Source organism: Hyposmocoma kahamanoa, unplaced genomic scaffold, assembly GCF_003589595.1.
Source record: "Hyposmocoma kahamanoa isolate Upper Pololo Valley unplaced genomic scaffold, ASM358959v1 95, whole genome shotgun sequence".
Taxonomy (NCBI): Eukaryota; Metazoa; Arthropoda; class Insecta; order Lepidoptera; family Cosmopterigidae; genus Hyposmocoma; species Hyposmocoma kahamanoa.
The window spans coordinates 11512282-11656460 of record NW_020654972.1 but is presented as its reverse complement, the minus strand read 5'-3'; the positions used below and the strand labels follow the sequence as shown (position 1 = coordinate 11656460).

At 37.8% G+C, this 144179-nt stretch overlaps 13 protein-coding genes across 15 annotated transcripts in view; 7 read left to right on the top strand and 6 right to left on the bottom strand.

Moving 5' to 3' along the window:
- The window catches only part of LOC113238129 (ADP-dependent glucokinase), a 3377-nt gene extending 2240 nt beyond the window's left edge, over positions 1-1137 (top strand). Inside the window, exon 3 of the mRNA XM_026474865.1 lies at positions 282-1137. Within this exon, the coding sequence (XP_026330650.1) occupies positions 282-985 (704 nt within the window). The 3' untranslated portion in view covers positions 986-1137. The remainder of the gene's footprint in view (positions 1-281) is intronic.
- Positions 1138-1372: 235 nt separating this feature from the next.
- LOC113238130 (nuclear nucleic acid-binding protein C1D-like) lies at positions 1373-2427 on the bottom strand. The gene has a single exon (XM_026474867.1). It carries the CDS (start codon positions 2038-2040, stop codon positions 1606-1608), a length of 435 nt encoding a protein of 144 aa, XP_026330652.1. The 5' UTR covers positions 2041-2427; the 3' UTR covers positions 1373-1605.
- Positions 2428-3059: 632 nt separating this feature from the next.
- On the bottom strand, positions 3060-6604 carry LOC113238199 (26S proteasome non-ATPase regulatory subunit 1). The gene is made up of 2 exons (XM_026474978.1): positions 5988-6604; positions 3060-5706 (listed from the first exon to the last, which is right to left on the bottom strand). The coding sequence occupies exons 1-2, from the start codon at positions 6505-6507 to the stop codon at positions 3215-3217; spliced, it is 3012 nt and encodes a 1003-aa protein (XP_026330763.1). The 5' UTR covers positions 6508-6604; the 3' UTR covers positions 3060-3214.
- Positions 6605-17733: 11129 nt separating this feature from the next.
- Positions 17734-22373, top strand: LOC113238140 (signal recognition particle receptor subunit alpha). The gene is made up of 11 exons (XM_026474881.1): positions 17734-17925; positions 18336-18588; positions 18821-18937; positions 19362-19494; positions 19784-19937; positions 20093-20219; positions 20423-20565; positions 20639-20794; positions 20868-21054; positions 21129-21265; positions 21329-22373. The coding sequence occupies exons 1-11, from the start codon at positions 17809-17811 to the stop codon at positions 21620-21622; spliced, it is 1818 nt and encodes a 605-aa protein (XP_026330666.1). The 5' UTR covers positions 17734-17808; the 3' UTR covers positions 21623-22373.
- A 62-nt stretch (positions 22374-22435) lies between these two features.
- Positions 22436-25835, top strand: LOC113238267. Its single transcript, XM_026475079.1, has 4 exons — positions 22436-22958; positions 23920-24075; positions 24621-24750; positions 24978-25835. Exons 1-4 carry the CDS (start codon positions 22836-22838, stop codon positions 25526-25528), a joined length of 960 nt encoding a protein of 319 aa, XP_026330864.1. The 5' UTR covers positions 22436-22835; the 3' UTR covers positions 25529-25835.
- Positions 25836-32991: 7156 nt separating this feature from the next.
- On the bottom strand, positions 32992-44683 carry LOC113238164 (protein maelstrom homolog). The gene is made up of 10 exons (XM_026474921.1): positions 44355-44683; positions 42835-43036; positions 42401-42544; positions 42129-42229; positions 41907-42036; positions 40848-41011; positions 40627-40770; positions 37461-37514; positions 36062-36145; positions 32992-33028 (listed from the first exon to the last, which is right to left on the bottom strand). The coding sequence occupies exons 1-8, from the start codon at positions 44481-44483 to the stop codon at positions 37479-37481; spliced, it is 1050 nt and encodes a 349-aa protein (XP_026330706.1). The 5' UTR covers positions 44484-44683; the 3' UTR covers positions 32992-33028; positions 36062-36145; positions 37461-37478.
- Positions 44684-48159: 3476 nt separating this feature from the next.
- On the top strand, positions 48160-93340 carry LOC113238149 (alpha-(1,6)-fucosyltransferase). 2 transcript variants are annotated; one of them, XM_026474894.1, is made up of 14 exons: positions 48160-48311; positions 56702-56875; positions 58079-58198; positions 59461-59493; positions 65895-66101; positions 80735-80900; positions 83895-84081; positions 86928-87027; positions 87297-87434; positions 88796-88949; positions 89022-89195; positions 90575-90736; positions 90802-90876; positions 92838-93340. In XM_026474894.1, the coding sequence occupies exons 2-14, from the start codon at positions 56745-56747 to the stop codon at positions 92940-92942; spliced, it is 1752 nt and encodes a 583-aa protein (XP_026330679.1). In that variant the 5' UTR covers positions 48160-48311; positions 56702-56744; the 3' UTR covers positions 92943-93340. The 2 variants fall into 2 exon arrangements, with proteins under 2 accessions (XP_026330679.1, XP_026330680.1); XM_026474895.1 differs by lacking the exon at positions 59461-59493 and having other exon boundaries at positions 48161-48311; positions 92838-93339.
- Positions 93341-101210: 7870 nt separating this feature from the next.
- Positions 101211-105276, top strand: LOC113238177 (delta-like protein 1). Of its 2 annotated transcripts, none has more exons than XM_026474941.1 (6): positions 101211-101364; positions 103001-103139; positions 103579-103737; positions 103880-104071; positions 104166-104357; positions 104468-105275. In XM_026474941.1, exons 1-6 carry the CDS (start codon positions 101215-101217, stop codon positions 104695-104697), a joined length of 1062 nt encoding a protein of 353 aa, XP_026330726.1. In that variant the 5' UTR covers positions 101211-101214; the 3' UTR covers positions 104698-105275. The 2 variants fall into 2 exon arrangements, with proteins under 2 accessions (XP_026330726.1, XP_026330724.1); XM_026474939.1 differs by having other exon boundaries at positions 101234-101364; positions 102989-103139; positions 104468-105276.
- A 4904-nt stretch (positions 105277-110180) lies between these two features.
- LOC113238184 (tetra-peptide repeat homeobox protein 1-like) lies at positions 110181-115348 on the top strand. The gene is made up of 2 exons (XM_026474949.1): positions 110181-110290; positions 114453-115348. Exons 1-2 carry the CDS (start codon positions 110267-110269, stop codon positions 115221-115223), a joined length of 795 nt encoding a protein of 264 aa, XP_026330734.1. The 5' UTR covers positions 110181-110266; the 3' UTR covers positions 115224-115348.
- Positions 115349-116600: 1252 nt separating this feature from the next.
- Positions 116601-117271, bottom strand: LOC113238362 (neprilysin-21-like). The gene is made up of 3 exons (XM_026475203.1): positions 117212-117271; positions 116906-117070; positions 116601-116774 (listed from the first exon to the last, which is right to left on the bottom strand). The coding sequence occupies exons 1-3, from the start codon at positions 117269-117271 to the stop codon at positions 116601-116603; spliced, it is 399 nt and encodes a 132-aa protein (XP_026330988.1).
- Positions 117219-124041, bottom strand: LOC113238361 (endothelin-converting enzyme 2-like). Its single transcript, XM_026475202.1, has 10 exons — positions 123949-124041; positions 123629-123750; positions 123062-123245; positions 122387-122648; positions 121250-121547; positions 118706-119002; positions 118238-118438; positions 117780-118116; positions 117491-117558; positions 117219-117342 (listed from the first exon to the last, which is right to left on the bottom strand). Exons 1-9 carry the CDS (start codon positions 124016-124018, stop codon positions 117536-117538), a joined length of 1794 nt encoding a protein of 597 aa, XP_026330987.1. The 5' UTR covers positions 124019-124041; the 3' UTR covers positions 117219-117342; positions 117491-117535.
- Positions 124042-132140: 8099 nt separating this feature from the next.
- On the bottom strand, positions 132141-133360 carry LOC113238259 (D-erythronate dehydrogenase-like). The gene has a single exon (XM_026475068.1). The coding sequence runs from the start codon at positions 133278-133280 to the stop codon at positions 132321-132323; it is 960 nt and encodes a 319-aa protein (XP_026330853.1). The 5' UTR covers positions 133281-133360; the 3' UTR covers positions 132141-132320.
- A 5957-nt stretch (positions 133361-139317) lies between these two features.
- Positions 139318-142971, top strand: LOC113238250 (larval/pupal cuticle protein H1C-like). The gene is made up of 3 exons (XM_026475058.1): positions 139318-139370; positions 141084-141281; positions 142680-142971. Exons 1-3 carry the CDS (start codon positions 139359-139361, stop codon positions 142836-142838), a joined length of 369 nt encoding a protein of 122 aa, XP_026330843.1. The 5' UTR covers positions 139318-139358; the 3' UTR covers positions 142839-142971.
- The last annotated feature ends 1208 nt before the right edge of the window (positions 142972-144179 follow it).

The window sequence follows — 144179 nt, the reverse complement described above, 5'->3', positions numbered from 1 at the left end:
CGATGCAATGACCAATCGGTGTAACGATTTCAATACCAAAAAGACCATAGATGTAGCAACTACTTTTTAAAAATTTTAAAGTTTCAAGAATCAGACCCCTCCTTGCAATATCATTGGATTACAAGAAAATTTCAAGTGATATTAAACATACTGTAGAAGTAAATATCCGTAAAAGTAAAACATTTTCTTATCTTCCTGTTTACACAACTTTCATTATCATTTAAAAACAAGTAAACATTAGTTTATGACTGCTTCACACCTTTGCAATCAATTTGTTTCAGACCTGCGAGAACAGAGGCTAGAACTTGTCAAGGAGCAAATAACTACACAACCCCCAGAAGTTTTGATTCACTTCGAGATGGCCAGCTATGTAGACCTTACACTGCTGAACCACTTGACCAGGTTGGTCCTGCCTTTTGTTGACTCTATTGGTATGAATGAACAGGAACTGTCAAACCTGTTAAATATCCTGGAACATGGACAAGTGTCAGTGGTGGCAGACTCAAATCCCAGAATAGCCACAGCATTAGATCAGATGAGGAAAATTTTTGTTCTCATAAGGGGCCAAAATGAAAAAGAAGGAAGCACAAGGAAATTGTCAAGAATTCATGTGCACACATTAGCATATCAGGCTATCTTGACCACCAGAAGGTCTAAATGGAAGAGGACAGAAGCTGCAGCTGCCAAAGCTGCTTTGACTGCGCATAGATATGTGTGCAACAATGATAATATAGCCTTGGACAAATGTAAACTTTTGTTAGATGATAGTTTTGCTACAACTACTGAAGAGAGTAGTGATAATAATAAAAGAGTATTTTTTGAACCCAATAAGCCCGTGTCCTGCTGGGAGGAGAACTTAGGTGGGGAGAGTGTGGACATTTGTGTGGCACCTGTGCTCATCTGTACGGAGGCACAGTTGACTGCTGGAGCAGGGGACAATATCTCAGCAGCAGGTCTGGTTCTGCAGGTCGAGAGATCAATCTAAGTCATTATTGTATTATCTTGGTATTTAAAGTAATCATCTTATGACTTTCTATACACTCATTCCATTTAATAATTTATAAATTTATGATTAAGTTTTACATACTACTGTAATGTTTATATTGTGCCATTCCATCGACATTAGTCTATAAATTTGATGGGAAGTTTGTATAATGCTTACTGTACTTTTTATGTATTCATTGGCACATACATGTGATTATTGTTTTGACAAATGACTCTTATGTGATGCAAATCAGTCATAATAATTTTGTACATTGTAACCATTTAATTAATGGAACAATTTTGTTGTATTTCTAAAAAATGTGACGTGGATTTGGTGTTAAAGGAATTAAATCATTCATTTATTTACACAAAGTAATTTATTTAATCTAACCCTTATTTTTGTTATATGTACAGAATTAAAATTAATGCATTACAAACATACCAAAGTGATTACAAAACAAAGAATGTGAGATGATCAAGGTAACACCCCTGAAATCAGTATAAATAACTCTAGCCTAACTTAAGAGACCTACAAACAATACCATGCTGTAACAAACAATTCTCAACAACTCTTCAGTCTTTACAGTGACTTACAACTTAAGCATACAAGAATTTTAGTAACTAATCGTCATTATCTTCAAATCGTATCTTTTTATTCTGTGGCTTGGCTGTAGCTTTGTAAGGATCATAAAGGCCACTTCTAACAAACCGTTTCGCCGCTTCTATATCCACTGTGGGCCTCTTCTCACGGTCCTTGACTTCCTGCCACTTGACCATCGTAGCTTTTATTCGTTGGAGCTCATCTTTTATGGGATGTTTCATTGGATCGATGCCTTGTATCCTCAAATTAATCCAATGCAGCGAGTTTAAGGCAAATGCGAGGAACAAATCGAGCTCGATCTGCGCGGGCAGTGCCAGTTTGTCATAATGTTCCTTGAGCGGGAGCAGCTGATCCAAAACTTTTTGCACTTCGATTAAATTCTGTTTCAAATTCTCACAATTGTTTACGAAATCCGCGTCCTTAGATAGCTCCCCATATTTGAGATCCCAATCCATTCTGATCCAATACTGTTCTACGAGGAATAATTTTTCTGTTCAAGTTATTATATTGCAAAATTTGATGCCTTGATTATTACAAAATAACTAAACAGAAAATTAAGCACCACGCGATCGAATAACCTTGAAAATTTTTGACAATGATGAGCCAGCCAACTGTCAGATTGTTTTTTTGTAATTTATTGAGGCTTTGGCTAAACCAGAAGCCTAATAATTAATTATTCAGAGTATGTGTATTGTAACATACGTACAGTCAAGAGCATATCAAGCTTGACTCTTTGCACTTTGGACCATTCTTATCGTAAGCGGCATGCGGCATAGAGTTGGATTTAAGTCTTAAGTGTCAAGCTTGACGTGCTCTTAACCCTGTACGTACCCAAGGAGTAAAAACTTTTTTTTCCATCCTCTAAGCTAAAAACATAGGTATGTACAGGATCAAAAGCACTTCAAGCTTGACTCTTATGACTGAAATCAAACTTTATGCAGCTTGCGTTATGAACGGTCCAAAGTATGCATACAGAGTGTCAAGCTTGACTGTACTCCAAAAGGTTGATTTAATTTTATTAATAGTTGTTTTTAATAAATACATATAAACATGTTACTTCATTTTCATTTATTATCTATTACATACAACCTAATATTATTATATAATTTTCAATATCTTCGGGTTCAATAACTTCAGATTTGAAGAGGTATAACCCCATTGCTTAAGCCTAAAAGCTTGAGCTGTTTCATTCATTCATTCAGTGTTTGCATGACTAAGGGGAGTCTTTTCAAAAACAACTCCAGTCGTAGTCTGTTAGTGTTAAACTCGAACCTCCAGTCTCTGAAGTAGTCTTTTCTAAAAGGCCTCAAAAGCAATCTCTTTCATTGTCACTATTAAGAACCCTAATTGTTACAAAAAAAATTTCAACGATAAATGCATGGACAAATTTGTAAGTCAATGATGGACAACAAAAAACTACCCATTTTTCATTCAAGGTCATATTTTTTACGTAAAATACGCAGGTAAACACGAATTTTAATTGAGAAATACATTTTATTGACGTAACACAATAATTCTGTTATTATTACTTGTAGTGTTAACATTTTACGCTAGAGAAATTATAACTTGTTCAATACATTTCAGTGATTCATGGTCCTAGAGCTAAACGTTAATTTTATGATAAATGAATTAATCATCCAAGTATTCAAATGGCTCTGGAGGCTCAGGTTCCTTTTCTTCTTCTGCTTTTGGTCCATAAGCAGCAACAGGCTCTACAAGAACTTGCTCTCCATCTCCAGAATGATTTAACATGACAATGCCTCCAATAGTGACATCTTTCAGTGGTGTAAATCCTGATCCCTCAACTACTGAGATGGTTTTGAGTTGTTGGCGCATCACTCTTGCTGGATTACTTAGAATTTCAAATGTTGGCTCTGGTTCTTTTTTCTCTTTAGTTTCTTTTTCTTCACCTTCCTTTTCGTCTTTCTTGGTTTCCTTAGAAGTGCCAGGAGTATCTTTGTCAGATTTGCCATGAACAGTAATGTTAGCATTGGGTGATTTTGATGGCTTCTTTTCATCTTCATCAACTTCCATTTTTGAATTGGATGATGATGACACGCTTCCAGCGGATCCTTCTGCGCCGTGAGCTCGCCTACGAGCTCTAGCTGCAGCAATACTCAGCACTGCAGTAGTGACCCTCTCTCTCTCTTCGCGTTTTTTCTCTTCTAACGGCGCAGGATACGCATAAAGGGACGGTTTCGCGTTAGATTTAAACTCCATTTGCGGCATTTTCAAGTCAGAGTTAAGAGCAATCAAACAAGTAGGTGTAAATGCCAGAGATAAACAGTGGGCAAGTGGGAACCAGTACCAGTACTGGGTAAAGACCAACATGCCGACTACTGCCAGCATGTTCATGTGGCCAGTTCTGTTTTGGAGAGAAACAGTTACGTTACGTCCACCGGCGTCTATGATGCCTTGCGCCATAATAGCTCCAAATTTGGCCATTACGTCCTCATGCTTGTTGGAAATTACTTGAGCATATAATTGTCGGAAATATGTAACTTTAGGGCACAGTACTTCAGTCTGTTGAATTAGGATCATAGCTGATGCAATCAAAGCTCCTTGTCTCACAAAGTTGACAGGATCAAACTTGACCATGGGTTCTAAAAGGCCAATGGCTTCGCGGTTTCCCGTGCCAGCACAGGCGATGCCCAGAGCCATGGCAGCACCATAGCGTACGTGAGGATTGTACGATTCCGCAAGAAGAGACACAACTGAAGGACATTGTTCAGGTGTTCTGAAGAGCAAGAAGCCAAGAGCTGTGACAGCAGCACGGCGCACATCGTCGTTGACATCAGAAACGGCAACATGAAGTAAAGTACGAATAGAATCATTGTTTCCTGTACCACAGTAAGCAGTAGCAATAGTATAGCATCCAGCACGTCGCAAAAGTGGATCTTTGTCTCGCAATAATTGTTGCACAAGTGCATCTGCTTCTTCAAGTCTACCATACATTGTAAAAGCGATACCGACAGCTAGGCCTCGCAAAATCTTCTCATGTTGTGTTTCTTGCGCATAGGCCACCATATCTTCAATAGCGGCAGCATGCCTTGATCCCAACATAACCATTCCCATGGCTATGCCAGCAGCTTCACCGGTGACAGCATCATCCTGGTAAAGGTTGAACTTGAGCTGTTCATACACATCTTGCCTGTGTGTACCCATAGCAGCTAAGCCCAAACCAAGGCAACCACCATGGCGGACCATTTCATTCTGTGCATCTTTTAGTTGGGTTAAAAGATAATCAATGATATTAGCGCCATGGTTGGCATGAATCAAACCTAAGGCATAAAGTCCACCTCCTTCAGAATAACCAGATGATGGTCCAGTTTCTTTGGGCAAGTAAGATTGCATGAGAGCCAAAGAATCACCTTCATGACCTCTGTGGATTACACCAAGAGATGCTGTGACTGTTAATTTAGCCCAATTGGTGGCTCTTGCCAACCACTCTAGATTATCCCTTAAAAACTGGTCACTTGTTGTTCCAGCATGCATGAATGCATTGGCTATAACTGTTGCAGTGTGACAAATTGAAACCCTGATTGCATCTTTAGTATTTTTTAAAATAAGCAAATCAGCATGATTTGATCTAATCAAGAATTGCAACTGTAAGCCTATTGAAACATCACCACCCAAAATAGAAATTAGTTTTTCGACTCTCTTTTGATGTTCTTTTTCTTCATCATTTAGACTGTCCATGTCTCTTTCAGGTTTCTTTGCAGCTTCTTCAGCAGGAGCAGGTGCCTGATCAACTTCCATTGCTGATTCAGGAAATGGTCCACCCTGTGGTTGAGGTTTGCCACCAAGGGCACTGGGGACAGGTGCAGTGCTTCTCAGAGCTTGTAAAACTCTGCCGAGGAATTGCTGTGTTGCAGAGTCATACAAGTCAAATGCTATTTGATAAGCCATTAGAACTGATTCTTGTGGACCATGTGTCAGTTTGTCAAGGATTTCAGCAACTGAGAGAGGATCTTCAAGGAAGATGAGACATTGGCACATGTTCACATAGTCTGGGATGTTGAGACCCCTGTAGAGACCCACCAGAGACCTGAGCACTGTGCTGCGAAAGCCTCTGTTCTGAAGAAGACTCATTGCTACTGTAAAAGCGTACTGAAGCATTCCTGGAAAACATCACAATAACAAATATTTAATAATTGTATTATAACTTAATATCATTGTAATCCTCAATTAACTTTATTTATAGTGAAAAGCTATTGATAAAAAATTACTTCATAAACAACAAGGGTTTTCCGATTCCGTCAAGTTTTCATTAGGAATGGAATTGTACACTTTTCTACTTAGAATACTTACTTAACGAAATTACAATGAGGAATACAAAAACTAATAAATGCAAATCATTCAACATCATGATATATATAAATAGAAATTTGAAGACACTGACCTGATATATCATCAGATTTCATGATAGACTCTTCGAAAATATCCATACGGCGGGTCTCGAGTGCTAAGCCAAGCGCCTGCCGATACTGGCCGTCGTCTACACAGCGCTGGAACATGCGATTCACGATGGCCTCTAGCCGAGGGTCGATAGTTTCAGCACTGTTGTCCACAAACAACGCCTTCCTTTTCTGCGTGTAGAAGTCGATAGCCTTTGCGATAGTCGTGTCCACATACTCATTCCGGGCGTTCACGTCGAACAAGTCACCAGCCCCAAGTGCGTATGTCAACGAATCCTCAAAGGCTCCCAAATGATAATACACCTTACTGGCCACCAGGGCGGCGAGCTGATGCTGCGAAAATACTTTGTCTTCGTGTAATATCTCAATTTTCTCGATGGACTCTGAGATCTCCGGCCAAAACTCGTCGACGATATTGTCCAACCTCTTTAGAGCGAATTCCTTCACCTCTGACATTGGCTCGTCGAGCAGGGATATAATCCCCGCAGCTGATGTGATATTCATTTTGTAGAGTATTCACTTTTCGTATGATTTATAAATTTTTATCTTTTCTATCAATAAAATCGTTTACTCTTTGTGAAATGGGCACAAAATACGCGATGAATTGACAATTTTCTGAAACATAAACAATTTTGTGGATTTTATATTCAATTTTCACGGCTCGGCGTCTTTGCTTTGAGCCTTTTTTGTTTTTGCTTAAGTTGCTTAAAAGACTATCCACACACATCAGGGCCGTGCCCGGGACGTGGACAGGGCGTGCTACTTTGTATGAACTGCGGGCCCGTCCCGGGATCGGCCCGGACACGGACATGTGTGAACGAGTTCATACAAAATACACGCAACGATACATTTTTAAGCCCCTGACGAAGCACGGCCGGTCCACGTCCCTTATATGTGTGGAAAAGACCTTAGTGTAAGCACTAGAGATGGGCAAAACTGCTTATTTATTAATACACCCTTTAGGGTCGTATTCTAGAACTCTACTCAACGCTCAAGTCAGGATTTGAGTATGGTTTAAAGCACTCGAAATCATACTCAAGTCCCTGCCATTAGGGTCGTATTTCCAGTGCTTGTGTTGCCAGTGCAATCCTGACTTGAGCATTGAATAGAGTTCTAGAATACGACCCTCAGGATCGTAATCCAGAACTCTACAACTATTTCAAGCACCGGAAATACAACCCTAATGGCAGGGACTTGAGTATGATTTCTAGTGCTTGAAATCATACTCAGATCCTGACTTGAGCATTTAGCTTTTTAGTTTGATGCTTAAAAAGTCGTTTAGAAAAACGTTTAAGCGCATATATTTTATGTTTAAAAAAGCTTGCAACGTTATGTTGAATTATTTTGTTTAGAAAACATAGATGGCGCTACTTGAAACTTAAGCACGTTGAAGACACGGTAAAAAATGAAATTGTTGAGTCCCTATAGAACTGACCAGTGACCAACGCTTACGCTTAAAATGAAAAGCGTGCTTTTGCGCTTATTTTAAAAAGCAGACTTTTTAAGTGCTTTACGTTTAAACGCCCACCTCTAGTAAGCACATTGTAAGTCGCATAGAGCTACAAATCTACAGACAACTACGATTACAATATTATACAGGGTGATAAAGAAATCACTGTCCATTTTTTTCCTGTGCAAAAGATTCAGTAATACAACACATTAGTAAAATAAAATTTAAAAAATCCTATTTATTTGCTACTTTTATTTCCTAATAATTTCTAACATGTGGTTGCCTTAAAATAGTAAATAAAACTCGAGCTCCTGGTGTCGCCATGACTGGCGCCACCGTGTCGCGACGACGCGGGCGCAGGTATGGCTAGTATTCGTGTGTCATTGTTCCCAGTGAAGTGACGTATTTTATTGCGTAACAATGTATTCTCCGCGGGAGTATTACGAGTGATCCGTGTTTTATGGGACGTAGTCGGAGTCTTCACGAAGCTCGAAGACCATGTAATAGAGAGCGTCTCCCGTCTACGAGCTCAGGGCTTGGTAGATTAAATACGCCACTTTCAGATGTATACTGTCATATTAACTGCCTCCGTGGCCAAATGGTTACCACGCTAGTTTGCCACGCCGACGTCCCGGTTCAATTCCCGGGCTGGAAGAAATATTTGTATGGCCCAAATTTAATTCTCTCGTAAGTTTGGGTATCATTTGCACTGTTTTACCCAGTGCCATACTATATAGGGTGCTCAAAAAACTCTACTTTTCATGTTTCATTTCAATTTCATGTACACATAAGAAGGTGGTAAGAGCCTTTACGAAACTCACAGACCTTATGAGATGGACAACATTCCCCGCCTACAAATTCAGAACTTAGTGTAACCCATGGTTGCTCACCTATACACAATTTTTGTAGCGAATCAACAATTTCTTAACCATAGTGAGATTAACAAGTCACGCGTACGGAGATGGCCATCTTCGAAAGCCTACCGAAATAGAAGAAAAAAATTCCGATTTTTCCGAGATAGAACTACAACAAGAGATGTAGTTCGCTGATTTCGCATTAGTCAACGACGAAACTTTCTAGACTAGACTTTCGCTTTAGTCAAATACGATTTGAAACCAATAGCTCTAGCAATTTGAACGACGTTGTCGCATATACCCACCGAGCTTTTTGCGAGTGGTTACTAGCCAATCGAATCGTAAACAATTTGTAGACGAACAAGGCACTATTCACACTCGTGGAACTTTATAATTACCACAACGAAGATTGGTGGTCATTTTGAAACTCAGACGTGATACGAGTAAACTTCCATATAAAACGAGCCCTGTATCCCACCTAGGGTGGTGTCGGGCTTGGTCTATGGCGAGTGATCGGGTTCAGTTTACAGGGTGTGCTCATGCTCTTCGGTGGCACTGCACTACTATGAGCGCTTGATGGGGAGGTCGATTCCCGATTTGGGCCAATTTAAGAAACGAACATTTCTAAGCTGATTTTTGTCTGAGTATTCTGGGTTATTGTTCTTTTGGTATTCATGCCATTTTCAGTTGAATTAGAAGAAATTTTTATCTATCGCCAAAAAAGTTTGTACGGCAGCCATAGCGAAAAATAAATTTTCACCGCTATTTATTATTAAACACTCATAAAGACCCCGACATTTCCATTTTCAATCGAATTAGAGCAAATTTTTATCTGCCGCTAAAAGACTTTGTATGGCAGCCATATTGAAAAAGGCGAAAAATAAATTTTGACCGCAAATTATTATCAAAAACCTATAGAGATTTTCATACTGATACCGACATACCGATTTTCAGGTGCATTAGAGCTAATTTTTATAAACGCCTGATTGGCCATTTTCAAAAATGGCGAGAATCCAATTTTGGTCACAAATTATTATCAAGAACTCCTAGTGACGCCCATGTGCCATTTTTTTCTGACGCCAACGAACGCTTCTATGACGGCCATATTTGAAAATGGCGAAAAACAAATTTTGATCAAAAATTATTTCTGGAGGCCTTCACATGCCAATTATCAGCCGGATTGAAGTAAGTTTTTCTTCGTCCGCCATTTTGAAATCGCCATCTCGATTTTTTTTAACCCAGACAATTGACCAGTGTTACCCTCTAAGACATTTCTTCAAGCACCTCCTACCTATCTCTAATAGTCTCCGTGATAGGAGTCTTTGAAATTTGTATGGCGGCTGTCTTGTTTATTTGAATTTCGAACATTTTTTACTTCCCGCGGAAACTGACTAGGGTGTACCACATAACAATGCACAAATATTCCCTCCATATATTATAGTTTTTGCAGGCCGTTCATCACAATTTCATATTTTCCATATTCAGGTCCTCTCATGTTTGATTATTTGCTTTGGAGCCTATCCGCGGACAACGGTATAAATATTTTTTTCCACCATATCGGGAAGTATGTGTTCTATTTCTATCAGTGAATAAGAACTTGTAGCTTTATATATATAACTAGATGGCGCGCGTTGCGCCGGGCCGCTAAAGCCGCCCGCGAGGGCGTTCTTTGACATTTGTGTGACAGGTTGGGAGTTAGACTTCATATTTCAGTGGAGAATCCTCTTTGGTTGGATGGAAGGGAGCAATATTCAAAATAATCAATTTCGTATGGCGGCCATCTTGAATTCGTCATATCGGAACACTTTCGGTTCTGGTAGAACCTGACCAAGATCCTTAACAACTTTTATTTGAAAGCCATGTGCCCATCCCGATACTTGGGCGAGCAGCCTCTGTCCCGCCTGATGCCGAGCACTATTCGAACATTTCCGGATTTTCTCGTACTCACTGAACCTTTGCGACCACTAATCCCGTAAATAATTTTAAATTAACTCTATTCCTTCTGGGAGAACAATTACCTAAATGATAATGGTAATCGAGCTACCTACGTATAGTATGTTGCGCGTTGCGCTGTGCCGATAAAGCGGCCTGCGATGTCTTTGTGTTGGTTTATGATTGTTTGCTAGTTGTAGTTTTTGTTTCAGGATATTTTTGTTAGGTTTCATTACGTGGTATACCAAGGTACGATCGCATCAAGTCGTATTTTTAAATACCCCGTAAGACACCACTCGTATGTACATCATCAATAGTTTTCTGCAGATTCAACAAACTCAATTTTGTATGGCGGCCATCTTAGTTTCTCTATATTTGAAAATTTTTGATCCCGGTAGAACCTGCCCAGTGTCCTTGACAAATTTCGTTTGAAAGCCATATACCCATCTCTGATGCTTTCACCGGATCGTTTAGTACGGAGACCTAGCTCGAAATTTATATGGCGGCCATTTTGTTTTTCGAATTTAGAATATTTTTCACTTCCAGTAGAAACTACCTAGGGTGTGGATAAATATTTGTTTGGAGACTTTGAGACTTTAAGACTTTTTTTTTTTTACTTTGGAAGGGCAGCTTGGGTCCTACCTGATACGGAGCACTTTTCGAAGGTTTTGGTACTTTTTTTACGTACATCACTCTTATACACCCGCTCTTTTTCTGGGAGAAAAATGTGGTCAAAAAACCGAAAATTCACTTGTCTGACGGTCATCTTGGAAAATGGCGGAATCCAAATTTCGTTCGCAGATACATACTATGAGCCTCCATACACGACCGGATGTCAAATTTCAGTCAGATCGGTGCACTTTTATTTTGGACCGCCATTTTGAGCCCACCATCTTGAATTATTTTTAACCTGCAGTTGGCTCGTACGACATTTGTTTGAGCACCTCTCATCTATCTCCAATACTCCCCGAGACAAAGTCCTCGTAACATAGGGGACCGTGGAAAATGTATGGCGGTCATATTGGAAAATGGCGGAATCAGGAATTTGACCGCAAATACGTATTACTGTCACCCAGATATGGAAAAATGTTAAATTTCAGCCGGATCGGAGCACTTTTTTGTCGGGCCGCCATCTTCGATCGGCCATTTTGAAAAAATAATTTCAATAGCTAGTTAGATCCTGTCGCCCTCTAGAATATTCGTTCGAACACGATCTACCTATCTCCAATAGTTACCGAGATACCGGTCCCCGAAATTTGTATGGAATGGAATTTCGATTTTTTTTCACTCCCGGTTGGAACTGCCTAGGGTGTGGATAAACATTTGTTTGGAGACTTTGAGCCAAGACGTATACTTTGGCCGGGTTGCTGGGGTCCCACCTGATTCTGAGTACTTTCGAAGATTACGGTACCTTTTGAAACTCACCAACTCCATCCGACTACTACTCCTGTACATCATTTTTAAACTCCCGCCCTCAATCTGGGAGAAAAATGACGCCAAATGGCAGAAAATTGACATGTATGGCGGCCATCTTGGAAAACGGCGGAATCAAAATTTCAATCGCATACATTGACTTACAAATAAATGGACGTCGGGTCCGCACTAAAAAGTGTCCGAACTTACAGGGCGTTAAAATCGTATACAGAGCGTCAATCACACTTTAGTTTTCGTTTGTTCGACTACAGCGCGCTTGTCAATGATGCCGTATTGTGTAGTAAAACCTTGTAAAAATTACTCAACTAAATTGAAAAAACAGGATGGTATATCATATTTTCAGTAAGTACTACGTTGTGTTATCATAGTTATCATTTAAAAGTGTTATTTTATGCACTAGTATATATAGTATTTAATTTATATTAAAATTAATCGTAAATATAAATTACAAAAACAATCAAAATAATCAAATAGCTAACTGTCTCTTTCCGACTCATTGAAACACAAGCGTTTGAAATATTTAGAACAAAAATTTCAAAGAGTCGCTTTGATGCTAATGTTATTATTAAAATATTTTTTAATACATGTTAGTAATACTTTCAAATATTGTTGTACTCTTTCTACGGCTCAGGGTTACGAATCAGAACACCGAAAATACATTTGCCCGAAATAACGTTTGCATGAACTTCTATAATCCCGAAAGTATTTTTTTAGGTTTTTCGGGAGAAATATGTGTATGGCCTGCATTTGTTTCTCTCGTGAGTTTGGGTGTAATTTGTGGTTGTCTATATGTGTGTCCATGGCACCCGCGACACACTCGTTATTATAATTATTATTATTAATTAGTACCTAAGTGTTTATTTTGGAAAGCGTTTCTCTTGCGCAATCAATATCGCGCATTTTAATTTTGTAATTATCTCACAACGGCAAATACTTTACTACCGTCATAGCTTTTTCAAGCACAAGAACATTTGCAAGAACTGTAAGCAGTACGACTATGCCTGTTGACGGAATCAACCGTTGTCAGTGATATACCGTAATAATTATATTGAATCCATGTAAGCACTACGGCATATAGAAAAGTGGTGACGTTTTTGAGCGCAGTATAATTTCAGTACTATGCACGAACGGGTTAAGAAAATGGTAAGAAAAGAAAGGAAACCAGAGCTGATGCAAGCTTGATAAAAGACCATAATATTAAAGGTTGTGGTATGTGATTACATCAATGAGTGAACTGTGCATAGAAAGGAGAGAATACAGAAATTTATCCAGGAAACACAGCTTGAACTTAAGGAGAAAGTGACAAGTATTAACAGAGAACATCTTACACCGCCAAAATGCATTAAAAATCAAAAGTTGGATGAATGACAAAAATATACCAACTTAAGAAACAAAGAAGGTAATTGAAGCAGACTGACAGTGCAAATTAAATAGGATTTTTTTAAAAGTTTAAGCAATTTGTAGCGTTCACATGCAAACAATGCATAATATTACAAATACTACAGCCTTGATAGCCTATCGGTTTGCACTGTGGGCACTGGATGAGAAGTTCCCGGGTTCGATATCGGTAGGATCAATTCAACAAATTAACTTTTCTAAATGGTTCTGGTCTTGGTATTCTATTGTAAGACAACCACCTGGTCTGAAACTAGGGAACTCTCTGTACATACTCCCCATGAGTATCAGAGTAACAGAATCCCAGGGCAGAACCAATTTACAAAAGTTCATTTCCCATGTTGGTTCTACTGGGAATCGAACCTGGGACCACTCAGAACACCCAGGCTTAAACAACTTTCGAAAAGTTCACATTTTGTTTTATAGCTGATTGAGCTGATTTTTTGCGGTTTTTAAAAAAATTCTCGATTAACTCGAGAAATCGGGTACGAGAATTCTTGAAACTCAAGAAAAAAAAGTCAGACATCCTAGCTCGTAATAAATGGCATTGTATAAAATTCAACATTTACGTATAAAATTTATTTATAAATAATAAAGGCTACTCCATTACAACTCTGTCCAAATAGTTTTCACTAGAAGCTACATATGGTGCATTTTGGTAAGTTTCCAGTAGAAGCTGAATATAGTGTTTTTTTGCGCCTTTCAATTGTTGCAAGCAAAATTAGGCAGTACTGCAATGACATTACAATTTAAATTCAACGTTTTAGCTTTTCGATATTCCTTTACATGTCACTACGTCTAAATAAGTTGACTTGGGACATTTTTTTCGTGGTTTTTGTATTAGACCCGTCGTCCATTTATTTGTAAGTCAATGATCGTATATTCGTATTGTGGGCCCCCATACACGGCTGCATGCGAAATTTTAGCCGGAAAGAACCACTCTTTTTTTGGGCCCCCATTTTGAGTCGGCCATCTTGAAAAAATTTGTTAGTTGTAGCAGTTTGCCCCCGCCGCCCTCGATGACATTTGGTCGAGCACCCCCCGCCCATCGCCAATACTTGCCGAGCTATAATGCTCTGAAGTTTGTATGGCGGCCATCATGTTTTTCCCAATTTTTTTCACTTTCGGTAGAAACTGCCCAAGATGGCGGTCAATTTTAGTTCCAGACCACTGCACTGTTACCCTCTATGACATTCTTACCAGCACCTTCTACCTATCTCTAATAGTTTCCGTGATAGAAGGCTACGAATTTCGTGGCGGCCATCTTGTTTATTTGAATTTCGAACATTTTTTACTTTCTGCGGAAATTTACCAAGGTGTAAAAGGTGTGTCTCATAAAAGTGCACAAAAATCCCTGCAAAAAATACATTTATAGTTTTTGCAGGCCGTTGATCACTCGTTTACATTTTCCACATTCGGGTCTTCTCATGTTTGATTCTTTGCCTTGGAGCCTATCCGCGTACAACGATATAAATACCTTTTTTCCACCAAATCGGGAAGTATGCGTTCTATTTTTCTGAGTCAGGATTTGTAATATAATAATACCAAATTTTTGTGGAAGTTTCTAGGGGCCAATCGCGCTAATTGTCAAAGGTTTAACCAAAACCTCCAACCTCGCCAATCTGACACGTTGTGTACATTTCGTATCGCGCTAACTGTCAAAACAAAAACCTAAGCCAAAACTTAGACGTGTGACACGTAACGCACATTTGGTATCGCGCTAATTGTCAAACGTAAAACCAAAACCTAAAATGTTGCATATTGGTATCGCGCTAAATATTTTGACGTTTTAACCTCACATGTAACCTTGGGGGAATAGAGTAACCTTGGAAAGGTTAAGGTTTGTGTGGCAGTTAATGGAGAGTAACTTTTCACTACGTTTATCGTATATAAAAGATGTTCCACGGTTACTTAAATGTTTTGGAAAGTGTTTATGAGGTGGATGTGGCCTAAGAACGGGCTTTAAATAAAAGAAAAGCATAGGAAGACGATCACATTTAGCATGTCTGAGGAGAAATTCCGCAAACGATATACCGTTTGTCCACGGAATTCATTTCAGGATTGGTGGAAGAACTATGCCTACATATTCTCGTTAAAGGACGGTCTGTTGCATTGGATGTGGAGACAAAGGTAAGGGTTAAGTGGAATCCGAAAGTTCTCAGTTTTGCATAATAACCAAAATTTCTATACTGTGTAAATCATTATTAATTTTGTTACAGATTTTAATAGCTCGTATAGTTTTTAACAATTGGGGCGTACTAGACCCCCATTGGCAAGTGCTTATCACCCTTTCCCAAGCCAGTGTCAGAGAGGCACAAGCAGTAGCTGCTTCAAATAAACCAGTTATTATGAATAAATATGCAGCTTTCCTAAAAGGCATGCCGAAAGAGATGATATTAAAAGGCGGTGAGAAAATAAGCTTTACAATGTACATCATATTTATTAGTTCTTGTCTTATTTCCTGTTGTTATTATCAAATTAAAATTACAGATATAGGTAAAATATGTATAGTTGTATAAAAATATATTACAAGGTTACAATTTATCTCTTTTAACACTTGACTTTATACAACATATCGTCCCCTTACAGTGAAGCCTCACATATGCATTTTCAGTTTGTTTTTACTGATTTTTGTTGAATAAAAATTAATAATGTAATAATATAGTATCTAAAAGAGGTATAATTTAAGTAATTAAAATGCTAACTACACACATTATTGCATTTACTATACTTCACACCATATTTTTATCTTCATCCTAAAAAATTACATAGAAATATGAGGTATTCATTCTAAGATGACGATGTATACCTATTGTAATTGTTTATTATCTTAATATCTAAATTGATGTATACTTTTAAGAGGTTGAAATAAAAAAAAGAGTGTATTTTTAGTTTATTTATTGCCTCAATCTACCCCAAATGATCCTTCATTTCCAGAGCGAGCTTGCTTTTGATTCTTCAAAGAAGTCTGAAACAAAAATATGTATATAGGAAGATTGGAGACCTAAATTTAAGACTGTGCCATACCTCTCATGAGAGTAGTGACAGATAAAGCAGGATGGGTATTTATATACATACAGTATGAAGCCAACATAAACGCCAGAATGTTTAGGGGCCTTTTCAAAATACATTTAAAAAAATGTTTATATCACTGTGGAAATATAAAGGGGACAAAAGTCTACAGATTAGACCTTCGTTCCTTACGCTCTTTCAGATTTCCACAATTGAACATATCATCAGCAGGAATTAAGAAAACATGTTGAAAACAAACCTGTCATTCTTGTTAAATATTCTATCAAAAAGGTTAACTGCAGGCACCAACTCGGTAATTGCTTTGCAAATAGCAGCTACGGACTGGGCATGCAGATCATCTGTTTTGACAGAAATAATAGCTGCCTCAGCCTGCACCCTGCCAGCATTCACTTGCTGCAAGAATGCTTCGCATGCTCGCAGCTTCTCAATGCATAAGAATTCTACCCGGCTCTGCTCCAACGCTCATCAGCTCGCTGCCAACGAAATAATAGATGTGATGTAATAAAGAGTGGGAAAGAATTTGCTCAAATTGAAAGTTACTTTGTTTTTTAATTAATAATAAAGAGTGAGAAAGTTACTTTGTTATGGAATTGTATGTTTGAAGTTATTTAGTTACTTAGTGCTAGAGTTGGTGTCCTTTAGGAAGGTTGGTAGGTCCTCTGCCGCAGTCGATGTGGCGTAGATTCTCACCCTGCTTTTCATACCATTCCATATCTGAATAACAAATAATAACATTGCATATTATAGTGATATGAGTTCTGGTACAATAAGGGTGAGTGATCCATTCACTGTATCCTATTACCTCTCATTATGACTCACCTTTTGGGATCTATTGCGGGGCCACAAAATAGCCACACACTCGCACCAAAGGCGTGCTGATAACACGCGCGAACAACGCCGAGCGAAGTCATTCTCAAGCTAAATCTCTGTGCGATTCGAACTCCAGCAAAGATGGAGCTGGCTTACAGTGGTCGCTCGCCGTCCGACCGCATCCACATTGGCTGAAATACGAGCATCATTATTAATTCTACATTGCTAACATTTCGAAATTAATAGTAGTTAGCGTACCTATTTGATTGTATAAAAAGATACTATTTTATTAAATAGAATATTAAAACAGGAAAACAATGTGTAGGTACTTACCTCTGTGTGTTTTATCTACAACAACACACTAAATTCAATTAATTTGGTTCAAATGACAACTCATATGTTTGTTTACAATAGAATTTAATGACATTTCTTTTACACACTTTTTTAAATCGCTCTTTTATAGACTTGAATTCGTAGATATTGACATTTCAGTGCGTTTTACGGTAAAATTTAGTCGGTTTTAGGAAGTCAAGGCACGTCTCTTAAAATTTAATACGAGGTTATAGTTTGAGGTTTAACTGAGGTTTAGGTTCATTAAAACTGATAGCGCGATTGCATTTTGTGCGTCGGTAGAACCATTAATTAACCAAAACCATAACCTCAAATGTTGTACGGTTAAACCTTGCGAAAATAGCGCGATTGGCCCCCTGTTCTTTATCTGTTTACGGAATTGGCTTTGGCCAATGTTCATTTCTTAAATAATTAAAAAAAATAGTGTTGTGTGAGTTGTCATTCTTATGTCAAAATTGTCAAATAACTCTCACTACGTTGCCACTAAGCTCGAAAACAGCTGATTTTTTAATTTAAAAAACGTAATTTTTCAGCAAATTGAACAAAATGTTGGACTTATTTAGCATCTTCAGTAAAGGAGGCATTGTACTGTGGTGTTTTCAGAGTACTAGCGATATTTTTTCACCGTCTGTGAACGCATTAATCCGAAGTGTGATTTTACAAGTAAGTTAATTATTATTTCTGCGACGCCTGGCCTTGTTAATCAGATTAGTGGTACGTAATATGCAAACCATAGCACTTACTACGTCGAAAAAATGTGGCACAATCAACTTTTTAACAATGAAATAGAGCTTACGGAGGGGCACTTGGTCTTTGTGCCTTATCAGTTTTACATCTATCTGGAGGCTTTTGCAATGTTTATACCTCTAACTTTTAAGTACAGTAACGTCGTATCATACAAATCGTACAGTAATATCGTCATTTTATAAGACACGATAACATATAAATTCAATTAAAGTTTTTCAAAGTATCTTTGTTTTTCAAAGTCTTTTTACTACAAACACAAGAAATTCCCTAAATTACATGGATCACTATATAACATCATCGTTTTTGTATTATATTTTAAATCACAGGAGCGTTCTGGCAACAATTCCTTCAACCATAACGCTCTAACTCTCCAGTACAAGCTGGACAATGAGTTTGAGTTGGTGTTTGTGGTTGCGTACCAGCGCATTCTGCAACTGTCTTATGTGGATAAGTTCCTCAACGATGTCCACTTGGAGTTCAGAGACAAGTACAAGAATGAGCTGCGAGGAGGACGGCATATTATTGACTTTGATTTCAAGACTGCGTTTGATAAGATCTTAAGGGAATGTGAAAGTTGGGGTGAGTTTTATAAGTATACATTTATCTATTAACTAATATCTCATTTTTAAGATGTTATAATTCAGTGGCAACATGAACATTATAATAGTAATTCGTGGATGATATTTTTTTTAGTGTATATAATTTATAAGTAGTATATAATTTTGTATAAATTAGTAATAAAAGCACTTGTTCTAGCTTAGTAGTGCAGTTTTTGTCCCTAATGAAGTATAATGCGATATACATGTTTCAGCTAAATCACAAGCAAAGATTCCAAAACAAATGAGAACATTTGAGGACTCACTGAAGTCCAAGAAGACTGTCGCATCTATGATTGAGAGGAAAGGAGAGGAGAAGAGTAAGAAGTCTGGTGAGTATCTTTACTAACAAGTTAGTTATAAAAGTATCATTTATGATTTTAAATCTAAGAGTGACTTAAATTGGTCTTTGTTTAGCATATTAAACTTCTTCGTTTATTTGAACGATCATTTATTTGAAAATAAAAGCTTGTAAAATATAATTGAGCATTATGAAGTCTGACCTGAGTCACATGTAGAAAAAAAAGTAGTACATTGGTGGAAAGTCCTTATTTTTTCTTGGCAATAGTTGTGTTATCGTTTATTTGTAATATTGCTGTTTAGTTTCCTCGCAATCAAAGTGAAAACCAGTGTATTATAACTCGTTCATAAAACTCATAAAACTCAACTTATTGTACAATCTACTATTATATACGACAATATTGTTTCACTTTTAGTAGGTCCAAAGAATAATAAAAAGTATGCTTGAAATTGTAGTGAAAATAGTGGAGAACAAAGCGCTGACAAACGGTAAAGTGGAGGAATCGCCTGAGATGGAGGATGACGTGATTGCCGCGAACCGCGCGAAGCTCGCCAACAAGCTCGCCAAGAAAGGACAGAAGGAAGTCAAGTATGTGCTTTTGTTAGATGATATTTCACTAAATATGCTATTTTGATGACAGTTATTTGGTAGCAAAATCACTTTTATATTAGTGCTATCATTTCTTATTATAATTCAGCATCGTTGTTGGTTAGCGTGTTTTATTTACATTAGATTTCACCTATTACTGGGTTTTTGGTTCACAAGCATTTTAAATTACTACTTTAAAAAAAAATTTATTACTGCAAATGGGAGGTTTATGAAGACTGTTGAAAGACTAGTGAAGTTCCCAATCCGCGTTGGGTTTCCCGTGTCCCAGGAAGTCGCCGGGGGCGAAGTCGCCGAAGGCCGAGCGCGTGAAGCAGCCGCGCGTGTGGGCGTTGGGCGGCGACACGCGCGACTTGCGCAGCCTCGACTTCAGCGACGACAAGGACGCCGACCGCGGCGACCTCGACATCAGCCCGGATACACACGTAATTTTGTTGCTGTGTTCTAGGCTCCGCCGCATAAAATTATGTTATTTTGATGACAACTCCTAGCGGCAACACTTGCATTTTGTTCAGACTACGCACTTAGTCGTTTTGTGAAGAGGAACCGTAGTTATAATTTGAAATATCGGCTCCGCTAGCTGGTGGGCCAGATGGCAGGCGCCATCCGCGACTTGGAGGTGGAGTCGGACGAGAGCAGCAGCGAGGATGACGAGCCTAGCGCGCCGCAGCAGAAGAAGTCTCTCGGTGTTTTCAGCATCTTCAAAGGTATTATGTCTTTGCGATATTAATTATGTTCATCTATTAGAATACTAACAGTAGACGCGTAATACCCGAATAATAAGTTTGCAAAAAAAGACAAACATGTGCTAAATTTACTGCACGTCTCAATTTGATACGATTTGGCATCGGGTTACTGGCTTCGTTCTCGGCCCTGAAGCCCGTTCGATTCGCGCCTGGTGGTCTCGCAGGTCTGGTGGGCTCGAAGGCGCTGACGGAGGAGGCGATGCGGCCGGCGCTGGACAAGCTGCGCGACCACCTCATCGCCAAGAACGTCGCCGCCGACATCGCCAACAAGCTCTGCGACTCCGTGGCCGCCAAGCTCGAGGGCAAGGTATCTGCGACGTTTCAAAGCTGAGATTATTAAAATAGTTTGTTGGACTTACAATTCGAGCGACGTCCGTCAGGTGCTGGGCACGTTCGACAGCGTGGCGAAGACGGTGAAGGCGACGCTGACGGAGTCGCTGATGCTGCTGCTGTCGCCGAAGCGCCGCGTCGACATCCTGCGCGACGCGATGCACGCCAAGGAGCAGGGGCGGCCGTACGTCGTCGTCTTCTGCGGGGTGCGTGCCGCGGACCGGTGCGGCGGCCCGGCCGGCGGCCGCGGCGGGAAGTGAGCGAACGCGATCGGTGCAGGTGAACGGCGTGGGCAAGTCGACGAACCTGGCGAAGATCTGCTTCTGGCTGGTGGAGAACGGGCTGAGCGTGCTGGTCGCGGCCTGCGACACGTTCCGCGCCGGCGCCGTGGAGCAGCTGCGCACGCACGTGCGCCGCCTCAACGCGCTGCACCCCGGCGCCGTGCGCCTGTACGAGAAGGGCTACGGTGGGTGCCGCCCCGCCCCGCCCCGCCCCGCCCCGCCCCGCCCCCGCCCGCCGCTGACGCCCGCCCTCTTGCAGGCAAGGACGCGGCGGGCATCGCGGCCGAGGCCGTCCGCGCCGCGGCCGACGCGCGCGCCGACGTGGTGCTGGTGGACACGGCGGGCCGCATGCAGGACAACGAGCCGCTCATGCGCGCGCTCGCCAAGCTGATCAAGGTCCGCCCGCCCCGCCCGCGCCCCTCGCCCCGCCCGGCCCCCGCTCACGCCCTCTGCCCGCAGGTCAACGCGCCCGACCTGGTGCTGTTCGTGGGCGAGGCGCTGGTCGGCAACGAGGCCGTGGACCAGCTGGTCAAGTTCAACCAGGCGCTGGCCGACCACAGCTCCTCGGCCGACCCGCACGTCGTCGACGGGATCGTGCTCACCAAGTTCGACACCATCGACGACAAAGTGGGCGCCGCCGTCTCCATGACCTACATCACCGGCCAGCCGATCGTGTTCGTCGGCACGGGCCAGACCTACACCGACCTGAAGGCGCTCAACGCGAACGCCGTCGTGCACGCCCTGATGAAGTAGTCGAGCCCCGTTCTCGTTTCCTCGATTTCATCTTTACCGAGAACGACTTTTTTCGAGACGCATTATCGACCAGGCTTCCCTACTCCTGTTGCCAGTGTGTTCCCTAAACGACGGTGTCGGTGTGTTTTATATAAATAAGCTTTAATTAAGAATTCCATTCGTCCCCCTTACGTACTTTTATTCTATTTCGCCATTGTCCGTTTCTATTTCTCCTGTGAGTTTTATTCCGTGTCGAAACACCAATCGCGCACTGGCAATTTTTTTATGAGGATCTTATTATTCACGATGTGAGATGCAGCACAGTTAAGACGACAGCCCGCTAGCTATTTTAACTAAAAATAACGGATTAGTCACGTATTTAAGCCGAATTTCATGATCAAGGAACACGAATTGCTTCGAAACTGGTCGAGCAAAAAATTCGACTTCAATACGTGAGTTATCCGTTATTTTGTGCGTTGCAAATTATTTGTTACACATGAAGACTGAAACCATATTTCTAGACTGAGTCTTTAACGTTTGTAATTCAATTAGCTTACTTTGTTATTTTCTACTTCCCTTCTTACCTGATCTAAAAGTAACTTAAGGTTAAACTCGTATTGAAAACCGCAATGTTACATATTGTGCTGACAATTTATACTATTTGTGTACATTCACTTGAAGGAACTAAACTGTGCTACAGCTCGTGCGATGCTAATGAATTTATATCCGTTATAAATTATAATACTTGATTATGGAATTGTTTATAATGAATACAAACATTTTATTATATTACGTGTTTAACTTTTCATTGCATCCTAGTTTTGCTAAGGATCCTTCCTTTTTGGAAAAAGTTACGATTACTGGGTTTATGTTGTATGTAGTGTTATGGAAGAAACTAGTGGACATGACGTCATAAAAGTTTTTAACTTCACACTAACCAAATTTCAGAAATCTGCACTCAACAATGAATTGCAAACGATAACGCGCACAGTGATACGTGAGTTAAGGAAATCTCAATTCTCTCATAGTCCATACAGTTGGAAACAATTAAAATTACTTCATCGTCCCATTTCTACAGTCCGCACATTAACAGCTTCTGTTTAACTCAATTGGACATCCTGATTACGACTAATTAACATACATTTTGGCGCTTTTTTGGCAATTCGAGCCATATGTTATCGCGAGAGGTGTCCTGTATAACAGTTCGGGCTTGCTGATAAGTCGAAACACAGTTATGGAGGCTTTTTTCGAGCAACTTTACTCGAGTATAGTTAACTATAAGGTGAATAAATGCTGCTTCATCGTACCACTCAGGCCTGGCATCTTGATTCTCGGGTATTTCAATATCATTGTCTCGGTAAGTACTCACATGTTCTAAATTCGTTTATATGTATGTTCCTATTAAATATATAAATGTGAAATAATTATTGTCCCGCAACTTTTTTTTATATAAAGAATTTGTGTTACATTGTTGTCCCATTTTAAAATTAATGTTTATTATACACTGCATTTTTAAATAAAACCGTATGGAGAAAACCGAAACCATATACCTACAGGGAAACTGTGTTAGGAACCATTAGGTCTTTTTTTATAAAACAAATTTTATTTTTTGGTCAAGCATGAGTTGTCCATAGAATTGAATCATATTGACCTTTTCTTTTTAATACAAACTCGGTGGCTCGTAGCGACCAACTTCTGCTGTCAGATTTTTTCTTCCGATACAGTGTAATGATAACGATCCTTACAAGCATTAAAAAAATATTGTCAATGTTATTTATTTTTATGGACAACTCACGCTTGACCAAAAAAATGACTGTTTGTGGCAAATTTGTTTTCCAAAAAGGACCGAATATAAATTGCTAAAACACTTTCCCTGTATCTGCTAAGATTTCGAATGTCACCATACTGTCCTACTTAAAAAATCACACCGTATAAAACACATTGTTGTTTCAAGTCATATAAATTATAATAATACATAATCACAAAATTATAGCTAAATTCAGATTGCGTAGTGGTTTTTTTTGTAAATAACGCACACATTCAACATAGCCCCGCACTAGGGAAACCCTGTGTCGCGGGTGCCATGGACACACACATAGACAACCACAAATTACACCCAAACTCATGAGAGAAATAAATGTAAGCCATACAAACATTTCTCCCGGTCCGGGAATCGAACCTGGGACCTCTGCGTGGCAGGCCGGCATGGTAACCGTTCGGCCACGGAGGCAGTTAGATGTTCGTCACAATAGACGAACATACTAATAACAAGGGAAAAAAATCAAACATTTTAACACAAAAGCTATTTATCTTACCAGGTGATCCTGATAGTGGGTGCGGTGAGCGACACATTCGCACCAACCTTTAAGCAGGTGCAGTTCTCGGTGCTGGAAGATGCGTCTAACATCACAGGCGTCTTAAACCCTACCATCGAGCTCGCCTTCAACGTCGTCTTACTATGCGGCATGCACAGGGTAATCATCACCTCTATCATCTAATATAACCATAGTCTAAAAATCTTGACAAAATCAACTTGTATTATAAATTTTTATTGAATTGTTATTTAATTATTTTTTTGTGAAATTACTCCACTAGTTTGTTATAATTATTAATACAAAGATCGCTAAGACTAAAAAGTCGTTGAAAAACCAAATACAAAAACACGACGCAAGCACATAAGAAAAAATTCGTGAGGTCTGCTGGTTCGTTCCGTGGCTTAGTTGGTATAGCGTCTGGCGCGGTATGCTAGAAGACGTCTTTTCGAATCCGGCCGGATCGAAGGAATTTTTTCTGAGTGTTCGATCTTTGTATTAATAATTAAAATCAACTTGGATTGAACAATCTACACACGGCAAAACGTCTTAGTGGTCTCCTTCTATGGTTGTGGAGCTTTTGATTCAGTCAGATTCTTGCAGAATTTGAAAGAGCCGTGCTAAGACGGCCTGTAAGGCTGTACACATTTCATCAACCAAGTAACCTGTGCTTGGCGGTGGAATTATAGTTGATCATTAATTACCAGGCCGACATTACGCTACTGAAGGTGTACACGTACTACGGGCTGGCAGCCATCGCTAAGACCATCATCGAGTACTCCATGGTGATCATCGGCATCAGCGCCGTGTTTACTACGGTCATCGTATTTTCTATACGTAAGTTTATTCTTGTTACGCGTTAAGATACTCGGGAAAGGCCATCATTACATTAGGTCATATAAGTTTGGGATAGGTTTCTGTGTATTATCATCAAAAGGACAGGAGAAAGAAAGCCGTGGCATTTACGGCCTTTCGATTAGCTAGTTATCACCTGAAGACATCTTTGTACAATTCAACCTTAGCGTGTAAGTTTCCTTCTTTGATGTTGTCTACTTCTTTTACAGTATATCAAGCGTACTTAATTTTTCTGGTGAGGAGCGAAATCGTCGACATAAGACTACAGCAATATCTGAATAAAAACGGCTATACTCGGACATCCCCTCCTAACAACCAACTAAATTTAAACGTTACGAACACAGAAACAAATGAACAGAATAACATACGTTCTAACACAGTCGAAAAATCCCCTAAAGAGGCGGTAGATACTAAAGTGGAAATCGTTGATGAGAAAAAACCGGAAGTAAAATTTGATAGAGTCAGCAGAGGTGCCATTGCAAGACTGAGTGACAAATACAAAGTTACTAGTGCTGAGAACAAAGGTTCCAAAACAGACACGACAAAAGCGAGTGATACAAGTTCTGATCAAGACAACGCTGTAAAAACACCCGAAGAAGTGATTCCCAGTACTTCTAAAGATGTGAAACAGGAAGCAAAGAAAAGTGACGATAGCAAAGTGATAAAAACAATATCTGAAGATAAAGAAAATGATGAGGCGAAAAATGCCCCTGTTCCAAAAAAACGTGGATTGTTTAGACGCAGCAAGTCTGATAAATAAAGAGACATTGTCTATAAAGCAGCAGATGATGTAAAATGTACTACACTACCGAGCTTTTCTGAGCGCTGAAATGGCGGCCCTTGTGTTGATTTTCATAATAGTTTGTGTTGCCAATACAAGAAATTATTCACTCATTAAATTCCCAGAATGAGTCAAAATTTAGTTTGTCAATATTGCGACCTAAGTGAATGGTAGTCACTGCTTGAGCTCCAATAATTTTCGACCTATTAAAATAAATGACGACTGCGTCGTACTATATTAACTTAGTTTTTCTATTAAAATAATGAAAGGTATTTATTATTATGATGTGCATGAAGCAATGTAGCAGTGACAGGTAAGTGGAAAAAAGACTACTTCTCTATTGAGAGGTCCACGGTCCCAATCTTTATTGAAATGTGACTTTGAGTACTAGTTTTTTGCTGTCGGTGAAGGAAAACATCGTGCTGATACTTACACGTCGAACAAGGTTCACAACCCCTGGAAAAAAGGTGTGAACTCCCCAACACGCATTCTCACCCTCTCCTTAGAAGAGACCCGTGCCCGGCCCGACTCATAATGAATTGAAGATTAATCATAAACTGTGTACTTTGGGTTTTTAAAATAAACGCATGAAAAACCAGTACAATGTTGTAATAATCAATCTTAAATCAATGGTAACAAAAATAATTCTAAATACACTACGTTAAATACAATGGAATGGAATTTACGAGCTTCTTAGCAATGTAAAGACGTTTGAGTAATACAACCACTACAATTGAAATTACATTCATTTATTCTAAGTCTTATAATTACTAATACATAGACATGTTTGTCTGTCATAGTGCACAAAAATGGTAGAATATACAAAGTTTTGTCATCTAAACTATACCTTACAATTAGTCCCGAAAGTATTTACCGATTCAAACAGAACGGTGCTATAGCTTTTTACTGGGTAATAAAGACATTGGTAATGTTGCGCTACCTATAATCTAAAGTCGCAACAGAAAAATCGTTATACTCAGTTTCAAAGTGCCTTAAAATGTATGTTAGAACACGGAAGTATAAACACGTTTATAAGGAGCGTTACTCACCGAGCGCTGAACGCTTCTTATACACACGGCAAGTCTATTATATACCGACTAATGGTATATAATTATAGCACTCACAATCGGTCTGTATCACAGGAGTTATAATCTAAATAATCAGTCGATTTTACGTATCATGGTCTCGTTTCATCGTCTTGGCACCCGACCACCACCTCAGATCTTGAGAGGTTTCTTTCGTTGTATCAAGGACCAATAATTGAAGTGGACTGTTATTCTCGTAACGGTGAAAAAGGTCAAATTTCTGTCTTAGATGGCGCTGACCAATAAATACCCTGGAAATAGTTTATAATTATGTAAATTGCCGTGGATATCAATTAAGGTGTCCGTCAGGATGGCTGGACCACACGAGATATACAAATAAAACGGTGTTCATTATTTACTACGTATTTTCTACTATTTAGTAATTTTACTGACATATTTTCTACCTTTGCGCTAACGGAATGGCTGGCCACTTTCTTTCTTTAATATTTATTAAAGAAAGAAAGTGGCCAGCCATTCTGTTGTCAGGTTGGCTGGACCACTTTACATTTTTCATGGTCCCAGCAGTATATAATTTACTTTTTTTATGTAACTATTTGCTACCTAATTTCCACCTAAACATACTTTTTTTCTCTATTTTAGGAAGCTTCTATAAAAAGTTATTTGAAAAAATAATAACACGCCTTTGCAAAATATTTTCTAAAAAGACAGTTTGTTTTCTCCGTGTAATTGCTTTATAAATGAGTGATTATAATTCGTTCGCATTCCTTAATACCTGCAAATGGAATTTACATTTGTAATAGTGAATTCAAGTAGTAATTAATATAATAAATGTTATAAAATATTGCATGCAAAGATAATCCAGAAACCATTGTTGGCAGATTCTAAGCGCCTGCAAAAATATTGTTGGCAATTACGCGGAGAAGATAAACTGTCTTTTTAGAAGATACCTTTTGCAAAGGCGTTTTATTATTTTTTTTTAAATAACTTTTTATAGCTTTCTAAAATAGTGAAAAAAAGTTAGAAAGTTAGTTAGAAATAAGGTAGTAAATAGTTATTTAAAAAAAAGTAAATTATATACTGCTAGAACCACGAAATATGTGAAATGGTCCAGCCAACCTGACGTCAGAATGGCTGGCCACTTTTTTTCTTTAATATTTCCGTTAGCAAAGGTAGAAAATATGTCTATAAAGGTACTAAATAGTAGAAAATACGTAGTAAATAATGAGCAGTTTGATTTGTATATCTTGTTTGGTCCAGCCATCCTGACGGACACATTAATTCACCTGTAATATGAAATACAAGTAGTCAGTTTATTTTCCTTGTAATATTCAAATATTGGCCATGAGCTAAAATTACTTTTTTAGCTTTGACAAATAGGAGTATTAATAGGTGGCATTGTGTGTTACAAAGTCATTTATAAATTACCGCTTGCTAATATGTGTAGATGGCGCTAATTCTAAACAAAATAAAAGAATCTAGTCGATTTGTTTTTTATCACTAGAAATCAGACTCGTCAATGTAAAACAAATTAGTTATAAAAATAGCTATTTAGTACTCGTCGCGACATCTAGTGTACCAATAGGTGCTAAATACCCGACTACGCTGCCTTGTATCGCTACTAGCACTCCTCTCGAGTTATTGGTCAATGGCTATATGGAGTTCGGAACTGTACAGTCAATTGTTAACTTTATAGACACGGAATTGTTCCTCGCCTGCGTCAGTGAGGCTCACGAAAGTTGACAACTCGCCGCTCACGATTGGTGGAGGTGAAAAGTGTTGATCGGGCGCTGGATTGACAGATGAGCGATAACCTTACGCTACATTTGTCATCTCACCACGCTTCTGCAAAATAGCTCTTAGTAATTCCAAATTAAAGTGATGAAATTAAACATAATTTTTTGGAAATTGACAAAATAGATTTAAAAAAATAATCTTTTTTTAGCTATTATTAACGGTACCATTTTTAAAATTTATGCCAGTAAGTATCGTAATTTTAAAGATTCTGCAATCTGCTATTCAACTAGTATTGTGGGAGCACAAAGTGAGAAAGTAGGGTCGGTGCCCTCCACTTAGGTATCCACTATTTGTACTAAGTGCTATACAAACAGTGGATACCTGAGTGAGGGCACCGACTGTACAGATTTTCTTATTAAAGCACTCGCCGGCTTAAGTCCAGTAGCGCTTCAACCGATTCGAAAAAACTTTATTCATGCAATAAGAGCGAAAAATGCGCGTTTTTTCGCTCTTATTACATAGACATAAAGCTGTTTCTGACCGCCGGATTATTGCGATTCCGTGACGACACAAGTTTAATAATAAATATATTCTTTTTGTTTAAAAATAAGGTACATCGTCTGGCCGGGTATCTATATAGTTCATGTGATACCAATGTGACAAAATGGTATTTGTTATACTTATGAAAAACGATATATCTCGTTATTTGTTTAAAGGATTATTTTTTTAAATTTTGTCATTTTATTATTGAAGATGTCATGTGATAAATTGATAATAGGCAGCGATATGAATGGCATACAAAACTTCCATTTAATACGTAAGGACATATCGCCGAAGCATGCTGAATGACAAAATTATAGAACATTTTTATAAAAAAGTAACACATTTTACCTAAAAATACTTACTGTAAAAGTGGGAAGACGTAGTCACTTGATATGACATTGAGTGTACAGAAATTGGCGCGTCAAGTCACACGTGGCGCTGCCCAATATTGTATTCAATTTAATATTGTTACCCTAGTGGTAACGTTAAATAAATCTTAAACAAGTACTAAATAAATTACAATTCCTTTCAAAAGCACTCACCCTAGCACCCTGTTCCCGTAAGCCTTTACTATCTACCTACCTTTTAGGCTCTACTATTCGGACACGCGTCATGATCAGTTCTAGAATTGTTTCTTTTACGTAGAGCGTTTAGCCGTCTCGCTTTTTTATCTCTACAATGTCTTGCTTAAGTACAGTTGAAAAGAAAAAATAAATGCAGTCGAAGTAATTTTAATTATATATTACCATACATTGTATTGTGTCATGACTACGAGTAGTCAGGTCTCAGTACAATATTAGTAGCTTTAATACACGTATTCATAGTGAGGATATGAAAGTCAAGTTGTTTATGTCAATGATTTGACTGTAATATTTATTTTTAGACTACTAAAAAGTATGCAATTACATCTCAAAGGTAAATATTTAGACAAGTTGTTAATCTTAATTTAACGAGGTACTCGGAATGAGGTAATTGTAATTGCAGTGAGAAATAAAAATTATTTTACAAATATTATTGAATGTTTTACATTTTTGTTATGGCGGTGCTATACCAGACTTTACGTGAAGCGTGAACACCACTGTTATCACAGGACAATAGACATCTCGAAGAATAGGGAACAATTTCAGTTTTTCAACATTTTACTTTACGACTAAAAATATACTAATTATTACTAATCTGCATAGATCTTGGTATAAAAGTTATTTGTATTTTGAAGTGGGCAACAAGAGGGGTTCCTATTTAACTACAGCCCAATACGCATGAGGTGAACGCTTTACTGCCCGTTGCGTCTGGATTTCTTTTTTAATTATGTAGGTAGAAATTTGTTTACATCACATCCAGGACCACACGATAAATTCAAAATAAAATTCTCGATCGAAGTTGGAATTTTATTCGTTTGAACCAATATTCCTACGTGTGTGGTCAAAATTTAATTCTAAACACGTGTATACAAAATAAATCTTTTTTCTATTTATATTAAAGACCTTGTGGCTCCGTCGAATGATTTTAATACAATAATGTAACACTTTATTTGTTTTCTGCAAAACTAAATCGTATTGTAGATAATAGCCAGCGTTAGTCAATCCTTCTTCTTTCTGAATTGTTGCATACTTCTTAGGTAATAACAAAAGTAGTAAACATAACTTTAAATAAAGGACATAGTTTACGTTAAGGTACATTATTTCTCTCAATAAGTTGTACTTAGGACATATATATGTATTTAGTAGATATCGGAATCGCAAGGGTATATTCATTTAAACTAGAAGTAATTCACGTAGAGTAAATAATACCTCCCTCTGAAATCGTGGAAAGATTAAAAAAAACAAAACAGTTAAATGTTTACTTACAATTACAAAACTTTTGCTCTTAACACACTATCGTAGAAAGGTAATTGCTACTTACACATAAAAAATATAAAATAAAAACAATATAATGATTCCAAGATTTCAGATGGAGGTATCCACTCCTTGATATTTTTGCGTAAATATACTTTGCCCATTCCAATCTTATGTAACCAGTAATCAATTTCCCAGGGAAATAAGAGAGGCAACACTCGCAAATGTATCAATCATATCACATTTAACGACTCCTGTGTACTTAACTGACGACATCAGCACGGTCAACAACAGATAAAGCGCAACAAACACATCTCGTGTCCTAAAAGACTAGGTGGATGAAAGTTATATTACAACGTCGAACATCAAATTCTAAATCGGATTATAATTGTTCCCATCAACATCGTAAGTTCGTGTTTTCGTGATAAAAAGCGACGATCTGGACGCACAGTAAGTTGGTTTGCTTATGGAACAAGTAAGCTATTAGGGCCAGAGCAAACGGCGGACGGCGGGGGAGAGCAACGAAGAGGTCTTTTGCCCGCCAGCGCTCACTGATAACTGATATCCCTTACGATAACGCGAGCGTCTGCCAGCCTACAGCAGAGCCTGCTGACATGCCTCCAGTCGCTCGGATTGGAATCTCTTCTACCAGGGACAATTCCATGGTATACCGGTGCCTCCCGCCGGGGTATCCTCTATCATGATCTTCAATACTGTAGAGAGAAATGCGCTGCGAAACTCCGAGCTTTCATAAATTTTCATAGTATCAAATATATGTACGTTGTTAAATATCATGTCCCCTGCTTTTCCATCCGCCGATTTGCGCTGCACTTTATACTGTAATAATGTTCAATAGAACAAAATCGTGCCCCAAACCTCTTATTGCTTATTGTTAAATTTCAGTAAATTGGCTTATGCACTACTGAATATATGTATTTGCATCTAGTATATGGTAATGGAACTTCAAAAGGTGCATATCAGCTGTTTATATAATAAGATGTAGTATGATAATAGCAAACGTTATTGGATTTAAATAAGGTCAATTTTTAGCGAAAACGTTTTGTCTAATTTCATTTGATAATTGCATCTAATCAAAACACTGTTAGGCTCAACTCACACTGGCGCAGAGTCGAAGCGTCGTGTCGCGTCATGTTTTTCGCCTATAGTATATTCATCTCTATTTTGCCATTATTAACATACAAATTTGTGTTATGCAAATATGGAAACGGGCGTCGACGCTTGGATGCAGTCGAGCGGCTTTGCGCGTCGACGCGCGTCACTTGAACGCAGGAGTGGCCAGTGTGGCATTAGTGCGCCCTAAAGTCGCACTGATGTCGACGCGCGTGAGTTGAGCCTTATCTTTTAAAGTATGTAATGTGAGATCAAGTTTACAAGCGTGTACGTTTGGCGACAACGCTTATCGACTAGTTTGTTATTTACATGGGTTTGGGTTTTTGGAGTATAACGTGGAGCATTGCTTGCAAGTCTACACTACCAGTTTCATTACTCCACCAAAAACAAATCCATTTTATATGCTGCATTAACAACGCAATGAGTTAAAAAAAAAACAGACATCGTAATTTGTTAGATTTAGACTACTTGAACAGAAATTGATCAAATTTCTGTTCGAATAGTCTTTGCAAGGAAATAACTTTTGAAATCGTTATACTTTTGACATCATTTACAGTAGAAATCGCGTACCGGTGTAGCTGTATTAGCAAGTTTTTTTCCGAATCCAAATAAAACTTACGTTTGTTTTAACGTGTAGTTAACGCGTTTACGATTAAGTAGTAAAAGGGCGCAGTAGTTTTCAATAAGCGGAACAAAATTTATCTTAAAAAAGTATGAAATCGATGAATTTTTTGTTCAAACACGACATCTGCTGTTGTGCAGTGCTTTGGGAACTTTTATATCCCAATTTATGATCACACCTTTTACACATAGTAAGATTTATAGACACACGATTCCTTCCAGACACAAACCCTGTGTTATTAAATGAGTGACACCGAGCAGAAGCTGTTACGTTTAATCTTTTATTGACCGCACTTACATATAAAAAGGTTGACAAGTTACCATGACCAACAAGTTACCATTACCATTGGATGGTGGCGCTTCTATCGACTTTCTTTTACCATCAGTCTTGCCGGGGTCTTATTATTTAAACATTATTTAAGGGGTCAAGTTGTCAGATTTTCCAATAACATTTATCGAATTACAATGTGTAATGCTACATGAGTGACGCTTAATACTATATTATATTTGGCATTTTCGTTCTTCGACTTACTGCATATTCATGCGGCTGAAGCTGGCCTGTCCACGACCTGCGCACGCGCAAAAAAGATAAGTATGCACTTTCGTACCACTACCACTTCGTCTATCTACATTTGCATACGGCAGGTCAAAAATATAGGTGGACACTCTGGTATGAGGTTGAAGCGTTCGTATAGTCCATTTCACATAGGATGGGTAAGTGACATTTCAAATGTTTACGTTACATGCATCCTATTTTTAATTACTCTCACAATTGTTACAAAAAGAAACAGTAAATTTGTTACAATAGACCAAAAGCAAACAATATTTGTGTCAATCGTAATATTGAGTAAAATTTAATTTATAAAGTAGATAGAAACTGAAATGATAAAGATAAAAATAAGTTACCGGGTTATATGCATGGGTCATTTTCTTTTGTTTTGAGCTTTGCCTGATGTTTTTGGATTAATTGTTCAACGGACTTGTAACGAATTAGTGTGAAGCTTGGTACTTTATTCCCAGAAAAATTTAACCAGCCTCAATTGTTTTGCTAGATATGAGCTTGAAATAAAGAGCTAAGCTAAATAATTTAAAAAAAAATTGTGACCTGCATTTTTTATTTATTTATTTTTAAAACAAAAGTGTGGTAGATATGTTAAATTAATTCCAGCAACACGGCGATACAAAAAAGTCCAAAAAGAAGCAACACTTTAACGCTAAAATATTGAAAATCATAATTCTGATTGGCTAATTAAATTGCAACAAGAATGACCTTGACATCTGATCTGACAATATTTTTTTATGGCATTGGCCACTTGCCATATTAGCAGAAAATTACATAAAAATCCGTTCCGTTCCATGGGTTTGCGTTCCGTTTTAGTTTACATAGTATTAAAAACGCTAAAGATTTTCTGGAAACTGCAGGTCAAAAATAATTTGTTTTTAATTCAGACTTTCTATATTTTGAGAGCTCTTTACAAAATACCAACTAATAGACTGGTTAAATTTTCCATTTATTTTAGTACCACTAAAGGAACAACTCCTTTTGTTTCGTTGCTGTTGATTTTATGCTTTTTTGTTGACTTTTTGTTCGGGTTTTGTTGATTTTTTCAATTATTGTATAGTTTTTTAGTAACTTAGTAACATAATAACTGTCTATTTTGTTAATTCCTTGTTCTTAAACTATTAGTCTTTAAATCGATTCTCTCTTCGTTATAAACTATCTCGATAAGATATACAAATCACTACATCTCTAGAAACGTAAAATCTCAAACGTCACGGAACCCATGCTATGCGAAATGGACTATAATAACACAAGTGTGTTGGATTCAATACTAACCATCATCATTGTTGCGATGGCGCCTGCCTGCTTCCAGAAATGGTAATGGCATTGTTTGTATAGGAAGAGAGGAAATTTGTACATTAAAGAATGTTTACAAAAACTGAGGTGTAAACCATTTTAGAGCGAAAGTGGTATAAATAATTATAATAACAGTTAAATGCATTAAAATACAATGAATTATTCAATGATTTACAGTTAACAGAATGTCAAGCGAATACACTTTTGTTCCAATATCGCCTCCAGTGCAACGAAATAAGATCCGTCAATATGTAGCGTGATGTGTTGTCCTTTGTATGTACATTGTTCCAATGAACTTTTTTTGTTCGTGTCCTAATTAGATTATTAATTTGGTAACACGGAATCAGAAACTCCTCCCCGTAGCCATTGTTTCAATAATGTTTATGGTACATAAACAGGTAAACAAACGGCCCACCTGACGGAAAGCAAGTATCGCTTTGTGCAGTTGTATAAATGTATGTAAACACTTTATTGTACAACAAAACAAATAACAAATTTAAGAATCAAATATACAGGCTGTATATTTGGAAGTGGGACATACTTATAGAGTGCGTTATATTCCTGATTCTAAACCCAAAGAAATAATAAACTAATGAACTTAAACTTTACAAAAAATATTTTTTAATTTTTTTTATCGACTACTACTTGAGCACAACATTAGTTATCGAAATCTATGCACATCACTATTATTGCTCCGACGCAGCGGCGAAAAGCAAAGCACAGGTCGGGGGTAAGGACGCGGGCGCATACGCGAAATTGCTCAGTCCACGCGCGACCTTGATCTAATGAAGACACGTAAATTATTTGTCCTTCCGCTCGCCCGATCGCCGCAAAATGGGTATTTATTCTAACGTGGAATTGACGGAGATGGTGCGACTTTACGCAATAAGTGATGATGGTGTGAGGCAAGCTATTGAAATGTTCCCAATCGGCGTTTACACAGAGGAGGTGGACAGTGTCGAAGCGTTGCGTGAGAGGATTATCTCAGCATTTTATACTGTGAGACAAAATGTGTTTGTGTTGTACAATTTAAAACAAAATTTACTATGCCGTGCTAGACTATGCATTGTGGAAAACGGTGGACATTTTGAACACTTGCTCCGTACCACGTAAGTGTAAATAAACTGTAAATAACTAAAAAATCACACACAATGATTTCACATTTTTAACTACGCCAAAAACCTCAATTCTTATTAAATGATAACTACTTACTAAATCATAAACTTATATTTTTTAGTACGTAAAACATTTCGATGATAGTTCAAATAAAAAACAATTAACATAAGCTAAAACGTAAATGTCAAATCATTGTTATTGTTGCTGTCTCACTCGGCGCTCGCTTGGTAGCATTCCCATTGCACTCGAAATCAAGCGTAAAGGAATCGGTTTATTCCTATCTACACTTCAAAACACATTTGTTGATTTATTTTTTGTTACATTCCATATCCTAATTTTATTTTAGTCTATGTTAAGTTGTAACATGATTTACTATGACATGTATGAATATGTCTCACTTTCAAATATACAGCCTGTATATGAATAAAACGTTAGTGTACAAAGGCGAGCTTATCCCATAAAGGGTTTTCTTCCGGCTAACTTTACCATTAGCCGCAGCATCAATATCACAAATGTCCTCTGAAATATAATACATACGTAGATGCCACGTGCCCCTAGGGTAGTCAGAGGCTACGGCTCCGTGGGAAACTAGTTGACATAATAATGAATAATAAAAAAGTGCATTCACCTCGTCCACGCGAGGAAGAGAGCGACGGGAACTCCGAGTCGGAGTCGAGCGACAGCTCCGGCGGCGCCGCGAAGTCGCGCGAGTCTGCAGGGGCAGGGGCGAGGTTATTCCATTTGCAAGGCTATCATAACAGCACATTGTGTATTAAGGGCGGTAAGGAATTACTATCGAGGGTCTTGGACTTCAACGACTTCATCTCAGCTCGTTAACGCCCTCCGCTAACGCTCCTCTTTTGCAGCCAGCCAATTGGTCCTGTGCGAATCTCATCCACCATCTTCCGGCCTCCCGGACGATATCGTCAGACGAGCTAGAAGGTGGTTTCCAGCCAGGGTCGTTAGGATTTGGCAGCCGGATCTCTGCCTGAGATTCTTCGCACCCTCTCTTCAACGACTTCAGGTTTGTAATTTTTTACCGCCCGTGCTACATATACCGTTTTTCCACCACATTTGCGAGGAAATAAATATAATGATAATTTATTTCTTGTATGAATAATTATCGTTTCACGACACAATTACAGATGATATTCTTCCATAAAGGGGGCATTCATTATCCTGCATTGCAGTACGGGTTATGAATGTAGTCGCAGCGCGTAAGCCATCCTGCAATGCGTCCTGCGAAACTCCATACGTGGGCCATACGCAGGATAGTGTGTGAGCAGTTTCCTACGCGGTGGACTGCCATACAGGTAGTGAATGGGCCGTTATGGATAATACAACTCGAGCTAAAATATTATAAGAGGCACAGACGCATGCAGCCACATTGTATTAAATATAAAATAAATAATTTCCAAATTCTGAAAATACTGCAGAACTTGAAATCACAAATAGTTAAATTGCAAATATTTAGTTTTTTATGCTTCGAGCTTACGCGAAATATGTATATATTTAGATTTTTCGAGCATAAAAGCTTTTTTCTTGAATACAAATCCATAGGGCGATAATGCAATGAAAAAGGCCGTGTGCATAATTTAGGACATTACAACCGACTTTGTCTGCTTGTTTTGGCATTGTTTACGAGCAAGTGTGATGAAATAATATATTACCTATCTCTACGCTGCATTTCCTAATATCCTTAGCTCATATTGCTTCAGTGCACCAGACCATAGCCTTCATCTTGTCTTTAGACGAAACCTAATCGCTTCCGCTCGGACCAGCGCCGATGCGAAACGCATGTCTTTTTCTCTTTATTGCACGAGCATAAAGCTTTTTTAGGCCGGCTTGATGCGATTATGTCAATAAATGAGGTGGCCACCGCCACCGCCCTTAATCTTTTCAACCATGTGGAGCACGGATATTTTTATATCATAGTGCTTAAAACTCACTTATTTTGAATAATAAAAACTAAAATAGACATATTCTATGACAGGTATATCCTTGAACGAGTGCGACATTTTACTTACAATTAGTGGCGGGCAGTCTCAACGGCGCGTGGGTGCGTTTCTCTTTTTTTGAAGCTGAAACAGACACCGGTGTTTAGGTATATAAAAATTAAATTCTTAAGAACTATGGCAAACAATTTAGAACAGCAACGGTAATAAATACTAGAAAACCTGATAGACTGGTGCTAGGTTGCTGTCTTTAGACTGTATTATTTTAAAGAAATTGTTGGTTGCCCACACCAAAAATATAGTGACGGATCGAAAGTCTAAAGAATTGATTTTTGGAGACACTGAATCAATTTACAATATCGTAGTGCACATAATAGTAGTTTTTGTCACTATTACATAAAGAAAGGCGAATTTTAATGCCCGAGTGTGGGTTTCTTAAAAACATCTCACGCGTGTTTTAATGCTTAATTATGTACAGTTACATACGCTGCTTTATCTACACACATATTATAAGCTCTCTGCGATGTGTTCAGGAACCGCATGTTACCACTGGCGAAATGGCGGCAAATTAAAACTTTTTGAATACAGTTGCTCAAAACGTGGTATTTTTCGTACTATAAATCGTGCCGAAAGTTGGATTTTTTGGCACCAGTGCTTTTTAGTTTTCCATTTCTTCTTCTGTTGTTTCAAGTCTTACACATATAACTAAGAGGTTGTATATTTATGTGCTTTGTGACTAGTCATTCGTCATTAAAACTTATATTTACTTACAAACATCTTATTTGTTTAAATTGCAAAGGTGTTTTATAACACAACGGGTTACTTTTAAAAATACCAAAATATTTTCCATAAAGATGGCTAATTGAGCATTAACAACGACCGGAGGTGAGTATTACGCGAGACCGCTGCGCTGCGAGTCGCGCCTCTAAAATATACTGTTTTAATTTACTTTCAATGTAGTTTTTTCGCAACTGTATTAAAAAACGTCGTTTGATACACGTACGGATTTGTCATTTTCACTTGTCTCGAGTCTTCAGAAGCCTCGAGACTCGTGAATAATAACTAACTTCCGCACTTGTATCAACTTCAACTTTTGTATCTATGGCTCCGTCGTTTTGCGCGATTTCGCCAATGTCAGGGTTGAAAGACATGTCGTGCGGTGGTGAGATAGATTGCCGGTTATTAAAATAGTTAGGCGGAAAAATAACTATTTCTCACGCATGTCACACAACCGTAGTTTTTATTTCTAATTCATAGACAAACTAGAATCGGCCCCAACTATCATATCGTTCGATATCAAGCAACGTGTGAATTTTTTGAAAATTGTTCTCTATTGACATTTCATTTCGAATAAAACTTCATCTCGACTGATATTGGAATTGAGGCCCAATCAAATGGTTTTGCTTTTCAGAGATGTTCGAAATTTGAATATCATAATAAAATCGAATTCAATGCTTATGAGGCAATAAAAACATTTTCACAGACAATAAATTTGTTTTAACAAAACAGTTTACCATTATGATGGTCGTCGAATATATCTTATGAAGAATTGTATTTGTGTTGAATAACCTAGGCAAAATAGTTATTCACAATGACACCTTCCTCCCGTTCTCCGTTTGAAAGAATTACTGTGAAATATGAAATTCTCGACCAAATCTAGAGACAACGTCCAGTATGATGCTCCATTCAAGAGTATTATTCATTTGACAGTAATAGTTCCGGGTGGAGAACGGGATAGGCCCCCAGAAGCCTTCGAATTCACTTAAGGCGCGCAAGAAGGTATACTCGTTTCAATCCATTTTAAACAAAAAGTAAACAAACAAGTCGCTGACGGTTTAGTGATGGCCAATTGTAATGCCAACTGAAATCGATGAATTGATTGAATGAATCGATTTGTTTATTTGAATCACATTAGCGGTTTTTCTTACACGAAAACAGTGAAAATATATAACCTATAAAAATATATATATCAAATTTACGAAATTTTAATTTTAAATGCTCCTTCAAACCCTTACGCTTAGATACTCGGTTGATTGTGATTGGAATTTTCGATTTACTAATCGATTACAAAAACTTTTATTGAATGGACCGAATGTTTTTTTCATACAGCGCTATGCAAAAAAAAATATTGTTGGAAAAAGTGACGAGATATCAAGTCGAAATCTTCGAAATGTACGCGAAAGTGTCACTTATTCGATTTATCGAGCGATCGCTTTAGAATTTGAACCAAACAAGTTTGTTTAGTTTTTGTTTAAAATGGATTGAACAGACGATACGAGACGTACTGTCGGAGAAGAGGCTGCAGCGCGTGAAGTCCAGGTCGCGCGAGGAGTCGCGCGTGGAGTCCAGGGTGGAGTCGGCGCCCCCCGCCGCCCCCGCCCCCGCCGCCGCCCCCGCGCCCACCCGCAGCGCGCGCGCCTCGCGCGAGTGCGTCTCGCGCCACGTCAGGATGCTCTGCGGGCACGGCGCAGACACCGCTAGTAGGGCCCGTGCGTTATCCCGCAGAACCGCGAGGCGGGTTAACGGACGCGTCACAATATTCCACGTACGGTCGTCACAGTGCGAGAGGAGATAGTATGCAACTATGAAGGCAATCAACGGAACAGGAAACTGACAATTATTACCTTCTTGGGTTAAAAACATACATTATTTAGTGAAATGCCAACTGTCGGACGGGAGATACTGACACGTCAAGAAAAGTGTAAGCCAGGACTACCACTACATACAAATGTATTGGCAAGATCTCTGGCCGACGAAAAGCATCTAGCTGGCTTGAGTCGTTTGAAAAAGTCAAGAATACTGGGGAGTTGAATGAAGGGAAAATGAAATTTAATAACTAAGAAAGAAAAGAGTCACAGGACTCTTTATTCCAAACGACATAAAACCTTAACGCAAAAAACTTTTACATTGTAAGAGCTTTTATTTATTAGAAATTTCTTCAAGTCCTTTAAAAAATATTTGTTGTTTGGTTAATTTTTTATACTCTCCGGAAGTCTGTCATATACTTTTATTGACGTGGTGCACGGGCTAGAGAAATGCCTATTTAATCTAGAATATGGTATTACCGATCTGTTTCTATTTCGAAATGCAAATTTCTAGTATATAGATACAAGGGAGAATCGGGATTTAGCGTTTGATAAGTAATCGCGCTATATTTGTGAGAACTGTAATGAATTCGTGTTGTGTGGCGAAGAGACCAGGCGCACCAGTTTTAAGGTGTGTTTTTGGAATGACTCACGTCGACGTCGAAGTCGGCGGGCACGTGCGTGCCGGGCAGCGCCTCGACGCCCAGCAGCGGGCAGCACCAGTCCATGACGGTGTAGGCCCAGCGCTTGACGCGCGACGACGTGCACTGCACGGCCAGCTCGCCCCGCTCGTGCATCTGCACACAAGTGGCCGTGAGCGGGGAACGACCCCCCGCCCCGCCCCGCCCCGCCCCGCCCCCGCGCCTCCGCGCACCTCGCAGCCCAGCTCCGGCGTGTACTTGAAGCTGTCCTTCTTCAGCTGCACCAGCGCCAGCGACTCCTTGGGGAAGCCCTCGTCGGTGCCGCCGGCCGCGGTGTTGGCCACCATGAACAGCAGCGTGTCCAGCTTGTATACTCGGAACTGGTTGTCGTCTTCGCCTGTTGCGACAATCCAACGAGCGCTGCTCAAAATTCGCAATACTTTGTTCCAAATAAATACGATACTACCTTGCGTATTACGGGCGGTAAATAAGGAACTACGAACGAGACTCTCTCAGAAACCCGAAGTCGAAGACCGAGGGCTTTCGGAGTCGAGGTTCGTAATTCCCGTACCGCCCGTCAAACGTACAATATTTTTCATCACGCTTGCACGTAAATATTATGATTGCGTGCAGGCTAACTCGACTACAATGCCCCGAATAAAACCCTCGAGCCTTTTTTCCTCATTGCAGCCACGGTCGTGTAATGAGAAAAAATGGCTCGTGTTGGGCGTAAAGGCGCATTATGCCCAAATTAGCTTGCAATCAATTATACTATTTACGTGCAAGTGTGATGAAGCGTACATGCGTGTAAAGTTTGGTATGAAGCAATAGTAACACTTACCAAAATAATATTCTGACCTGTCGTATTCAAAAAGGACTAACACGCGCATTCCCGCCTTCAGACTGACGTTCGCAACAAATTAATAAATGACAAGAATAAAGTAATAAATTCGCAGATATGCCAATCGCGTGCACAGCAGCCGACGTTTAACTATACTTAGACTATCCATTTTCGAAACTAAGCAAGAGTCCTATAACCGGATACCGAATACTCGGACAGTAATCATAAAAATATATAAGTATACATACAATAATTCAGTACCATCGGCTGGTATTGGTATATGGTAGTCCTTTATATTTGTATCTTTGGTTTAAAACCAAATTACTGCTCCGATCTACATTTAACCACATATTCATCCAAGACTTCAATTGCATGAACTCAAATTATCAGATCAGAGCGCCTTTGCACTATTCCGTCAATAGTGCAAAGGCGCCGAGGCCTCTGGACTGACCAACGCCAGAGCACAGGAACTGCAAGAAGTCCAGCACGGGCTCCACCTTGTCGGGCATAGTGAAGACGGGCGGCGGCGAGGGCATTTTCGCGTCCTGCTGCTTCAGGTAGTCGACCACGTTCGCCAGGACCTGTCACGGTGCCGCAGCGGGGTTAAGTTAATAATCAGTATGTTGTCAATAGGATATAACATAAAACAACCTTTCTGTCTTGTGTACAGTACCTGCATGTAGTTAGTAGGTTTGGAATGATCATCGGGCATTTCTAGTCCGTACTCCTGGCAGCCCAGCTTCACGTCCAGCGCGTACCCCACCGGAGGAATACCTACTCATTCAGAAAGACGCATTTCGTTAAAGATTAACAATCGTCACTAGAATAACCAACTAACTATTTACAAAACTGTATTACAAGAAATACTGGGCAAAGATATTGATTAATACCTGCACCAAAGGGTCTTTCTATTTTAGACATAATTTGTAAATTATGTATACTTACCTGGATTGATAAGCTCATGATATGTATTCTTAATGCCATCCTGCAGGGAGAACCGCAGCAGAGTGAACTCTCCTATGAGGTAGTGGGTGCTCGTCTTACAATAATAGTTCACGTCTATCAAATATATGTCCTCATTTGCGATACCTACATGAAAAATAAAAAAGATCTTGAAACTTTCAAAAAAGAAACAACTAGTGCTGGATACTCTGTGCACGTCTTCACTTTATGTATATCCACTACTCTAACACTTTGTTTTCCAAACTAGCAATACCTGTATTACTATTCTGGATTGAAGGCTAGCATTTTCTTAGACAGAGCAGTGGCAGTAAAGATGCTTTTTCAGTATATTGTTTAAAAATAAGTGGTTATCAATTGCCATCAACAAGCAAAATGTAATATGCAGTATATAGCTGAATATGCAGTTTTATACTAACTTTTATTGACACTTTTCTGCACAACAAAGTTATGAATGTCCTCTCGCTCAGCCTCCATGGCATCTTTGCGCTCTGCGTCTTGCTGCGCTATCTCCGCCAACGACACTCCGGTTGATGTGAACTTCTTCTCCGGGACATTCTGCTTCTGCTTTTGTACCTTCGCTATGGCTTCATACTTTGCTCGAAGTGGGGGTGGGGCGGACTACGCAAGTAATTTATGGAGCTGTTAGTTATTAATAATTTATCTATTTTACACGACTGTATTTTAAAAAAGGGATAAAAAGTTGAAATAATATGTTAAGAAAATGGAACACTAAGGTAATGACAGTGTAGATAAATATGGTTTATTAAAATAATAATTCAATAAAAGTCTTTTTTTATTAACCTATTATGTCTATATTTTTTGGTGAGCGGTTAAATACTACCCTTTTTGAACGAGATATTGAAACTAAAATACACTGTAAGTAATTATTAATACAAAGATCGAACACTCAGAAAAAATTCCTTCGATCCGGTCGGATTCGAACCAACGTCTTCTTGCATACCGTGCCAGACGCAAGCAAGAAGACGTCGGTTCGAATCCGACCGGATCGAAGGAATTTGTTCTGAGTGTTCAATCTTTGTATTAATAATTATAACAAACTAGTGGAGTAATTTCACAAAAAATAATTGAATATCAATACAATAAAAATTTAATTCATACACTGTAAGTTTTAAAATTTAGAAATTATTTTGACATAACATGGTACGCAGCAATACAGTCTTTTGGTTTGACAATTACAAGCGCAGAATACAGTAGTGTTGCGGGATGCCTGAGTTAGTGAAAACTATCAGATCGCGCAAATGTCGCAGGAGCAGAAGCCTACTAACATTTGTCACAGCTCTAATTTTAACAATAAAAAATGACATTCTATCATGTCAAACCAAACCACTGCAAGGTTCAATACAGTGTAATTTCATAACAACAAGTACCTTTTATCTGTGAATGTGGGAAATTAATATATTTGTTTTTCAATAGAAACAACTTACTTTGCAAAGTAAAACTATAATGGCAGTTAGATTTCTTTAATATCTTATGTACAACGTAAATTAAATGTATCTTTTTATGTTATTAATCTCAAAAATTGCAAAACGCCAAAAAATCTTTCACGCAGTTGTGTCTTGGTTTGACTTGGTAGATATAAGGTTTGGTCTCACATAGCTACATTTAATACAAATAAAAAAAAAAAGACATCAAATTATTCATGTTGGCAAAAAGCACAATTTTCGCTCTCTATAGTGCTAGAGATAGAGTTTAAATAATATTAATAATGGGGTAGACATGTATAGACTAAGAAATCACGAAATCAACAAAAAAAAAACTTATCGAGACTATTGTAGGTATAAATATATCATCAATAACAGTTTTCTTAGATGGACGTAATTTATCAGTCGGCTCGTAAACGAAGAAGAAAGCTTGAGGATTAAAAAACTGCTTCTATTAATAAGGGCTGTAGTAATAAAATCCTTTAAAATCTCACCGTCCAAGCAGGGCCGGCAGCATTTGCCACTTCTGCCATATTAGCATATACGGTGCCCTTCTTTCGTTGCTCTTCCTTGAAATCGATCATAAAATAATAAAAAGAATTTCTTGGTTGTTTTTTCGGCATCTTGATAAGCGATTTTTAGTTTTCTCCAAAGAGTCAGTAGCCCAGAACACTATACTGCCAGCACCACAAATTATAATTAATAGAAAGCTATCAGCACCGGCTACAAAATGAATTTGCGCCAACTTCAACTTCAACTTTTGTGTCTATGGCTCCGTCGTTTTGCGCGACGATTTTGCCAATGTCAGGGTTGCAAGACATGTGGAGCGATGGTGAATTTGCGCCAAATAAAATGTTAATCAACTATAGAGAATTACGACTTCGACCTTCGACTTCCATCACAAACTAACTAAACTAATAGAGATACTACGTATGGACTTCTATCGACTTTCATTAGGGATGAGTATAAATAAAATATGGATATATCAAAATAATCGATATATTTCAACGATGTTTTGCAACTCGAAATATGAAACATCGATAATTGTTTCGAGTATCAATTTCAATATGTTTAATCGCTGCCGCAGTAAGAGCTTTACGAATATTTGAAAATAATACCAATCTATCTTAGAGCACACCACACGGGTGGCGCTATCCACAGGCAGTCCCCTCTGTCAAAGTAAACGTAAATAAATACTAATTTTTAATCGATTTTTGTTTTCATTTCCATTATCGAATTCATCGCTGAAAGTGCTCCACGAAATAAGCTATGTTCACACTATGTTCATCGTACAAACCTGTAAAAATAACCCTGCTACATCCAATCTAGACAAGGATGGACTTGCGTTCCATATTATTATAATATTATATATATTTGTATCAAGGATCATATTGATTCAATTTATCGATTGTATTGAAAATATTAATTTCGAGTCATTCTAACATTTTGCAAATATGAAATATCGATATAAAAGGTCATATTGTAATATATATTATACGCTTAAAATTGGACCTTACGATTCACGAGAGTTTTTAGTGAACAAACGTAAAATATTGACATAAAACGGACAAAAATAATTGACGGGAATCCCGACTGGACTATCTACTATGCTGAACAGTTTCGACATCGAGAAAATTGGTTAGTCTACTTCGCATTTAACTCTGCTAGAAACCGCTTAAAAAACAATGTAACGATTTCTAGCCGAGTTGCCATAGTATTTTATTTGTATGAATACGGTATCTAAGTAACCATCAGGGTAGGCAGACACCACCGCCTCCACTAGCTACGATCCTGATAAATATCCATTGTCTCATTATCATGCATCATTGCTTTCATACACGCTCGTTGGTTAGCAGTAAGTGCTTTTACTTATTGTTGTTTAATAGTTTTTTATAACTTCAACACGGTCAAGCCTGTTAATTTAATTTCTCGAATTTACTTTAAAAGTACCTATATCTAATAGGTTACTACTGTCTTTGGGAAAAATATAAATATATCGGAATATCGATATATTTATATCGACAAATATCGGGACTGCTTGTAAATGTTATTACTGTGTGATATAGATATAGATAATTTTTATCAATCGTGCATTTCTAACTTTATTTTTTTTATATTTTGGCTTTGGCGGTCGACTATAAGCTGACGACGAATAGTAACAGTAGAGCTCTTTGCGTAAGGTGCTGGTGAAATTACAGGCACATGGGACTTGTCAACTTACAAAATGCCTCAGGCAGAGAACAAAAAGTAACGAGAATGGACACCCCCTAGCTTTAGATACCGCACCACGCCCCGCACATTGACGGTCACATTGACTGAACGGAAACAAGGTTGTAGGCCAGCCGCTTTCGTGCTAAGACGACTTTGATATTTGAATTGTAGTTATCATTTATTAATTACGAAACTTTTATAATGGTCGTGAGTTGTGCTATACACGGCCTTTTACCATCATATACATATACGGGATAAAGAGGTTTTTTCGTTTTCCGAAAGATGAAATGAAGTAATTAAAAAATTTTGTCTAAAATAAAAATACAATATTATATTAATATAAATACCTAATGTATATGTGTAATTATTAGGATTCATTAATAGAATTATAAATAATAGATTCCCGTTATAATTTTCGCAATGTTGCGGCTCTGACCACATACGAGAAAGTGATGGATGGGTAACCCTGCCAATTCACGCACACATTTGCGCGTGTGCAGACAGCGCCTTGCTGTATGTAGTACTAATATGTAAATAACTTTCGACTAAAATTATATCTCAGGGTGACGGGCGCAGTGACTGCAACTTAAAGATGTTTGCAGATGTTTGCAACTTAAAGCTCTGCGTGGTACTGTAATTGTTACCATCATCAGGCGCACGACGACACGACTCATAGAACTGATGGCTCTTACTGGTAGACTTCTTGAAGAACGTGACACAAATGTAATGGAAATCCAAGCGCTCAAGTCTTTAAATTTAACATTGAAGGGAAAATTTGATGAAATTATATGATTTTGCGAAAAATTAGAAAACGTATGCAAACTGAAGGAATCAGCTATTGAGAGTTTCGGCAAAATCAGACTGGTACATAAAGACGCTCTAGACCGCATCAGATTTCTGGACACACAGCTAAGGGAATCAAATGCTGAAATCGCATTATTTTATAAGCAAAGTCGAAGATACGACCACCTATCGACATTTTCACTTCGTGAGGAACTAGCGAAATTGGACAGGAATTTATGCGACATTAAACTATGTGGCGTCACAGAACTCAAGATTTTCAAAATTGAACAAACAGGTAAGAAAAAACTACACCACTTGAGAAAATAAAGTCGGTGAAGTCAAATCTACACAAGCACAAGATGAAGATGGCCGAACAGGTGAAAAACCTACTTACTACTTATCAACAACTGAAGGGACTGTCAGCTGCAACCGACGACCTTTTGAAGTTGGGAACTGAGTACAAAGAACTTACTCAAGTTCTTTTACAGGATGGATGAACTTAGTGACTCGGACGAACTAGTTGAGTTTAGGCAGACTCCATCCCCACTGCCTATATCGTCAACTCAACCAGTACGAGCTTCGTATGCTAGTGTTGCTACCAGGAAACGAAACTGTTGAAGTTCAGTGCCCTTATCATGCAACCAAGATTAACTGAACTCCCACCAGGTAATTCAGAAGAATGATTGTTTTTTCGGATAAAATAGGTATAGGACTAGGCCACCATCTAAGTAACCATTTACAGCAAAGGGTAGTCAACTATTGTTATCCAGGAAGTACTTTTAGTCAATTTATCATACTATTAAGCGGTCACAACTGCGATAAATTTACAACTGTGATTCTTATGCTAGGTAATAGTAATAACATCAGTAAAAAGGAAATAAATAGTAGCATTTACGTGTTCTTGAGAATACATGAGAAGTTTGGGTGTAAATTCCTGCTAAGTGCATTCCCTTACTGCTCTGATTTAGGCACTACTTATAAATGAGTATATAAAGAATTTGTGATACAGTCAAGAGCACATCAAGCTTGACACTTTGGACTTTGGACCGTTCTTGTTGCAAGCGGCATAGAGTTAAATCTAAACCTTTAGTGTTAAGCTTGACGTGCTCTTGACCCTGTACTAATACCAATAGAAGAAGGAAGAAGATATGACTTGTCGAATCTTTGACGCCTCTAAGTAAATGTCAAACGATTTAAGCCAAAGCCTTAATAAATAAAAAATAATAATCATTCAACTTCATTCAAGTCTAAGCCATTCATTCATTCCATTCAATGTCATGTCATTGCTCCGAAGCTCGACTGACGGCTGACGGCTTGTTCCGTGCGGATTTTTTGTTTGTGCTGTATGAGACTATAGTGTAGATTATAAAATCAAATAGTTTGTGGCTTGTTTGTTTAAAAATTATACTGAGTGAACCGTGTAAAATTAAGGGATATTATTTTGAAAGTGTATTATGGTGAGTGTTTTGAAACTTATGTTCTTATTCGACCTATTCGTGTTTGCCGTTTGTCTTAATACACTTCGTTATTTCCATGTTACCACGGTTTAATAAGTTTTGAATCTACATATTTGGCTGTATGAACCTGAACCTGTGAAGAATGGTCGAGAATGCATGGATTGATTGTTTGATGCGGATGTGTGTGATCGTGATTTGTCAGAATGAAATAGTTGCGGTTAGATATTATTTAAATGGCCAATATCCGTAGACAGGAGACGGTGGTCGGCGGTCGTCCTCGTATGTAAATCGGCCTGCGCCGCCGCCGGGGACTGTTGGCCCAACAGTGTTGGGTCCGCATGGCCACTGCGGCCACTCTGTGACCAGCATCATAACAGCATAATTATAGTCTTGTGTACTTTGTCCAGACCATTTCGTTAGTTTTTTTGCAGTTTATCCACTGATCTCATGTTGGACGGCTTTAATTGAAGGGAACTCTATGTTGTGAATATTTATCAAAGCTATTAATTTTTTGTGAATGTAAGTAGATCATGTTTTTTTAAATTCTCAACCTAAATACTAGTACCAAATGTTAAAAGTATTATTAATCGTTTAATTTAAATGGTATTTTACGATTTAGACAAATATTGGAAAACAAAATTAGCTACAAATGCTGTAGTTGATTTTTTTTTCTTTTATAATATGGCAGACAACCACCAGGGAATATTAGGGAATTCTCTGTACCATTTTTATCAGCATACTAAAAGTTAACTCAAGTGTCCACTATTCAGAAACACCAAATCAGAACCAATTTAAATTTTTTTTCTCTAAATTGGTCCTACTGGGGTTCAACAAGGAGCCTTCCCATTAAACACCCCTAGTGCTAATTGTAAGGCCTCTAAGGTTGTAAAATTTGTTTAGTTATAAATGAAACTATTTTTTTGGATTCAAATCATGAATGTCATGTGTTCTGTAAAGAGCCTGAAACATTGGTTTATTTAAAAACACATACATATGGTAGTAATAAATAGTCATGAATATAAATTAATGTAATAAGTCAATATTTTTATATTTATTTTTATATACATATATTTGGTGAGCTCTGCAGCCTTTAGGCAAACATGGAGTCTGTTTACAAACAATGATATTCAGTAATGTCAAGTATTTGTCATTGTCACCATGTTGTTAGCATTGTTATGAATTTTGACATAATTCGTGGTTTGACATCAAATTTAACATTGCTGCTGCCTAAACATTGGTGTTCTTGATCAATATTAACTGACAACATTGAAACTGGCATTAGCCTAAGTTTAGGGGCCGCCATTAAGGAAAGAATAATAATAACCTCTATATGATGCTGGTGTAATCTAAAAAGGGCACTGCCAATAAGCTCAAAGAAGAAGAAGAAGAAGAAGAAGATTACCAAATACAAGGAATATAATTGTTGGTAACAAAGTCATATCATATTATTATACTATTATTTTAAAATAATAAATTTAAAAAAAATATTACAAACTTTATTTAAACTTTAAAATTTAGTCAAAAACAATTTTTACATTTCTACACATTGGTCTTAATTTTTTAAACACCGGCGCAAACGCCCCTTGAGTTATAATAATAATAATGGTTTATAAGTTTGAAGATTTTGTCTGTATATCACAAAGCGATGTATATGTAACTTCCAAAGGGAATTGATTGATCTCAAAGTTATTTTTTAATTTGAAGTCTGATTTAATAGGAATAGTTCTAAACTATGATTGATATTTTCTCAATTGGTGTTGGAACTGGGTTGGAATCTCAGGCATAAAATGAATGTTTATTTTATTTCCCCATGTCTGATATTTGGAAATTTGGTGTACTTTGAAAATCCAGTTTTAAATAGTTAGTTTAAATTTAAATTTAAAAAAATAGTTCTTATAGTAGTTTACAGTATCAAACATGTACCCTGTAAGGGCGTAGCAATGTCAATTTTTTAAATACACATTTTGATTACCATTAATTAAAATATCATTATAATGGTAATTAAATCTAAACAAATATTTTCTGAAAAGTCAATGAATTAATTGGAAAATGAATGTCAAATTGAAGTCTAAAGTATTTCAAAAAAATTAATCGTCAAATTATTCTAGAATTATATAATAATAGTCATAACATTTGTCATTTTATTAAATTACATAATTATGTCATATTTTTTATAAATATAGTTAACATATCAAAATTCCTTTTTTATGAACTATTACTATTACTATTTAATTAACTATTACTATTACTTACACGGTAACCTTGGTGTGGCTATCGGGATGCTGTAGACTTCCCAACTCCTCTACTGCTTACTGTAGAACTATTGGTTTGGTGTCATGAAACTGGTCACAACAAGTTGTTACCTTATGGATGGTGACTTTTTTGGAAGACATTGTTTGGTGTCAGTATAAAAAACAATATTTTAGTCAATAATATAATTTCCCTAGGCAATATGTAGCACATTTACATAAGCACATCTTTGTGGATATTAAAGTAATGATAATTTGTTAAATAGTAATGAAACAAGTTTTTTACTTAACATTTTAGTTTTATTAATTGATTATTTCGAAGTCATCTGATTGATGTAATAGTTTTGGGAAATGTTTTTTAATTATTGCATATTCACCATTCTCACTCTATTAATTAATATATTAAGGGTTGTAGACAGATATTTGTTTCCAATCTTATTTCTTGCTTGAAGATACACTTATACATTTTGCACATTCATAAAATGATTTTTTCTTATAATTTTGACTAAATCTGCAATTAGTTATTGAACTGTAAACAGATCTTCATCTGTACTATAGTTATAGAAATATAATGCAAGGATATATCTTGTATTTAATAGTATAACACCTCTGTGTCACAATTTCATCTTACATAAAACAGTAACAATTTTATTATGATATGGAAACTGAATCTCCATAATATGGAAGAAATGGTATTAGACCCAGTTTCTGCATTAGTCGGGTTATATCTTTTTATTTAAATAAATGTAAGTAGAACTATGCTGGTATTGTTTAAATACAGATAAAAACATTATGCACCACATTTGAATGTTTATTGTGGTACAATGAAATAATCATATTCCTGTGTCACATATGACATTTTTTAAATTGCATGTTATTGACGATATTCAAGTACATATAATAGGTAATTATTTAAAAAATGGAATTGTATGCGAATGCAGTACATTTACAATTTACATTACATATCCCAAAATTATATCTTATGGTTCTGTTGAAGAAATGGCTACATAGTAATAATAGCTATTATACTTAAGTCACTGTTTTGTGATGTCACTGTAATTTTGTGTGCAATAAAAAATATTTCATTAATCAATTAAAATAAGACGTACACATTGTCACTCCCTTGGTTACGAGGCTGTGTAGACCTCTATTCGTCAGTTTTGCTTGAATGCAGTGATGCGAAAGGGTTGCTGTACCATTAATTATTTGGCGGAGGTGCTGGTCAGAAGTCTGTAATCATTTTCGAAAAAATCCATTGACGAAAAAATATATAAATGACTAGGTAAATTACATACTCCTAAAAATTTTAAAATAATACCTTTGTTTTTCACTGAATAACAACAAACGTTTTATTTCAAATATAAAATTGTGACTTTATGTCGCAGGTAAAAGAAGGTAGGATATTTTATATAGCAACTTTGTGTTTGCACAGAGTGTGCTAAGAAATACAGCGAATAAAAACAGACTTTTGCAGTTGTAGAGCTCTTGGTGAACGAGTTTGTCCACGGTAGTACTGTCATCGTACATATTTCTGCCGCCAAATAGTAATGTGAACATTGCCGCGTCCCGGTTCTGAAGGGTAACAGGGTGCTGGTGTGACAGGCTAATGGGATATACCAACTTTATGTGTAGGGTGTCTGTGTGGCAATGTAACTGTAATCAGTAGTCATGTCACAGATTACTTTCGAGTGCTTATACACGACGACTGTTAGTAGCGATGCAAACGCGCGTTCGTGAAAAGTGCGAAAGGAAAGCGTAAAATCAATGACTTAGGAAAAAGTATATAGTCAAATTGAGGCTATAGGTACATTGATTACTATATGGTATGAAAACTTAAAATGCTTAAAATTTTAACGATAGAAAAAAAACACAAACTTATCTCGAAATTTTACAAGAAAACCGCTGTATACTTTACATATTACCAATGATTTTTTTTATATCAACTGAACTAAATAGAACACGCATAGTATACGATATACCTTTTTACAAATGACATTAATTTAGTTTGTAAAAAAATGAATTCTGATTTCAGAATTATATCATATCATATTTATGGCCAGTGTCCTTGCCGCTCCCACCCAAGCAAAATGAACCATATTAGTACGGGAAAAATTTTAATTCGTGCTGAGGTAGATAATATTTCGTTTTTATAAATATATCTTACGGCACGTATAAAGGTTTGCATTTTCCAGTTTTTTTTACAACACCAAATGACATGCAAAGTAGCCGATTCTAGCAAGGAATATGTTATATTTTTATCCGTTAGAATCTTACAGTTAGATAACATTTTAATGTAAAATAACACAAAATGTCTAACCATGTTTTTTTACTTACAACAGTTTCGTCAATCTGTATATGTCAAAATGTATATGTATGTATGTACACCGGTCTGTTGTACGAAATCACTTTTAATTAAATTATCAAATCGTAACTAAATGATACAAATTAATGATGTGGTACAAAAATTACATCATTAATTTGTGTCATTTAGTTAATTTTAACTAGGTACAGTCACCATCAGAAGCAGCTTAATAGTTTTGTTATTGTACTCTTTCACAAACATTCATGACAATATAAAAAAAACAGTCGTGTATCTCCCACTAAAAACATAAATGAATGTGTATTTTAAGAGGATTTATTACACCGGCAAGTCATTTTAAAGATATTGCTTCGCTTCAATGTTAATAAATTAGGAAACAGCCGTACTGCTCGGCGGCTTTCGATCATAACTGTAGGTAGTAAAGCGTGAATCGTTTATTTAATAGAGACCCGGCAATTGGCATTATTGTCTAGCTCATTTATCTCTGCATTGTTTATAATTTTTACTACTTCGTGTGAAACAGTTTCGTGATTATTTTGATCCATTTACACATAGAACGCCGTATCTCACTTTGTTGTAGCCGGGTATTGCGACCAACGTCAACAATTAGAATAACTGAAAATAATCACAGGAACTATAATAACAAGAAATTACAAAAAAACAACCACAGAGCAATTTGTAATTTATAATAATAATAGCTTATTATAATTTTAGTAATACAGTAATAAAGACAAGGTCGGTGATCCAACGGTTTCCACTGGGGCCACTGGACGATGGGGTCCTGTGTTCGTTTTTCCGGTAGAACCAATTTATAAATGAATTTTTAAAAATTGTTTCTGGTCTAGATGTTAAGGATGTTCTGCCCCGGAGTTAATTCTGTTGTTCTGGTACTCATAGTACAGGGAAGTCCTTAATGTGGGACAATGTAATTGGTGTGGTCTGGCACATTAATCTTCTCCTATTATTATTTTAATAATTCGTCATAAAATTTTCTATGATTATTATTAAATCTTTTACGAATTTCTCTAAATACTGTAGTTATAATGTTTGTTGGTAGGTCAATGTGGTTAAAGATTACACTGTATGAAAAATCAGTACCCGCGAAATAGATAGTATATAGGTATGTATGTAGCAGTAGATCTCGTTGTGAGAGAGTCCGTCCAGGGAAGTACAAGTACTGCCACCTTACCTATTTCTGCCGCCATGCAACATTCCTGTGTTCCGGTTTTGAAGGGTAAGGGTTCTGGTGAAATTACAGGCGCATGAGACTTATCAACCTGTCTCTGGGTGAGACGGGCGCAGTGGCAGTGCCCCTCAGATCTTTGTTTATTAAAGCTCTGTTATGGACAGGCGTGTTGCTTACCATGAGGCGCACAACTTGTTCGTCGCTTGACTTGATATCATTAAAAAAAATGTACATATCTTACTTATTCCTGTCACGTTTAATTTTTGAGGTATCGGCTGATATAATTTTAATTATTTTCGATTTACGTATAATAATTGTAATACGTAATGCAGTAGACGGAATCTGTTCATTTGATACTGGTCTTTATGTGACGAATTACCTGAGAACGGAATTGTATACTTTTGCAAGATGAATACCGAAATAAGCCATCATCGCGAGTGCAAAATTTCACCAAACTAGTTTTGTTATCTGTATGGACAATACGTTATGTTCTATTCCTTGAGATAAGAGTATTTGACTAAGTGCGAAATGCGTATTCCCTATAATTTGGGCGTATTATGTGTCAAGATGAGTCTTGGAACGCTCTTGTCTTGGCAGAATAGACATAGAACATTTATACCATTGGCAGGATCCGAAACTGTGCCGTGAATCGAGTAATTCCTACAACGATTGCAAGACCACTTCGGTGGTCAAACGGTTTGCACTGTTGACGCTGGATGTTAACGCTGGTCTCGGGTTCGATTCCCGATACGACCAATTTGCATTGGTAAAAGGCGCGTATCTTCACGAGATCAAATTTTAAAGGAGAGGGTTTAAACGCTATTTCTTTGTTATTTTAATGGCTACGATTTTCATTTTTGCACAGTAACCATTAATTTACGTTATTTACAGACTGATAACAATAATAGATTCCATTACATTAGGCTAATTAGGTTGCCAGGACGTTTAAATGGCAACTTCATAACGTATGCTAGTCACGCGCAATTTTAGACGATATGGTCGAGGTGATCTAGGTAGTTCCCCGGAGGTGTAGTTGTCAAGCATATTATTTTTAACATCATTATCATGAAGATCACTGTAAGCTGTTGTAAAAGGCTTTTTAGGTAATCAGAAAGTTGGCACTCTCAGTGAATAATTTGTTACACGCATATAGACAGATGCGCAAACATCTGAGGGGCAGTGCCACTGCGCCCAACACTCTGGAGCATAAGGCACCTTGAAAACGACACCGTTCCTAATCGAAACTCTCGCTTTTTCAAATTTAGACTCAATTTCAGAAATTTTAATGACTCTTTTCTCATAAGTTGACTTTTTTGTTAGTGACACTATCGATTTAAACGTGCGATAAGTTGACTTGCCGGCAGAAATTAATAGTAAGGTCGCAGTACTTTCTTGGACGAACTCTTTCACAAGGAGCTCTAATGCTACTAAGTATCTAAATTAAATGTAGGTAAGTTAATTATAGTTTTTTAAGTGGTGTAATACGCGCTACACAGAGCAATACAAAATAACAGTAAGGAAATGCCGTTAATTGATTTGTACCTATTGATTTATGTAGCTTTTGGACAGGTGCGTGACTATAGCATTTATAGCGTTCGTACTGATTTTTCACATTAATAATCTGGTTGTCGGTATAAGGAATGTAGTTCAAAATTACGCAACACCGCGGGGGTCCAATAACTTGCCAGCTATTGTAACATTGTTAATGCGCAGCCGGAGGGCCGGAGTGGCGCGACGAGTCCAATGTCACTTGTTTTGATATGATAACTCGTGCGCTAGGCCCCTCTAGCCTAGACGTTACACACATTTTATATCACATCTTATAGTCGAATCGGAGTGTTCTGGACTTGATAATGTCTATGTGTTAATGTAATGTGTATGTGTACTGCTGCTAAGTTATATTTTTAAAATGTATTTCATCAGTTTCGGCAATTCAGGCAATATTTTATTTTATTGAAAATGTTTTACTACCATAATATTTATATATATTTTTCGTGAAAATATTCAACTATACAAATATCGAGTAAATACGTTAAAAATCCTTCGATCTGATTGAACACGAACTAGGGACTGTGGAACTAACCACATCGGGGCTACCGCTCTTACCAACTGAGCTGCAGACCGAATCAGCAGATCTTATGAATTTGTGTATGTGCTTGTTACGGTTTTTATATTCGATTTAAACGGCTTTTGCTGTTAGTGCCATCTGCGAGGAAATATGAAGCTTTTTCACTCAAAGAAAACTTAAACATCAAATTTTGGCTTATGGATTTTTTTTATTTTTGTGTTAAGTGTGTGCTACACGACGCCAGCACCAACCTTTTGTTTTTTTTTCTGTTTGGTCCTGTGGTTGACTGGTAGATAGTACCGTATTGAATTTTGCAAAAAATATTATGAATAAATAAATATATAAATAAAGTTGTGGCAGAGCTTGCGGTAACAGACGCTGGTTAGAATAAATTCGGATCGAAGGCATTTCATAAGAATAACGTATTTTCGGTTGACCACTTGACATCGTAAGCTGTAGCTGCTGTCAAACTCGTTTTATCACAGTTATTTTCATTTACAAAAAAAAGGAACACGTACTAACGTTCACTTTTGAAAGTTGATGCTCTATACATGATTTTTTTTGTAGACTAAAGGTGCGATGAGCTGGCGGACGCGATGACGGTGTCGTAATGCTGCAGTGGGGTGCGCCGGCCACCGCCAGGAACTTCGCGATGTTTTACCTCGCCAGGTGGAAGCATGTGGCCGTCGTCTTGCTCTTCATCTGGATTCTCGTCACGTACTTGGTCATTTCACCGCTCAGGTACCAGTTCTTCCTTGTTCATTCGCTTTACAACGCGCTCCGAAATTTAAACTAGCGCACTCGGAAATTGAGCGAATGGAGCACTTTATGCCTTAATCCTTAGTTTCCCTAAAGTGGTCCCTACCGCCACCCATTGGGCGCTGAAGAGTCCTAGGGGTAAGCAATCGGAGAACGTTGATGCTAGCCAGAGGGTGCTACCGCATTTGAAGAAAAAAACCTAAAGGTATCTCAACGTTGAAATTTTTTTATCTTGCCTAAGTGGGCGGTGAGCCAAAAAGTGTGGAATCTAAGGCCTTAATGCGTAACCAGAACGTCTCAAGACAGGGGCGTTTGGCTATTCATCGAGGCGTTCTGGTCCCAACCCTAATGTATGGCAGTGGGTGTTGGGTACGGCAGAAAAAACGTGAAAGTAGAGTGAATGCTGTACAAAAGAGAGCTATAAGCAATATGCGATGTAAGTCTTTAAGACAGAATGCCAAACAGTGTAGTAAGAGAGCGTTGTGGTATGAATAACGTGACCATACTTCCCGCTTTGAGCGGGACAGTCCCGCTTTTAAGCCTAGTGTCCCGTTATCCCCAAAATACTTAACAATATCCTGCTTTGCTTAAACAGGACGCACATGACATTAATTTTAAAAAATAGCGCGAAAGCGAAAAATATATGAAACCAGCTCACCAGACTACACAAGATTAGTTATTTTTTGTAATTATTGATCATAAAAAAATTTTAGTTCTTTTTTAAAATTTTTTAATCATTGAACATCTTGTAACTATCATAAATATGTGTTTAATTTTTAAAACAATACTAAATGTGCAGGCGTCCCGCCTCTGGGGGGAAAATAATGGTCACGTTAGGTATGAAGGCATCAATGGTTTGGTCATGTAGCAAGAATGAATGTTGGTGGATTGACGGCACAAATTTATACAGCGAATCGGCGTACATATCTCAATCAGATTGGGATATCCTTGAAGAAGGCCGGGTTAAAGTGCCAAGAATGAACGGGCATGTATGGAGAGATTAATGGGAGTGGAGGAGGCGAAGGAGGTTTGTCAGGAGCGTTGCAGATGGAGGTCATAGCCTCTGCCACCTCGGTAGGAGACAGGCGTGATGCTTCTGCTGAGAATGGTAATATGCCAGAAGAAAATATAAATTCAGAACATAGTCACTTGATACAGCTTAGTAAAGAAGTAAATATATTACAGGTGTAGTGGAAATCCAGATGAGGTGGCGGAGTACCAGGCACGGCTGCGGCATGTATCCACGCAGCTGGATACCCTGCGGCAGCAGCACACGAATCTCATTGCACAGATAAAGTCTTCGGGGTATGTAACATAATATTATACACTTTATGACAGTGTACCCTATAGATTACCATTTGTTGTTGACCTACCTACTACCTACCTAGTACTGAGGATTCTTGTTTAAGAGCCGGGCACAACTTTTTACAAAGTCTTCACACTTACGATCTTTCAAAATTGATATGTTCCAAGTATGTGAAAAGAGATAGCACGAGCGATTACACACGGCGTCTTTTAGTTAGCAGCGATGCAAACGCGATGCAAATACGATGCATTAGCGATGCAGTCGCTAATCGTTTACCTTTACACACGCGCGCGATTTTAAGCAGCCAACGCGATCCAAGCGCGCGACAGGATCGATACGAACGCGCGTTTGCATCGCTACACTTGGGATTTATAGGCGATTGCATAGATGCAGTTGCGCGCTTGTGTCGATGTAATCGCCTATAAATCGCAAGTGTAGCGATGCAATCGCGTTCGGAACGCGTTTGCATCGCAACTAAATGTCACCGTGTGTAACTACTCTTAAGGGACGAATAACCTCGCAAATACATTTTCATCACACTTGCTCGTAAGTAGTTGTATAACGTTGAGCAAAACTAGGCGGTATTTTGATTATAGGGCGGTAAAGGGTTTTTGTTTTATTTCTGCTCCCGCCGCCGCCACCCACTTGGGGCGTGAAGTAGACCTCGCGCCAAATTCGCGCCGTGGTCCAGATTCGCGCCGTGGTCCCGATTCGCCGTAGATTTCTTGATTTAATTTAAAAAAAGTACTATAAATACTTAATTCCTTTTTTTATATATCATTTTTGTAAAACACATACTCGTAAATATCATGAGTATATAAATAAATAAAGAGTACGTTTTATATACGTATTGCCAAAGCAAAATGTTTTAATACTCAAAAATGCCCTTTCTACTTTGCTGTGCCCTTACAGGGTGTCACAAGTACACTTACAAACCACTGTACGTACATTATCAATAAGTGTGACAATGCAATAAATAAATAAATAAATAAATGTTTGTTCCTTATATAAGATTTATTTGTGAGATACTTAAAAGTTTGTAAATATGACATGAATAAACTATAACGTTATTAAGTCTAATTTTCCTTTTCGTCTTCGACTTCTTGGCAAGTGTGATGAAAAACATTGTATGTCACACAGGCAGAACAGCAATTACAAACCTTCGGGCCATTAAAGCCCTCTGTTCGTAATTGGCGACTTACCGCCCTCGTGACACAATGTACTATTACTTGCCTAATAATTCACAAATAAACATTTGCAGCCCAACAAGAAACGAACCAGTACAAACGACTAGGTAAGATTTGCAGTATAAAGCGTAAAAAATGTGTATTGTTCTTGTCTATCAATAGGTGTTTGTAAGTGTAAAACACGATGAAATATTCACATTTATTGTACTCACAGGGTAATGCACAAAGGAACTAATAATGGGTAAGATGAAAAATAAATTCTATCTAATCGTAAACTATTGTTTGAATTGCATATTTAGTTGTATGTAATGTATGAGGTAATAACTTCGTTGGCGCTTCAGTAATGTGAAGACGTGATAATCTAATCAGATAATCAGCGTCATAAAAAACCGACATCACGAGTTCGTGGAATTACATCTCTTTGCCAAGTTTTATTGAAATAGGTTTCCGGATTCCACACCTAGTTTGCCACCCTTAGAAGTGGAATATTTCCTTCAGTTTTAAACGCGACCACCCTCTGCACCTGAGGTAACCCTCTTTCGAACAAAAAAAGAATAATCAAAATCGGTTCACGAGTTATCGCGTAACATGCGTACAAAAATTTTGAAGTCGGTTAAAAACGGTCAAAATTCCGTCTTATATCCAGATGGCGCTGATCAATTGCCTGGAAGTAGTTTATGTTTCCGTGGATGTCAATTAATTCCTTTTTAATATGAAATATAAGTCAGTATTTTTCCTTGTAACATTATTCAAATATAAATCATGAGTTAAAATTGTTTTCTAAACTTTGACAAATATGCGTATCATAGATGGCATTGTGTGTTACAAACTAATTTATAAATTAACGCTTCATAATATAGTTAGATGGCGCTAATTCTAAACAAAATAAAACAATGGCTGGCACTATCCATAAGAATCTGTGCAATAAGCGCCCTCTAGTTAATGTGTTTAAATCACTAGAAATTAGAGAAGCTTTGAGCTTGTCAACGTAAAACTAATTAGCAATGGTCGGTAAAAGGTGTTTCACATATTATATAGATACAAGGAGCGACATAGAGTTGATAAAACCACCAAATATTAATTAATTACTGTTTCGAATTCCGAATTTCCGGAAGTGGTTTTACTGTATCGTAGGACAAAACTACTGACCTAGGAAGTCGAAGTTCGATTTTAAAGTAATTCTAATGGTGCCACGTAAAAATGCAATAGATAACTGACCTTTACTAAAAAAACGGAGAATAACGACTGCGTTCATAAATTCAAATCACTAGCAGAAATATCGTATTACTGCTTGTCGCTTAAACAACACGAAGAAGTGCCATTTTAGACGACCATTTATCTTCATAAATAGAATGAAGAGAGGAGTTTCTTTCATCCGGAATTCGAAAAAAGCAATTATTTAATATTTGGTGGTTTTGAACAATTCCATTTATGTGAAACACCTTTTTAGGACCATTGCTAATTAGTTACAATAATAGCTATTTGTAACTCGTCGCGACACCTGGTGTACCAGTAGGTACTAAACACCCGGCTACGCCATCTTGTATTTCGATTAGCAATCCACCTGTGTTACTGGTCAATGGTGTTACTGTGTGTTTGGATATCACTTTTGTGCACAAATTTACCTGTATGTAAAGACACTTTTGTCACTTGTATATCGGTATCCTGTATACCACACAGTAAAGGGAACAAGCTGTCACTTTTCGATCTTGTAAATTAGAACCCCTATCAGCCTGATTTAATTTAATACCCCTTGAGTTAATAAATATTTATGTCTGCTGAATTCGTCATCACCATTATTAACCAATGTAAGCGACTCTTTTATGGGGAACTGTATACGTTTTTACAATCAAACCCCGGAGCATATATTAAGATTATCATTTCCTAAGCTTAAAAACTACATTCAAAATATTTTTATTGAAAAGTCATATTACAAAATTGAAGACTACGTGTTAGATAAAGATGTACTAAAAGACGCCATGGCTCCAGAATCCACACAAATTGGATTCAAAGTGTATTCCATAACATTCGAAAAGAGCAATCCCTAGAGTTTCTTGCTCGTTCTTCTCAGGGAGGTCAGCGTAGTGAACGAGCAGTAGCTTAAATGTGACGTTTTCAAGTGAAAACTTATTTTACCTATGGAATACATGATTCTTTCACTTGACTTGATTTTGTTTTTTCAAACAAACTAACGTTTCGGGTTCTTTACAGGTCCCAGGGTCACGGCAGACTGAGATGGTAAAGTCATCAACAAAAATAGAAGTGGCTTAAGTCTCAATTACTATCAGTCCCGCTGTCATCAAATAACGCACGTTCATAATTTGAAAGACTATGAAATCTTGATAAAGATTAGTCGCAGTTTTAAATTTATAAAGAAGTAACAAATTCTAGACTGTTATTATAATTGAAACTTTATCGCGCACTTATGCAGATCTACTCTATTGGTCTGTGGTTAATGCACACCACGGTATTCTGAACTATCTTATCTATAAAAGTTATTAATTTAAATACTTTATTACACAAAAAAAAAATAGTTTCATTTCCGATGTGTAGCAATAAAAAAATAAAATCGTGATAAATCTAATTATTATTTTTTATGATTCAACATGGATTCAACCTATGTTATAATCAAAATAAACCTTGGCGAGCATCTAGTCTAGTGAACTATAACGTCAGTCCAAAGGTCCGAGAACTCATTGAGTCAACAAATCTCACGGTCAATCATTTTCCTGGCCCGTGTATGAACATGGCCATGAGGTCCATGGTATCTTGATAAAAATGTATTTCGGTCCCTTTAACCTTGTGACTCTAACCGAACAGCTTATAGCTAGTAAACAGCATCCGGCAAAAATATTAAATATTCTAATATCTCGTAATGAACGATCAGAGCGGTAGTAGTTGGGAAAATTGTTACTTTCCAAATGATGTACAGTCAACAGCAAATCAAGCAATACAATTTTCTTCGGAAGTCACTCCAGAAGAACCGAAGATCCGCATCAAGTACCTGTAACTTTAGTTCCATATCACGATAATATCCGGCATCTCGAAGAAGGTTCACAACTCTTGGAAAACGTGTCAAGTCCCCAATACGTATTGATCCAGCATGGCGGGCTATGCCGAGACTCTTATAGGGAGACCTGTGCACAGCAGTCGGACGAATGATTTATTCATGATGATGATGATGATGAACAGTTCTAACGCTTGTGTGGTTTGAAACCCGTTTTTAAATGTGTAAACACGTTTTTGTGCAACTGAAGTACAACGACATGACCACTATGTTACACTACACTGGTAATCTCGAAGTGCCCTCACCATGTCGTCGGGGATAATGCAAATCCGCGTATGTAGTATATTGTTAAAGACGCGTATCTGCACCAAACCAAATTTAAACGTTATTACTTTGTCATCCAATGGCTACGACTTTCAATTTTGCACAGTAAGCATTAATTTATGTTGTCTACTAATAACTATCACGCTAATTTGGTTGCCACGACATTTACGCGGATTTAATTTGACCACTAAATTACTGAAATGGAGATTCGTAATCAAATGCTAGGTACGCGTAAAGTGCAATTACCAATTATAATCCCCGACAATATGCGATGTATGTGAAAATAGTATTGATTGTGGTCCATGTATTCTATAAACGATAATACTAACAGATGTTAGGTATTATTGTAAGATTGCTAAAAAAGAAATGAAAATAAAAATTTTTGCCTTGATCAGTTCACGTGAACATGCAGAAAATGGAATTAGTTTTTTGACATTTCAATTAATGAATAAAAAAAAACATACATATAATTATATTTTTGAGATCTTTTTTTGTAAAATTACTGCACTAGTTTTAGTTAGATATGACTATTAATGCTTTCTATGTGATTTGTGTGTGAATAATATTTTCTATGTGGAAAAAACATTCAACACAAGCGCAGCTATTTTGCACGATTTAACCATCACTGGGTTCGCGGAGTAGCAAATTAATTTACTTCCATTTTTATTAACATGGACTTCCACAAAGTAACGCCTGAATGTATTAATTATTTTCTATGTGTGCGATCGGTCCTTGTATTAATAATCGTACATTATATGGTTAAAGCACAGTATGATGTTGCACAGTTGATTTACGTGACACTTTATTTTTAAATCTTTTCAGTTTTCTATTACCAAAAACTGTTATCCGTTCGAATATATTCTGTATTCGGATGATTAATTTAATCGCAAAAAAGGGGGAAATATAAACTTGGCCGTGATTTAAATCGTTCAAATAATTTTATGAAATTTTACTGCCTGTTGTATTTCGATGTCGAATTACTTGCGTACAAAGAACAATTTGTGGGCGCCATTATAATAGTTTCACCTAATAATTACTATGGTATTATCGCCTGAAATACTTAAATTTTGACAGACTTCGTCTGATTTCCAGACCTCTACGCATTATATCACACAGAGAGTTTCTCCAAACTTTATGTTCGCTTTTTCGGTAGAGTTTAACCATCGTGACGATTTCAAGTGTAATAATGCTTACCTGTAGCAATTAATTATTATAGGAGTCAGATTTATTCATTCTTTATTTTTCAGATTCTTGAATGATATATTCTTCCACAATAAATTGTTCCATAGATTATCCTAGACTCTCTTCTAATATGATCTTGGCAGAAGGAGCGTTTTTACATTTTTTGGTCCTCACATCAAATTAAAAATTCCCTATTCGAGTTTCGATGCTCATTCTCACTTTACCACGAAAACTTCGTAGATATCATTGCTCTACTAATTGTTTAGCTTTTCCGTCACCGACTTTGATGACATACGAAGTCTCATCATTTCGGATCACTACTACATCTGGATTTACTCCCGCCGCTGCTCGATGTGTGGCTCCTCAATTTCCTCCCGCTAAACCTGGTCTTCACTTTTACGCTCTTCTTACCTGGACTGTGCAGTTCACCTTCACCATGCTTATGTGGAACGGTTACCTACGTGTGATGCACCACTGGAGCAACTGAAGCCGACGCTCAAGATAATGTAGAACTCCACCTCCGAGTGCAATTTGTCCCGTCATAAAATTCGGTGCCCTCGAGTCCTGCACTGCACCCGCTGTCTGGCCAACAACCTCCGCTGCTTTCTGGTCCTGCACCTCACTGCAGCTCCGTGCCTCCATCTTCTCCTGTCTTCACCTACACTACATCACTCTACTACATTCTCAAAGCTGTCAGTTTTTTTACTGTTGTTTACTTAGCAATTCTCGTCTTTATCATTCCAAAGCCTTTTAATGTGGCAATTCATACAATGACCTTCTTAGAATTTTCTGAACGCATTCAGAAATATTTTGAAGCACGCATGCGTCTTCCCTCAGTGCTCGATCCCAGAAATATCTGTGGAACGCGGCCCGCGGCGTCCGCTTCCCTGCGAGTACCCCATCGTTGCTCTACGCAAGTAATTGTGGTTTGTTAAACTGTTGCGAGTGATTGCTCCTTGCTCCGTCCTTTTGAGCAAAATGATGATTATTTACATACATGTAACTTCTGTGGCTATTTTTAACGATTTTCCTTTCAGTTTTCACATTTGTCCATTAATTTACATCTAATTATTCAACTCCTTCTGTGGCGGGACGGTTACAATGCCGGGCTGCCACGCAGAGGTGCCAGACTTGATTCCCGGGCCGGGAGAATTATTTGTATGGCCTACACTTATTTCTCTCGTGAGTTTGGATGTAATATGTGGTTGTCTATGTGTGTGTCCATGGCATCCGCGACACAGAGTTTCCCTAGAGCGGGGCTATGTTGAGTGTGTGCATTATTATTATATATATTATTTTTATAGTGAAAATCATTTACATCTCAACACTTGTCACATATCTTATTTAGAATGTTAATAATTTATTTGATTGGTGGTTCATAATAAGGCCACAATATGTTGTTTTCGAGCACGGCACAGTCAAACAATCATGGCATATTTAAGACATTATCATATTTTTGTATAGAGAAATCTGCTTTGTAAATATACACAAATAATAGATACATTATTCGGTAATTGACAATGTGCAAAAATTTTAACATAAAAGGTATTACTTTCTTTTTTTATTTATATATCGAATGACATAACCTAGTTATCGACTGCTGAAGTGTACCATATTATGGTATCGTACTTGTGTTTTTATCCTATTTTTTTTATACCCTTGTATCAATGCTTAGTTACTTCTTCCATTTTTATCAACAAGGAACTGTTTTTTTTTTTACTATTTTGTTGTAATTTATATTATATTGTGATATAAGATGTTTATACGCTTTAAGATGTAGTAGTAACACACAGAGATATTCTCTCAGTTTGTAAAGTTATTTTTGATTATTGCTGATTGTAGCAAAATATTAGCGGCGCTGTGGAACTCGTCAGCATTTTCAACTGAACTCTTTTGTCTCTTCGCGTGTCGTTGTGCATATTAGTTTATTAAAGTGTTTTGTTGTAATAAATAAATGATCTTATTATTATTTGACAATAAAATGCTTGTTCGTAGGTCGAGCGGCAAAATAAACATAGACCCGTCAGCGTTGTTCGCGGGCGACGGTCCCTCGGAGGAATACGAAACGTTGCGCCGGCGCATCTACACCAACACCAAAGAGCTGTGGTACTACATCAAGAGCGAGCTCAGGAAGGTGCTGAATGACAACGACAAGACAAGTCGGATAGAGGCCGTGCTGAAGGACGTTGGGGAAAGGAAGAGGTAAGCCATTACCAGAGGTCACTAACTTCAACTAATGCACAGAGTGGATAATGTGAAAAAATGAACAAAATAGTTATTAAGGCTTTCAGTTTTGCTGCTTTCCGCGTCCCGGGAAAGATAATCGAGCCTCGGTGCCCTCTCGAAAATCCCGGGAAAAAGAGAGTTTGAAAAATAGGTTTCCGTACATACTTATAGACATTAAGGTAGTCAAGACGTGATAATCAAGTTGTTTATTAACTACAAATATAGAAGCAAAAAGGGGCACGTAAGAAACAAGGGGCGTTTAATGTAGTTTCAGACAGAGGACTTGATTTTGTTTCTATCGTTCTTCGATCTCCACAGAAGTTGGTTAAATTACGGACACATTGGGGGCTTATCGACTTCTCAAGGCACTGCAAATGTTATGGACAGGCATGTCGCTTACCACCCGGTGCACGATTTGTTCGGTATCAATAAAAAAACCCATTCCGCAGTATTGTCATGTCCGTGTATTCTGATAAACAATGACTGTTTAATGGAATTATAAGATTCAATTGTTTAGTATATTTTTTAATACTGTTAATTTTGTGATTTTCGCTGTCTTAAGTGTCGATATTCCTGGTTCCTAATACATCAGGCCAGGGAGTTTACTCTCGTTCTCTCGAAGCAATTTAAAAGGCAATGTCAAGTATGAAGCTTCATTCGCATCATACGTCTTTTAATTTACTGGAGTATAACTTTTTGATAGTAATTGTTTCGGACGAGAGTACAGGGCCTGAAAAATCGCCGAGACTCGAAATTTTCGAGTGGGACGTTCCCGGTAATGACAGTTGTGAAACTTTCATTTTAAATATACTGTTCAAAAATGTTCAGGGACGGATCAAACGAGATATGAGATATGAGAATTTACATAATACTAATCCCTAGAAACTTTTGATGTGTGTATATTATCGTAACATAACGAAATCTCGTAATTTTTTACTACACGTTAATTATTCATAAAAGTAAGCCAACTGTATTATTGATTTCCGTGTGTTTGTTGATTGATTGCGTGTCCGTTAAGTATTCTGAACCATTTCAGTGCTTGGTGTGGTCTTGACTTTTGACGTTGTGTGTAGACTATAAATTGACATTAATTGTAAACTACATAAAGGGTACCGGACAAACACCAATCTTTTTGATGCGGACTCTAGTAACGAAATGAGTAATTTTAAGTAAAATATCAGTTTTATTCAAAGCAGGGTAAAGCGTGAAACAGACAGAGAATGGGTGCGGGTCGGGCGCGCGTCGGGTCGGGAGCAAGGCGGGTGTAATTCCGTGTATTTCTATGGGTGATAACAGACCATGCGTGGGCGCGGGACGGGCGCAGGTCGGTTCATGGTCGTGTTTCACGTTTAACGGCTACAACCAACGTTTTCAATATATCGCTAGAGGGCGCGTGTGTTCACACCACAGCGAATAGCTGTACGCAGTTTATGGAAATATTTCAATATAGACAGTACTTAGGAAATGAAACAATTTTTTCGGTTTTAGATTGCGTATTTTGCTTTTTTCAAACAAACCAACGTTTCGGGCCCTTTACAAGTCCCAAGTCAGGTCGCTGCTGACTGAGATGGTAAAGCCATCAACCAGTTTTTTTTTGTTTTTTTTTTATTATTTTTTATAGTGCACATTTGAACTCCAACTCACCAGGTAGAAAGTGACGATGAGGTCGACTATAGAGCATGCACGCAATATTAATGCAAACCTGTTTTTCACTGTAGACTTAAATTCGAATAAAATAGTTTCGTTTATTTCTCTCGTGAGTTCGGGTGTAATATGTGGTTGTCTATGTGTGTGTCCATGGCACCCGCGACACAGGGTTTCCCTATGTTGAATGTATGCGCTATTATTGTTATTTGTTTTCTTTCTTTTTTCTATAAGTTTCTTATGTGTAACAATCGCGAAAACTTTAGAACTCGATAGACTGTACTTTAAAACCCATATCAATAAACAGCGTCCGGTGCTAAATGCTCAACGGTTATGGTGACACTCAGATCTCTAGATGCTTCTCTAACTTTTGTGCACCTTTCTAAGGCCCTTGTTTATACCAAAATGTACATGACGTGAAGTTATTCAGACCCAGATAAAATTATTCCTATAATCACATGAACGTTATAATGAAAATATCGCATTCAAATTTAGTTTTTAACAATAATGTAAAATATTTTTTGAATGTTCTTCCTTCCTTATTTTAAATTATCGAATGAGACTAAAATGTGGGCGTTTTGACGTAATTCGGTTTTTGATTAAAAAAAAAAACAAATTACACCAGGCACCAGCGACAGACAAGCACCACTGTTTGACATCTTGTACCAGCAGTAAAGCTCCTTGTGAAAGAGTTCATCCAGGAAAGTACTGCCACGTCACCTACTTCTGCCGCCAAGCAGTAATGTGAGTTGCGTTCCGGTTTTGAAGGGTAAGGGTGCTGGTGAAATTACAGGCACATTGTCAAGTTATGTCTCTGGGTGACAGGCGCAGTGGCAGTGTCTCACAGATGTCTGCGATTTAAAGCACTAAGGGGGATTGCAACTGTTATGTACAGGTGTGTAGCTTACCATCAAGCGCATGACTTGTTCGTCCCGTCACTTGATATTATAAAAAAAGTCTTTTAAATTCATTTCTAATAAGATTTAGGACAACATTTTCTATCACAGTAGGTAACACGTTTGTTATTGGAAAGTGTCAGTTACTGGGTGAGTGACGATTATTGGTTAGTTAATTAGTGGCTTTTGGTTTTCATTACTGGAGATTTATAGAAAATCTAGTTTAGGTTTTTTTTTAGTAATTTTAAGAATAAAAACTCCAATGTAGTAATTTAAACTTATTTATTCGTTATCACTTCGTAGAAACGTCTACAATTCCAAATTTATAATTTCTGTTCATTACTTATTTTTCCTAATTACATAATTTAATAATCTAATTTTATATTCGACTTCTTTCGGACGAGCAGCACACAAGACTGTTCGCCACTGCTTTTTTCTTGTTTCCTCCCTTCTACCCCTACTTCTTTTTCCTCCAATGGATACTCGCTTTTGATTGGTCAGTATAACAACCAATCAAACCGAGCATCAGTGGTGTCACAAGTACGTAAAAATAATACTTATGGCCCCAAAAATAATATGCAACTAGAAAATATTCTTTAAAATTAAGGGAATCATGACAGTAATAATCAGAATAGCTTTTTTATGAAACATTCTACAGCTCATTCTGTCTTGAGAATTACATCTGTCGAGTAAACTGATCTCTATTGATATAATGTTTTTAAAAAAGTTATTTCAAATTTAAATACACACACCTTGTTTTTTAAATGATAATTTTTCAATTCAATACAGTTCAAATATTTATTTCAGATAAAATACATAAAGAGTTAGTAAACCAAACAACTTAAGAACTAGTATTAGTATTAATATTAATATAATTTAAAAGACTACTTATACATTTAAGATAGTGTGGAGCTCTATCCAGCTACGCAGGAGTGGCGAGTCCCACCGATCTTTAAACACACACAGGATGCCGTTGGAGCTATCACGGGGGCGCCTTAGCGCAGATGCACACTTTTTCCTCATGATGGCCATGAAACCGTCCATCTGAGCCTCGGCAAACATCCCCGATGCACTACACCTCCACGGAAGCCCCATCAGCACCCTGAATGCGTTATTATATTGAACACGCAAATCGCTGAATGTCCGCCCCGAATACGCGACCCACACAGACTGCACGTGTACAGCACTTGACAGTAGGCTTTAAATAGTGTAATTATTATTTTTAATAGTGTAATAATTATTATTTAAATATTATAATAGAAGATAACGGCGAACTATGGGGCCCAAAAACCGATTCATAAAAAAACTTCATTTGATAAAAAAATAGCATTTTTACTAGGTTTATCGTCTACAGAAAAAACAATTTAAGTCTATTTTATCAGAGATTATTTCAATGAAATTTTCTCTCCCGTGTTTCTTAAAAAGTACATCCGTAGAGGTAGCACGACAGTGCGCAATTTGCGCAAGAGCGACAAAAAGTGCGAGATAAATATCTATGCGAGAAAAGCAGTATGTCGCGTTTAATGCCGCTCGCTAGCTTAGTTACAGTAAGAGAGTATATTTTATTTCTAAAAGGCCAATGTTTGAATATGAAATGAAAATGTCTTTATTATCTTTCACAAAAGAAACTTATATCGATATACCTGTGGTCCTCACGTGTTATTGAACATAGTTTCGTTTGTGAAAGTCTGGTCTCCATACTAGAAATAATTAACCTGAGTTATTGAGCACCAGGCTCTCACCCTTGCACCTCTCAGCAGACCTAAGAAAGATAGGCATAAGACGAGAAGATACGTGTACTTAAACAATTATAAAATAAAGCAAACATGAAAATGTTGAAGATTATTGAATGAAAAATATTGTGTAACGAATTTCTCCGCGTCTACCTCACACGCTTCAAAGCCTACGCGAAACCACGGTAACAAAAACAATCAAGAACCTAAAGGGCCTCAGTTGATTGGACCATAGACCAAGAAAAACCAAAGACAGTCGGTGTTTCAATGCGATCCTTATCCTCGTTTCTCAACACAGTTGTAAGATTTGCAAGATACTCAGGTTTCGTTACTATCAGCGAGGTTTGTTATCCTTTTCTTCACTATGAAAATTTCCATTGGCTCCACCGCGCTCGCCACCGGTGATATGGATACGGTGGCTGTTTACTGCGAATGCCAAATGGAGCGCGAACGCGAAACATTAATCGGAACATTGCTGTTATCAAAAAACATTAAAACTGGCAGCATTGTTATCGAGCGTAAATACGGAGTAATTAATTAAAATCGTGAGTAATTCAATTTTAGTTCTTGCGGTATGTGCATGGATGCACATACCCCAAGAACTATTCCAGAATATCTGAAAGAGTGACTGCTTACTTGAAAGCTCTTCTTACTAACGTTTGTTATGAAACTTCTATTTCACTGCAAGGCACAGTTTTTTTCATGCCTTCAAGGTTTTACCATTTTACGACTACATTTAACACTATTTACGAGCAAGTGTGATGACAATAAAATTACAACTTTTTCGAAAGAGGCAAGAGATTCTCTATATCGATGGCAACATTTCAGATAACGCTTCATAGAATCGGGGACCGATTACTTGCGGGTTTTCCGCTGTGGGTTTGGTACGGTGCTATACAGGGTAAAAGCGTTCGGCGGCTATTTTGTGGCGGAGCGCAAAAGCGTTGACACTTTAGTTTCCTTACTATCGAACAACTAAGTAAAAAGTTTTTTGCGATTTCTGACGTTTCGAGTACTCTTACCTCAGTTGGTCCCATAGAGACTATTGATCCTTACCTAACTAAAACTTAAAAATTGCCTTTTATCTTGCTGACTGTACAATTTTTTCAAAATCTGTGAATGTCGATCAAAATATCTTCAAAATTCATGGATAATCTTCTTGAACCGTTTTCCTGTAACTACAACGATTAAGGTAGCTGGCCTTGCTGCCCCGTCTCAAATTTACACCCTGTATATACTACACACATAATTATCAATACGCGTGTTGCCTAAAGGGTTATTCAAAGATTATTACACCTCTTTCGGTTAATCCACTTATTAATTAAACGCCGGCAAACATTGTATTGAACGTTCTTAATTAATATTCCTTTTACATTCATTGGGTTTTCCATCTATTTTAACAATAGATTTACCAAATGCCGCCATCATCTTTTTTTATAAACTCGAGAATGGCTTTGTGTTTTCTTTGTACATACATACTTTGCGTTCCGGAAACGGTAAGTCATTTAAATAAAGTAATAAATAATAAATAGTAAAATGTTTACACTTGAAATATAAATTTTTGAAGCTACTGCTCGTTCACTACACTGACCTCCCTGAGAAGAACGAGCAAGAAATTCTAGGGATTTCTCTTTTCAAATAAACTTAAATGCTATGGAATACACTTTGAATCATAATTGTGTGGAATCTAAACTCATGTTGTCTTTCCATATTTTTTATCTAACAAATACTCTTAAATTTTTTAATATGACTATTCAATTAAAATACTTGTTTTGAAATTAGGAAATGGTAATCTTAATATATGATACATAGATAGATAAACACTTTATAACTTTACACTTTATGACACTGATGTAACTCAAATACAGATTAAGCATAAAAGAAAAAACAAAGCATGATTGTCATAGCAGTGAAACGGCGCTGACCCAGCATATGCCATGGTTTCCTAATGCGCTGGTTTTCAGTCAATATGCTCCTAATCTTTTGTAAAAACTTATAGGTACAGTTCCCCAGAAAATAATCGTTTACCTTAGTCAAACGAAATCGTGGTACTATTAGTTTGGACTTAGTTCCAAGGTTAATATTATGGATATCTGCTTTGTTAACTAAATTATGTATATATTGACGCGCATACAAAATACTTGAGTAAATGTACTGTGATGCCAGAGCGTCTTAAACTTTTCTCTGAGAAATTGATGAATGATTAAAAACTCCTGATGTAAAACAGCGTACTCCAAAATGTTGATAAAGTCTACCAATGGTTAATCTGCAGACTGTTCTGGTCAGACCGTCAGACCAAGTTTAGGGCGCCTTCAAATTTAGTAACAGTAGAGAAATGCGTTTGTCGGGTATTATTATCACAAATATCACTTAAAGTTCTTTTTAAACCCTTAAGAAACAATTCACCTTTGCTTTTATCCCCGGCCCATACTAACTATAGGCAAAATGAGTTTATGTAGCGTGCGGACAATAATTTTAACATTCTATGTACTGCTTTTGATTTGGATCTTTTCAATACGAGTGTGATTCGGCGAGGAGAGCACTGAGTGGGCATTTCTTTGACTCATAGTGAGGCTTGCGACTGCGGTTGTACTTATTTTTATGTTTTACGTAATAAGTTAAGTTTTATGCGATAGGTTAGTTAAATTGTGCATCCTTATTATATTTCTATTTGTGAGGATCTGTAATCAGCTGTCAGGTGTTACTATTATTGTATAAGTTAGTTTTAAGCTGTTGATCTTCCTTTAAGATAAAAAAATTAAATTAATAAAATAAAAATAGAGTTATAATTATTAATTAATAATAATAATTAATACAAAGATCGAACACTCAGTAAAAATTCCATCGATCCGGCCGGTTCGAACCGAAGTCTTCTAGCATACTACGTCACAGAACGAACCAGCGGACCTCACGAATTTTTCTGTGTTGTCGTGTCTTTGTATTTGGTTTTTCAACGACTTTTAGCCGTAGCGCCATCTATGAGAAATCTTAAGTATTTCGTGACCCAGTTAGATACCTTTACAGCTACCAGCCCTGGTTAGAGATGTTACTATTCATTGTTGTTAAATTTTGTATTAATAATTCTAACAAACTAGTGGAGTAATTTCACATACAAATAATTGAATACCAATTCAATAAAAATAGAGTCCCTTGTGAAAGAGTTCGTCCAGGGAAGTGCTACCTTGCCTATTTCCGCCACCACGCAGTACTGTGAGCACTATTGCGTTCCGGTTTCGAGTGGTAAGGGTGCTGGTGAAATTACAGGCACATGGGATTTGTCATCTTATGCGCATGGTGACGAACGCGGTGGCAGTGTTCTATACATCTTTGTGATTTAAAGCTCTGAGTGGCACTGCAACCATTAGGTACAGGACTTGTTTATTCCAACACTTGGTATCATAAACAAAATACATTTATTGTATATCGAATTTAGCCAACTGCTGCACTACGGAGGTCGTCGTAAAATCGATATCACTTCTTTTTACGTACACGATGTTACCCCACGATGTGTGTATAAACGCGGTCGCAATCGATGATTTTGCTACTGCGAAACCAATCGGCAAGTAAATCAATTCGTTAAAAGACTAATTGATTTGTGCGGTGTAACCAAAGTGTCACGCGTAAAGCCACGCTGAATCCTTTCACAAATACGTGTTTGTTTGTTCTTTATTCAACTTTTGGAAGCGAATTGTTGTCTTTTTTTATAATACCAAGTGCCGGAACGAACAAGTGGTGCGCCTGGTGGGAAGCGACACGCCTGTTCATTACATTTGCAGTGCCACTCAGAGCTTTAACCCGCAGAGATCTGAGGGGCGCTGCAGTCCGATGTTCCTGTAGTTTTACCAGCACCATCTTCAAAACGGGAACGCAGTAATGGTCATATTACTGCTTGGTGGCCAAAGCAGGTAAAGTGGCACTACTTCCTTGGACGAATTTTTTCGAATTCACAAGGAGCTCTGTTTCTAAAAAATGTACGACATTGTACGTTCCGAACACGTAGGTGACGCGGAGAGCAAAATTGGGCTAAATCCAGGTAAGATAAAACCAAGCCCGCAGCTTCTGCCGCCCCTTTATTGAATTGCAGCTTTGTTGCTACACAGATTATAGCAGTTTTTCCCCATTAAATGCAAATCCAAATTGATTTAGTATGGTATGGATAAGTTAATTATAATAGCATCATATCGTAAATAATATTGTTATGCGTTATGCATCTAGGCAGATTTTTTTTTATGATAGTACCAAGTGAAGGGACGAGCAAGGCGTACGTCTGCTGGTACGCGACACGCCTGTCCATAGCAATTGCAGTGCCATTCGGAACTTTAAATCGCAAAGGTCTGAAGGGCACCGTCACTGCGCTCGTCACCGTGCGACATATTGTTGACAAGTCCCATGTGCCTGTAATTTCACATACACCCTTACGCCTCAAACCGAATTACTGCATTACTGCTTGGCGGCAGAAATAAGTAAGGTGGCAGTACTTCCCTTGACGAACTCTTTCACAACCTCTACTGCTACTTATAAGTGTGTCCGACGTGAGGACGAACGAACGATTTGTACGAATCGCAATAATACGTCTCATAGTTATTGCTTGTAAAGTAGATACCACAGTAACATTGTGTTACTTCTTAGAAAGAATTATTATGATAGAAGATCGAACATGACAAAGAAAAATGAATTCGATCTGACTATACTCGATTTGTTGCCATGCCAATAGTAAAGAGCGGTGGCCCCGGCATGCGGCATGGCAACGGACACTGGTGCGAGTGTAGTCAGATGGAAGGATTTTGTCTTTGTTGAGCACAACATCTTTGTATCAATAATAATAACAATATTTTCACAAAGAATATGCCAATATCGTGGTAATTGAACGTAATATTCAAGAAATAAATATTTTCAGAAATAATTTCTCCTATTTAGAAACGAGACAGTGGTGGTGCCTAGTGGGAGAACGGCTGCTCTTCGACTGAGAGGTGGACGGTTTGAATCCCCGTGGCGGTATTCTTCTCTCTGCCGTCTGCCAACTAAAATGCTGCTAAGTGACAAAATATTTTTATGAGATATATCGTGAGAACCATAACCCCGTTTTCAGAATATTCAAATTGTTAGGGTAACTTCCGATAAGTAGAACTTGTTAACTAATTTTGACTGTTTTTATAAGAGAATTTTATGCTCTATTTTTTGCTATTTAAAACGGTTATTTGACCGTTTGTCACTTAGCCACGTTTTAGTTAGTGGACGACAGTTTTCGTACCTCTTCTAACTGTCATATCTAGCATTAGCAAATTTTTCATTCATTACCTTTCCCCGGTTTGGAAGGGCAATGGTGCTGGTGTAATTACTGGCAAATGGGACTTGTCAACTTACTTCTCAGGGCACAGTGGCATTGCCCCTAAGATCTTTTCAAATTAAAGCTCTGAGTGGCGCGACAACTGTTATGGACAGGCGTGTCTCTTACTGTCGCTTTTCTCCATCTGTCATCACCATTCGCAATATGACCTACCCAATGCAAAGGAGCTAAAATTTTTGTTCCGTTATCAGATCTCCTATGTACTTGACTTTAGTTTGTCTTCAGATATCGGAATACGGAGCGCACGGTTTTCCATTATTTTCAAGATTCTTCTATCTTTTTATGCATCTTCTTGTTGTACATATTCTCTCTCTTCTCAGTATCAGTACAGCACCTTGTGAAAGAGTTTGCCCAGGGAAATACTGCCTTCTTACCTATTTCTGCCGCCAAGCAGTAATGTCACCATTACGTTGTATTAGGTGAAAGTACAGGCACGTGGGACTTGTCAACTTATGTATCAGAGTGGCGGGCGCAGTGGTAGTGTCTCTTTGCGATTTAAAGCTCTGAGGGACACTGCAATTGTTATGGACGTACCATCAGGCGCACGACTTTTTGTTGTGACTTGATGTTATAAAAAACGTATTTTTCCAAAATATTAAAAAAACTCGAAATGTTCCTTTGCATGTGAGAAATGTGTACGGATTTCGAAAAGCGGTTAATGTATTTACGTTCGGCAATAGTATTATAATTCGACGTGTGACCTTTCGTGGTTGCCCAATATCCGCGAGAAGTGATAATTTTAGTCGTATGTTTATATGGTAGAGCGGTCACGGAATCGCTGTACAGAACCACGCGGCGAGCGTTGAACTTTATTAATACATTTTAAGCAAACAGTGGGACCGAAAATACACGTCAACCAACCAACTTGGATATGTACAACTTTAAGTTAAAATTCTTACTCATACTCAGTTTTGTCCACAATCAAATGAAGGTGCTTAAGGTTATGCGTGCACGAGCTGATGTTGACGGTTTTTGGCAGGTTTATACAGATTTAAAGCTGTGCCATGAAAAGACTCAAAGTAATGTATATTAATGCTTCTGCATGATAATTAGCCGTAAAGACGTCAACGTACTTAACAGGCTACAATTTGCGTGGCATCACATTACCCAGTCAGGGAAATGAGACATTTGAGTATACTCCATAATGATAAGCGTAAAGCAAATTCGGCGAAGATCACGCACACGTGTGCTGAGTCACCAGTTTCCTGATAAAAGTTCAGAATTGTTGTCACACACACGCATTGACCGGTTTCTGAATGGACAACGACCTTTTTGCTACCGTTAAAGTTAAAATACATACATACTTGATTGAGACCCTTTAGTAATAGGCACATTATCAGATCTATTTGATATGTTTTGTTCAAACGTCGTCACAGTTGACATGATCAAGCATCATTTCGACACATCACGCCACAGGCGACATACTCTGATACCCTTTTGTGTATTGTTTATTTTTGTTCTTTTCATTTGTTTCGTTTTCTGTCTCTTTCTTACCGATGCTTTGTACAACTGCCTGGTTTTATAATCTCTATGTTCTTTTCTAAATACGGTAATAAATAGGTTAATGGCATTTGAATGCTCACCGCACTTGTATAACTAGGCTCTAGTAATTATAACATTAATTTCCTAAAATGGAAAAAAATCTCTCCTACTGGAAAGTGAAGATGTGGAGGAAGCTTGTACACTTTCGCCTGGTAGGTGAATGTTTACTCTGATCTTAAACACATACTTTCATTAGTATTAATAACAAGCCGGCCAAAAATTACACTCCTTCGGTTTTTGCATAATGAAGTTGTAAACATAATCCTTTGAAACAATAACTTTATTTGAATGCGGTTTAAAGGAAATACTTTTATCATCAACCGCTGACGGGCACTTGGCTCTAAAGAAACGGTTGCTTTTAGTCCTATACCCTGGCCGAATGTGGATTTGGGATTTCATGCGTTTTCCAGAGGCATTTGCACTGGAAACACAAGCACTGGAAATACGACCCTAATGGAAGGGACTTGAGTATGATTCGAGTGCTTTAAACCATACTCAAGTCCTGACTTGAGCATTGAGTAGAGTTCTAGAATACGACCCTTAGATTGTATACGTAACTTAGAAATTAAACCCCCGCAAGTATTCGAATCGTCGACCTCGCAATTTCGAATGACTCATTCATGGAATGGAAAGACGATCTCCACTCGAGTTGTACATGTAAAACAACTTGTCGCTGGTATCATAAACAACAACTTTTGTTCCATGACTTTTTATATTTCATTCGATTTTAATTTCGTACAAAAATAAAAATAATAAAAATTGATCGCTCTGAACTGAACACGGTACAAACGGTTTACTTCGAAAAAGACAAACTTCTTTGTATGTAGATAAATTTATTAGATCCAATAAAACGAACCTCTCCCTATAGACGCTAGAGAATAATTACTTGATAACATTAAAAAAACGTCTCAAAAATCTATTTTTGTTATAAGACAGAAATACGTAATCTAAGTGCAAATTAATTTATACTTAAGACATCATCTACCCTAGATTCAAGAAAATATTTTGTTATTTATTAGGAATTTCGGATTTTTGAGTTGAAAAAAAAAAAAGAATGTAAAATTCAGAAGTAATTATTTGATTGTAGGCATTGACTTACAAATAAATGGACGACGGGTCTAATACAAAAACCACGAAAAAAATGTCCCAAGTCAACCTATTCGAAATTTAAATTGTTATGTCATCGCAGTTTCGCGCTGTCCGTAGAACAAATGAAGACTAAAGCGGAGTTTGGCGCTCTGTATACGATTTTAGCGCCTTACAAGTGCGGACACTTTTTAGCGCGGACCCGACGTCCATATAATTGTAAGTCAATGATTGTAGGTTATTTTTTTCTATATTTAAGTGTAGTATGATTTCATGCTGAAATATCATCGTCATCACCATGATCAGCCTATCGTAGTCCACTGTTGGACATAGACCTCCACCTCCTTGTCGTTTCGATTTCCCGCCAGCAACCTTTCGCAGGTCGTCACTCCACGTGGCTGGAGGACGTCCTACACACGTTTGCCGAGTCGCGGTCTCCACTCTAGAACTCGTTTTCACCATATCGGTTCTTCGACAGATATGGCCAGCCTACTGCCACTTCAGCTTGCTTATTGCAGTAGCTATGTCGGTGAGCTTGGTTCTCTGTCGCATAATGAGATTACGAATTTTATCCTTCAGAGAAACTCCGAGCATAGCCCGTTCCATAGCTCGCCGAGCGACTTTAAATTGATGAATGCTGAAATCGAATTTCTTAAATTACGGCCCTTGGTTTTATTTCGTCAAATAAACTTTTGCCTAATATATGCCGTAACAAAAGAAAGCGCTAGCGTAAATACCAGTCCAATGCAGATCTAAAAAGTGTCACGTAGTGCAAAAACTTAAAAATGTATCTTTGGTAAATTTCTTACGTTTCGTAAATAGTAATGGAACGAAAGGTGTTGTTTATGATGTTTCTTGTGCGAGAGTTAGTTTTATACAAATAAGCCTGTATACTACAAAAAATCGAATGCATTTTTGAATAACTGGTTTGCGTGTCAGAGGCCATCTCAACGTGTTTTTTGCTCATTACCATTCGGCTATTGTAAACTCAATTAAATTTGTACTACAATGGAAAGGTCGTTTTGCAAAACGCCGCCATTTCAACATTCCTGCTTGGTCTTCATATTGTAGGGGACAAGTGTAATTGCTTTGATTTAGATTTCAGTTATTGCCGCCAAGTTTTACTCAGAAGTTTTATTGCTACCTTGGTAGTAGACTATAATTAAAAAACAACACGCTATCACCTACCAAATACCAACTGACCGAACGGTGATAAATTGGCTTAATGTCATTCGTCTATGACAAGCCCGAAAACCTATTGCGTCCTACATTATAATTATTTTTTTACCTAAATATACAACACACACGCAGAAACAAACACTTTTTTTACCTATGAATTTATTTCGTTTTGTAAATTTTCTTACCCGTAACTAATAAACCTTAGTGTGTGTGTAGACCACAATAAAAGTAAATAGTTGATCAAAATCAGATAATACGTACTTTAGTCAATTTTTATCTTTAATGTACATTCTGTGCCTACCTAATTGACGTAAAATTGTATAACCGGCGGAAAGGGGTCCTGGCGAGCTGTAACACAGGCATTTTTATGCTTATCTCAGGCGCCATTCTCTCACAAATAACGATCAGTATTAACCTCACTCGTCAGTTGGTATATTATTACATACTTTTTTAGTTGTATTAGCATTTTCATAAAACACTAATTAATTCATCTAATTTTATTGATAATAAGATCGAACAAACACAAAGAAAAATTCCTTCGACCCGGCTGCACTGGAACCAGCGACTTTTCGCCAAACCGGGGTTATCGCTCTCCCAACGTAAAGAAGAGTTAGCAGACGAATTTTCCTATGTGCCCGTTGCAAATCTTTGATTATGGTTTTACGGCTTCGCGTCATTTTGTCCGAGACGAGTATATCTAAAATGGACGAGTTATACACTCTGCTTTTCACTTCGATTGCGAGGAAATTAAACAGCAATATTACAAATAAACGATTACTGAATAAAAATTGTATGTAAAATTAGAACAATTAGACATATTTAATGTGATGGATTTTTTATTTCATGCACTAGAGCATAAAATCCTATTTTATGCAGCCATACACCCAGCATAAACTTTAAGAGCATGAGAGGTGAAAATATAATTATTTACACGCATGGAGTGCGACGTGTTACGCAACGCTATTATTTGCTCACAAAATATTGTTCATGGTTTCCGTACACTATACTGAGTCGGAATTAGGTAGCATTGACCGGTGTAGCATCCAATTTGTTGTATATTTATCTTTCGAGCTCTTTCTCTGGGACTTTACGACTGTTTTTCTTCCACTACCATTAATTTTTTTGTGATTCGTTTAATCTGGCCTGTAGCGATTGCTTATATTAATAATTAAATTTTTTCAGGTCACTGCTGTTCGACCAGCAGAAGCTGGCAGAGATAGACGGGCACAACGAATGGCGGCGGCTCGAGGCGGCCAACGTGAGCGATCTTATTCAGAGGCGGCTCAAGTATCTGCAGAACCCTTCAGACTGCCGTGAAGCACGTAAGGTCATCTGCAACCTCAACAAGGTCTGTACTGTACCATAAGTTTTTCAAAATATTTCCAAATCAGTGTTGGCTTTCAAGTGGAATAAGCAGTTGCACTGCTATGAGAGTGGCTAAAGCAACCAAGTGTTATGAGGTCAATATCTCAATGACGGTAACTTCTTTCCGTCGGATAGATCGAATGAATGAATGGATGGATGTTTGCCGCTTTTGAAGTCCATAGAAATAGTAAATTGTTTTATTAATGCGGAATGTGGGTTTTGTATTGCAAAGAAGATGATCATTTAAACCAGCTGGAGGCGCAGTTATGAATAAACAGTTCATTTTACTAAGTTCTCCACGTAATTTTCCTAAGTTGCTGTATGTTGGCTCTAGATTTCCGTAGCTGCAAATTACCTTTTGCAACTTGCACTTCACTCCAAATTTCAGCATTCAGCAATACGTTACAGCCATTAAGCTTTATGATATTTTTCTATCATTTCAAAGCTGTCGCTGTTAAATAATTACGAAATATGACCCTGAGCCGCTTTTTCCTACGAAACATTTGAGTTCTCCACTTCATCCGTATCTCTTTTACATATCACACATTCGCACGAAGCGACTTGGTTCCTCTCTCAATTGAATACACTGCCGGTGTTAGTGTTTTCCTAAAAATACAATTTGGGGCTATTATAGACTAGAGGGAATATGCATGTTTTTAGATCATCGTATATCGTACACAAATTTGTTAGGCCCCGGTTAGCAAATTTAGCGCTGTAAACTCGCCTCGGAACCGTAGTACAGTAGAAAAACCAAGGTCACAATTTTTGTGAACATTATTAGTAGACAAATTCTTACTTGTTTTAATAAAAATTAAAAAAAATGATTTTTTTGTTTGCGTCCTGTCACCCATGTTATTGACCATTCATCACTCTAATGTTTGTTTAGTCTGTGCTCTAATCAATTTCGGTAGTTGTGGTAAAGCAGTGATGATTTACTTTGGAGAGTACTTGGTATATTAGAGATTCTACAGAAAAAAGGCGATCATGCGTTCTGTCGCTTATTAATTAGAAAGACGCAAAGAAGGCGTTTCGTAAGAGATATCAAACAGGAAGCACTTATATGCTACATTCCAGTATTGAGGTCTTTCCAAGTTTAGATTATATATTAATAATGTATTTATTAAACTAAAATGCTAAGTACATAATAAAACGTTTTACATTATGTTTGGAATCTTAAATAATCTTCTATGTCGTAGACAAGCAAATTATATTTGAAATCGTCACAATGATTAAACTCTACTACTCTTTCGTAAAGGCTAGTTTAACCCTAATTGAAGTGACCAAGCAATTAACTAAGTTTTAACTAAATTTTAACTTAATGTATCCGTGTTAGAAAACAATTACCTTGCTTAGTTAATTATTTCGTTATTTAATAGGTGTAAACAAACCATAAAGTAGATTCCCCTGCGAAGAATAAATTGGAAACTTGAAAAGAAGAGGGAATTCTCTTTGTAAAAAAACTTTTTAGAATATTTGTTCGAAATATCATAGATTGAGACTACCTGCAAGAGCCAAAGCATGGAATTTTGTTGTCCAAGTAAGCAGAAGCTGTAAAAACTTTTTGTTTCACTATATTTTATAAGAGACTGGCCTTGTACAGTCAAGAGCACGTCAAGCTTGACACTTTGTACGTTGGACCGTTCTTATCGTAAGCGGCATAGAGTTGGATTTAAGCCTCAACTGTCAAGCTTGACGTGCTCTTGACCCTGTACTGCACAGACTGTTAACATCTCTTTGATGTGCATTCATAATGAACGGAAATATTGTGCAGAAACTGGCTCGGTGTAATGTCTTCGAAGGCATGTGTGTTCCCAACCCACACTGGGTCAGTGTCGTATCTGCATTTGATATGTATTCGGATGAAGGTTACGGAAATTCAGATACGGTATCTCGAAACTAGCGCGGCATAAATAGTAACGTGTTTTGGGGTATGTTGATGGCAGCATGTCGAGTAAGATGAATGACAGTGATAAAAATAACTTCTAAAACTAGATTTAGTCCACACGGAGCATCTGTTCTCCATTCGTCATGATTTTCTCGAAACAGCTGTATGAGTTGTAAGAATTGTAAACAAATGAATTTCGAAAGACAAAAAGAAATAATTAACCTATTTAGAGCCGATAAAATAGTTTCATCAGTTCGCTTCTAAAAACAAGAATGTTTTAAAAGTACGGTATAAATCTCACAACTAGAATGACGGTCGTAACCGTACTAATAATAATGTATAATCCGTAATCACTCCTCATAGGTCCGTAAAAAATGAAATTTTTTCCTATACAGGTAAGCAAGTATAATCTTTCTTTCATCGGTCATCTAAAGTGTAACCTTTATTCTATAGGTCAGCAAAAGTGCAACTTTTTTTTCATTGGTAATCTAATCATAGGTCAATGAAAGTATAATTTTTTTTCATAGGTTAGGTTTTTGCTGACATGTGAAAGGAAGAAGTTTTAATTTTAGGTGATTGACCCGCTGAGTAACGTACAATGTGGTTATACAAAATTGTGCATTTGAGGTCATTAAGTGATGCAACTCGATCGTACCATAATGTTTATCAGACGCAATGGAGCATTTATTGTGATTGCGACAAACTGCATTGATTGTATTTGACAATGTATTCTTCATTTTATCGGCTATGTACACTCGTCGACACACAATTCGAGCCACCTTGCATTTTTATACTTAAAGAGTCGTACGATCTCAAATGGCTTTGGCTGATTCTGCAAACAGTGAAGGTTTTGACTCGTGCAATTACTCGAACTTCTCGACCGGCAAAGGCTTCAAACGTTATTCAGAACACAGTTATCGAATGAAACTTACCGAACTAATCCGAATAGGAACTCTAACATTATAAATCCCGGTCCCGGAACGCTCCCGTTACCGCCTCTGTGTGGCCAGAGCGTTAGTTTTTCGTATGTTAGTTGACTACCAGTGCTTAGGATATCCGGTCTGAATTATCCATGATGTTTGTCCCACGCAGGGCTGCGGCTTCGGCTGCCAATTGCACCACATCGCGTACTGTCTGATCTTCGCGTACGCGACGGAGCGCACGCTCATCCTGCAGTCGCGCGGCTGGCGGTACAACACGAAGGGATGGGACTACGTGTTCTATCCACTCTCGGATTCCTGCACCAGTGCTTACGAAGATAAGGCGCTTCAGTGGCCAGGTATTTTTTTGTTTCACTGTCTCGGTAACTAAAGTTACCGATTTTTGTAGTTAGTACTGGGGTCGCTGGATAAAGAGGTCTCGTGTTCTATTCCCGATAATACCAATATATGTTCCCATTTAAAATGGTTCTGGTTTGGGTGTTCCGGAGTTAATACAGTAGAATGAATTATGAATGTATGTTTGTAATGTATGCTCCCAGCTGACTTCTGCTAAAGGACACACACATCAGGGCAGTGCCCGGGACGTGGACGGACTGTGTAGTTTGTACGAACTCAGGGCCCGTCCCGGTGCCGGCCCGGACACGGACATGTGTGAGCGAGTTCATGCAAAATATACGCAGCGATGTTTTGAGCCTCTGTCGGAGCACGGTCCGTCCGCGTCTCGGGCACGGCCCTGATGTGTGTGGTTAGTCCTTTAGGCGAACATTTTAGCTCCCATGTAGGCGTCGTTGTTGCGGCGGCGCCAATGTTCTGGGCGAAGATCCTCGCGCTCTGCAGGACACCATTTTCAAAATTATAACTGATTACCGCAGATGGTCCGGTTTTCAGTTCGTTACACTCGTAATAATCATAATAAATATCAGACAACATGTCATACGTTCGTTGCTTTGATCCCAAAGTAAGTAACTAAAACACTTGTGTTATGGAAATCTGGAACAACGACGGTACCATAAACACCCACACCCGAGACATTATAGAAAAGTTATTTTCTAAATTGATCCGCCCGGGAATCGAACTCGTGACCTCAGAGATGGCGACATCATGAAAGCCGGTGTAGAAGCCACACGACCACGGAGGTCATCATAACTATAACACAGGGAATTCCCTAGTATGACACCAGATAATTCGTGTGGTGATCTCGATGGATTTCAAGATTAAAATGGTCTCGACATGGCCCTGCTGTTTTAACTATAAAGTAACATAACAAAAAACAAAAAATAAAAAGAACAATAACCTCCAAAAAGTTTATACATCGTAATGGCTTTTGTGCGGTAGATATATAGGAGAGCTTCTAGGTGTAGTTATACATCGAAGAACTCGTAATGGCAATTTCAAATAAGTAATGTTGATTATTTTAATTGTCGCCTAAATATCCTTTCGCAATTAAAATTTATTATATTTCTGAAAATACTTTCTATTCTAGTAGATACTAAAATATTTCATCACTTATCACAACAAGTCGAGCACCTGGTGGTAAGCGACACGCCTGTCCATAACAGTTGCACTGTCACTAAGAGCTTTAAATCGCAAAGATCTAAGGGGCACTCCCACTGCGCCCGTCACCTTGAGACATAAGTTGACAAGTCCCATTTGTACCTATAATTTCATCACCACATTTACCCTTCAAAACCGGAACGCGTTAATGCCCACATTTGGCTGCGATTCCACCAAAGATGATGGTGCGAGGTAGCTAGGATGTTTAGCGGCCCTGTGAAACGGTGTGATTGATGGTTTCCACCAAAGCTGTGCGAGGTGGCTGAGCGATGCGAGGATGAGTAGCGGAGTCTTTTCAGCTTGCGCGTGTGGTGAGGCGACACACTTTCCTCGCTTGCATCCCTCGCACAAATTCCTCGCTTTTTTGTATGTACAAATACTTAACTACGCTAGCCCTCTTCCTCCAGAGCAGCGCTATGCGAGGCTAGGAAAATACGGTAATCCTATTGGTGGGATTTTTCCACATCTCTAGTGCAATCGCAGCCTCTTGGCGGCAGAAATAGGTGAGGTGGCATTACTTCCTGTTTTGGAGTTTTTCTGCTGGTAATACTATATTTGCTTATTACTTAGCACGAACGCGTGTTGGTAAACGCCAGGATTGTAATTTGCATTTTTGTGTAATTCCGGAGGCCCGGGAGCGTTCAGGCGTATACTAGAGAAGACGCAGGAAAAGATAGTGATACCCGGCTACATACCTGAGTTCGGACGATTGGAGGACGATGTTGAAAGTACATAATAAACATTAAATTCATTATCTGTGGCCTTGTGTGAGTCAATCTGTGCATAGTATCTATTGGTACAATCTTTGGGTCATATTAATTTTTCTCTGGTTATGTGTACGTATATGATATCGAATTGTACTAGACGAATTATTTTCCTTTGAACTTACTTTTGAATTAGTTAGTTGTTAGGAATTATATTTACCTAAACTTCAAGGAACATGCAGAGTGGACATTATCTCCCTTTGAAATCCCGCAATGTTTAAATATAAAAGCGATAAATCAAAACAAGAAAGTTATATTATTACTTGCAATTTAAATAAAAATTTGTATGACCTACATTTATTTCTCTCGCGAGTTTGGGTGTAATTTGTATTCTATAAAGTTGTCTATGTCCAGGGGTTTAAATAAAAACTAAAAAAAAATTGCTGGTTACATATGAAAAATATACAATATAAGATAATACAATAATTTCAGGTTAAGGAGGTATCCCCTCTGCATGTATTACTTCCTTGAAGTTAGGTATCTCCGCTCTTCCGTAATCTTTATGAACAAAGCCTTTTATGGCCGCAAAAAAATGTTGTAGCAAATTATCCTTACGTTAATCACACAAGGGTGATGTTAGTGATACCATTGTTGATTTTGATTATATTAAGCATTGACTTACAATTATATGGACGTCGGGTCCGCGCTAAAAAGTGTCCGCACTTGTAAGGCGCTAAAATCGTATACAGAGCGCGACACTCCGCTTTAGTCTTCATTTGTTCTACTGACAGCGCGATACTGCGATGACATTACAATTTAAATTTCGAATAGGTTGACTTGGGACATTTTTTTCGTGGTTTTTGTATTAGACCCGTCGTCCATTTATTTGTAAGTCAATGATATTAAGGTGTTGTTTTGCATTACAGCGTCTTACGACGCGAAGGTGATCTCGCTGCCTTTCATCGATTCGATGTCGCAGAAGCCCAAGTTCCTACCGCTTGCTATCCCAAAGGACCTCGCACATAGGTAACTGGATTGTTCCCCTCTGTACATAGGGCACAATTGATATACAAGTTGCTACTTTTTAAATTAAAATATTAAATGAGTTTATTATGTACAATTTGCCATACAAAATTGTTGAATGTGGGTGTGTTAAAGATGTACAGTACAGTATAACTATTTTCTTCATACCCTTCGATTTTTGTTATTAGGTTTAATTATTATTACCTATTTTCTATGACTGAGTCATTTATTTGATTTTCCAATTGATTTGTTTATGTACATTGCCCGGTCAGGATTCTGCGGTTCAACGGCGACCCGGCGTCGTGGTGGGTGGGGCAGATGATTAAATTCGTGCTGCGCCCGCGCACCGCCATGCAGAAGGCCATCAACGAAACCATCGCCAGGATGAGCTTTAAGACGCCTATCGTCGGGTACTCTATTCTTCTTTACTTGTTCGTACAAATGACGTTCTCGTCTTCGCTCCTTCATTGAGAATATTAAGATGCGCAACAAGCACATACAGAAATTCGTAAGATCTGCTGGCTCGACTCGTAGTTCTGTTGGCAGACCGGTAGCCACGTTGAGGCAACAGTCGCTAGTTCGAGTCGAGTTGTTTGAGGAGGAATGTTTGTTTGACCTTGTTGTTTGGACGGTGTTCAATAAAAAAAGTTATTACGTGTGATGAATTACATGGCGGCAGCAAAATGATTAAATTTCAATAATCTATGTCAATTACAACACAGTACAAGAAGTTTTACGAGTTGTATAATAACACTTTGCAGATTGTAACAAAGTTACGGCTTTGTTTACTTTCTAGCAAAATTAATAAAGTATATCGATAAAGCTTGTACTCCCGTTGATAATGTTTTAAATTGAACCTTTTACCTTGTACGTAGTATCCAATTTGCATAATCGATAAGTAATATTGTTGTATAATTGAAGGGTCCGTGTGTAGTTTTAACCAATTGTGAATTTAGAATTCATAGAATCAAATGTGGACTTTGAAGCATGCTTCACCAAAGTTCAACTCGCATTATCTGATTTTGTTATTTGATATTCAGCAATGGTGGACGGTTGTACGATAGCTATGCGTTCGGTTTATGACATTTTTATGGCGTTTTTATCAGACGGTTTTTTGTATCCAACTAATCAAATGATTGTTATTTGATCGTTCTCAATTGTTCATTGCGTGCCATTTGTTATTGTTTTAGTAATATTGGTTTTGATGTGAAAATTTCTGGGATGTAATAACGCATTGTTTTCTATTATTTCTCCATTGAATTAAAGACAGAAGACGTGGCCAAAAGACGGTGCTATAAATTAGGTTGTTTTCTACGTGAAAACAATTGATTTGTATGCCAATTTGTTAGAGTGAGGGCTATCTTATTATTGGTATCACCGATAATCTTCTACCTGCTTTATTTAACTGTAGCATTTCGAACTATGTTTTAGGTAAATAAATGTCATTCATTCATTCATTCATTTGTAGTGTGAGTAAAAGCAGGTTACTTCTTGTCGCATAACGGTTGTTTTTATGTTTCATATTGTGTGATCTTCAACTGGGTCAAGCCGGACACGTTGTAAGTTACAGTTTTTGCAGTGTTGGGTTTGTTCCCTTGTATAACATTAGTAATGCCAAAAGGGATCCAGGGGGCTAAGCACATCCGTCACCTATGTCGTCATCATCCGATTGCCTAGACGATCCCCTGCCGGTGCGGGTCGGGAGTTCGCAGTGCAAATGCGAACGTGAGTGCTCGGCCGCCCGCACGAGCTGACTGTCGCCGGTCCGCAGGGTGCACGTGCGGCGCACGGACAAGGTGGGCACGGAGGCGGCCTTCCACCACATCCACGAGTACATGGCGCACGTGGCGCAGTTCTTCGACACGCTGGAGCTGGACGGGCCCGTGGCCGCGCGCCGCGTGTACCTGGCCTCGGACGACGCCAACGTACGTGCCGCCCCCGCCCCGCCCCCGCCCCGCCGGCGCCCGCCGCAGCGCCTCTGACCGCCCCCTCGGCAGGTGCTGGAGGACGCGCGCCGCAAGTACCCGCAGTACGCGTTCGAGGGCGACGCCGGCATCGCCAAGCTGGCGGCCACGCACCGCCGCTACACGCCGCAGTCGCTGACCGGCCTGCTCGTGGACCTGCACCTGCTGGCCGCCTGCGACTTCCTGGTCGCCACCTTCAGCAGCCAGGTACTCTCGGGTCCGCGTCGACTCGTCTCCTGCGCCGGCCGTCCGTTGCAAGCGACGAAGGCAGGAAAGGCATTCTCGGGAAACTCGCACCAGTTGTACATATTAAACTTGCTTGTTTTTATGTTTTTACACGGTAATTTGGACGAAGCGAAAGTGTTCAAATTCAACAATTAACTAATCAACTGCAACAATCTCACTTCCCGTGTCCCCTCTCCTACAATTTTTCCCTCTAAGGACGGCGCCTATCGTTACTAATTAGCGCTTTGTTACTTGGTGTTCCGCGATTTCGTGGGTCAATGCGCCCAACTGCACGCGCCTTGAATACTAACATTACTTAAACATGCTCTGAAATATTTAAATTGCTTCCAAAAAATAACTTTTTCGTTCTCATTTCTGGAACGTGCAATTTTTTGTTGACCTACGCCTTTAGGCTAAGTTTCTGCCCCCTGCCGCTGCTCTAAACTTTTCAATATACCCTATTAACAAAGAGCCATGCAAAGAAACTAAAGAAACTCTTCGCGGAAATAAGTTCTAGAGAGTGTCAGTGTACTCCGCCTAATTTAAAATAACAAGCAACATTTGTCATACAAAATGTACATTACATTTCTTATTAATATTCTCTTAAATAAAAAAGTTAGAACTTAAGTCTTTTATTATTTCATTGTTTGAGAACAGCATTCCTTTTTGCAGTGTTTTTTTTATTGGGACGGTATGCGGCAATCTGAAATTATAGGAGATGAAGTTTTTTTTTGTGAAAACTATTTTTTGATCATGCGTGAGTTGTTTGTAAATATTTATAAAATAAGTGATTTTTTTGTGCTAATCGGCTCATGTAAGGATTATTGCATTGTATGGGACGAAAAAATCCGGAAAGCGGAAGTTGGTCAAATTAAATAAAATGTTTTTTTTTTCCATTCAAAATTTATAAAATTCAGAATTTTTTTTAGATACACTTAGTTTCCTTTTATATGAAAAAACATTTTATGAAATTTGATCAACTTCTGCTGTCCCAATTTTTCCGTCTCATACAATGAAATGATTTTTACAAGAAACTGAGTTCATCAACATATTCTTTTCACGGACAACTCACGCTTAACCAAACAATTTACTATGTGAAAATTTGCTCTCACGAAAAAGATAGTAGTTAATTGTTTCTAAGAAGTTTCCTTGTAGATACAGTATGGGGAAACCCGAAACCATAGAAGGTTCTATCCTCAAATCTATTATATTATCGGATTTCCCCATACTGTCACAATAAAAAAGCACATTGTATACCACGGCGGGAACGGGGATTGCCTGATTCGTACCTTACAAGGCTTCGGGCGATCCTTCGCTTCCCGCCCTGGACGAGCTTCGCCTTAAGACGTCCGTCCCGGAAGGTGGGGCGTGTGGCGTACGAGCTGATGCAGGCGAACCGCGTGGACGCGTCGGAGTCTTTCTTCTCGCTGGACGACATCTACTACTTCGGCGGGCAGAACGCGCACGACCGCGTCGCCGTGCTGCCGCACGACGCCTCGGGCGCGCAGGACATCTCCTTCAAGGTAGCGCGTGGCAATGGCGCGTCGCCCTCGTTGAGTTCGCTCGGTAACACTGGCGTGCTTCGCAGGTGGGCGACATGATCGGCATCGCCGGCAACCACTGGAACGGCTACGGCCGCGGCACCAACAGGCGAACGAATGCGGTGAGTTGGCTGCCATTTACGCGACGAACGTAACAACGACACGGTTACGTTCCATTTAGAAATCTGCGAGTCTCCAACGAGCTATTAAAATTGTGCGAATCTCGATTTTCATACAGAACATAAAAATTCGATATTTTTACAACTTTAAGACTGCGGCTGGAGAACTTAAAAAACCAACTAGATTTTATGTAAACTAAAATTTAATGGAAATTGTTCCTGAGCTGCGAGTGTTTGCGTTCCGTGTTCGAATAACAATGTCGTCTTAAAATTAAATTAAATCTTTAAACGTTTTTGTAAATCGCTCAATCCTTGCCTGGTTGCTACGCGTGTAAAAGTTGGTGTTGCCACACCAAACGATGTACACAGGGCCTGTCTATGTGACATGCGCGTTTCACGGATTGGCCAGAAGCTGGTAGCCCATCCCACCGGTAGCCGTGCCTACTGGAGCCTGGCCAAAGCCGTGCAGTCCAATTTTTGTCGTTCGTCGCTGCCGCCTTTGAGGTGTCCCAATGGATTTTTGGCCTATGGCCCCGAAGAGAAAGCCAATTTATTGGCCGACCTTTTTGGGGCTAACTCGCGCATTCACGACCAAGATGCGCAACCGCCGTCAATTCCCCACTGCGGAGTCACAATGCCTGATATAGTTATCAGGCAATGTGATGTCCGCAAGGAACTGCAGAGTCTTGACGTGCGGAAGGCCTATGGTCCAGATGGGATACCTCCTATCGTCCTTAAAAGATGTGCGGCGGAGTTGTCTCCCGTACTGACGCGCTTATACCGCCTCTCATACCAATCTGGTAACGTGCCCCTAGCTTGGAGGGAGGCCAACGTGCAACCTATCTCCAAGAAAGGAGATCGGTCTAATCCGACAAACTATCGCCCAATAGCTGTCACTTCAGTGCTCTGCAAAGTGATGGAGCGGATTCTAAATATCCAGATAATCCGGCACCTGGAACGTCACTCCATTCTTAATGATCAACAGTACGGGTTTCGGCCGAACCGATCAACGGGTGACGTTCTAGCGTATCTAATGCATCTCTGGGGTGAAGCTATCGACAAACAGGGCGAAACCTTAGCGATAAGTCTGGATATTGCTAAGGCCTTTGATCGGGTCTGGCACCGTGGTCTCCTCTCCAAGCTTCCGGCATATGGTCTTCCCGGCCGCCTTTGTGAGTGGATCTCCGGCTTTCTGCGCGAGCGAAGATTGCGTGTCCTTGTTGACGGAGGCACTTCGCGGCTCGTGACAGTTAATGCTGGGGTGCCACAGGGCTCCGTGCTGTCGCCCACGCTGTTCCTTCTGCATATCAATGACTTGTTGCCTTTTGGCAACATTCATTGCTATGCAGATGATAGCACAGTGCACGGTTGCTATTATAAGCAACCGTCCAGCAGCCCGGAGGACCCTGAGAGAAACCTGGAAAAACTTGTCGCTGAGCTCAACCATGTTTTGGAACATATATCGTCGTGGGGCTCCCGAAACTTGGTTGAGTTCAACGCCAAGAAACCCAGGTATGCGCGTTCAGTTCCAAAAAATCCCCATTCCTTCCACTTCCCCATCTTCAGGGTACAACGCTGACGCTGCAGGACAAGCTCAGCCTGCTGGGGATGAGCATCCGGAAGGACATGAGCAACAAAGACTATAATATAGAGAGCGTCATCTGTACCGCGTCGCGCAAGCTTGGCATCCTGAACAAGGTGCACCGATTTTTTACTCCAGAGCTGCGATACCTGTTGTATAAAGCTCAGGTCCGAAGCAGCATGGAGTACTGTTCGCACCTTTGGGACGGCTCTGCCAAGTACTTGCTCGATGCCCTAGATGGACTGCCCCGCTGAACGCACCACCGTTCCGAATTTGCGGTCTAAGAGCCACGGGGCGCTTGGAATAATTTAGCGAAATTATCTGTCGATTACTCTTAGTTCATTTTTGCAATCCTTATTAAGAAAGTTTTCTTGTTTTTCAGAATGGCCTGATACCCTGGTACAAAACAATGGAGTATCTCGTGCTGTATCCCTTCCCGGAGTACAAAGAAGTGCCTCTCTACGTGGACACCAGGCAAGAACAGTGAACACAATTAGTCCGTAACTTAGCTCTGATCACAGCTAGGTACACAAAGGTGTCCCTGAAAGTTCTGTGTTGCAAAATTAGTAGTTTGAAATTGGGTACACTCAGTCCTTTCAAAACTTATAAATGTAAGAATAATAAAATGCGGTGAATCAAATGTCAGGGCAAATAGAAAAAACAGAGTTACTTTTCAACCTTTAACAATAAATGCGTCGATAATCAAATTTTATGAAAGATATCTTCATCAAATATCTAGTTATTATCTTGTGAAACTAAAAATGATTAAGTTATTGTGACATTTAATAATAACTTTTCATTACATTCTGAGCAACTTTCACTTACATAAACCGTCTGAAGCTGTGAATTTTTGAACCTTCATTGAGGGTTTTATTGAAAAAAAAAAGACTTGTTGGTTCGTGAAATGTTACGGATTGGATTATTCGATGTGTTATAGATTAGCGTTATAAAATTATTACAAATGAATTGTTACAAAAAAAGAAATAAGCTTAAGACGACAAAAAAATGGTCATTTTCATATTGACAGCAGTGATGTCATGGTACCCCGTGACACTACAGCTGTAAATCGTTTAGTGAGCTAGCAGTTTAACTGTTATACTTTGACTGACGTGTTTTTAGGTACCGTACTTACGAGCTGAAAACTCGTCCTAATCGACACCATGGCGACCTGTTTCACCATTTTCTATGCGGACGTAGCGACAAAAAGCTCATTAGTACGTTGCTATAAGGCTTCTTAAATTCTTAGTCAGTTTTGGTTTTCCTTACTTTTGTGATATGCCGCGTTTAAATGCAACTATGACATGCTACTATAAGCGATTTTTTTGTATGATTACGCTTTTTGTTCTCTCCCAAATGTTCTGCTGCCAAACAAGTCTATGGTCTCACATAATTAGGGTTAACATTCCGATTTTTCAATAGTCCGGATAAACAGTGGCAATTACAACAACGTTGAGATTACAATTTCTCATTCAAACCCATCTAAAAAGACCACGAAGTCGTCGTGACGGGGCGCGTAGATAATAAGGCGAATAAGAGGTTGAAACTGCGCGATGGGACGGTTTTTTTACTAATGATAATCCTCTTATACAGCGCAGTAATTGAGAGTGTACATAAATCTGAACAAGATCCGGGCAGAAGGTCAAAAAGCCGTACATGTCTGCATAAATCCAGACGGTTGATAACCCTACTCATAATATGTCCGAACAATGATAAGCGTAGAAATAGCGTCATTTATAATCCGTAAAATGTAGCTCGATTACAGTACACATGTTAAATTTTATGTACCAGTCAAACAAATCGTCTGAACTATCATATACTTTAATGAGTGCTATTATATCATGGTAATAACTGAAATCAACCACCATTGTTTGTTTATGTTCAGTTGAATTTCTATAAAACGTAACCAAGCATACCTAAAAATTAAAGTGGTAAACATGGCACAAAGTTAATCAAAAATACAGCATTTAACCAAAAATACGTATGAGCAAATTACAAAAAAAAAAATATTCACATATACATTAAGATGTCGAAAATTATCGCCAAAATTTCTCGACTGAAAAAATTAATCGGCTTTATGTTTTTGACGTGCCGCAAGTCCCGACACAACACGTAAATAAAAAAAAGAATATCTTAGTGTAAAGAATTCGCATTCCATGGTTTGTGGATTATAAATAAATAGAAATTCGTTACAGACACATAAATGTAGAAAATATACGCGATAGCTAAGAGCTACTTTGATTTCTTTCTAATATTAATTTTATTGGATGAAAAGAACAACTCGCAGAATATTGCTGTTTTTCAGTCCGCCTATGTTCTCTGTCGGAACAAGACTACGAAACACGAATGAAAAGGTCTACAACAAAAATAATCATGGTTAATATAATTTAATTTTCGTAAATTCTCGCGTCGTGGTAGCTATCACATTATGTCTAAATGACATCTGCTTTCATAGTCGACTAATATAGCAGTGGCAGATCAGGTATTTAATTTTGCAGCGTAGAATACTAATCATGAGCTACAGTATCTGGCCACAAATTTGACGGTTTCTATGCTTATTCTGAGTTTAAAGGTATACTGTTGCCAAGTCTATGGTGGTACAGAATATCGAATATGGCGGTTATTTTCATCGAATTCGTAGAAAGAAGTCGTAGGGAGCGTGTAAGCACCAAGTCATGACCATTGTTGTGTCATTATCAAGAATAATACTTTCTATCATTCCATTATTTTCGAAACATTTGATCATCGACTGACTGCCGTTGTGACAATAGTTTCTAATGCCGTCGGCAGTTAACAGCGTTAATCACATGCAGGTAACAAGCGCATTGTTACATTGTGCCTACAATATGGCGTAATATATAATCTACCACAAGCGTCATATTTTACAATTGATGTGAGACCACCACTAGAAACGTTAGCAGACGTAGTGTATCCCATTATTTTGACACTAATAGAGTGTGCACTCACTCACTCGCGGGTCACTCAAAACCCTATAAAAATTAACTCTATTTTTGAGGCTCAATTCAGTACGTGAAACTATGCAACATTACCTAGGAGAACCCTTCGAAATAATGAAAATAAATTTTAGTTACTAATAATAACATCCGTTCCGCTCTCCCGTTAAAAAAATCAAAATTCATTATAGGCCATGAGGGAGGCGAGAAGAGAAAGAAGTAGATTATAATAATGTGCCGATTACATTAATTCCGGGGCTCGATCCAGAACACCGAGATCAGTTTCCGGAACCTGGGAATCGGCCAAATTAAAACACAATGTCAAGTGCGAGCTCCATTAGTCGAGATCACTTATTGAGCACGAGAGTACAGGGCCAGTTTAGAAACGCTCGAACTCCCCTCGTGCTAACAGTGAATAATAAACCACTGGCTCGTCGTGCTCTTTAGTTCTTCCATACGCTTTGGTAAAGTATGAATATTTTGTATGCAACGGACTGACAGTAAATGTAGTTTCGTCAATGTACTGAATACCAGCTCTTAAATTAGAACAAGTTAATTTTATTGAATCTTCAATTTCTAACAAATACGAGACTAACTGACAAATTCCAATTTTGACATAGTTTAGTTATAAGTGTATAAGGAATTTCAAATTTGAATACTGTATGATTTGATGTTGTTTTAATCAAAATTATTATTATTTATTGCTCTACTATTTATATTTATTTACACTTTTTCGTGTTTTTGTTTTTGTTCGATGTACGGACGAAGTTAGCCATGCCCTGTGCTTGCAGTTATTTTCTATTTGGAACATGCTAGAAAGGGCATATATTTCGAATAACTAATGACATAATGAACTAGAGATAGTTCATAAATCATACGAATGACTCAATGAATGTATTAAATCATAATGCCCCCTGCAATTAGTTGGCGAAAATGAATTAAAAACGTCACAATGTAAGACTGTAAATTAGGAATAATTTTTCCGTGTTAAAGGGGACTTTATATAAGCATATATCAAATAGAAAATAACGTTACGGAAAGGTCACAAAGAATCATGATTGTATAATCTCTTAGACTGATTTTCTTTATAGCTTTTTTATTTAGTGTATTTTTCAATAATTATAATAATATTGCGATTGCGCCAGTCGCATATTTACACGGCAAGTGTCACGGACATTTTTATAACAGTTAAATCATTATTGTGAAAATATATTTAACAAATTTTGTACAAAATATGAGTTAAGAATCATTTTAACGCAAAACTGTTTTGGAGCAATGTCGGTGTTTGTTGTTGTTTCATTTTGAGTACATGTGTACTTTTTTAATGTTATGTAAATCCAGAGAGTTTATAACCGCGTCAATACACGTAATCTGGCGGTGCTAATAATTAATTGAAAAGAAAAAAATATAACTTTAAACTTTGTCAATAAGTTTGAAGCGTTTTTTTTATTTTCGGTTCTATATTAGTAAAACCTACTGCAGCAAATAAACTTCTTGGATAAATTTGTCTTACGTAAAAATAAACAACACAGTATCCAAATGTAATCAGTAAGTTTTTGCTCAATGAATTTCTCCAGGAATTTCTAAATTGTAATGCGAACGACTTAGTTTATGAAATACCTTTATAATTATTCACAATGGAGGCCTACTATGATTCGTCCTTTATACTATAGAATAGATTTTCTTCAATTACTGTAATTTTCTAGCTTTACACGTGGGCCACCGTTATGTAGCAACTAGTTTTCCCATATTTAGTCACCAGCAATTATAACATGCCAGTTCATTGAACACTGGTGACATTAGCTTTATTGCATTTATCATTTAGGAGTCACCAGCTAAATAGAACTCTTTTGTATTGTTATGTTATAAACGACAGGTGTCTTTTGTAAATTCATATTTGCCTTTATAACCAGAAATTTAGCCGGCGACCAAACAATGACCAATGTATGAAATCATTTTTATATATCGTACCTTGAATAATAAAGAAAAAAATAACGTACGTTGCAACCGCCTTATTGTCATGTAACTACTGCTAAATATGAAATTATTTTGTGATATGAATAATTATATATGATTTTTGTATACTTATTTTGTCAGTTCCAAAACTTTAGTTTTCGAATTATGTGACTTTATTATTTAAGACGCGATATAATTATGACCACACATGATGAAGGCCAAATAACATTGGTCTTTGCCTCAATAAAATTATGAACTATCTCTAATGAACTTTCTAATCTTAAATAACAAAAGCCTAAAAAAGTTGTTATTCTCAAATATTCCTTGTTGTATGTAAATTAGTATATTTATGAGACTTTTATATCGTTTTGAGCTTCAGGTGAGATCGTCACGTGACATGGACCTAAATTGTATATAAATCTGATATAGTGTATATAGAAAGAGTAATATAAATTGGAAGGAGCTATGTATTGTTTTTTATTTATTGATCCTCGGTTATATTTCAATGACACTCTCCGGAAAAAAAATGGAAGCGAATTTTCGTTACGATATTGTACACAGCGTAATGAACTTTATGGCCAATTGTCTAACGTACAAACAAGATACGAGCCAAAAACACGTCTTGCGTCTTCCGAGGAATACATTGCGCTTGCCTTCGAACATGAATATAGACGTAAATTATTATTTGACCTCTAGATTTTCGGTTCGGTACGGTAAAAATGAATTTGTTGATTTACTTAATTTACATAAATTACGATTACGTTAGTTATAATGACCACCTTATTATAACCTATTATCACTAACGGATACTCTGCTCGTCAGTACCACCAAAAAAAGTTGATCAGTGCGATGAGGCCGGTTTCAAAAAGGTGGGAATGAAAAAGAAGTACACCAGCCATAACTTTAGTGGCACCGCCCCGACTGGCCCTAATCATTTACTGTGTCCAGCCATACCACGACATTGTTATATACGTGCCACGGCTTCATTACTCCACAAAGCCTGCCGATATTGTGGAGTATATACGGGTGAAAGCCAATGCTGCCCTAAGGGTCAAACAGTTCGGGTCCCGCCGAAATGTGAATTTTAATTCATTTGTGGTGAGAGTATCAACTCAACATCTGACGGTCTTCATGAAGGACGTGTTTTGGCCAAAGGGCGTCATATACCGACGTTTCCGAGACCGGCTACCGGACACCCGCGTTGCGTCACACGTCGCAGACAGTACGTGTAAATAATAATTAGTCTTTAGTGTTTTATTATTATTATGTATGCTAGTCTATAAGGTATGTATTCGTGGGTCTTTGTAACCAGAATACAAAATAAATAAATTAAATAAATTTAAAAAATGCAACTAACGTAATCGGCATTTTTAACGAATTTGAGTTATTAACATATCTAGAATTAGTGAAACAAGGTCTACAACCCCCTGTTAGCGGTTTCTTTATATCTTTTTTTTTTCAGTTTTATTGTTAAGCAAAATCATCATAACTGACATGTGTTTAGGTGCCAATAAAACTTTCAAAGCCAAGATCTCGAAAGTTATAGATATGTACGTAATGCGTTAGTTATAGACTTTATGACAAGGCGGGCAGAGTAGTAAATCCTTGGACGATTCGTTCATAAGGAGCTCTACTGCTGTAAATATAATTAAAAACAACGTAATTAATTAATCTACTTACTTACAGGCTTACACACATACGAGCCTACATATGCCCGATTCTGTACCCTTGCTCTTTGTTGCCTTTTTAACTTATAGATAAATTAAAACAGTTTTTATTTAACATCTCTGTCAAATTTGGTGGAAAGTTAATGTTAATACGTTCCATTTAGGAAGCCTGGAAGCCTAAAACACAGATCTCTTGATCTAGTTTAGATTCCAGTCTCGTGCAGATTTTGTCTTTTGTGAATAAAACCTGATTCTGTAGTATTTGTAACCAACATTTGTGGAGAAAATAAATTTCTTATTATTATTAATTATTCCAAGAATTTCTTTTTAGAGGGTGTTATTTGTAACGACTTAATTTAAACACGCTGCATAGAAAATACCGTGTTTTTTGTAATACCAAGTGACGGACGAACATGTCGTGCGCCTGCTGGTAAGCGACACGCCTGTCCACAAGTGTTGCAGTGTCACTCAGAGCTTTAAATCGCAAAGATCTTAGTGGCAGTGCTACTGCGCCCGTCATCCTGAGACATAAGTTGTAAGTCCCAAGTGCCTGTAATTTTAACCCTGCAAAAGCGGAAGCCCGGAACGCAGTAATGCTCACATTCCTGCTTGGCGGCATAAATAGGTAAGGTGGCAGTACTCTTTCCTGGATGGACTCTTTCACAAGGAGATCTACTGCTCTAAACATCGACGTGTGACCGAATGCCGTGTACGGTTACAATAACAACTAAAAGAAATTCAATAGAAAAAAGAAAGGAAAAAAGATTGACTCTTTTGTCATGTGTACGTAAATTAATACCGAATTGATAGCTTCCTTTTTTGGAACAATTCTTAGAAGTAACCGATCGCCATCCGCGGCAGTCTCGTGTGGGGCCACGGGATAAGCGGTTGCGAGGTAAGGTATGTAATTATTTTTAAGAGAAGAACGTGGACGACGTGTTTAAGGTTGTTAATTCAGCCATTAAACTCTTCATATTTCACACTAGAGAAAAAACGTTCAAGGGAAACTATTAGTGAATGTTACGTGCCATCCGACACATGTTCACACTAACTACCCAGATACACAAATTATTTTACACTTTGTTTGTAGCCTCTCACTATCAATCGTAATTTTGAAATGTGTAACACTTTCAGTACTTTCGCTTACAATTACTTTCGTCTTACATTAATTCCTTTCTTTTTCACGCTGCCTGTACGAATAGTTGTTAGCATCTCGTGCAGCTGTTCTGACGACAAGGCTAGATGAGTTGCTTGTTGGCGTAAAAAGACATTTCACAACTCATTAATTTTTAATGCACATTCACTCTTTTTTCACATATAAAAAGGTTAAACAGCCACGCCTACACGACACAGCCCAGCCTAACACTTCTAAACTATTCAGTGAATGTCTGTGTGTGACAATAGGTTACAATTTTGTCTACGGTCTACGGTTCATTCCATCTAGCTATCATAAGCCTTCTACAAAATCTTAGTAGACTTTTAGTTTTATGTCAAGATTTTTCGATTATGCACCTGAAAGAAAAGATTTGATCCACAACCCTATGTCATAGTTCCGCTTGTATATCCCATGCTTACTTTTCATTTATAACCCTCAAAATAGAAACTTTTGCATACAATTTACCAACGACGGTACAGAGGCTGGTAGAGCGGTAATTTTTGTAGTCTTGCTGTCGTCTTTATTTTATAGAGGAACAAAATCACGGCTTCACCAATCTAGTTTTGTTCTCTTTCCTCTAAGGCGGTGAAGCATATTGTCTATTTGGGGAGCTTTCCCGCGGACTACAGCATGCCTAGTTTATCGTAGTCTATATCGTATCGTATATATTATTTAATCTTTTTAGTTAATTACAATTATGATTAATCTTTATCAAAGTAGTGTTTCAAAATGTTACATTTATCTTTCTTCTTCTTATATAAGATTTCCAATCTGATCCCACGTTGACGTTTGCAGTAAAATGGCATCCTTAAAGTTTGTTTTCAATATTGTATCATCCCGGATAAAAAAGGTTAAAAATGCTGTACGGCTGATAATTCTTTGCCATAATAAACTTATAAGAGTTGGAGCTCACCGCTAACCTAGTGACCTCGTAAAAAGCGACGCCGGCGAAAGTTGCTGCATCCGAGTCAAGTTCAATAACACAGCATAACAGTACAGTGCGGAGCTGCGCACGCGCTTCACACAACGATGGTCTCACCGTTGCCACTTGTTGCTCGGACTCACTCATCTCGTCTTGTGCATGGATCCACGATGAGGAGTTTATTATTCATCGCAGTCGTATTCTGTGTCACGCCTGTCGTGTGGCCCGCTAAGTATTTGCCAAAATGGAAGAAGCAGGTGAGATTTTTAATATTTTTCAGTTTTGCCGATTCCTTATACTATTGTTAGATATTTGTATCTAAAAGAGTATGTAGAGGCGCTTATATACAACAACTTTATTAATACGGTGCGACCTACAAACAAGCAACACCGAAATATATGTACTTACTAAATAATTCTAACATACCAATCAAATGGAAGGACAATTTTTGTGAAGATAAACATGTTTAATACGTCCGTGTTCGAACGAATATTACGATTACCGATTATAAAAAAGTGTACGCCGATTACAATAGTAAATTGAAATTGAAGGTGTTACGCAGTAAGTAATAATTATTCCTCGTTATAGCATTATTAAATTAATACGAAAAAAAACGAGAATTACAAACCAGTGGGTAAGGTTAGTGTACTTTCCCATTCCGTACTCATGGTTCATATACCAAAACTATTTACTGTCTACAATTTTAATAATAAGTATATAGAGTTTATGGGCAATAAATAACTTTAAGTTCTTGTTAGAAACGTCGCTAGTCACAAATGTCTCTATTCTTACGTACAAAACCCTGCAAATATCTCTATCAGGTATCCTTGCTTTTAATGCATTAAAATGTTTCGAATCAATTAATCAGTCCTCATTAGCGACGTTTGAAGCTTGTTACTGTTTCCAGTAGAGTGTACCATCGGAGTGCTAATAGAAATTAAATTGTTTACTATTTACTAAATATGTTTAAAATATAAAGTAATGTTTGTTTTGAAACCGGCGCCGGCGTTTTCCTGTTGCAGCGGCACTTTCTCGCTGCTTTCTCGGCTCGTTAGAAAGTAACTGACTCAGAACGCAGTGTCGCAAGTGTGGTTGCGCCTGTGTCGCCGCTGTCCTGGTCAAGGAGAGAGAGCTATATTTGTTCTTTTGCCTTTCTACACGGTCAAAGTTTAGGCGAACATTCCATTAACAACCGTTTCATTGTTTTCGCAGGTACAGAATGAAAAAAAATAAAACGTATTGTATAAGTAGAGTAAATTCACGTGCTTGTTTATTACGGAAGTTATCCTTAAATGTCCAATGCACTTATTAAGACTTATAACACATAATACAATGCTTTTAGAATTTTCGTAAAAAATAACATTCCTCCTCCTTATGATTAAGGACCACGAATTGGTTCGAAACATGTCGAGCAAAAATTCGACTTGAATACGTGAGTTATCCGTTATTTTTAGTTAATATGTCTGAGTCTCACGGTGGTTTTCTGTATAAAATAACATTCATCTTTGTATTTCTACTACGTAGTATTGCAACATATTTTATTTTAATAAATATTTGCCTCTAATGTTTGTAGTTATATCGTGTTTTGTCCACACGTCGGAGTTGTATGTTGCTATTTTACACTATTTCACCAATAAAGCATATTGATGCAATTTAAGCCCTGTCACTAACTTAGTTTTTATTATCTTCGTTTGCATTAGTCGTGAACTATTCGGATACTAGCTCGTTCCACAATACCACTATATTCAATCGTGTGTTGTTTTTCCAATAAATATATCTTGAGCACACTGAACTAGAGCACATACATTCGATTATTGCAACTTAAAAATAACCCGCACACCTGCACGCAGCACCCCCATCTAGTCCCCATTTCATCGACAGCCTTTCCGGCAGGCGTGTGAGCTGCCGGCGGTTCAGAGCGAGCATAGCCACTACGTGTGCGACGACAAGGGCGAGCCTAAGTGTCTGCCCGGCTGGCAGGGAGATCTTTGCGACGTTCCTATTTGCAAAAAAGGATGTGACCCTTTACAGGGTAAGGAGTACTTTTAATATTTACGTATACAGACAGAAAAACTAACTTCTGCCGTCAAGCAATAATGTGAGCATTACTGCGTTTTGGTTTTGAAAGGTAAGGGCGCTGGTAAAGCTAAAGGAACACGGTAAATTTTAGGTCTCGAAGTGATGGGCACAGTGACAGTGGGCCTCGGGTCGTAAAATCCATGTTTTACAAGTGACTTTAATAATAACTTTGCATTAGGTTTTTATAGAACCTAAAAGAATGTTGACTTGTTGTTTTATAATGACAAGGAAATTTGTGTGACACACGTGTGACAACACCTCTATTCATCCATCAATTAATTCTAATTAATGTTGTGCCACTGCCAATCACTCAAAAATAACGACATTAACTCGCTAAGAAGTGGAAGATTGTATAGTGAGAATGAAATTACAAGTATTACAACCTGTGTCAGGATACTGCAAGCGCCCCGGCGAGTGCCGCTGCAAGCTCGGCTTCTACGGCGACAAGTGCAACAAGTGCATCCCGCTGCCGGGCTGCCAGCACGGCTCTTGCAACGTCTCTTTCGAATGCATCTGCAAAGACGGCTGGGACGGACTCTTTTGCTCTGAACGTTAGTAACAAAATCGTTAATTATGAGTAAAAATATTTCTTATGTCAGGCTTCAAAATAGCACTTCCTTCTACAGTCTTTTAAATAAGTTTTTGTATAAACAAAGGTGATGGCTATTATAGGTGTTTTTGAACATATTGCAGCAATTTGCCGGTCCGATTGCCACGCGACGCGCGGCTTCTGCGAGTCGCCGGGCGAGTGCCGCTGCCGACTCGGCTGGGCGGGGCCCACCTGTCGCGCTTGCCAGCCTCTGCCCGGCTGCCAACACGGCTACTGTGACAAACCGCTTGAATGCAAATGTCTGCCCGGGTATACCGGGTTGTTGTGCCAGACTCGTGAGTACAAACATTGTGTAAACATAATACCTGAATTAAAAGAGACACAATTCCCGTTCGCTTATCGCACATTTTACTAATTTGTCGTTTTCAGCAATCTGCGCATCGGGCTGCCATAGCGAGCGTGGTTACTGCCGGCGACCGGGCGAGTGTCGTTGCAAGGTGGGATGGACGGGGCCCACCTGCACGCAGTGTCACTCGTACCCAGGCTGCGTACACGGTTCCTGCAATCGCCCATGGGAGTGCAACTGCGAGCCCGGCTGGGGTGGCATGCTGTGCGATGAAGGTGATTTGCGACGTTGATTTCCTTATTATCTACCAATTTCTTTTGAAACGCATGTAGATTACTTTAGCTTATGTATGACAATTTACTAACAATATCTTCAAATATCCCAGAGCTGAACTACTGTGAGAAGAATCCAGACACGTGCAAGAACGGCGGCAAATGCCAATCCTTAGAATCAAATGACGGCCTGTACCGGTGTTCGTGCCCGCCGGGTATCAGCGGAAGGAACTGCGAGAATCTTCCCGAGGTCGCTGATAACACTACGACCTCGGAGTCTGGTGACGTCACCAACGACACCGCTACTAAGGAGCCTAGCAATGGGGAGAACGAGACTGAATGAGAGAAATAGTCTTGAATCTTAGGAAATTAGTTTTAAGAGCAATTTTCTCACAATCTGCAAACAAAAGACTTGTAAAGCTTACATCCACCGCAGAATAAATCAAGGGATGAGTTTATTACGATCGATTTAACCAGAGAAAAAAGAAATTGAAAACGTGCTTCAAAAGCATCACATTTGGAAATATTAATTTCATATCATTAGCAATTGTAGTTGCAAATATAATTAAGAGGTCTGCAGCGATAGTCAGATTTAAGTAAACTGTCACACGTTGTTTCTGCGTTAAGGAAGGGGCAATGCACGAAGCAGGTTTACCTGCAACGCTATCAATAATCGAACCAAATTAAACAGATAGGTACAGCGCAATGCAATTTTCATACACCGCATAATGAGACGTAAACATGCAACATATTCCTAGTTCCGTTGTTAATCGACTATGTAAATTAATTTCCATACATTGACTGATTGTGTGCATTTTTTTAATTACTTCATTTCTAGGTAATTGAACAAAAGGTATATGACTGGGGAGTGCGGTATTTTTTTAACAGCTTCGGAATCGTAATTGTGCTTGAGATGCGACAGTGAATTTTAGTTTTAATTGATTTATTTTAGGGCTTTAAGGAATAATAAATTAATTTATTTAAAGAAGCTTGTTGTTTTGTTAATTTATTTCCCGATTTGTCATATTCAATTTAAGTAAGCAAAAGTTCAGATCACTTCAGTTTTTACAAGTAAATGCGACGTGTTTCTACAGTAGAACTTCATGTAGGTATGTTTTAGTACATACCACCCTTTTTAACAGCTTATTATTTCAACAAACGGTTTCTAAGTTACTTACTTAAGCTACAACGGTTTTACACGGTTGATTGGACAATTAAATATTAACATTAATGTTATTTGGGACATTCTCTAAATCCACTTTTGGATATATATTTAACCGTCATCGGAATTTAACGGTAAATACGTCATTGGCACTGTGTATAATATTTAATTTTTGATTAAAGTTGGTTACTTTGTAAATTTCCTATTCGATTTTGTTTCTTTTATGTAAAGATGGGAGTTAGTTAAAGAATAAACAGGTAGCCGAATAACAAGAGAGTTAAAGCCTTGTGTTACAATATGACAGAGTGACTAGAGTGGATTCGTATAGCATAAAGTTGGGTTCAGTATAGTGATGCAACGGAAGTGTCGTAAAGGAAACAGAAACGGAAGCAGATGTCAAAAGTATATCTTAGCGGAAACGAAAGCGGATGTGATAAGTATTACAAAGAACTCAACAAAATAGCTCCCAATATGGCTTGCTTTGGGTTTCATAAATGCAATTATTATACAACACAAAAGTACTAAAAACGCACCTGATTCGTTGCAAACGTTGTAAACTTCCGATTAAAGTTCCGTTAAAAATATTGCGGAAGCAGAAACAGTTACGGAAGTAGAAGCAGAGTTCTGTTGCACCATGCAGATGGCAGCTGTTCAAAGTGACATGATACTTCTTTTTCTTATCATATCGATGGCATACACTTTATTATCGCGACCCAGACCTTATTCACGTTGACCACGCCACTAGTAGCTATCACGCTGGGCTGTGACGGGATACGTTTGCCATCGTGGTGAAAGGTTTTTCGAAACCGCGTAGGGCACTCGCGCATTGTATCCCAAGGTACGCGAGGCGAACATGGAATGTCGAATATCAGTTTTAGCGGAAGCGGATGCGGAAGCGGATGCGGAAGCGGTGTCAATACAACATACGTGATTGCGCTATCGTCATTCGCACTCACGTAGTACAGTACGCCCTGCGAGGAGGTGGAGTTCGTGCACACGATATGACACTGTTTTCGAATGACACCTTCTGATTTGAAAATTTCCAACGCCGTATTATTTACTCCACAAAATATGTTTTAAAGTACCTCATTGAGTCGTAAGAGGTGCTGTAGCATTTGATATGCGTTAACATACATATATGTAGATGTAAGTGTCGCATACCAGCTTTCCTATATAGATGAAGTCACAGGAAAAAGTTAGTTACATTAGTTACATTTAATTTTACGTAGGTTCGCCATCATTTAATGAGATAGATAGATAAAACCTGTGTTCAGCACAAATACAAGCAGATGCAAGCATTTACAATTACTTTGCCGGGGATAACACAAAAGCACATAGTGCATAAATTAGTAGACATTGATAGAAACACGTACTTCAGAAAAAAAGTATTTTAAACTGATCATATCTATCTGATAGAGTTTGTGCTGGAATGACCTGGACTCAGCAGCTCGCGGATTGCAGACCGTGACAATTCAAGAGCGCAGTTTTTCTGCCACTACCATTTGATGAGCGATCGCATATATATTTTAGTAGCCGTGCGTCTGATGGTTCGCGACAAGCCAGCCCATAACAGTTGCAGTGCCGTTCACGCCCGTCACCCTGTTGATAAGTCTCATGTGCCTGTAATTTCACCACTACCTTTACCCTACAAAACCGGAACGCAGTAATGCTCACATTACTGCTTGTCGGTAGAAATAGAACTCACAAACAACTATATTTTACGGCTACAAAAATAAACGTTTTTCTAGGTTCAACATCATCATTCAAAGACTGACTTCACCCACTGTTGGGTTTGAGCCTCCGATCCAGTAGTTAGAGCCAGAGCATTATTAACAAATTTTTTAGGTGAATACGAATATAGACGTGATTATTGTTTAATCTCTTGATTTTCGGTTCTCATCTCTCACTTGGAAAAAGTGAGAGATGAGAACCGAAAATCAAGAGATCTCTAATAATCTTTTCGTTCTTCTTCTCTTATTACATCAAGATAAAAACGAATTTATTATTGCTTTTTAGGCAAGATGAAACTTTAAGCAGTAAAGATACATACATATATATGTACATACTTCACGCCTTTTTCGGGGTAGGCAGAGACAACAAACATCCTTCGCCACATCAACATGCATCATTGCTTTCATACATGCTCGTCGATTAAGGATTCTCTTCACCTGGCCTTGAGCAGTAGAGGTGCTTTCAATATTTGAACTGATACGTCCAGACACTGAATGTTTAGATTTATTTCATCATCGTTCACAACCTGCCTTCACGTCTGCCCGGTAGTGATAGTGAGCTCACGTTTGGTATCTTGCTGCAGGTTTTAGGTTTCTATAACCACTTCCTGGCCAGCATTCGGTAGTCACTTTACGTAAGATGGAGTAAGATGATGAGTTGATGAGAGATGATGAGTTATCTAGTACGTAGAAAATTACTATTCAACAGCCATGAACTAAAAACGTCAAACGATACACTAAATTGACAACAACTTAACCATATGGCAGAGAGAAGTTAGGTACTGATCAATTATCTAAAAGCTATAGAAATCATGGAGTCCCTGTCTACCGCGTAGGTTATATAAATATATAAATGGTTGGGTACGGGAATTCGAGTGAATTGATTAATTTGTAGCTAAATATGTTGTAGTGCCAATTCTGCGGATGCCTTCGTCTGTTGACGGCGGATCAGATCGCTCCGTGAGCGTTTCCATTGATTCGTACGAGAGGTAACGACTACGCGACGACGACGTGCGTACGGTGAAAGGAACATCTGTATTGTACTCTCATTTTGTATCTCTGAAGGTGAGGGTTTTTACTTGATTGAGAATATTTTATCCGAATACAAGAATTAAATAAAAAACATGAAACAGAATTGGATTAATGTCGAGAATAACTATTTCATTCATTCAGTCGTGGTTTCAGCAAGCGATAATGAATTAACCAAACCTGTACGCATAGGTATACTCTATAACAGGTCCACCCAGATGGTAATCGAATGCGTGACGTTTTACAGGAGAGACAAACGTTCTCCTAACTATGCTATCACTATTTTAAAATGTTTCAAAATTACGTAATTGTACATTAATAATGCGATCGATACATTAAATTGGTTCACTCATTTTGCTCGGCTTTCAAATTCATTAATTCATCATCTTTAATAAGAAGATTCAAACATATGAGTACCTCACGAAAGAAATCTCTAAAAACAGTATATTTTAGGGATGCACATTACTATTCCATTTTTATGAAGATCGATTTAACTGTATACGAAGTAGCGATTTTTTGTATCGATTAATTTCAATGTGTTTTTTAAGTAAATTGATTCAACATAGAGGCGAATCGGATCGTCTAGGTCGTATTCATAATTTAAAGAAAACAGTTTTTTCTGAACCCCTAATTTTACATTGGCCTGCAAGAAAAGCGGTTTGGTAACATCTAAGTACATAAGTCGGCAATATTTGGCGATTCTCATTACTTCTGTGCTTTCGGAACGTCTTTTCTCACTGGCTAATACCACTCGAAAGAAAGGTCGGAACCGACTGAAGCCAGAAAAGCTGTAAAAATTTTATTTATTCGAAATTAATTTTTGGAACGATAATTATAAGATCGATTTAAGAGCACATGATCCGGTCTGTGGATCGATTCAGAGGCATTGATCCATTATGATCCAAAAACATTATTCAAAGCACGAAAATGAGCATCCCTAGTATACTTACTAGTATACTAGGCACATCTATGTACCTATTTTTATGTTTTATGCAATAAAGTGACAGTGGTGGTGGCCTTGTTTCGTAGGAGAGGACGGATGCTTCCCAATTCAGAGAATGTTTGTGGAAGTCTTTGAATCGTTTCAGGATACATGATTATATACATCATAAATTTGCATTATCTAAAATTTCTTTGAACTTTTTTTATTTTGCTTTCACTTTGTTTTCACTTGTAATTGCTCAATCATAGCTATTAAGTCTACCCGGGGGTGGAGACCTGGTTACCTGAGATACAGGTTCTCCTAGTTCAGGGACCAGCCTCCACAACCAGATTATATCTTGATGTTATGTAAAGCGTCTATTTATGTCTATACGACCACTGTTTGTGGAGACAATAAATGATTTATTTATTATACAAGTTGACTATGTAGAGACAACATGGTAAAGAGGGAGAGGGACTATATCAACCCGAGTCACAAGCATTCTGCTTGCGAATACCCATACGATGCTTTTCTAACCTGCTCTCGTGCCCACTGTATCTGACCAACAGCACCCGCAAAGCTCTGCTGGAGATAACAGACAGGACATACAGAGGATGTCTCTCTATATGTCTTCTACGTCTTTTTACTTATTACGTATACCTCAAAAACTTTCCTTAGAGGGGACCTGTGCACAATAGTGGGACGTCTTATAGGTTGACGATGACGGTAGTAAATTTGAGACTAAGCGTGGTTGATGGATGTTAAGGAAAATAATAATTTAGTTGGATAACCATATATTTTGTTAAATCATTTGAGCATCGTTCGATGTAATGTAATAGTAATATATCAAATCAATTGTCTAACAAATCATATTTTATTTATATAAAATGCACACTTCGTTCACTGGATACTGTGGAGCCGTTTCAGTTTGCGCGGGCGCATACAGCTGTAACAATCTTGTTTGTATATAAACGCGGCGCAAGCGTTTCGCGCGCAGATTCAATCGTACACCTTACTAGATCATTCAATAATTTCTAATGTGATTTGTGTCTTTCATTATTTAGGAGCAATGGCGTCGATTCCTGTTTTGTTGGTAAGATACATACATACATAAGTACACACCATTACACTTGTCTTTTACTAGGCAGATATATGAACCTCCACTATCTGCACTTCTTCTACTCGCATCAGCAGGCATTTTAAACAAGTCCGTTCATACTACATACTTTGACTTGGATTTTTAAAAGAACATACAAACTGCGGTGTAGTATTATTCAAATCAACTAAGTATAAAGGACAATAACATAAAATATTAATCATAACTACTTCAATAACAAACAGAAACCTGGGCTAGGCAGAAGGGCTAGGTTAATGGGCTATATAGGAGAAGTATCTGAATTTATTTCATTTTAAAACTAACATGTAAAGGAAACTATGATAATATTATCATAAACAATAAGAAAAGAACCTTAATTATTTATCTTCACAAAACTATACAATTTTTTTATGACACCAAGTGACGGGACCTATCAGTCGTGCGCCTGCTGCTAAGAGACACGCCTGTCGATAACAATTGCAGTGCCGTTTCGAGCTTTAAATGGCAAAGATCTGCGAAGCACTGCCACTGCACCCGTCACCCTAAGACATAAGTTGACAAGGTCCATGTGCCTGTACTGTCACCAGCACCCTTAAATTGAATCTTAGAAGTTAATAGTGTAGTTAGTAGTGTAGTTGCGATGCCTAAACCAAAAAGGCATCTTGTTATAAATATGCGAAGTATACTAATAATACTATAATAATAATAAATATACATAATTTCAATAAGAAAGAAGATATCCATAATATTAACCTTAGAGCTAAGTCCAAACTCATGGTACCACGATTTCGTTTAACCAAGGTAAACAACTCTTTTATGGGGAACTGTATACGTTTTTACAATAAGATTCCGGAGCATATATTAAGTTTATCATTTCCTAAGTTTAAAAACTACATTAAAAATATTTTGATCTAAAAATCATATTACAAAACTGAAGACTACGTATTAGATAAAGATGTATGGAAAGACGACATGGCTCCAGAATCCACACAAATTTGATTCAAAGTGTATTCCATAGCATTTAAGTTTATTGGAAAAGAGCAATCCCTAGAGTTTCTTGCTCGTTCTTCTCAGGGAGGTCAGCGTAGTGAACGAGCAGTAGCTTAAATGTGACGTTTTCAAGTGTAAATTTATTTTACCTATGGAATAAATAATCTTTGACTTTGACTTTGACTTTAATACTTCGCAGTAGATATTATAAAACGGTACTATTATAGACTGTTTACTAAAACGTAGCAAGCTTAGACATAGGGTCCGAAGAAATGCGAGTAATATAAACGTTGCGTACTGTACAGAACATAGCTCTCATCTTGAGAAAACGTGTCGAATTTTACCCGATACTCGTGAATAGTCTGCACGTATGAATAGAAATATTAACATATTCACATTTGTATTTCCGACACAGCGTTGTGAACATAACGCTTGTTTTTTCTACCAGGTAGCGGATAACATTTGCAATTAATCTATCTGGACTTGTGCGTGGCGTACGAGCATCCTATGTAACACTTCGCTGGTCACTAGTTACTTCATAAGCTATTATGAAAAAGTTATAAGCATTATTGGGTTGTGGGAGTGCCTAAAAAATATTTCCGTTCTTCGGTCACACTGAAAATATTTTATCGTTATCAGAGATCGAAGTGGCCAGACCGTATTTACGTTAACTTCTAAGAAGTAATTAATATACATAGAGTGTGTAATAAATCCTCCTGGAATCTCGGAATTGCTGTGTTTTATTTTTATCTATATTTTTGATAAAATATAATAGATAAAATCTATGATAAATGTAGCAGTTGTTTTGCTACAGTACCTATGTGTTTTATAATTTATAAGTAAATCAAGGTTTAGGTAAGCGAGACCGAGAAGTCCGTTTAAACAATCATTAATCATACAATTTCAATTGATAAATATTCATAATTAAGGTTAATAATCATTAATAGAACATTTGAAATAAATACGACCTCGGTGGCCTAACGGTTTACGCTGTGGGCTTGCTGGATGCTGGAGGGTTCGATTCTCGGTAGAACCACTTTGGGAAATTAACTTTTCTAAATTCGTTCTAGTCTGGGTGTTTTGGGAAGTGCCCCAGAATGAATTCCATCGGTCTGGTACTCATAGTAATTTCCTAATTTGAGACCAGGTAATTGGTGTGGTTGTTGAGCACATAATTATTGTTAAATTACAGCAACTTAAAATGTTAATTACTAAAGATCTTCAGAGAAACTAAGGACTACTTATTTTTTACTAAGTTTCACTAAGGCTTCAAGACATAATTGCTAAAAATAATTATCAGGCACTTAACCATTTCCGCATGAAGCGGAGAGCGAACCTCTGCGCAATGTAGGTTCCCCCATTCATTACCAAAGTCGGAAACCGATTGCACTTAAGTAGAACACACGTGATTAGTTCTCGCGAATTCGAGTGACACAGGAAAATCTGAGTTACGAAATTAGATACAACCTAGATACAATTTACTAGTATTTATCTAAACATCTTTCTCGAATGTTTTGACATTCATTAGTAGCAGTAGAGCTCTTTGTGGAAGAGTTCGTCCAGGAAACCTTACCTATTTCTGCCACCAAGCAGTAAGGTATGAGTGTGGGTAAAGGGGTGCTGGTGAAATAACAGGCACATGGGACTTGTAAACTTATGTCTCATGGTGACGGGCGCAGAACCCCTCCGGTCTTTGCGTATTAAAGCTTTCAGTGGCACTGCAACTGTTATGGACAGGCGTGTCGCTTACCACCAGGCCCACGACTTGTTCGTCCGGTCACTTGGTATTATAAGATAAAATCAGTGCAACACTAACTGAAACACATAACTTAAAACCACGTGATAGGTCAGACTTTAGATATAATTATCACTTATTGTTCTAAAAAGAAGAAGTCTTGTAAATAACCAAGTATTAACTATCAAGATAACGCCTGGCCTTTTTTACTTCATAATTTATGTATCACTGCAAGTGCAACAAATTCACACAAGGTGGTACGCCAGTTTACCACCTTGCATCGGTCAGGGGGTCACCTTGACCCACGGCTAATTTATATCATTGCCTTGGTATAATAAAATACACTCTTACATGGTTTAATAAACTAGTTCACTGCTATATGCCTGTTTGTAGCATATAAAAATAAATCAAGTTGCAATTACAAAGTTACAGAAATATCTATAACAAATTTTAGCTATGCTGTGTTTATGTTATTAACAACCTCCGTGGCTGAACGGTTACCATTCGTCTGCCGCGCAGAGGTCCCGACTTCGTTTTTCGAGCCGGAAGAAATATTTGTATGACCTACATTTATTTCTCTCGTGACTTTGGGTGTAATTTGTGGCTGTCTATATGTGTGTCCATGGCACCCGCAACACAGGGTTTCCCTAGTGCGAGGATGCCAGTGTGTGCGTTATTATTATTATTATTATTATTATTTCTCACACTCTCGCCTCTCCCGTGGCCTAAAAGATACATTTTCAATTATTATTATTATCATAGACATACACGCATTGCTTTATTTTTGGAGTACACCCTCGGAGTAATAAACTGTTATCCTCCAAAATGACATCTTTTCAGGACAGACAGTATTTGCGTTTTAGGCGCCCCGCCGCGCAAACCAGTGTTGGGCAAAATTTAATTGTTCTGGCAATTAAAGATTGACAATTAGTTAATTGCGAAACAGCAATTAACGATTGATCAATTGTTAATCGCGTAGCGTTAGTAGGCGAAAGTTACTTTTTACTCCTAAATTAGTTATTTGTCTTTTATTTAAAACAATTAAAGTGTCAGGATCAAGATAAGTACCATTTAAATATACACACAAAGTTTGGTAGTAAGCAAGTTTGGTTTGCCCAAGAAAAATATGTCAAAAAATAACCACCAGAGTCTCACTGTAATCCAGTTTTTGTATTACCTATGACAATAAGCAATATTCTAGGAATTTCAAGCTACACTTCAAGATACGTGTTACAGGATGTACTATTTTCAAAGTTCCACGTGCTATGTTATCGCCTAAAAACTTACACAAAAACACCATATTTAAGCGATTTTGGGCACCTCATCACTACGAACGAAACGAAACGAAAACCTTTTATGCTTAAACAGGACAGTTTATAAAAAGAGAAAGTATACAAATTGAAACAGAGTGACTTACTTAATTTTTTGTTTCAGGTATTGCTCGTATCGAGTAGTCTGTCATCGGCCAAGGACATCGCGGAAAAATCAAAATTGTCACACCTTCTTGAGGGCAACGGCATCAAAGATGAGCCGTCGGACAAACCTGTCAAAAGGCAGATATTTGCTCCATCATCTGCAATTTTTTCACCCGCTCCTGCCGTCGTACCGGTTCCGGCGACCTTACCAGCTGCACCGCCAGTAGTACAAACTGCAGTCGCTCTGGATCCTAACCCAGTAGTTCTTCGTCAAGAAGTTCCAAGATTCATCACCAGAACCATCACACAGAATGTTCAAGTTCCAGTTCAAGTGCCTGTTCCTGTCCCTGTAGACAGACAGGTACCAGTGCCTGTGAGAGTAAATGTACCGGTAGCCGTCGATAGGCCTGTACCAGTGCCTGTGTATCACCGAGTGCCAGTGGAGGTCACGAGGCATGTGCCAGTGTATTACGAGAGGAGAGTGCCATACCCGGTTAGAGTGCCTGTTTCTGTGCCAGTGCCTTATCCTGTGACAGTGGAGCGTCACGTGCCTGTGGATCGGCCGGTGTATGTGGAAAGACCTGTGGCGGTGCCGCAGCCTGTGTATGTTGATCGACCTGTAAATATACCTGTTCCTGTTCAAGTGGACCGGCCTGTACCTGTACCGCAGCCGTTGCTAGTAGATCGGCCAGTTCCAGTGCCTCAGCCTGTACCTGCAGTACCTGCGGTGCCTGCGATACCGGCAGTGCCAGCGTCTGGTTTTGGCTTGTCTGGAGTTTTTATCCGTTAATGTCTACCCCGTTTCGAGTGTTTGTGAGGTTCTACGTTCTACCGATGCCATTTGTTACATACTAGATAAGTTGTATTATTGAGCAATTTTTGTATCACGTTTGACAAATAAAATATTGTGACGTGTTTGAAAGTTTAATTTAGCCTCTTGTTTACATACAAGGCGGGTAATTACAAAACTCAATAGGTACTCGATGCCTTGGACAGTCTGCAGCGTGGCGTCTCAAGAATTGTCGGGGATTCGGGGGAAAGGTCTCACCCTACCTTGAACCTCTACAATGGCTAAGAGATGAATCGCTTAGCGTCTTTTATCAAATGTACTATAGCGAGTTCTCTGAGGTATTATTCAACCATATCTTGCCTTCCCCTTTCCTCTTCCGAAGCCCGCGTGCTGGCCTTCGTAGTTACAGTGTGAGTTGAGCCAAAGAGTGAACATTTATATTCTGTAGTATGTGCCACACAACACAAGATTTTTTACTATTCGTTCTTTTTTTTCTGGTTTCGCAGATTGACAATTTTAACAAGTTCAAAGACAAAGTAAACGAAAAACTGATTTAAAAAAAAATTATTCGTTATATGACTTCTCTCTTTTCTTCTACAAAATCGTAAGTTACGCTAAACATAGATATCGTTGTCCCTCTGTTTCTTATCTCTAGTCAGTTCCTTAGTACCGTGGATTTAACTTTCAGTCTATCCAAGATAAGTTTATAATAATATATCTGTAGCTATATTTATCTAATGCATTGTATGCTAGTGTGTAGTGCATCTTGTTTTGCCAATTGTGTGTATTCAAGGCAATAATATTCTGTTCTGTCTCTTTGTATGTACATGAACGCTCTGTTTTATCTAATTAAACTCTGCGATTAATTCTGTATCATGCGTTTATCAAAATAAAAGATTAAAGGTGTGTAAAAAATTTACTTCATTGTTGTAATATAATCTTTAAGAGAACTTTTTAATTTGACTACATTGATAACAAGCTAATGCCAATGGGAGTTTTATATAAAATTTTATAAAAATTTAAAAATTATTTAAATTAACACAAATAGGCATGTACGGTACCAGAATAAACACCAAAAATAAGTCGTTTTGATAGCAAATTTTTAGAAGGCCTGTACAAGTATGTGGACAGAGTCTTGAATCGCACTTAATCTACTGATAATATTAGTCATATACAGAAACGCAAGCACTTTCAATTAAAGCTAGAAGTTACGGAATTGTCAAGGTATTTTGCCAATTCGGTAGAGACTGATTTATTTTTCACGTTATTTGGAAATGTGAGGTGGCAGCTCATTAATGACCATCATATAATATTTTTATGAGATATCGCTAAAGTTTTTCTGGAAAATTAGTGGGTAATAATTATAAAAAATGGTTTTTAGAAAATAATACACCTCTTCTTAGGATTCATGGGTGATCCGAGCGGACAGTGCCAAGCACGGGCGAAGTCTTCACTGTTCTGCAGCGCACCTTTGGCGCGGAACTGCTGCGGGGAATGCTCATCACCTAGATCAGACTGCAGTGACTCTTTTGTTGATATTCCGCACCAGAGCTAGAGGTAGAAGTTACAATTACGATTTTACGATGTGATGTAATATAGGAATTCAATACTATCGATTGAAATTAACTTAAATATATCGGTATCTAAGGATGTTTGAAGAAGTTCACAATTAAAGGACTCACATTGCCGTACGATAGGAAGAACAGTTGTTCTGCAGAGAAGTGTTCGAACCCGGGCAGTTTAGGCTCTGGGCTTGACTTGTGCAAATGCCTCTTTAATGCAGTCAGCGCTTCCCTCAAGCCTCCATTGTCAGCTATATTTTCTCCTAGAGTCTTTCTTCCGTCTACCTGTTTTACATTACACAAATAAGGGGTCGCTCTCCAAAATAATTACGTACACAATTATAATTATTATTAGTATACTGCAGTACTGTTGTAGTAATTATTTCGGCACGTAAACGTTAAAGATACAAAAATAAATGTACATACGTATTCATCTAACTCAGGCACGTAGAACTTAGAGTATTGATCGACGAAGCATTGCGTCATATTTACGAAGGACTCGATGGTTTCATTCGTCCACCAAGGGAGCAGGTTGCCGTTTTTATCGAACTGACGACCTGCAAATTTCATGACAAAATTCTTATTCCACTTGTATCATCTGCTTCAGTGACTACGGTCCATGAAAGTTACGGTATAAAAATGGAATATCAGGAAAAAAAACGAAAATATCCTTTAATAAAAAACCTATAACTCAATATTGCTTACCAAAGTTATCAAAGCCATGTGTGATCTCGTGTCCGAGAACTGTTCCTAGTGAACCGTAATTAAGGGAGCTGCAAATAAATATTAGATATTTAAAACGGTTTTTTGTGGTACTACTTACTTTTTAATATCGATTAAAGATTGTGAAGTGTACTTACTCAAGTCCCAAATCGAAAAATGGATATTGTAACATCACTAAAGGTACAGCTGCGTCCAGGAATTCAAATAACATGCGTAAGACGTAATATGAAACTTGAGAGAACTTACGGAATTACTAACCCTAATCACTTACTTATTGTATTTTCTTGAAAAGTATGGTAAGCGTTAACTTCAGTAGGATCAGTAGCCCACGTGAAGTTATTATTTTCTCGAAATTTGTTCAACACCTTCTTCACTTTGACTTGTATAATATTTATCATGTTCTCCAAGTGTTTTTCCGGGTCTATTTCGACTCCTTCGTAATAAGATTCTAGTCTTCCCTCTTCGAGGAGCCAGTCGGGGAAGCCAATGAGTGTCTTCATGTTGACAATTTTCTGATAGGTGGCAATTTTGGTATCGTCATCCATCCATCTCGCTTTGCTGACAAGTTGCGCAAGAGCCTTTTTCATTTCCCATAGCATGTCTTGTATCTGAAAGGAAATGTTTAACAATAGTCAAGTTTAGAACGGTAACCTGATAGAAATAATAAGAATGCAAAAAGGGGTGGGTAAGCATCTCGTCATCATCATTGGTTTCTTTTGACGTATGAACCTTGGGCTTAGTGACGTTGTAGAAATGTGGATCAGCAATAGCGTATGCAACAGCGAGGCCGAGCATGTCGTTGACTGCGCTGGCGCACTGAAGACTGCGAGGCGGGGTAGATGTATACCCACGGTGGCGAATCTCGTCGTGCGACCGGTGGAACAATGTACGTAACTCTATTGTTGTATGGGATGCCATCACTTCTACGACCTGTGGTTTAAAGACAATCAGAGTAAATTCAAAAATCTTCCATATGGCAAGAGTATATAAAATCGAAAAGCTCGAACGACAATTTTGTCTTAATTATATTCAGGTGTTATGTATATAAGTGGAAAATCCTGACCAATGTGAAAAAGTAAACAAAATTAATCGGTAGATATTGGATTACCGTTACTGTTGCGTCTTAATACCTCAACGTAAAACAAATTAGGACTTATGAACAAATTACAACGGAACAAAATTCATTATAGTATTTACCTTTATCCAAATATAAAGTTCAATTACAACAGGCGGACTTCTCGCCACGTACGATGCCATCAAAGACATGTACCTTAGATCGCTTGCTGATACAAGAATCTTATCATTTTCAAAGTCAAGTTCAATTTTGCTAATGTTGAACACTCCTTCTAAATACCTCTTCCATATGGGACTGGCGGTATTATTATTAGATTCGACAATTTCATCAGTGTGTGCTTGGAGTTCATCGACTGTATACTCCGGTATATTTAGATAGAGTTCTTCTTTATTTGTATCCGTTTCGTTATCTGACTCCAACTGCGTATAATGTAAAGATAAATTAAATTAACTCTCGGCCATATTGCCAATTGATTTGCTCTAACGTTTTATACAAAAAAAAAGCTACCAAAAGTAGCGATGAGCTTAAGTTCATTAACTGCTTAGTGTTTAATTTATTAACAATTTTGTAATCTATGTTCTTATACTCAAAGCCAGTCCATCGATAGAAAATAAATAATTTCAACAGTTACCTATTTTAATCATAGGTACTTTTAACTGTAGCAGTTAGCTCAGCATTAAATTAATAACCCTTTCGTATGTAAGTAAATTTAACCCTGTACTAAAATATTTTCGAATAAATCATAGTTAGTGTTTACAATATTATATAGCTTTACAAATTAGTGTGTCTGAAGGCGCATCACGTTATCACTTATTCATTATTTAAAAAGCCTACGTTAGTTTGAACCAATAACAGCATTTACAGATACATTAAACGACTTAAAATATCAAACCTATAATCTGGTACAATTTACACCACAGTTACATTACCATAAATCCACACTCATTTGTCATTGACTTAATGAGAGCCTAACTGTCCTAGGTGACCTGATTGGGGTTCAATCATGAATCACATATGTACACGTATGTTTCCAAGATATTAAGAACTATAAATAATGTTCAGTAATAAATGGTAACTAACTAGTTCAGAAATTACAACTTAAAGTGTATCATGCTGGAATGATATTATCATAGCTTAGAAAACTGACAGAGGTTGGTGGAAACAATCGGTTTCTGTTCTTTTCTGTTCGTTTCTCACATTTTTTTCGATATTATTGTCTGTTGAAAAAACTAACTTTGCTTGGGATGCAAATTGGCACGTAAAGATTTCTAGGATTGCCTGATAATAATTTGCGGTCAAATTATATATTTGCATTTTTTTAAATATGGCCACCATTAAAGACGTATTTTAATTTTTTAAAGCAAAATTTCAAGGCCATAGCGTTCACTCGCCACCGTTCGTAGGTAGCATGTGGAGGCTCTATTACGAGTACAAGATCTCACAATTGTTAAAATGCAAAACACATTTTGCGATGTACCCGAAATAAGATACTTATAGCGTTATTGTATCTCGACCGTCTCTGTTATATTCCTTTTTTCTTGGAAGCTATGCCAAAAAGATCAGAAATATTTTCGGAAAAATATACATATACGTATAATAATAATGCCAGTCAATCACACCAATTTTCTGGTCTCAAGCTTGGGAATTTCCTGTATTATGAGTACCAGAATAACGATAACTCTGTGGCAATTCCCAAAAACCCAAACTGGAACCAATTTAAAAATGTTTGTTTCATAAATTCGCCCAAATTGAGAATCGAACCCGGAACCTCCTCATCAAGCGCCCATAATACTAATCGCTGTGCCACCGAAGAGCAGAAGCACTCCTCGTAATCTGAACCCGAGCACCGAGCTTGTTGTCTAATAATTGCTTATTATACACGAGTATTAATGATTTAAAAAAGGCATTTGAAGACGAAGACAAACACTCATAACAAAGAGGTGATACATGTTGTTACATTTTAGGAAGTGGATTAAATTGCTTAGAAGTAAACATACTTTTCCGACTAAAAGAACAAAAGCAGTGGCGCAATTTCAGCTAAACCAGCACACATGTTAAGTATGTATAAAAAATTCATAACTTTGACTGGCCGTGGTGATCGATTGCGGGAATTAGGACATCAGATAGACACTAATGGGTTTTATTACTTAGCCATCTAGTTATTGTGACATAGTGCGGTTGACACGAATTTGTTTGACACACGATGGATATACAATTTGTAGAGGTCTGTTAATATATGTATATTATTACAAAAATGTTATGCTCTGTTTGATGCGTTTGGCCAAGAGTATCGTCCACGAAACTGCTAGAATAAAACTTTGTCTACTATCGACATCTTAAGTTTGATGAAACAATTTTTTCTTTTGATATAAATCGCGTATGTTTAATTTTTCCAAGCCTGTAAAGAGCCCGAAACATTGGTTTGTTTAAAAAAACAAATAAACGCGCATAGATCTGAAAAAATACACGTTCCTTTCTACTATATTTACTACTGATCAATAAAGAAAATTAAGAATAAATCTATACGATCAAAAATGCCAAATCGAGTAATTCCCAAATCGTATCTAAAAATCTCGTGAATTAGAGAACTGTAAAACTTTGGAGATATCAACATAGATTTAGTACATGGGTTTAAACTATGTTTATCAATAATAAAAGCTACTCACGTCATAAAGGTCATTATTAAAGTCAAAATATTCATTGGCTGCGAGAAATATATGTTGATCCAGTTCAATCTCAGTCAAACTGGTATCTTTTGCCGCCCCAGAATCAATAACAAACAGTTTTATCACTTCAGCATACAATAGTTTATACGCTTGTGCCGCTTTGTCTTCACTCTTTGCTTTGGACTCGAACAAATCATCATTGTTAAATGGTATTGTTTCATCTTGGTAGTGCTTTGGTATACGTGGACTTTGATTGATATTTTTTTGATAATTGTGTCGTTTCTTATCGTGACGTATACTGGAAATAAAAGGGTGCTATTTACTTTTACAATAAGGCGCAATTATCGAAGGCTCCAAGCCCCTGCCATATATATATATATATATATATATGGTAACTATATTCATGTTTCATACTTAACTAAACCATGTTCTATTCTTCAAAGCATTAAACAGAAAAAAGACATCTCAATACCGGATTACTATTTATTTTACTATTGGGCTCTCACAGCCTCCTTTTACTACTTTGTCAACAGCGTCTTTACATATCGGCGCTGTAGGCGACCGTTTATCAGTAAGATTGGCTACTAAGAATATACGATAGGGCGAGCAACCACAGACCACATAAATACTCGAGCAACTATAGCTCTGGTGGAAAACAATTGCTATCGCTGTAGCCGAAACTGGCTAGAAAGCTATCACTTATCGCTATCAGCATTAATTGATACCCCGAAATACAATGAAGGTTGCTTTAATGACACATAGTTAGTGGCCTAAATCATCTAAAAAAATTGTTTCATGACGACATGTCTGTTTTTAGAAAGTCTTTCACAATTAACGAAATTTTAACTCATTACATCAATTTAGTAGTTCATTTAACTCCTTGTGTTGCCAATAATACGTGCCATCAACGTATATTCATTTGTGTATTTAGTCTGTATTTTCGTTTCCGTAATAATGGTAGTGTAAGAAAGGTGGGATTTTTTCAATTCTTTCCAAAGTTACGATTTGCCAAACTATCGCCCACCTTACTCACGTTTAGGATAAATAAACATATACAGCATTATTACTTTTTTAAGTTTCCGAACATAACATTTTACTAATAAACTCATATAATAATATATCTTATGTTATAGATACCTGGGAAAAGGATTGGTGGTCTCCGGAGACCCCATGACCAATTTGTATACTGAAGAGTTCTTAGGGTCCGTAAATATATCGAACCCAATCAAGACATCCATGCCCATTTTGGTCTTGATCTTGATCACTGTGTCCACCCAGTCAAAACTGTATGACGAGTAGTCAAAATCTTCGGTGGCGTTGATGAAGGTCGGGTATAGAGGCAACCCTAGGGAGTCGAGAATTTGAAGGACTGGTTTTAAACCACGTTTGTCTATTGTATCTGAAATATATTCATAAAAATGAAAAAAAAAAATACGATGAGTGGTTTAAAATCACTTATTGGTCTGTATCGTTCAGGAGGTGTTGGATTCTATTGACGGTAAAACTTAAAGGAGAGGTGCGTTTTTCAGTAGAGGTGTATCAAGATAGCGCTCACTCAAATTTTGGTCTGGTACCACAATACAGAATTCTCGCACTGTGTCAAACCTTTTACGTTGGCCACGCGCCTTTTTCAAAGATATTGTTTAGGCTATAGTCCAAAACGCTCGCCCGATGCGAGTTGGAATGATAAATACGACCCTTTAGACACACGCCAGAAAGGGCTCATAATGCGACGGTGACAAGTCATTCGCTCAATGCACCAACTATCAATGGTGTAACATTACTCTTAGTTCGAATACAGAAATTACTAACCAGTATCCATACAAGAGTCGTACATGATCTTGGCTTGCTGCACAGGCTTGTGGTGGCTGGTGATGTTCTTCGCGAGGAAATCGCGCACCATCGTGTACACCTTGGTTTGCTTGTCTCTGAACCAATCGTAGGAGCGGTAAGCGTCGGGGCGCGGATGGTCTTCGGCCCAGTTGCCGCACACGTACTGGATAAACAGAGATGATGATTAAGCTGTTTTCAGCTTGTTTATAATGGATTCCCTATACTTGTTGTAGAATCGCCTAAAGTCAGTTAGTCAGTTAGTAAAATCTTTTTGTTTGAGGAGTGTTTTAACCGATGACAAAAGTGACTAGCTAAATTAAGTATAAGTCAGCTGTAAACACGGGACTCTTAAAGGTCCTGAAACATTGGTTTGTTTGATAAAACAAATATACGCGATTTAGATCCGAAGAAAATAGTTTAATTTCTTTTTTTAAAGATGTTTTTCTTTTTTTGAAAGATTTAGATCCTAAGAAAATAGTTTCATTTCGATGCGAAATCCAAAAAACTCGACACCGAAAATTTAATAGACTATATTAGGTAGATTACTTGGTAGAAGTCATCGCAGGGGTCAGCAGTAGGGTCCATGGATAATGCAAGGTTGGCTGCGGAGCGCAAGCATTCTCGCGATTCGCAAAGTTTCATGGGCTTATGCCGTTTCTGCTTCACATCTAGAAAACAATTTAAGTATATTTTAGGTTGGAAAAACATCGACCCTCAAAGTAGAATAAGCAGTTTAAAAATGGAGGGAGTTATCAATACCAATTTTCGTGAAAGTCGGCGGGTAAGTGATGAAGACAAATATCACAAGTCATAAAAACAATAAATCTTGCTTTAAAATAAAAATAGTTGTAGTTTTCATAACTTACATAGAACCGTCATCGCAATAGCGAAGCTTAACAGGATTAAAAATAACACGAATAATATCACCGTTAGCATTTTGTTTTTGTGTTTTCTTCTAAATCTGGAAACAAATTAATTTTATTTCAAATAGCTGCCTATGTTAAAGCTGACTTTATTTTAACGATGTGCTGCGGATTCTTGTAAAAACTAATATTATTGTATCGACAACAAGTAGCTCTTTTGAAAGCCAAAGTAAGTTTTCTAATGCGCAAGTAAACAATAATCCAATAGAGAGAGAGACATAAAGACTTGAGAATGTATGAAAAAATTATAAATAAGGCACCTGGCAGTTCTGGAGCCGACAGCTATTAAATAACCTGACTCCCGAAGGTCGTTTCCGTTCTTGAGAGGAGGAGTCGTCGGTTTGCCACTGCCAGTTCCTGAATGATCACAATAAGAACTATCAATAAAGTAGACTGACATGCGTATTACTCATGATTGATCTAAATAGAACATAGGTTGTGCTTGAAGTTTTTTGTATGTTAATGCACATACAAAGAAGCTTCAAATATTTTTGAACAAATTTTGTGAAATGGTTAAAATACTGCATAAAATTAATGACTGCTTGTTCAGTTTTTGATTGCTTTACAAGTTATGATAACTAGTAACAAGAAATAAACCCTCATGGTGGGATTTTGGGGTTTGTATCATGGTTTATATTTTATGAAAATTAAATCCCTGTCTATTTGAAATTTGGCATGGTTCAAATTGTCCGCTCGCAATTATCCTAAGAATATTAGAAACATTATAGTTGTTTATTTAGGTGTGCATGCTCCATCCCGACTTCATCATCTAAACTAAACTAAAGTGAGTGGGGTCAATTTGAGTGCGGTCAAAAATAAATCGAAATAAACAGTAACTGAAATTGTTATGCTTATTTTATAATAAACATAACAATAATATAATATAGTAATAAATTTCTTATGAAAATATGGTAACCGTAGACGTTCCTAACGTATAAGGTTCAAAATATTTGCATATTCTTTGATGTGTGATTATTATTAGAATTGTAAGTAATGTACAAGTTCTTCACTTGGTCGGTTTTTTATTTTTATGGGGCAGTAGGTACCTACGGCTATTGGCGAAGGTTGTGTACATACTCAGACTTGTGTTGCTTATGTTTGCGAGACTGTTGGCAACATTCTCGTAAAACTTTAATTTATACTATTCATGACCTTCAGTAGTGTTTTCTTTGTTTTCGTATTGTATGTGTATGTTTAATTGCACGGTGGTGTTAAATTGTTCTTCCTTTTGCACAGTTTTAACCAATGATTACTTTCTACTCATTTGTTTTTCGTGATTGTCTTTCGTTTTCTACCCACTGAAGTGGAATCCATAGCAGGCGTACTCTGTCTTTTTTAATTGTGTTCGTTCGCGAGTGCTTTGCTTCTTGTTTTATTTTTCTTATATTCTATAACTGGACTCATTAAGATTAGCTTATTTGCTTCGGTCACTGTGCAATTTTTTTGTTGGTCTTTTTTTCTATAACGTCGTATTAGAAGCTTTGGAAACCTTCCCTGATTTGTTATTTCTGAAGATCTTTCTAAATTCAATGGACTATTTCATTTCTATAATACTTTGCAGATTCCTCTGCATTTTTGTATTTATATATTAGACTTGGTTTGGTTAAATTAAAATTATTTAATGCAATTCAAAAGGGTTGAATTAAATAATTTCAATTTGCGAAGTTGTTGTTTTTTGCATCATTTCCATAAAGGAAAAGGCAAAGGTTTAAAACCATACAGCTAAGTCTTGGTGAACATGTCTTACAATTCGTGACGTTTGCTAGAAGTAATGGCACATTGAGGATTGATGGATTTTTACTTTATGAGCTCAAGAACTAGACTTCTTTGGTGCTTCATTTTATTATTAATTTCAATAAGGTTCCAATAATTTGAATTAGTGTTGCTTTTACAGCATTTTTACATCGCATGCACAGCCATAGCCCAAGTTTTAGTCAAGGCCTTTACAATACATTTTGCATAATTCTAACGCCGCCGCCGTTCAGTGGAGCAAAAACGGTAAAAGAAAGGAAATTCAAGTTGGTGTGTTAAATTTTATTACATTTAGTATTTACTAAAGTATACTACGGTCACGGACGTATGATCATATCCAAAAAAAAGAAAAAAAAGAAAAAATATTAATTCATTTCCCAAAGTGGTCCTACCGGGAATTGAACCGGGGACCTACTCATCAGGCGCCCACAGTGCAAACCGTTAAGCTAACACAAGTTTAATCCTTATTATATTTTTGTTTGAGAAGATCTGCAATTGGCTCTCCGTTGTTATTATTATTATTCAACGCTTAAAACTTTAAGCTGTTAGATTTCCTATTAGATAAATAAATAACGATAATTGAACATTGGGCCTATAGTTTAACCAGCCTACAGTTTACATATATAAATATGTAATATATAAATATGTAAGTTATGCTATGCTAATACATATACATATATTATAGCTTACAAAGGGATTGACATTGAAATTGTCAGGGCATATTTCATTTTGCAACTGATTTTCTGTCCATTGCATGCTTACGTGTGTGTATTACAGTATTATTCGCTATTAGAATTAAATGAGTATATGACTTTATATGAGACGTAGTGTAAAATTTAAATATAGGCATAGAATGCACGTGTACTGTAGATAATGTATATGGGTATGCCAGAGTTATGCACAATAATTTTAGTTGCTTGTTTTTTATGGATGGTTCAAATAATTTAGTTTTCAGAGTGTTTCTTCCACTATTTCTTTTCATAACGTAACGATACTAGGGGATGTAAATTAAAATTTTGACAAAAATGAATTATTTACTTCACAACATGGAACACAGAATTCGTAGTCGAACTATATAAATTTTCCTTCAAAATTGTAACTATCGTCCATTGGCGCTCAAGAGTTGATAGGTCAAAATTTCATCTTAACAAACAACACTTGTGCTTCATTATCAGATCGATCGACACTTAGCGGTGATTCTTATTTCAAGTCTAATATTTTAAGAATTTTTGAAAACATATATTAAGTCTATAAGGAATTAATTGTGTTTATTACAGAATAAACACAAAGAAGTATTCCTTATATCCGATGTATATAGATACCTACCAAAGTGAAAACATTGATACCTTATATTGGACTGGATTCGAAACACCTGCACCAGACTTGCTACCTAACCTTCGAACATCGGAACGTACACATCGTAATGCTCACATTACTGATTGGCTGCGAAAATACGTAGTTGAGGGCTAAATGCTAAAGGCTTTCGTCGTCCTCCGGTCCCTCCAGTTGCTTACGAATTCCGGTACATATCTGGACAATAGGGAGGGTGCTGTGTGTGCACCCAGAGGCGCTCACCCAAGATTCGGATGAAGTGTGTGTTTAATGGGCTGATCTGCGGTCAAGACCTGACTGATAAGGGCAGGTTTGCTTGATTGCACCGGTAATGGTGTCCTTCTCGTATAACCAAAAGGTTGGTTAAGAAGGACCGTATAACCAAAAGTTAGTAGAAAATATGGGACTGTTGTACCAAACTAAACACGTGATAAAAAAATCAATATTTTTCCTTTCTCTTTTCTATTGAATTTCTTTTAGTTTTTACTGTAACAGAAGGTACACGGTATTGCGGCCACACTTCCGTCTTTAGTAACAGCAGAGCTCCTTGTAAAAGAGTTAGTCCAGGGAAGTTCTGCCACTTTACCTTATCTATTTCTGCCGCTAACTGTAATGTGAGCATTACTGCGTTTCGGCTTTGAAGGGTAAGAGTGCTGGTGATATTACAGGTCCATGGGACTTGCTAACTTATATCGACAGGCGCAGTGGCACTGCCTCTAAAATCTTTGTGATTTAAAGCTCTGAGTGGCACTGCAACTGTTGCGGACAGTGTCGCTTACCACTAGGCGCACATCTTGTTCGTTCCGTCACTTGGTATTATAAAAAAAAGGCAGATTTTTTTTTAACATCGATTGCATTTTTTGCTTCCGTGATGTTATCTGTTATACGTTTTCAAACTTTTTTTTCTGTACTCTTAGCTACTCTACTTACGGATAACCGAAGGCCCCATGATGTCCGCTCCGCCAGTTTCGCCGGACCACGCATGCATTTTAAAGCTTATCCCAAACTTAACTTAGGAACTTAATACAAACTTTATCTACTTTGCTATCACGCTTTACTTTACTACTAGAAAATTGTTAACTAGTTTTTTAAAGTTTAGTTTCTTCAGTTTAATCATTCTGAAATAGTTTATCATTTCGAAAAACATCAAATAATATCTTTATTTTTTAATAGTAAAATTTGAATTTAAAATTAAATCAGTTTTTTTTAATATAAACTATCGCAAAGTTGATAACATAGGTATTTGGAGAAAATTACAATGTTTTCACTTTGGTAGCTTCACAGTCACTGAAAGCTTTGGTGAGCTACTGAAAATTATCTTCATAATTTATGAAGTGACCATGTCTAGTGAAAGCCACGGGATATTTGTTTTGCCGTCGCGCCGGTCATTTGTAGCAAATCAATCAATATAGTGCGATACGATGTTTACTAAAGTAGTCGACGAAAATAATAAAAAAATATGAAATTTTATTATTAAATACATTCATACCTGTGGTAGCCCATTAGAACCGCTGTTTCTCTATTTTTTTTTCATAACATTAAGTGACGGGATGAACAAGTCGGGGGCCTGGTGGGAAGCGATACGCCTGTTCATAACAGTAGCAGTGCCATCAGAGCTTTAAATCGTAAAGATCTTAGGGGAACTGCCATTGCGCCCGACACCCTAAGACAAATTGACAAGTACCATGAGCCTGTAATTCCACCACCCCACGCACCCTTGGCGGTAGAAATAGGCAATTCACAAGGAGCTCTACTGCTACCAAAACTTGCCTTTATTAAGGACATCGTAGATTGAGATGTACGCTGAAGTCGACCTCTATACTCGTTTCCATTCTAGTTTATTACATATTGGAATAAACTAGAATGGAAACAGAATTCTTAAGGAATCTTCATAATGGAAACATTTTTTTAAGTTGTTTGATTGTACCGTTTCTCTGCGGTCAAATGCGAATGAGGACTTTATATTTCTTTGAATAGTGTAAGTTTTCAAATATTTTTTAATTACTTTTATAGTGGTCTTCCGTTCATCTGACGTGTGATCACCCTAATGCATGTCCGATTCACAGATAGCGCGGTAAACGCGGCATATGTCACGCGATGGCTAGTGATGTGCCCTCGGCTACCATATCGATTATACATTCGTCGAGCCCTTTCAAGCGCAGTACTAAGCTCTGCATCCATTTGTATAGCTGGCCTCTAGTGACTTAAAAAATGCTGTAACTCTCACTGCTGGATCCGTTCACGGATCCCTCTCAAAAGTAAAAATCGTTAGTTTACCTGTGACAGTGGTGACGTGACATTAAAAGAATGGTTATAACTAGTTTTAATAACAGATTATACCTCGTCTTAATAACACTCAGAGTGCTTTATTTAGAAGTATTTCAATAAGCATTGGGCGGGTTTGAATTTCTCGGAGCAATAGATACGTATGACACAAGTTTTACTTCAAAATCGAATTCGACTTAAACCATCTTTATTTCATAGCAAAGTAAGTAAGCAAATTACATATCAAATCGTCATATTAATTAAACTCTGTAGCTCATTCGTAAGGCAGATTCAAGAAGAAGATTGAAGAATGAGCAAGAAACTCTAGGGGTTCCTCTTTGTAAATACACATTTGAATACATTTATCTTTTACAACGTTTATTTCAAACATCTTAGATAGAGAATACCTGCAAGAGCTGAATGCATCACTACCACGGATTTTTGCCATCCAAGTACGCTTATAACGTTTAGAATAAAATTTTTGTTTCGCTATAGTTTTAAACATCGCGAATGGCAAATTTTGAATATCATCCGGAATCTTGTTGTAGAAGTGTATACATTGCCACTTAAATGAATTTGTGGCTTTGTGAAGACGATGATGGAGAGCAGCTAGTTTTAGTATTATTTATTTATTACAGAATAAGTTAAAATGTACAGTTACCGTACAATAAAGGCTTAAATACTAGAAACTAAAAGTAGGATTAAATTATATAATCCGGCCGGGTCGAAGGATTTTTTCTAAGTATTCGATCTTTGCATTAATAGTTATAACCAATATTATTATTAATGTATTTTTAATTTTTGTAACAAACCTACTTTATGTAATAGACGGCCTTAAGCCAGATTGTTCACTTTTAGTTCTCTAAGAATCCGCTAGATGGCATTGACCCATTGGCGTTATTTCTGAATCGCGGTGTTAAGATTTTCCCTCGAATGGCGACTACTTGAACACAATTGTGTTAATGTGAAGAGAAATCAGAGAATACAGAGAGCTCAGTAAGGCACCAGGAGTAGAGTCCCTTTTTGGGAACTGCTCCCCGGATCTTCTGATATTTCGTACGCTCATATATGGTGAAAAAACTAGACATGGGGAATAGCATTACATTTCTATCGCCGTGACTGTCGTTCCGGTTCTAAAAAAATCACAGTGATAAATCATCGTGATTTTGTCACGACTGTTACTTCCGTGACCTTGTCATGCCTATAACTTACATCACGATATACGGTTTTAGCCAGCGGCTTCTTTCTAATACTTATAGCCGTTTTTTATAGAATGATTTAAGTTTTTGCTCCCTTTGTAATAAGTTTCAATTCCATTCAAAAAGTTGATTTTGTATTTAATGTAATTTTGTTTTTACTTATTTAATGAGAATCTTTGGATTGTAAAAATAGCAATGAAATGTAATGTAATTATATTTCTAGTAGAATACACAAAGCAGATTATACATAAATAGAAAATACCAACTCTTCCTATAATAAAACAAATATACAAAAATATTTTACTTTGTTCATAAATAGGTTTATAATAACTGCCGCAGATTTTTTTCACCCGCCCTTTCTAGTAGTTATAAGCACCTACGACACTTGTGAGTGAGCAAAGAAAGTGATCACGTCACCACGGAACGGAGAGATCGCGCATTGCATCAAATACGTATGTCGTGATGTGAGTGATGGGGACAGCTATTGGAACGGAGGAACACCTATGTGACTTTGGAACGTCGTGCCTTCGCAACGAGTCACGGTGATACTGTTTGACGGCGGATCATCGTGATTTTTTCATCGTGACGTTATTTATCACCCACCTTTAGAAAAAACCTCATCTCGCGGAACGGTTTCCAGGAGTGAGTCGCTTCTTGGGAACAACTGCCCGGGCCTTCCGCATATAGGGTGAAATTGTATTGGCGACATACAAGGTGAAAATAAAAATTTTTTGAACCACTTCGAGTTTCACTTGGCTTGTTTTGGTAACCTCATCCAACTGACGAAAGAATCTCCCTCCTTTACATTTTATAATTTTTATTTTTGCTTGACGATCTCAATATAATTTCTTGTATTGTGACATGTTAGTGCAATTTGTTCTGTGTATTATATTAGAGAAATAAGTAATCTATCATTAATTCTTATTAATTTGTGGGGCGTACGAAAGGAACCTCCCCACAATGACGTACGAATCGTATGCTTCGTATATTATACCGAATCGTATATGTTACGCCGATTGGTAAATCCTTTTACCGCAATGGTAAACATATCCCATTCACAGTTCAGCATGGCGGCTACTTGTGGCGTGATCAGCGTGGCTAAGTTTTGGGCCACGATGATATCGTGTGTGCCATCGATACGATATCATTAATAAGAAATACATACGGCTCGTTCGTTCAATTTCCCGGATCTTGACCGAGTTCTGTCCCGTCTGTCGGTCCACACATGACGTGACAACATGTTGACGATGGTCGATACGCCTGCATGTTTAATGACACCATCGATCTTCGCTGACCCATAAAACTCAATAACTTTTTGTTGACGAAGGAACGTTATTTTTCGGTGACGTGTTGTTGCCTCACTATATACTTAGGAAAACACTTCGTCAGCAGAGAACCCTTAGAGGTGTTTAGTTTCATTATCATGGCTCATGTGCAAATAATTTTATAGTTCCATGACAGTAAAATATTTGCTGTACTTGAACTAAACAGCGTTGTCGGTACTGACTTTTTGAAACAAAATGTATAAAACATTTACGCTTTTACCTTTTATGTATTACATTGAAACATAATACTATTAAGCAGGTAACACACGGTCTTATTATCTATGATTTTCGATTGCTGCGCCCCTTGTTTGCCGCGTCACAGCAGTCCCAGTGTTATAATCATGTTATAATAAACTCAAAGAAATTAAAACCTTCTTTACCACTTTATGTTTACTTCATCCATGAACCTTAATATTACATATCTATTTATGTGTGTCAACAATTACAGGGGTCGCTTCAGGTCATTTCGAATATAGGCTCTGATAACATCCGCAAAGTTCTTATCAACTGCGAAGCCGAGATCTAGCGCGCGAGAGTTATCGAACTTCGCAGGAAAAGACGCCACCATATTGCTGATCAGTTCAACTGGCTCAAAGCTGACCAGCGCAGCCACCTTCTCACCAGCTACCACTTTCAATGCTTGTAACATTTCATGGACTGAAACGCGGAATCCGGGAAGGTTAACTGCTCTCCAGGGGCCTAAAGCGTCATCAGGAAGCGTCGCTGCGTATACAATATTTTTCACAACAACTTCTGGACTTGTCAACCACAATTTCTGCTCTGGAGGTACGGGACATACGGACCGTTCACCGTTTAACGGTTCCCGAATAATCCCACTGGCAAATGACGTCACTGCGCGATTGGCAGCACCAGCTCTCACACTCACAGTTGGGAGTCTTACAATTCTTCCATCAACAAATCCTTTTCGAGAGCAATCATTTATGAGAAGCTCGCTCATCGCTTTTGCAGTTCCATAAGAATTCTGTGGAGTTACAGCTGTCAGGTCATTGATGACTTCAGGCAGATTTCCTCCAAAAACACCAACGGTACTGGTAAACACGAAGATTAGCGAAGGATTTGTACGGCGTGCTTCGTCTAAAAGAGATCTTGTAGCGTCAAAGTTCACTCTTAAACCAAGATCAAAGTCAGCTTCGGCATGTCCACTGACAATTGCAGCTAGATGAAACATCACAGCAACATTTTTGGTGATTAACTGTTCCGCAGAACCGGGGGCGCTTAACTCTAGAGCGAAACTAGAGACACGAGGATCGTTGCGTTTTGGAGGTGCTTGAATATCCACTAGTACCAATTCAGTGACCGTTATCGGAGATTGATCACTAAGGAGATAGTCTGCTACTCTGCTACCAAGAAAGCCAGAGGCTCCTGTTACAACCACTTTCATTTCCACTCTTTTTTAAACTAGTTTCAATTCGTGTGATCTATACTAAGTATCTCAGAGTAGTGTTATCTCGCAACCGAGTCGGAGGAGAGATACGGTTTGTGTAAATGTAATTGCATAATTGTAGTTTATTTCTAGAGTGGCAGTGACAACGTTAGTTTATGGATTATATGCTACTGATAATTATATTTTGTTTTCCCTCTGTTTCGCTTCTTGAACAAATACCGTTATAAATAGTTATTATAATTATGGATGTAGGGTGCTATTTAGTTACAAAACATCGGAAGTTTCAGCACTACCGTTGTTGTAACGTAGATTATGACGTTTTGATGGTTAATTTTACGTTTTCAGTTTTGATGGTTGTTGAAATATAATGAAAGAAAACACTGCGAAGAAACTTGTTTGTCGGTATAGATCTAGTTTTTCAGTAGTTTCTAGTTTAGTTATTCATTTGTGTAACCCGTAATGTACCGAGCACAACAGAGTCATTTTAACATTTATGTTACGTGTTATTTGAGTGTCATGAGTTCTGTTTTCATAAAAAATCTTTGGCATTAATAATCCGTACTTTTGGTATGATAAAGCCACAAGTGACCATACGTCAAAGGTACATATATTATGTACCTATTGTCTTGTTTCATGTTCACATATCAAAAGTGTCTAGGGATCAAGGTATTTTTTAAAATATTTGATTACCCCTTTAAAATTAAATAAAGATATCTATATAAATTTATTCAATTATTAAATTATTTTATCTACACACATATCATAAACTCTATAATGTGTTCAAAAATCGCAAATTACGACCAGCATTAGGGTAAATTGTTTTGTTAGAACAAATTTCTTATCTGTTATTATTATCCCGATATTATTATGACATTCAAAATTCGAACATCTCTGATAAACAAAACACTTTGATTGGACCTCAATTCTAATATCAGTCGAGATGAAGTTTTATTCGAAATGATATGTCAATAGCAAACAATTTTGACAATTTCACACGTCACTTGATATCGAACGATATGATAGTTGGGGCCGATTCTAGTTTGTCTATGAATTAAAAATAAAAACTACGGTTGCGGTATGCGTGAGAAAAGTTTTTATTTGCCGCCATTTCGCCAGTGGTAACACGCGGTTCCTGAATACGTCACAGAGAGCTTATAATATGTGTTAAATATATGATAAAGCAGTGTATGTAACTGTACATAATTAGGCATTAAAACACTCGTGAGATGTTTTTATGAAACTCGCTTGTCGGCTCGTTTCATAAACTCGCACTTTCATTATGTAACAGTCACATAAACTACTATGTATATTTATAAAATTAACCAAAAAAAAACCAACGATGTTAAAAAATTATTTAAAAAACCTGATTTTCACCTGAGTAATTGGCAAAAACGTTCTTGATGGCTAGACACTTTTTTTTATAACAACATATGTACCTACATGTGAAATTCATATATCACCTAATCAAGCTTAAAAAAAATTATTGACTAATTTAGTTCCTAGAATCTTTAAATCTCTCTTCTTAAATGTTGTAATTTTTTAATATTTTTATTCATCAACTATTACTAATGTGATTAATAATAGAAAAAAATATTAATTTCACAAATTGCATGTGCAAATTTACAAATTTATAACAAGTTTATAACCTTAAATTCAGCACTGAGCTTCGTCAATAGGTACTAAAATACAAAACTGAGATTTGCAAGAAATGTTTTCAAAAATGTGATTAGTTAATTTGGGAAATAGAAAAACAAGATTTAAATTAGTCGCTACTGTATGTACACTTAATTGTAATGTGTCACTTTTAAATTTTTTTATTTGAACGTTATCCGGAACACGTATGGTACAATTTTAAATAAAGAATTCTGACAGAATGTATTACTTCAGTAGTGTGTGATCCGTACTTGAGTTTTACTTGAGCATATAAAAAAATTAACGTTATGTTTGAACTTATAAAAATGACTATTTTTTCCTATTTTAGTACCTAAAATTAATGTATAAATTTATGAATGGAATAAAGTTTTTATGTTTTAGATTTTACTCTATTCATAGCATTTCTCAGGTCTTGTTTCACGTTTGGATCAGATTAATAAGGCATAAAGTATTCCCGGACTGCAGAGACCAAATTCCGACGCTTGTTTGAAGTAAAAAAATAATACACAGAGGCATAGAATTTTCATTTACCGTTTCAATAATTCACTCTTCGCATTTGAAGAATGCTATTGACTATGTTCTGATAAATTATTGTGTATATTATTAAGACTTAGGAGAAAATCAGGTGAATTTAGATGTAGGGACTTTGGGAACCAGTGAGATGACGTAAAGACAACTAAAGCTAAGAGAGTCCTACAGTTCTTTAGTTCTGTTGGTCTTGACTTTACAATTACAATAGGTCAATCATTGGTTACTAATAGTGAAAATTGGGCTCTGTACGAGTCTTTCTTTCACCAGACGGGGCGCGGGGCGTCAAAACCGTCAAGCGCGCATTAGCGAACATGCCCGATGCGCTGCATAAGTGCAGGACGTGCGAAAGCGCAACGAATACTTTATTAATACGGACACGCAGAGCACTGCACGATTTTTGGGTATATTTAAACTACAGATCTGCGGAGTAGTAGTAGAGCTTCTTGTGAAAGAGATCGTCCAGAAAAGTACTGCCACTTTATCTAATTTTGCTGCCGGGCGTGGTTGTCGCCATACTCGGTAGCGAGGAGCCCTGGGAGGCGGTGGCCTCCTTTTGCGGAGAAGTTATGTCGCAAAAGGAGGCTGCGGAGCGGGTGCGCGAGGACGCGGCGGACGCGCACCCGCTTCGGCGCAGACGTACGGGGAGAAGGCGAAGGCAGTTCGCTGCTCGCCTGATCCCCTAGTGAGGCCAGCGGGCTCTGGACAGGGACTCCGGAGCCTGCATTGCACGGCCTCACTCGTCTGGGGGGCGGGTCGGAGGACAACTGACCTGCCACTCCTGGTGAATGTGCACCGACCCGAATGTAAACCCGGGGGGGTTTTAGTGGGGTCACGAAAACGACACGAGCAGAAGGTTGTTAAATTAAGGATTATTTCTTGTTTTAATTACTGTCTCTTGTTTACTGTTACTTGTTTTAATCTAGGCTCTCCGGCAACTTTGATACATATTGTCATAGTATGACTTTAAGTATTAATAATAAGGTTTCTTTTAATATACCAATTCTGTAGGATTTACGCCCATTTTGACTCATAATTCTTTTACGTGAAAATCTCAAGATTATCAATGGCTTTTGAAGTTGAACTGTGTTTCATCGTTTTGGATTGTACTCGATTAATGAAATACGAAACTACTTAGTAACTTATTTACAGATTTATAAATATTCATTTACTTGATTCTGCGTATGTAGATACAATTCTATTTAAACGTAACCTACAGCACATTAACGGCGTAGTCAAAACATAAATATGGTCATAATTACCGTTGGTAAACTAATTCCATAAATTTAACCGCTCTGGTGCTGTGTGGCGAGACATATGTACATACAGGTGCATCAATGTGCACATATGAGAACAAATTTAATAAATTTTGCTAAAAAATAGGCTACTGCACATTTTGCAATCTCCCATTCTGTCCTCGGAAATAAAAAATTCGCTAGCACCAAATTCAAAATCAAAACTGGCAAACGAAATTAATTTTGTAGGTTTTACTTACAAAAAGTTATTTTTAATCGACTTCATTTTTGAAGGAGAAGGTTTTCTCAATTCGACTGTACTTTTTTGTGTTATGTTACGTGATTACTGAGGCATTTGTGAACTAATTTTGAGGATTCTTTTTTTGTTGGAAAGAGGGTTGATCCCATTTAAATTTGAAGAAGATATTCCACCTCTAAGGGTGGCAAACTTGGGGATGGATCTGGTTTCGCGCACATTCCTTAACTTGGCAAATGAGTGTTATTCCAATAAAAAAGCCGATACGCAAAAATAGGATGTTTGTTTATAGCATCAAGTGACGGAACGAACTAGTTGTGCGCCTGATGGTAAGCTGCACGCCTGTCCATAACAGTTACAGTGCCACTCAGAGCTTTAAATTGCAAAGATCTGACGGGCAGTACCAGTCACACTGAGACATAAGTTGACAAGTCCCATGTGCCTGTAATTTCACCAGCACCCTTATCCTTCAAAACCGGAACACAGTAATGGTGACATTACTGCTTGGCGGCAGAAATAGGTAAGGTGGCAATACTTACCCTGGGCGAACTCTGTCACAAGAAGCTGTACTGCTGTTAAAATGCATTAACATTAGACATAACTGGTTGAAGACTGTACCACCTCAGTCAACCGTGACCATGGGACCTGTAAAGGGCCTGAAACGCTGGTTTGTTTGAAAAAAAACAAATATACGTGAGCTAAATCCGGAAAAATAGTTTGCTTACATTTGTAATTATTTTCTTGTGTGATCGGAAAATCGAATGCAAATGGTGCAATTATAAAATGTGGTGAAGCCGTTTTACTTTTGCTCTTTGGAGGCATCGCAAGTGGCACTCTGCCCCCCATGGCCCTGCGTGCGATTGCGCCACACAAGAGTGGAGCCAACTAACTTTATCTCCGTCTTTGTGTAGTATATGTTGGGTGTGATATGAGTGTTACTGTTGAGCATCGTCTTATATGTGTAATTAAAGCTAGATGGCTATACATGGAATGGTAAGGGAAAGCTGTAATTCATAACAAACCCCACGTTCCTATCTACCAGTCTAGCCCTAACCATATACAATACCAAAAAATAAATAAAATAAAAATAATTTATTTCAGACAATGTAGTCCTTACAAGTTAGTAAGTTAGTAACATGACACCTTATAACTATGTTAGTATTAGGATTAGTACTCAATCATAAGAATAATACCTAATAATTAGTTACAAATATAACTAATGTAACAAACAGGACGAACCCAGCCACCCAGGTGGTCCACTGACTCTCACGTAGAACATGCAACTCAGTGAACCTCCGGAACACAGCTGCATCCATCCTGTCTGCTATCATCTTCAGGATCTCGTTGCTGCTACCCCTCACCCTTCGTACTAACGAAGTGGACATTTTGCGCATGATGGCATAGAAATCATCCATGCCAGCTCCCGCGAAAATGCCAGATGCGCTACAGAAACAGGGAAGCTTCAACAAGGCCCTGAAGGTATTATTATACTGGACTCGCAAGGCGCCGTACGATCTCAGCGTAAAGTTGGACCATAGAGCATATGTGTAGAAGCTTTGGCAGTATGCTCTAAAGAGTGTGAGCTTCACTCCTGTCGTACACCTTGTGAATCTATGATCCAACATGTTGCCTCGAGCCGACAACGCCCTGCGCTCCCTCTCTATGTCTCCCTCATCCTTTAGGTCCTCTGTCACAATATGACCCAAGTACCTAAACTGTGCAACACGCCTCAAAGGTACCCCATTTAAAAGTATTGGTTGTACATAGGCTGGTTCTTTAATTGTACAATGCGACCTAATGTAACAGAGGGAAGGTGGGAAGGATAAGAGGTGCAAGAAGTGGATTTTCTCACTACCAGACTCACAGACTCACAAGACTGATCTGATAGGCTGAAGGTTAAAAGGTGTCTTGGCTGCAGTGAGAGGATGCTGTAGTCTGTACAGTTTCGACGTCAATGAGACAGCGTTGAGGTCTGGATGCGAAGAGACCGTTATTTAGACTATTTATACAAACTCTATGTACATGTGTGTGTATATTACAATAGTTTTTTAAAATGTAAACTAAATGAAACATCTACTCAGCAGTCTATCTTGCACATTGCAATTCCGTCAGTGCACTGCTGTCTATTATCGTCATGTTGCAAATTTATGTCCGGTCAGGTCGTCTGGTCATGTCACGTGAACGTGAGCACCATTTTTTATGTATTCAATTTTTTAATTGTAAATATTTCGACAAATATTTTCGGAATTTCTCTGGCTGTTCTTGCAGACATAGTTATTGCAAATGACTGTACTGAATCGAGTTTAAGACGACTCGATTGATAATTCCTATTCGGTATAAAAGGTGGAACTTGGGAGTTTAATTGGCCATACTACATTCTTACGCGTGTGGTGACAGATCAATATGCGATTCCTTGTGAGTACTTAAACGTGAAATTGTCAGAAAATTCTCCAAAATTAATACTAATTTTAAACTTTATATCCACAGGAGATACTTGTAAACTTGTCTATGTAATACTGTTATCAGTATTACACTCACGTTTTTCTAAAATTGTCTTATTTTATTTATTTTTATTCTGAACAACAACACCTAAAAATAACAATTTACAATGGATAATTTTAGTTAAAGCTAGCTAGCGCCAGTCGCAGTTGTCCACGTTCTCATTTTCAAATAACTAAATTATCTAAATGAGACTGTTAAACTCTTTTTAAGTTTTTTTTAATAATACGTCTACATTTTTATTAATGTGGTTAAGAGTTAAGAGTACGTCAACTTTATTTACACTTAGGATTTAAATTCAACCGTATGACAATTACTATAAGAATGGTCCAAAGTCCTGCCTTAACATGGTCTTGACTGTGTAATAAGGCGTTATACCAGTGTGGGCTTATGAGAGCAGTTTAAGAATTATATTTTCATACAAATGAATTGAATAAATGTGATGGCTGTAATTAGAAACTTCGAACAGGTCAGGTAATAGTCAATTTAAATTGTATTCAATCATTGTAATACAGAGTCAGTTATACCAGGCTCTACTAAAATAGCTAGCTCTGTCCGTATATCTAGACTGAGGATCATCATCATGCCATTTTTATCACTAAGAGACTTATCACAAGAAGTTCAAATTCAAAATTATAAAATACATCTTTATTTACCGGGTAAGCAAATTGCACTCGAAACAGTCACATTGAATAAACTCTACTACTCATGCATAAGGCAGATTCCTCTGACAAGAATGAATAAGAAACTCTAGGGGTTGCTCTTTGTAAATGTACATTTGTTCACGTTTATCATTTACCTACAATATTTATTCAAATATCATAGAATAGAACGGGTCACTTTTGTTATCCACGTATAGAACCTATATTCTGTGTCAAGGCTCAGTAGAGCTCCTTGTAAAAGAGTTCGTCCAGGGAAGTACTGCCATTTTACCTGTTTCTGCCGCCAAGCAGTAATGTGAGCATTACTGCTTTACGGTTTTAAAGGGTAAGGGTGCTGGTGAAATTACAGGCACATAGGACTTGTCAACTTATGTCTCAGGGTACCGGGCGCAGTGGTAGTACCCCTCAGATCTTTGCGATTTAATGCTCTGAGTGGCACTGCAACTGCTGTGGACAGGCGTGTCTCTTACCATCAGGCATACGACGCGATTGTCCCGTCACTTGGTATTATAACCACACCGTACTTAAGATCCCTTGTGATACATGTGGAAACTTTAAAGTTAATTGTTTCGTTTATTTTGGTGACGACTATGTAACGGTCGATTATTGTCGTAGGTTTATTGAATTTATTGAAAAATATTTAACTTTAAATAATTTCAAAATAACACCACAAACTAGCTGAAGTGGAATTCTTCAAACCCGAGTATCTAACATCTAAAAGAGGCCATAATTCGGTTTGAAATACGATAATCTTCAAATACTCCTTGAAAGGGACAAATATGCGAAAGAAATGTGTCGCACCAAACCAATGAATAAAGGTCGTAATTCAACTTGTAACTAGTCATCTTGAACTATTTTCTAAAGGAGCCCATATTATGGGCATAAAAAGTGCTGGGTCATGCCAAACTGGACTACAGCAATAGCCACAATTGAAATATCGTTGCCTAAAATATTTCCGCTTTTTCAGGTTGTATTAGCAATCGTCTCCCTTGCGGTGGCCAAGCCCGCCCCTGGCATAGTATCACCATGGGGAGCGCCTGCCTACTCCTCCGTGGGAGTATACCATCAGCCGGCAGTCGCCGTGGCCCAGCCCGTGGTGCATGCGGCACCCGTGGCCGTCGCCAGACCGATCGCCGCCGCTACTAGCTATGCCTCGTTCCAACAGGTAGGCCTTCGTTTTATAATGAGGTTAAGCCGGGTTTTCAATATACTACGTACGCTCGGACCCAGCCCACTCGGATTTGGACTATATTGTACCGAATATATTCGGATCATTTTATGAAAATAAAATGGCGCCAACTAAGAAAAACTGGAATCAACATGACACTAAAGGGTTTTGAATGTATTTTTATCTTTCTCTTCCACTGCACGAATAAAAATATTTGAAGTAGGTACTCAGTTGTGTGACGATGTGACCTCCTTACATCGTCTTTCACCTCTTTGTACCGCTTCTCTCCTCTTGTATCTTATAATTTTTTTTTATTTTACTTGTATTTAAATTTTAAATTTGAATTGTTCCATCTTCCTTCACTTTCTCATTTTGTTTTCGTACCGCGGTCACTCCCAGCTCGACCGCCACAACAGTCAGAGCTGTTAATTAGCTAATCATGTGTAATAATTTATAAGTCTACACCCTTCATGTATCTATTTCTGTAACTCAGTTTCTCGGCCCATTTAGGGGTAAGTGCCTTAATAATAAAGTGTAGGGAGTGTTTTATACTGTTATACCCGTTTTTTTACATTTACCTTTATATTGTTACAGCCTTTCTTAAAACTTTACTTCTTTAATAAATTTTGTGGACCGGAAGTTTCCCATTTCATTGCCGTGAACTTGTTCACGGCTAGTTAGGGTTACAACCCTTTCAGTTGTACTTCTTAAAATCCATTCTTTGGTCCAAATTTTTCTCTAGCTCTGTTTTTTCCCTTCCATGATTTTGTACTTCAGCCATTAACATATCTGCTACAACTCTTATACCTCGCAAAAGAAGATCAGTCGTCATCATCTTGATTGTGCAAGGAGACAAATGCTACTTGGACGCTGATGAAATCGTAAAGTGTAAACCAAAATCCGAGTGGACTCCTGTACGATCTAACTTGTACGAGCGCATTCGGTACAAGAGTACTAATTAGTGTAAACCCAGCTTTATTCAAGATTTCATTGAAACTCTTTATTTCGATTAGACGAAGTATATGTTGTATTTGCTTATAAGTTGCGGTAGTAAAACGAATACTTTCTTTAAGAAATTTGTCATGAGTATATCAAATAGGTATATGTAGCGGAACTAGTCTAGTAGGAGAACAATTGCTTCGAATTTGGTAGGTCTAATCTATTTAGTCTATTTAGTACCTAGCAAAACCTCCCGGCGTCATGGTGTGAAGCCTGCACGTCGAAAAAGGGTCACAAACCTTTTAAAACGTGTAGCCTAAACACTCCTTAGAGGAGACCCGTGCCCCCACTGGGCACTGGATGATGACAATGAAGATAGCCAAAAATACACTCACTAGACTCCACTAGAATTTGCTACAATTATAATCTAATTAAAAAACCTTGATTTCTCTCCAGGTCGTCAATCCAGTGCATGTAGCCCAACCAGTGGTCCAAGCAGTAGCACATGCGCCAGTGGTCCACGCAGCCCCAGTGGTCCAACAAGTTTACCATTCTTCCCCAGTGGTACAGACATACGCGCAGCCTGTGGTCTCAGCCTACGGTCATGGGTGGTAAACAGTATACCCGACAACATGACACTTGAATTCAACGATGTTATTATGATTAAAGGTTTTAAGTTAAGTTGGTAGAAAGTACAGTGAGCAGTTAGGTCAAGTCCGTTTTGTCACCGGTTATAATAAATTATTTATTTATTCATACTTATTGTTTTATTCTTTATATAAGTAGATATGTACCACTTATTTTTTATGTCAAGGGACACAGAGAGAAAGGGCTCTAAATATTGTAGAAAGAATATTTTGTTTCATGGATAAATTGTATTATTTTTAAAAGAAAGTAATACTGCGAAGACTTGTAAAAAGTTGCTTGCCTAATCAGGGAATCGAACCGACTAAATGTAAAAAAATCCTGTATTTTTACGATGCCTATCGAAAGGGTCAATTATAAGGATTAATTCCCTATAAATAATGTAGTATCTTAATCTAAAGGAACGCCGTGAAATTTTACATGTATTTAAATGACCATTTTAAATTTGCAAAAGCAACAGGCAAAAATATGAAAGGTCATCTTTACGAAAGGTTTTTAATGTTTGATCATTTTTCTATGAGATATAAAATAAATTAAATATATATATGAAATGGCAGACAAAAACTTCTCAACAAGAGAGAGACGAACGTCTCAACAGTGTGCTGCAACTACCTTGTGTTTGGGCTCATATGATTCGAAGAAGACTTCCGTATCCGTTTCAGTTACCATTGAGGAGACCACGGTAACGAACACAGATGGTTTTTTTTAATAAAAACGGTATAATCATTACAACAATATCTAGGGATCAGAAACTCGATTCAGAACTCTTCGATATTTTAACCGCATCGTTCGATTGAATATCGTTCTAGAATCGAAAGGTCTTTCCAAGTTATTCAGCGTTTACGGATTTGGTTGGTGAAATAGATTATAAGAAAAATGGAAATTTATATACACATTTTTAACACTTAACAGGCCTACAATAGGAATGCAATAGTCTTGCATTAAAATAAATTAATAAAACTAAAGAAAATCCAGACATATTTAAAATAATAAGAGATTTCCATATTACCTTCTTGCTTTGTAAACAATAGGACGTTCGGTAACTTTCATTCGATGACTGTGTTCTGGGGCCTTAGTTCAAATACGTTAGGTTCAAATACGTAAATTTAACTGTCGCATTTGCGTTGAGATTTTAATTTAAACTTTATTGACATATAATTAAGATCTAAATAAAAAAAATTAATGCAAACGCGGTAGTTAAGTTTGAATGATTACAAATTTACGCTCAGGCCTCTGAATAACGTTTGTAGCCATTGCTGGTCGAGAAGTTCGAGTAATTGTACGGGTGTGACGTCATTTCAGTTCGGTTTC

What these genes read in the sequence shown, in the direction of transcription:
- LOC113238199 (XM_026474978.1), bottom strand. Translation starts at nt 6,507, where the DNA reads ATGAATATCACATCAGCTGCGGGGATTATATCCCTGCTCGACGAGCCA. An exon ending in GAAATCTGATGATATATCAG is followed by an intron (nt 5,707 to 5,987) that starts GTCAGTGTCTTC and finishes GATGTTTTCCAG; the next exon opens with GAATGCTTCAGTACGCTTTT.
- LOC113238362 (XM_026475203.1), bottom strand. Translation starts at nt 117,271, where the DNA reads ATGACGCAATGCTTCGTCGATCAATACTCTAAGTTCTACGTGCCTGAG. An exon ending in TGCCTGAGTTAGATGAATAC is followed by an intron (nt 117,071 to 117,211) that starts GTATGTACATTT and finishes AATGTAAAACAG; the next exon opens with GTAGACGGAAGAAAGACTCT. An exon ending in TCTTCCTATCGTACGGCAAT is followed by an intron (nt 116,775 to 116,905) that starts GTGAGTCCTTTA and finishes TTCTACCTCTAG; the next exon opens with CTCTGGTGCGGAATATCAAC.
- LOC113238267 (XM_026475079.1), top strand. Translation starts at nt 22,836, where the DNA reads ATGGAGGCTTTTTTCGAGCAACTTTACTCGAGTATAGTTAACTATAAG. An exon ending in TACTATGCGGCATGCACAGG is followed by an intron (nt 24,076 to 24,620) that starts GTAATCATCACC and finishes ATTAATTACCAG; the next exon opens with GCCGACATTACGCTACTGAA. An exon ending in GGTCATCGTATTTTCTATAC is followed by an intron (nt 24,751 to 24,977) that starts GTAAGTTTATTC and finishes CTTCTTTTACAG; the next exon opens with TATATCAAGCGTACTTAATT.
- LOC113238184 (XM_026474949.1), top strand. Translation starts at nt 110,267, where the DNA reads ATGGCGTCGATTCCTGTTTTGTTG. An exon ending in CGTCGATTCCTGTTTTGTTG is followed by an intron (nt 110,291 to 114,452) that starts GTAAGATACATA and finishes TTTTTGTTTCAG; the next exon opens with GTATTGCTCGTATCGAGTAG.
- LOC113238361 (XM_026475202.1), bottom strand. Translation starts at nt 124,018, where the DNA reads ATGCTAACGGTGATATTATTCGTGTTATTTTTAATCCTGTTAAGCTTC. An exon ending in ACCACCAATCCTTTTCCCAG is followed by an intron (nt 121,548 to 122,386) that starts GTATCTATAACA and finishes TTTTATTTCCAG; the next exon opens with TATACGTCACGATAAGAAAC. An exon ending in AACTTTATATTTGGATAAAG is followed by an intron (nt 118,439 to 118,705) that starts GTAAATACTATA and finishes TTTAAACCACAG; the next exon opens with GTCGTAGAAGTGATGGCATC.
- LOC113238259 (XM_026475068.1), bottom strand. Translation starts at nt 133,280, where the DNA reads ATGAAAGTGGTTGTAACAGGAGCCTCTGGCTTTCTTGGTAGCAGAGTA.
- LOC113238149 (XM_026474894.1), top strand. Translation starts at nt 56,745, where the DNA reads ATGCTGCAGTGGGGTGCGCCGGCCACCGCCAGGAACTTCGCGATGTTT. An exon ending in GAACCAGTACAAACGACTAG is followed by an intron (nt 59,494 to 65,894) that starts GTAAGATTTGCA and finishes GCTTGTTCGTAG; the next exon opens with GTCGAGCGGCAAAATAAACA. An exon ending in TAAGGCGCTTCAGTGGCCAG is followed by an intron (nt 84,082 to 86,927) that starts GTATTTTTTTGT and finishes TTTGCATTACAG; the next exon opens with CGTCTTACGACGCGAAGGTG.
- LOC113238164 (XM_026474921.1), bottom strand. Translation starts at nt 44,483, where the DNA reads ATGCCGAAAAAACAACCAAGAAATTCTTTTTATTATTTTATGATCGAT. An exon ending in AACCTACTAACTACATGCAG is followed by an intron (nt 42,037 to 42,128) that starts GTACTGTACACA and finishes GCACCGTGACAG; the next exon opens with GTCCTGGCGAACGTGGTCGA. An exon ending in CCGCCGACTTCGACGTCGAC is followed by an intron (nt 37,515 to 40,626) that starts GTGAGTCATTCC and finishes TGTCTGTTTCAG; the next exon opens with CTTCAAAAAAAGAGAAACGC.
- LOC113238250 (XM_026475058.1), top strand. An exon ending in GCTATGCCTCGTTCCAACAG is followed by an intron (nt 141,282 to 142,679) that starts GTAGGCCTTCGT and finishes ATTTCTCTCCAG; the next exon opens with GTCGTCAATCCAGTGCATGT.
- LOC113238140 (XM_026474881.1), top strand. Translation starts at nt 17,809, where the DNA reads ATGTTGGACTTATTTAGCATCTTCAGTAAAGGAGGCATTGTACTGTGG. An exon ending in TCCGAAGTGTGATTTTACAA is followed by an intron (nt 17,926 to 18,335) that starts GTAAGTTAATTA and finishes TTTAAATCACAG; the next exon opens with GAGCGTTCTGGCAACAATTC. An exon ending in GGAGAAGAGTAAGAAGTCTG is followed by an intron (nt 18,938 to 19,361) that starts GTGAGTATCTTT and finishes TTGAAATTGTAG; the next exon opens with TGAAAATAGTGGAGAACAAA.
- LOC113238130 (XM_026474867.1), bottom strand. Translation starts at nt 2,040, where the DNA reads ATGGATTGGGATCTCAAATATGGGGAGCTATCTAAGGACGCGGATTTC.
- LOC113238177 (XM_026474941.1), top strand. Translation starts at nt 101,215, where the DNA reads ATGGTCTCACCGTTGCCACTTGTTGCTCGGACTCACTCATCTCGTCTT. An exon ending in CGGGTTGTTGTGCCAGACTC is followed by an intron (nt 104,072 to 104,165) that starts GTGAGTACAAAC and finishes TGTCGTTTTCAG; the next exon opens with CAATCTGCGCATCGGGCTGC. An exon ending in TGGCATGCTGTGCGATGAAG is followed by an intron (nt 104,358 to 104,467) that starts GTGATTTGCGAC and finishes CAAATATCCCAG; the next exon opens with AGCTGAACTACTGTGAGAAG.